General features: G+C 43.8%; 2 protein-coding genes across 4 annotated transcripts; one reads left to right on the top strand and one right to left on the bottom strand.

Moving 5' to 3' along the window:
- Positions 1-48,989: 48,989 nt before the first annotated feature.
- On the bottom strand, positions 48,990-109,397 carry SNAP47 (synaptosome associated protein 47). The gene is made up of 5 exons (XM_082651383.1): positions 109,271-109,397; positions 98,331-98,875; positions 74,202-74,692; positions 66,591-66,715; positions 48,990-49,209 (listed from the first exon to the last, which is right to left on the bottom strand). Exons 2-5 carry the CDS (start codon positions 98,828-98,830, stop codon positions 49,063-49,065), a joined length of 1,263 nt encoding a protein of 420 aa, XP_082507509.1. The 5' UTR covers positions 98,831-98,875; positions 109,271-109,397; the 3' UTR covers positions 48,990-49,062.
- Positions 109,398-109,660: 263 nt separating this feature from the next.
- On the top strand, positions 109,661-114,933 carry JMJD4 (jumonji domain containing 4). Of its 3 annotated transcripts, none has more exons than XM_082649959.1 (6): positions 109,661-110,147; positions 110,404-110,569; positions 112,639-112,764; positions 113,150-113,381; positions 113,959-114,105; positions 114,556-114,933. In XM_082649959.1, exons 1-6 carry the CDS (start codon positions 109,883-109,885, stop codon positions 114,856-114,858), a joined length of 1,239 nt encoding a protein of 412 aa, XP_082506085.1. In that variant the 5' UTR covers positions 109,661-109,882; the 3' UTR covers positions 114,859-114,933. The 3 variants fall into 3 exon arrangements, with proteins under 3 accessions (XP_082506085.1, XP_082506086.1, XP_082506084.1); XM_082649960.1 differs by having other exon boundaries at positions 113,114-113,381; positions 114,613-114,933; XM_082649958.1 differs by having other exon boundaries at positions 113,114-113,381.
- Positions 114,934-144,179: the final 29,246 nt, after the last annotated feature.

Below are 144,179 nucleotides of genomic sequence, written 5' to 3'. Positions count from 1 at the left end.
AAATCACACAAAACATACAGTTAAATATTATTAAATTAATTAAAATGTTACACCAGAAAATGTTAAAAATAATGCAAAAGAAAGCAGTAAGGGGAAACAAAATAAGTATGAGACATATAGAAAACAAAAAGCAGAACAAAATAGGTATGAGACATATAGAAAACAAAAATCAAAAGGTAGACATGTATGCAACAATAGCAACAATAACATTAACTATGAATGGATTAAAATATCCAATCAAAATGTAGAAAATATGAGACTGGATAAAACAAAATAAAACAAATATCCTACTATTTGTTGTCCACAAATGACACAAAGATACAAATAGGCCAAAAGAAAAGGTTGTAAAAAAAAATACCATGAACACCACAGAAGAACTGAAGTAGCTATACCAATACCAGACAAAATGGATGTTAAAATAAAAATATTACTAGAGATAAAGAAGGACATTTAAAAATTATAAAAGTACAAACAGATGGAAAGATATGCCATGTTCTTGGATTGGAAGAATCAACACTGTGAAAATGACTATACTACCCAAAGCATTCTACAGATTCAATGCAATCCCTATCAAATTTACCAATGGCATTTTTCACAGAACTAAAACAAACAATTTTAAAATTTGTATGGAAACACAAAAGACCTCGAATAACCAAAGCAATCTTGAGAAAGAAAAAGGGAGCTGGAGGAATCAGGTTCCCTGACTTCAGACTATACTACAAAGCTATGGTAATCAAGACAGTATGGAACTGGCACAAAAATAGAAATACAGATCAATGGAACAGGATAGAAAGCCCATAGATAAACCCAAACACATATGGTCACCTTATTTTTGACAAAGGAGGCAAGAATATACAATGGAGAAAAGATAGCCTCTTAAATAAGTGGTGCTGGGAAAACTGGACAGCCTCATGTAAAAGAATGAAATTAGAATACTTCCTAACACCATACACAAAAATAAACTCCAAATGGATCAAAGACCTAAATGTAAGGCCAGACACTATAAAACTCTTACAGGAAAATATAGGCAGAACACTCTATGACATAAATCAGAGCAAGATCCTATTTGAACCACCTCCTAGAATAATGGAAATAAAATAAAAAATAAACAAATGGGACCTTATGAAACTTAAAAGCTTTTGCACAGCAAAGGAAACTATAAATAAGACAAAAAAAAACAATCCTCAGAATGGGAGAAAATATTTGCCAACAAAGCAACTGACAAAGGATTAATCTCCAAAATATACAAACAGATCATGCAGCTCAATATCAAAAAAACAAAGATCCCATTCCAAGAATGGGTGGAAGACCTAAATAGACATTTCTCCAAAGTAAACATACAGATTGCCAACAAACACATGAAAAGATGCTCAACATCACTAATCATCATAGAAATGCAAATCAAAACTACAATGAGGTATTACCTCACACCAGTCAGAATGGCCATCATCAAAAAAAAATCTACAAACAATAAATGCTGGAGAGGGTGTGGAGAAAAGGGAACCCTCTTGTACTGTTGTTGGGAATGTAAATTGATACAGCCACTATGGAGAACAGTATGGAGATTCCTTAAAAAACTAAAAATAGAACTACCAGATGACTCAGCAATTCCACTGCTGGATATATACCCTGAGAAAACCATAATTCAAAAAGTCATGTCCCACAATATTCATTGCAGTTCTATTTACAATAGCCAGGACATAGAAGCAACCTAAGTGTCCATTGACAGATGAATGCATAAAGAAGATGTGGCACATATATACAATGGAATATTACTCAGCCATAAAAAGAAACGAAATTGAGCTATTTGTAATGAGGTGGATAGACCTACAGTCTGTCATACAGAGTGAAGTAAGTCAGAAAGAGAAAGACAAATACCGTATGCTAACACATATGTATGGAATTTAAGAAAAAAAATGTCATGAAGAACGTAGGGGTAAGACAGGAATAAAGACACAGACCTACTAGAGAATGGACTTGAGGATATGGAGAGGGGGAAGGGTAAGCTGTGACAAAGCAAGAGAGAGGCATGGACATATATACACTACCAAATGTAAGGTAGATAGCTAGTAGGAAGCAGCCGCATAGCACAGGGAGATCAGCTCGGTGCTTTGTGACCGCCTGGAGGGGTGGGATAGGGAGAGTGGGAGGGAGGGAGATGCAAGAGGGAAGAGATATGGGAACATATGTATATGTATAACTGAATCACTTTGTTATAAAGCAAAAACTAACACACCATTGTAAAGCAATTATACTCCAATAAAGATGTAAAAAAAAAGAAAAGCTGTGGCACATATATACAATGGAATATTACTCAGCCATAAAAAGAAATGAAATTGAGTTATTTGTAGTGAGGTGGATGGACCTAGAGTCTGTCATACAGAGTGAAGTAAGTCAGAAAGAGAAAAACAGATACTGTATGCTAACACATATATATGGAATCTAAAAAAAAAAGAAAATTGTCTGAAGAGCCTAGGGGCAGGACAGAAATAAAGATGCAGATGTAGATAATGGACTTGAGGACACAGGGAGGGGGAAGGGTAAGCTAGGACGAAATCAGGAAGTGGCATGGACATATATACACTACCAAATGTAAAATAGATAACTAGTGGGAAGCAGCCGCATAGCACAGGGAGATCAGCTCACTGCTTTGTGACCACCTTAAGGGGTGGGATAGGGAGGGTGGGAGGGAGATGCAAGAGGGAGGAGATATGGGGATATATGTATAGCTGAGTCACTTTGTTATAAAGCAGAAACTAACACACCATTGTAAAGCAATTATACTCCAATAAAGATGTTAAAAAAACAAAAAGATACATGTACCACAGTGTTCATTGCAGGTCTACTTACAATAGCCAGGACATGGAAGCAACCTAAGTGTCCATCAACAGATGAGCGGATAAAGAAGATATGGCACATATATACAATGGAATATTACTCAGCCATAAAAAGGAATGAAATTGAGTTATTTGTAATGAGGTGGATGAACCTAGAGTCTGTCATACAGAGTGAAGTAAGTCAGAAAGAGAAAAACAAATACTGGGTGCTAATACACATATATGGAATCTAAAAAAATGGTACTGATGAACCTAGTGGCAGGGCAGGAATAAAGTCGCAGATATAGAGAACAGACTTGAGGACACAGTGGGGGAAGGGGAAGCTGGGACTAAGTGAGAGAGTAGCACTGACATATATACACTACCAAATGTAAAATGGATGGCTAGTGGGAAGCTGCTAGAGATCAGCTCGATGCTTTGTGACGACCTAGAGGGGTGGGATAGGGAGGGTGGGTGGGAGACTCAAGAGCGAGGATATATGTGTACATATAGCTGATCCACTTTGTTATACAGCAGAAACTAACACAACATTGTAAAGCAATTATCCTTCAATAAAGATATAAAAAATTATAAAAGGGTCAATTCATCATGAAGATACCATAATTATAAACATATATGCATCTAAAACAGAGTCCAAAATTCATGTAGCAAGAATTGACAGAATTGAAGGGAGAAATAGACAATTAATGTCAAGATGAATACTTTAATAACACATTTCAATAATAGATAAAACAAAAGTTGAAGATAAACAATGATGAACAGTACTGGAACAATACCATAAACCAACTAGACCTAAGATCTATAGAATGCTTCACCCAACAACAGCAAGATACGAATTCTTCTCTGGAACACATGGGATGTTCTCTAGAATAGACTGCATGCGAGGTCAATAAAAATAACCTCAATAAATTTAAAGGATTAAATTCATACCACTTATGTCCTTTAGCCAAAATGGAATTGTCTGAAATGAATAATAGAATAAAATCTGAGAAATTCACGAATATATGGGAAGTAAATAACACACCTCTAAATAACCAATGGGTCAAAGAAAATATGACAAGGTAAGTTAGAAAATACTATTAGATAAATGAAAATAAAGCACAGCATCATAACACATCAAAACATCAGATGTAGCTAAACCAAGTCTTAAGAGTAACTTTATAGCTTCAAATGCCTACATGAAGAAAAGAAAGTTCTCAAATCAATAACAACCTTAAGTAATAAGAAGGAGCAGAAACTAAACCCAAAGCAAACAAAAGGAAGGAGTTGATAAAGATTAGAGTGAATCAATGAAATAAAAAAAATAGAATACAAAATAGAGAAAATCAACAAAACCAAAAATTTGTTCTTTGTAAAGAGCAACAAAATTGATCAACATCTTAATTAGACTGACAACGAAAAAAAGGACTCAAATTACTATAATCAGGAATGATTTACCAAAAAAAAAAAGTTTTATGAGGGAATACTATGAACAACTGTATGCCAACAAATGAGATAATTTAGATGAAATGGAGAGGTTCCTAAAAAAGCACAAACAACCTAGACTCAAGTAGAAAGAGAGTATCTGAATAGAGCTATTACAAAGATCGGATTAGTAATTTTTAAGACTTTCCACAAAGAAAAGCCTTGGACTAGATGACTTCAATGGTGAATTCTACCAATAATTTAAAGAATTAATGTCATTCATTCACAAACTCCTCTGAAAATAGAAGAGGGAACACTTCTCAACTCATTCTCTGAAGCCAGTGTTTCCCTGATCCAAAGACAAACAACACCATCACAAGAAAACTACAGACTATTATCTCATATAATGTAGACATAAATATTCTCAGTAAAATACTATCAAACCGAATCTAGCAACAAATGAAAGGAATTATACACCATGACTAAGTGGGATTCATGCCAGAAATGCAAGGTTGGATTAACACCCCAAAATCAATTAATGTAATAAACTACATTAATAGATTAAGAACAAAGTCTACATATCTACATTATCTATTGATAATCTCAATAGATGCAGTAAAAGCATTTGAAAAAATTCAACACCCTTTCACAATAAAACACTCAACAAACTGGGAATATAAAGGACTTCCTTAATGTGATCAAGAGTGTCTGCAAAACCTCCACGGCTAACATCATACTTAATAGTGAATGACTGGATGCTTTCTCCATAAGATGAGGAACAAGACAAAGATGTCTGTTCTCACCACTTCTATTCAGCATTTTGCTGGAGCCAAGGAAATCAGACAAGAAAAGAAATAAAAAGTATCCAGATTGGAAAATAAGAAGTACTGAACAATTGAAATGAAATTAATAAAGCAATTCCATTTACAATAGCATCAAAAAGAATAAAATACTTAAATAGAAGTGGAAGCTATGTACACTGAAAACCATAAAGCCTTCTAGAAAGAGTTTAAAGAATATCTAAATAAACAGAAAGACATTCAATGTTCATGGATCAGAAGACTTAATATTGTTAAGATGGCAATATTCCCCAGATTGATCTACAGAGTCAATAAAATTCCTATCAAAATTCCAGGTGCCTAGTTTTTTCATAATTCAACAAACTGATCCTAAAATTTATATGAAAATTCAAGGATTCAGAATTGCCAAAACAATTTTGAAAAAAAAAAAACAACCCAAAACCCAAAGTTGGAAGACTCATACTTCCTGATTTTAAAGCTGCAAAATTACACAAAGACAGTGTGGTGTTGGCATAAGGATATTACACATAAAAATTAGCTCAAAATGATCATAAAAACCTGAATGTAAGAGCTAAAACTTTTAGATGAGAACATAAAGTAAATCTTCATGACTTTGGGTTAGCCAATGTTTTCTTAAATGTGATATAAATCACACCTCGTCATGGTATATAATCCTTTTTATATATTTTTCTTTATTAAATGCTCCTCGGGTTGTGGCAAATTTTTGATTAGTTTCCAGAGTACTGAGAAAGTTGGTTTTGACAACTTTTGATGTTGCTTAATGGAGAAGTGGGTTTTCGGGGCAGTGTAAGTCTAAAGGGGCAGTATTAGAGCTCCTCTGTGGTGACAGAGCAGTTCTGTACCTTGATGGTGGTTATTAATGAGATCCAATTGCAAGGAACTAGACACATGCACACATGCATGCACACACACATGAACGTAGGTTTTTAAAAAGGTGAAAATTGACTAAGGTCTGTAGTCTAGTTCCCTGTATTGTATCAATGTCAATTTTCTGGTTTTGACATTATGCTACACTTGTAAAAGATGTCAGTCTTGGATGAAAGTTACCTGGGTCACTTTGTACTATAACTGCAACTTCCTATAAATCTATAATCATTTCACAATAAAAAGTTAAGAAAAGAAACAAATATCTTTCCCAAAAGAAGCACTTTTAAAATGCCTGTATTATCAGAAAGCAAGAAAGTAAAAAAGTAAGTAAAAAGGGTAATTTTAAAATTTCCAAAATATTTAAAGCTCATAAAGTGGCGTAAATTAAAGCTCATACTATTCATGGGATTATAATAGGATTTGGATGGACTTCAGAGTAAAAAATAATCTGGGGCTTCCCTGGGGGCGCAGTGGTTGAGAGTCCGCCTGCCGGTGCAGTGGACACAGGTTCGTGACCCGGTCCGGGAGGGTCCCACGTGCCACGGAGCGGCTGGGCCCGTGAGCCATGGCTGCTGAGCCTGCACGTCCGGAGCCTGTGCTCCGCAACGGGAGAGGCCACAACAGTGAGTGGCCCGCGTACTGCAAAAAATAAAAATAAAAAACTAATCTGTCGTGCCATTACTCAAACCTGCATGTTACCTACATATGTGCAAGCAGTACATAAAATGAGCAGTTTTGACTTTGGTTCATAAACACATAGGGGGAAAAGATTAACCTGAAGTGTGTGTAAAAACTTGTGCTTAATTTCAAGAACTAAATTAATCCATAAAGTTGGAAAAAATGATTAGGACTGAAGTGCCAATAATAACAGAAATCGTGACATGTTGGGGTATAAAGAATGTTGAGCCATAAATGTCATCAGAGATGGCAAATGTTTTTAGCTTTCCTTCCTCTTTAATGTTCAATGTCCCACTGCATGTTTTTCCATAGTTTATTGATTGATATTTAGTTTACTATTTCGCTACTACAAATAATGTTTTAGTGAATTTTCTTATCATATGTCTTCTTATTATAGTAAAATATATATAACATAATATTTATCATTTTAACAATTTATGAGCGTACAATTCAGTGGCATTAAGTTGCACATTCTCAATGCTGTGCAACTATCACCATCATTTATTTCCAAAACTTTTTCATCACACCAAATAGAAACTGTGTACACATTAAATCATTTCCTGTTACCCTCCTCCTCCCAATCCCTGGTAACCTCTCTTCTCCTTTCATGTCTATGAATTTGCCTCTTCTAGAAACTTCATGTAAGTGGGATAATACAATATTTGTCCTTTTTGTCTGGCTTATTTCATTTAGCTTAATGTTTTCAAGGACTTTCCACGCTGTAGCATGTATCAGAATTTTATCTCTATTTAAGGCTGAATAATATTCCATCGTATGGATATACCACATTTTGTTTATCCATTCATCCATTGATGGGCACTTAGGTTGTTTCCACCTTTTGGCCTGATTGAGGCCGAGAGTTCTAGGATAGCTTGGGAGAGGCAGGGAGTCCTAGCACAGGCCTGGGGGTGGCAGGGAGCTCTGAACTTGCCTGGGAGGCAGCAAGGGCTTTTATTAGGCTCAAACTCAGAGCTAAGGTAAGAGGTGGGAGAAGTGCAGACCACCCAAGCTCACAGACTGGTAGGTCCTCCTTGTACCTGCCATGTGGGGACACCTCGTAAATATCCTTTTACTGGTGAGGGGACCATGTGTGAGCAGGACTGTGGAGGCCTGCACTCTGAACTTTAGGTTAGCACAGAGGTTATGGGAGAATCTGCTGAGAAGCTCTGAGAGCTCAGAGGCCCTAAATGTGGGTCAGCCAGGAGCTGAGTCAGTACAGAGCACCATGTACTGGCGACCAGCTGAGCCAGTGCTGCTCCAACCAGCCCAGCACCTAAATCAAGTCTGCTGCTGGGGCCCCAGTCAGAGCACTCCTGCAGCACTTCTGTGGGTCAGAGGCCTTCAATCAGAGCAGAGCCCCTGCCTCCCCGGCTAATGCGACAAGACCTGGGAGCTGGAAGCAGCAGGGACAGACACACCCAGATCAGCCATCTGCCTTTGAACTTGGGAAAACGGGAGGCAGATTCCTACAGTCAGAAAAGCATCTGATGGTGGGATAGTGAGGGCTGGTGGCTGGCCACGCTGACCTCTTCCTGGCACTTTCACCACCAGTGTTTGGAGCTTCCATGAGCCCTGGGGGTTGGGACTGAGCTGCAGTGATGAAAAAAAACCATGACCACAGTGTGATTGCAAGGGCATCTCCTACTTTGGGGGCTGGCAGAGGGAGCCGAGAGGCTGTTGCACTTGCTAGGGCCTTAAGGTTGGGTTCTGCGCGCTGTGCTGGCCTGTGCCCTCACCCAGGACACCCGACAGCTGTTCAGGGAGCTGTCAGTGACCACTGTCCCCAGGGGCCGCACAGATATACGCTATCCAGCCGCCCGTGACCCGAAGAGGTTCCTCCCCCTCCCCTCTCTGACCCCTCACCTGGCAGGGTTCCCTCACCTGGCAGGGTTCCTCCCCGAAGGCGTTCAGAGATGAGCATCGCATCATGAGGAGGGGCCTGGCCAGGTGCACGTTGACAGGAACTTCGGGCTGCCTTCCGAGGAGGAGCCAGGAGCCGGGTCAGCCAGAGGCCTCAAAAGGCTGCCGCCAGGCAGGCGAGGAAGGCCCGGCAGCGGCATCTGCGGAATGTTCTCTAATCCGCCTCCCGCCCCAGCTAGGGCAGCCACGGGTGAGGCCCCCTCCCCTCTGCTGCTCCAGCTCCACCGCCTCTCAACGAAGACTGTCCCAGCTCCTCCGCGACCAGGGAGAGGCCCCAATCCTCACGACCATCACTAGGGGATAATGTGTAGACACAGGTGGAAATGGATGTGAACCCACTTAACATACAGAAGTATGTTCCATGTAACCAACACATCCTTTCACAGATGTTAACTATCTCAATAACCCCCTAGTAAAAATCACAGTTTTCCAGTCTTGCAGATAATGCCACATTCTTGCACTCTCAACATGTATTCCTGTGGGATGGATTTTCTTTTCAATGCAATTGCTGGTTGGAAGGTCAGCATATTTAAAAGTTGGTGGGCACTGTCAAATTCCCCTGAAAAGACTGTACTAGCTTAAACTCCCACCAATACCCTGCCAAGGAGTTTCCTAGGAGAATCTGGGCTGCTTGACAGCATTTACCAGCAGTACACACAGTTGCCCATCTCCACGGCCAGCTGAGTATTGCATATTCTTGTATTTTCATGTTATAATTCTTAAAAGCTTTGCCATTCTAGCTCAACTTAACACTCTGGTTTATACCTGCTTTGGGATTGCCTGCCATCTAAGAGTGATTTTATGTTTTTAAATGAATGGAAAAAAGAAGTAAAATATATCATAACGTGAAAATTATATGAAATTCAAATTTCAGTGTGCATGAATAAGGTCTTATTGAAACCTAGTCATGCTCAATCATTTATGGGTCATCCTGGCTGCTTTTCTGAGACAGCCACAGAGGTAAGGGATGTGACTGTAGGGCCCAGGCCTCTGGCCCTTCAGAGAAAAAGTTTGCTGATCCCTGACACAGCTCATGAAAACCATGGGAATTCACTGTTGTTTGTGAGTGTGGGTCCCCGTGTAAAGGCTGCTCCTGCCATCCCCCATGTCCCCTACTGCAGCTCCTGACTGTCCTTACCACAGGCCTGCTTTCCCACCCCTCATGTCTTCTCTTTCCCTTCCCACTAACTGTTCCCCACAGGCCTATTCCTCCCCACCATCCCAAGTCCCCTCCTGCATCCTTCATGTCTCCTTCTGTCCTCCTGGGCCTGTCCTCCCACAGACCTGCTCCTTCTACGCTCACGCCCCCCTCTATACCTCCGACTGTCCCCCACAGTCCTGCTCCTTCCATCCTCCATGTTCCCTCCTGCCCCACCCATGTGTCCCCCATAGACCTGCTCCCTCCACCCTAGGCTGTCCGCTACTAGTACTTCCCACCCCTGCGATATGGCTCTTCCTCTGTTCATCTTGACCCAGGAGTCCACTGTGGCCCCACAGACCCTCCTGACTGCGCTTTCCACTTCATGGGCCTGTTTCTGCAGAGCCATGCTGCCCTCCAGCTGGCATGGATGATGCCCCTGGGTGGGAGGACTCAGGCTATCCCTGGGAACCTGCCCTTGTGGGGGCTTTCTGCGGGGCAACCTCTCCCAGGATCGATTCTGAGGATTCCCCACCCCACATGTTGGGCCTCATGGGCCTTAGTCAGGGTCAGTGGGGTGGATGAGCTGCAAGATGGGCTCAGACCAGGCTGCCTCTGATTCCCTGGAGTCGCTATCTGAGGCCAGCATAGCAGGAAAATATCAGGAACAATACTGGGCTCCTGCCCGGGGACCAGCCCACCCACACCTTGGTTCATGCCCTCAGTGTTCTCTACCCACTCTTCACCCCCATGAACTCCATGCCAGACAGACCCAGGACATACCTAGGAGGCCAGGAAGGAGAGGCCTGGCCCTGCAATAGGTCCTGAGTGACTGCAAGTGGCATGGGGTCCTGGGTCCAGGCATCAACCCCAGGTGTGGTCATCATTTATCCTCAGGCCTGACATAGGTCTGATCCATGTCCCTCTGCTCAGAGCCTAGACCCAGGGGCTGGGCCAAGTAGCTCCCACCTGCCTCCTGCCTGGGAGCCTCTGCCAGGCCTAAACCAGGCCATGGGCATCCTCACTCTACCTCTCACCCCACTGCAGTTCCCCACCCCTGTCCCTAGCCCTTTCCAGGAGGGCTCAACCAAACTGGAAGCCCCAATGAGCTGTAACTCCAGTGCCATCCAGCCTCTGAACCCTGTGGCCCTCCAGACACCTGTGTGAAGACATCATAACACTCAGCTCCAGCCAGCCACTTGGGAAGCCCATAGAGTCATGAGAAATGAGACATATCTGTCGTCCTAAGCCATCAAGTTTGGGAATGGTCTGTTATGCAGCAAAAACTAACTGATACATAGTAAGAGGTAGTAAGAGCTGAATTTGAGGATGTCTAGGGCTGAAGATCATGTGGTGGGGTAAGATCAGGCAGCTGGGATAAGCCTGGATTCTCCTACTGCCAGTGGCAGGCTGCTGGGGTTACACTCCCCACACCATGGCTATTACCCTTCCCAGAAACAACCGTAAGCTGACGGATCTGTGAATTATTCCCAATGTACAAAGCCTGTGTGCCCCCAAGACCTGCTGTGGGAAGAAACGCTCCTCACTCCTGAGTGCCCTAACCTGAGGGGAAGCTGTGAGGGTACTAAAGGGAAGCAAAGCAAACAAGAGCAAGCCAGAACATGCAAGTCTCACCCTGGGGAGCATGGAAACCAGACAGGCATGTTCTGGTCAAGGAGGGCTGGGTGGGAGGCACACAGACCAGGAGCTGGGCCAACCCTGTTGGGGAGCTTTGCCTGGGCCTGAGGACAGTCCCCCTGGGCAGTGACCTCAAGGAGAAGCCATATGGAGGCCTGGCTCAAGGATCGCCAGCTGCAGTCTGTGTGGAGGAGCCCTGGACATGGGTCTATTGTGGCCCACCTTCCTGGGCCTCAGTTTCCCCAGCTGCAAAAGAAGTGTTATACCAAGTCTTCCCTGGGAGATGACTTGAGCAGGGAGTACGTGGCCTGTGCTCCTTCCAGACACAGCTTCCCCCTCCCACAGCTGGTTCCCATTAGAACAGGGCTCAGATCCCACTGGTTAAGTGAACTTGTCAAGCAAATGAGGAAACCTGATCCTTCTCTCATTCCACATTCCAGCCTTGGGAGCAGGCGGAGCAGCATGCTCCTGTCTCCTCAACCCTGCCCTCCTGGACCTTTATTCTCAACTGGCTACAGAGGGCAGGCAGGGACTCCCAGGAAGAGGAGCCCTGGATGTGGCCCATTCCAACAAGAGAGCTATTTGGAGAGCCGCCTTCTTGTGGCCTAGCTTCTGGGGCCACTGGCTTTTGGCTTGAGTCCTGTTGACCTAAAACAAATAGACTGCCAGCTATTTCTCCAGCGAATATGGGTTTATTCGGGATCAGCAGAGAATTGAAATTCAGGGTCAGCCACCATGGCAAGCCATGTGCAAGCTCTTGCACAGCAAGGAAAGGAGAACTCTTTTATAGAGGGGAAAAGAAAGTTGGGAGGGCTACAGTAAACAAGGAGTCTATGGCTTTTCATTGGCTGAGTCCTTGCCAGAAAAAAAGAGGAGTCTTTCTTCTTCCTATTGGGCTGTGTTATTGACACAGGGAGTGAGAGCTCCCCTTTCTAGTGTCCCAACTCCATTTAATTGAGGTTTCTGTTTATTAGTTTTTTACATTTCTCTCTTTTTGATCTCTGAAAGCATTGCAGATCAAGAGTCAGGTTTTCCGGTTTCAGCAGCTTTTTTTCTCTCAGAGCCAAGAAGGACCTTTCCTGGGTGTAGTGTCCTATGTTGGAGGGTAAGTACACAGATTGGAAACCTATTGAAGTTACATTTCAGTAACAAGGAGGGGTAGGAGGGAGAACTCTCAGGCACTTTTTATCTAAAGTCCATATGTTATCAAGATCATACCAAGGCTTGGTCTGGATATCTTAGGAAAGTTGTCTCATCAGATGTCATCTGCTTTAATTCTAGGAAATCTTTACTTTCAGGTCACCAGATGATGTGCAGGTCCTGTCAGAGTTTGGTGCTTTCTTTAGGTGTGTCATGTGAATTCAAAGGTTTATTCCCTGGAGATTGGTGGCACAACAGTTGGTTAGAAGTATTTGATGGACACTTTTTAGTGAGGTTGAAGAGAGTCTTTCTGGAGGTACCTTTTCCAATAGACAAAGTATCCAGGTTTCAAAGTATGATGCTTAAGGTCTTCATCTCTTGAGAGTGCACTGTGAAAAGATTGTTCAACCAAAACATGGTAATTTTAAATAGAAGCAATTAGATCTTTGCAATATTGGAGTCTCTCTCCTTTTATCAGTAGTGGGTAAAAAGAGACAGGAGGTAAGTATGTTGGGCATCCTCTGACTATCTCAGTGGGTGAGAGTTTATGAGTTCTGAAATGCTTTTGGTCAAGGTATTTGGAGAGTCTCTATGAATTTTGCCAATTGAGTGTTAATAGTGCCATTAGTGCCTTCGACTAACCAGAGTATTGAGGGTGGTAAGTGCAATAAAAGAGTCGTAAAATCAGCCAACCTGTAGAGACGTGTTGAAGTACCTGATCAATAAAATGGGTTCCTTGATCACTATGAATTCAAGAGGAATTCTGCAGATAGGGATAATTTTTTCCAAAAGGGCTTTAGCCGCAAAAGAGGCAGTAGCCTGTCTGCAAGGGAAAGCTTCAGTCCAGTGTGAAAACATGCATACCATGACTAAAACATATTTATATCCACTAGACAGAGAAAGTTGTATGAAATCCATTTGCCAGAACTCAAATGGTCCATTAGGCAGTTTAAAATGTCCAGGAGCAGTACAAGTAGGCCTCCTTGGGCTGTGATTTGGACCAGCAGGGCAAGTGAGGTAGGAACTTTTTGTAGCCTTGTTAATGTTTCCCCATCAATATTGATTCATGAAGGCTATCTTTTTTCAGTGGACCACTGGATTGAGGCATGTACCGTGGTGAGGAGTGGGAATTTTAGAGTCTCCAGTAGGACTGGGCTGTTATTTGGTCTGAACCAAATTATTTGGTCTGAACCAGAGCTTTCTCTTTTTATGGAACCAACAATTCTTGGATTTCCGATCTTATTTTTCCTTTTCTGAGGCCAGTTGTTGGGCTTCTCTAGCCAGTTTTTCTAAGTTATCCTTTGGGGGAAATATTCCTTTGGACCACGACAGAGGTTTGGCTGCTGTTGGTTCCTTTAAAGGCAGCATTCCTTGCAGAAATTTCAGCAAGGTGATTTCCCTTAGCTTCCAGAAAGTCAAGTATAGGATACCCCAGAATCTTACTAATAGCTAAAGCATCAGGTAAAATATCGTATCCAATAATTCCTGAACATAGGGGTCATTTTAAACTTTATTTCTGCTGGAAGTAAGGAAGACACATTGCTTCCACCATATCCCCAAATCGTGGGCTATCTGAAAGCATATTTACTATCAACATAAATATTGTCCGTTTTGTCCTTGGCTAAAGGGTAAGCCTATGTAAGAATGTATCGGGCTGAGGTAGCCACAGGTAAAGATGCTGCCTCAACAGCATCAAAAGGGGTTGCAACATCATTCCCAGCACAATATTTACCATTGTTACCTTTTATTTATTTTCTTATAAATGGCTGCTACATTTTAATCCTGAATTATGTGATTATCCCTAGAAAGGTAAAAGAAAAATACATAAACATGATGACTATCTGGATTATAATATGGTGATATTACTTCTAAGATGATATTAAACCTCATTTTTTAATTTCTTTTTTTATTAATTTTTATTGGTGTATAGTTGCTTTACAATGTTGTGTTAGTTTCTGCTGTACAGCAAAGTGAATCAGCTATACATAAACATATATCCCCTCTTTTCTGAATTTCCTTCAATCTCACTCCTGGACATATACCAGGAGAAAACCATAATTCAGAAAGATACATGTACCCCAATGTTCATTGCAGCACTATTTACAATAGCCAGGACATGGAAGCAACCTAAGTGTCCAGAGGAATGGATAAAGAAGATGTGGTACATATATACAATGGTATATTACTCAGCCATATAAAGGAAAGAAATTGTGCCATTTGCAGAGATGCGGATGGACCTAGAGACTGTCATACAGAGTGAAGTAAATCAGAAAGAGAAAAGCAAATATTGTATAATATTGCTTATATGTGGAATCTAGAAAAATGGTACAGGTGAACTTATTTGCAAAGCAGAAATAGAGACACAGATGTAGAAAACAAACATATGTATACCAAGGGGAGAAGGGGGTGGTGGAATGAATTGGGCGATTGGGATTGGCATATATACACTACTATGTATAAAATAGATAACTAATGAGAACCTACTCTATAGCACAGGGAACTCTACTCAATGCTCTGTGGTGACCATTGTTACCTTTTTTATAAGAACCATCAGTGAACCATGAGACTCAGCATTACGCAGAGGAGCTTCATCACAAGGAGTCAGGAGGTGGTCCATCAGCATTAAGCAGTTGAAGAAGAGTAACAGAGTTAAAGTTACCACAATGCAAAAGCATTACATGAGGAACAGTTAACAAAAGGACTTCACAGGAGGTGAGGCAGCTGGCTGAGAAATATTGGGTGGGATGAAAATTCAGGAGAGCTTCTACTGTACAAGGTACAAAAATAGTTAAAGAAGATCCCACAGTGATTTTCTCGGTGACCTTCACCAAAAAGACAGTGGCAGTAATGGCCCTAAGGCAAAGTGAGTCATCCACATGCCACAGGGCCCAGCTTCTGGTTATAATACTCTGTGGGTTGATGTCGGTTCCCTTGTTTTTGGGTGAGAACCCCAAGGGCATTCCCTTTCTTTTCACATACAAAAAAGAAAAATGGAATCTGATAATTATGATGCCCAAGGGCAGGTGGGTTCCTCACACTCTCCTTTAAGGCCTTAAAAGTTATATTATTCGGTTCTGCCCATAAAATTGGGTTGGGGTTGTTATTCTTTAGTTAAAAAAAATAAATAAATACAGAGATTTGGCCATAAGAGATAACTTTGGAATCCAATTTCACCAATAACTGACTAACCTAAGAAAACCTTGCAGTTGGCACTTATTCTTGGGTTTGGGGAAACTTAGGTCACAATGAAGCATATCTGGATCTAGATATAGCCCTTGTTCTGATATCAGATGCCCTAAATATCAAACCTGGGTCTGGTCAAACTGCAGTTTTTCTTTAGTGACCTTATATTCCTTTAAGGCTAAAAGTTTTAGCAAGTGGAAGGTGACTTTCCGTGAGGAGGCTTGAGAAGGAGAGCAAAGAAGCAAATTATCCACATACTGCAACAGAGTAGACCCTCTAGGGAACCTAATGTCATCTGTATCAGCCTTCAGGATTTGTGAGACTCCCAGTAAAACCCTGAGGCAATACTGTCCAGGTGAATTGTTTTTCTTCCCAAGTGAGGGCAAAAGGTATCAGCTAGCTCTATCAACTGGAGTATGAAGAATGCACTGCACAAAGCAATTCTGGTAGGAATGGATGTTAGTACAAGGGTTAGGAACAACAGGGTGTCGAGGGATAACAATGTTGTTTATTGCTTGGGGGTCCTGGACAAACCTCCACCCTTGGCCCTTAGGTTTTATCATTGATAAAATGGGAGTGCTACAGGGGCTAGTCCGAGGGATAATAAGATCTTGAACTTTGTAATCTTCTATTATGGGCCTTGTGCCTTAAAGGGCTTCTTTACTTATATTACTATATATATACATTCTGGGAAGAGGCTTTGAAGGATATATTTGAATCTTGATGAGAGGTACATGTGAATTTTGCCAAAATCAGTTGGAGATTTTGCCCAAAGGAGGATGGTAGCTAATTCAATATGGACAAATTATCAGTGTTTCCAGAATCAGCTCTGCTATCAGAGACAGAGCAAATAAAAGGTGTCAAAAGGTCATTTAATTCACCTGATTGGTTACTTTGATGACTACTGTCAAATTCTAGAATTATTTACTCTTTTTGGAGAAAATTCCAGCATAATACTTCTTTAAGAAATCTTGGCCTAATAAATGGATAGGGGCAGAGGAACTAAAGAGAAAAGGGTGTGGATCTCTCAGAGAGCCTAAGAAAAACAGAATAGGTTCAGAAACAGGAATCTGTTGAGGTTCATTAGAGATCCCCACTATTTAAACATTCTGGTACTAGAGTATGGCTCTCTTGTCAGTTAGTACTGGAAGAGACCCAACCCTAATCTGGAGAAGTGTTTCTCCAAGATGATTAAGAGGGAATATTGGGAAGAGCCTCTGTTGTTCCTTTGAGCCTCATCATTGAGAACTGGATGGACATTGGAAAAGTTGGTCAAAGGGCTGCAAGTGCCTAAAGCACTTAAATTTGTAACAATCTCTTTTCCAATATCATTGTTTTGCAGTAACAGCAGAAACAAGAAGAGTTTTGGTTTCCCTTAGGGGCCCTCATTTGCTGGAGTTGAAGATTAAGCATTTTAGCAGTCTTCCTTTTAGGTGACTCATTTAGAAAGTTTGTTTGCCAGATTAACTAAATGTGGGGTAGACACAGTTTCCCATTCCATCCTGGTCCTTTTTACTAGAAAGGTAAGGCCCTGATTCAGTCCATTAATAAACATAGAGTTAAAAGCTACCTTGGTGGAATCAATATCTGAAGGAAGACAAGAATTTTCTTTAAAAATAATCCGAAGTCAATTATAATAGTGATGAACATGTTCTTCAGATTTTTGTGTGCAAGTCTGACTTTTGTCCCAATCAACAACCTTTGGAAAAGCCCTAGGAATTGTCCAATGAAGTTGTGTAGTGATTGCCTGAACCTAATCATATAATAAGTTAGCAGGCTGATCTCCTGGTTGTAATACTAGAGACCTTTCAAAGTTTTCCCAGTTATCGGTTTTCATCCAATGCTGGGCCTGGCCTTCAGTGACAAGCATATGAACTAGCTGATGTAAGTCAGAGAAACCAGGTTGATAAGTTTGAATGACTGTATTAAATTCCTCAGAAAATATCTGAGGATCTTTGGTTATTTTGGGAAATTCCTTGACTATGACTCACAGTTCAGCTTTAGTGTAGGACATATAAGAAATTAAAGATTTAGCCTCTGGATCCTTAGAAGACTTAATTTTAAAGGAACAGATTCTAACAAATTCAGAGGAAAGGGGAGTGGAGAGAGTTTCAGAGAAAAGGGAACTTTGGTGACAGAAATAAGATAGGGGAATTGAGAGTATAGCCTCAAAATACCAATCAAAATAGGCATTCCATTCAGTTTGGGAAATTTTAGAGCTATGGTAGTCTAATTTGGTTTTAAGAAAATTAAATTTGGGGATTTCAAACTTTCCCATAATGGTCATTAACTTTCTAAATTGCCTTTGGTTAGGTTGGTCCATTTAGTTAGAATTGTGCATGAGGAAGGGCTGTGGTTTTTAAACATAAAGTCAGCGCAAAGTCCCTGTGTCGGGGGGTAACCTCAAAATATTTAGGTAACTAGGATCCCATTTTTCAGGGTTTCTTCTCTAGAGTGGAAGAATAATTTTCAAATGGCCTAAACAGCTTACAGCTCAAACAGTTTACAGTTCAAACAGTTTAAAGAGCTCAGATAGCTCTGGAGGCTTGAAACTCAAACAGCCTGCAGGCCTAATACCAGCCAGTTCTAAGGAAACAGCTTGGTCCTGGAGGAGCCAGGCCGAAGGCTCAGCCCAGTTCCCATAGGACAACCCCTATTTCAAAGGAATGGGCCAAAGGCTGAACTGGCACAGCTCCAATAAACCAGCCTCCCCCTCACCCCCTACCCCATTTCCAAAGGAATGGGTTGAAGACTAGCCACTTCCAGGAGAAACAGCTCCTGTTCCAAAGGGAATTTGCTGAAGGTTAACACAGAATGCCAAATGAGTACTCACATACAAAACAAGGCCTTAACCAGAAAGGATGAAACTTTAAATTGATCCCAAGTAAAACCTGGAGAGCTTCAAAATGCAAAGAGAACATGAGCTCAGATCCAGGAGAAAGATGTACCTTCAAATCCCAGGGTCAGCAAGAAAAGCAGTGAGTGACAGTGGGGTCTCACACCTGTTTGATTACCAGCTCTGGAACCTTCTCTGACCCCCCGTATGGGCCACCAAAATGTTGACCTAAAACAGACTGCCAGTTATTACTCCAGCAGAGAATTGCATTTTGGGGTCTGCAACCATGGTGAGCCACAGGCAAGTCCTTGTGTGGCTAGGGTAGGAGAACACTTTTATAGAGGGGAAAAGGAAGTTGGGAGGGCTACAGTAAACAAAGAGTCTATGACCTTTCATTGGCTGAGTCCTTGCCAGGAAAGAAGAGGAGTTGCAGGGTGTGAGAGCTCCCCCTTCTGGTCTCCTGACTCCATTTAATTGGGGTTTCTGTTCATTAATTTTTTTTTTACATCCCTGAGGGAGGCTGGGCTGCTTGCCCCACTTCCAGGACCAAACACCACCCTTGTCCTCTGATGTGAGAGAGATCCCCTTACCCTGCGAGGGCCTACCCAGTGAGAAGGAAGGAAAGAAGCTGCCCCAGGACGCCCAGAAGCCCACCCTGCTTGTGCCTGTGGAGTCAAAACTCTGAGCACTGCATAAGTTGTGCTGTGGGCCCACATCTCCACCTGCCCCAGCCTGTCTTCTTTCCCCATTCTGTCCGCCTGGCCTGTGTCTGCCCCCAGACAGGCCAAGCCATAGGGTATCGTCCCTTGTCCAGGAGACCCAAGCTGGAATGACCAGGGTCCAGTGTCCTTGCTTGCTGCTGAGCTCCCTGCCCCACCTGCCTGGAGGTTGCTACGTCCTCCCCACACCACTGTGGGGGCTCCTTGGCATTGTACAGATGAAGGTTAAAGGGATGGGGAAGGCCTGACCCCAGGGAAGCTGATCCTTAGGACATGCCATGCATGCATGCATAGCAGGGATTGTGGCCTGGCTGTGCACATGTGTGGAGCTGTGTGTGGGTGCCATGTGTGGGTACAGGGGTTGTGTCCTGTGCACTTTTCTTGGGGGCATCATGAAGGGGCCATTGGTGCCCCTGGTTCTTAGCCCCCAGCCTGGCCCTGGTGACAGGGGAGATTCACACTGGCATGTCCCTCCGGAGAGCAGAGGCCTCAGCCACTGTCCCTGAGGCCCACGAGGGAAGCTGCCATGAGTCTTCATTCTCTAGAACAGGAAATGAGGCTTGCCCCTGGCCAAACATGCTGCCCTTCTTCTCAGACCTGGTCTTATTCCTGACCCTGTGGCCTCTTGGTGGGGCCTGCTGGGAGAAGGGCAGGTGGGTCAGGGGGCACTGAGCTCCTGTTCTAGGCTGGGTCTCATGCCCAGTGTCCACTTCTCCTTATTCCCCACCTGCCCTGGGGCATGTTCCCCTAGGGTTTCTTGACCCCAGGGGCCTCCTGGGGTTTCACTGTGTCTCACTGAGGAGAAAGCTAGAGACTGTTCTAGGTCCTGGGACCCTTTGCCTTCAGGTACCAGGGCTCTCGCAGCTGTAGGGGAGGCCCTGAGGCAGCACAGGTTGGGTAGCTGGTGGCCCTGGGAGATCCTGGTCATGGGGCTCAGGACCCTGGGGACAAGTGCCAGCCAGGCTGTGCTGGAGGAGTGGTCCAAACCTTAGCTGAGACCAACAGGGACTCAGGAGGTGGAGCTGACCCTGCTCCACAGTCTGGGAGCCAGCCAGACCCGTCCTTGAGTGCGACCCTTCAGGCCCATGTCCAACCCGGCTATGGGGGTCTGTGATTCCAGATTACCTGGAATCTGGCAGGACAGGGTCTCTTGCTCCCAAGTCCTGAGACCTCTTTACTCTCAACTGAGGATCACCACTTCCCTTGGGTACCCACCTATCTGTCCATTTCACTTGTGCTCTGGGCTTGTCCCTCTTACTGTTTGGACCATAGCTCTCAGCCTCCATCTGACCCTGGTCCTCACCACCTGGGTTCTAGGAGCCTGTCTGCACCAATCTATAGCAATTCTGCTCCACACCCTAGGAGGCCTCACTGATGCTGCAGGATGTCCACCTGGAGGGTGTTGCTGGAGCCCCTGCCCTTTATCAACCATCTAGGGCATTGGTCCATACTGGACACACAAACAGGTACTCTGGAATGCACACGTGCACACACATACTTGTACATATGCACTGTGCACACACACACACATTTGTACTCACATGGGCAAACATACAAATGAACACTTGCATATGCACACACATGCACTTGTAGGTGCACTTGCATAACACACTCACACACTTGTATTCACACATGCATACACTCACACTAGTATACTTGCATGCACGAGCACACTGGCATACATGCAGTCACATGAACACAATATACACGTACACACATGAGCAATTTCACACATGCATTCACATACATGAACACATTGCACACACTCTGGCATGCTTGCACACATGCAATCACATGTATACATTACACCCACACCCATGCAGTTACACACACAAACACTTGCATGTATGCACACTTGTACGTATATGCACACATTTGCACATGCACAGGTACACTTGCACACATGTGATGACACTCATAAGAACTCATAAGAATTCAGGTTCACATGTGCTCTGGTCACACCAGCTGTGCCCACCTTCACCCATACAAGCCATCCTCTTTTCTTCTCTGGACTTTGAGTTTCAGTTGCCCCCCACACCCTCCCTGTTCCCTCTATCTGGTCAGCTTGTGGTCCGCCCTCAGGGTCCAGTTCCTACAGGCTTCCACTCTGCAATGCCAAGCCTCTCAGATGGTTATCTATAATCCTATACCTGAGCAGTGGTAATTTGTTCCCACATGCTTCTTGAGGGCAGGACTGTTCCAGGAACATAACCCCACCCAGGAAATTCCTGCCTGGTTTAATCAGCAGTGACTCACCCTGGCTGCAGTCTTCCCAGGGGCTCTGAAGGCTCAGGCCCAAGCAGAGGTAGAAAAGATGGGTTCAGCCCCTCACGGCACTAGGTCACTGTCTACTACAGGGTGGGCAGCCAGTCCAGGTTCAGACCATGGACGTGGTCGAGCTGGGAGCTGAGCCCATGGGCGTGGGTGTCAGAACTGGGCCTTTACATGTACATACACAGGATCACCAACAAGTCCTGAATTCCCAGATCTGGGGCTTCCCCATAGCCCTAGGGTTTTGATGGGGCCACACTCCCGACCAGGATGGCTCATGGATGAGGGGTGCTGGACCTCTGCTCTGAGACTTGAACATGGAGCAGGGACCCAGGTCCAGCCCCGCTCAGGAAAGGGCCAACTGCATGGAGGTGGAAGGAGGGGAGGAGGGTGAGAATTGGGTGAGAAGGACCCACTGCCCTCCTCATTAGTGGGGCACTACCCAGGATGGACACAGGTAACAGTGGTGGAGAAGGGCCAGCACAGGTACCCACAGGCCACAGCTGGAGTAGACTTAGTGTGAAGCATGTCTAACCCCCCTTCAGGCAGGGACAGTAAATCAGAGGTAAAGCTGGGAATAGGCTCAGGACCCAGGTACCCAGGAAGAATGTGAGTCCTGGTGAAGCTGAGGGAACAGTGATGGTTCAAATGCAAGGCAGGTTGTTGCGCAGGGATAGACATAGGACCAATGGGATGGAGCTGGGAGTACAGGGACACATCAAGCATCTATGGCCAGTGGATTTCACCCGGAGTACAAAGACCATTTGGGGAAAGAAGAATCTCATCAACAAATGATGCTGGGACAATTGGATAGCCACACACAAAAGATGGAGTTGGACCCCTAGCTCAAATTAACCCCCCACGTCAATTAATCAAAATGGGTCCTAAATGTAAAACTATAAAACTCATAGAAGAAAACACAGGGACAAATCATGATCTGGGATTTGGCAATGAATTCTTAGATATGACACTACAAGCAATAAAAGAAAAACAGACTTCATCAAAATTAAAAACTTTTGTGTATCAGAGGACATTATTAATAAAGTGAAAGACAATGTACAGGAGAAAAATTTTGTAAATCATATATCTGAAAAGAGTTTAGTATACAGAATATATAAGGAATTCTTTCAACTCACCAACAAAAGGACAAACAACCCAGTTAAAATGGGCAAAGGACTAATAGACATTTTAAAGACAATATACAAACGGTCAGCAAGCACATGATAAGATGTTCATTATTATCAGTCATTAGGGTCATGCAAATTAAAACCACAACAAAATACTACTTTACACATGCTGAGATACAAGAAAAAGGGTGTGTGTGGGGGGGATAACAACTGTCAGCAAGGATGTGTAGAAATTGGAATCTGTGTACACTGCTGGTGAGAATGTAAAGTGGTACACCCACTGTGGAAAACAGAATGATGGTTAATCAAATATAGAATTACCATATGACCCAGCAACTTCACTCCTAGGTAATGGAGTCCCTAGGACCGAAAACAGGGAGTCGAGCAAATACATGTACACCCATATTCACAGCAGCACTATTCACAATAGTCAAAAAAATGAAAACAGCCCAATATTCACCAATGGATCATTCAGCCATAAAAAGGAATGAAGTACTGACACATGCCACAACATGGATGAATCTCAAGAATATTGTGCTAAGTTAAAGAAGCCAGACACAAAAGGCCACATTTTATTTGATTCCATTTATATGAAATGTCCAGAGTAGGCAAATTCACAGAGACAAAAAGCAAGTTGGCGGTTGCTAGGGGTCAGGGGGAAAGGAATGGGGAGAAACTGTTTATTGGCATTTTATTTGGGGGTAACAAAATGTTCTGGAACTAGACAAAGATGGTGGCTTCACAACATTGTGAATGCACCAAATACCACTGAACTGAAAATGGTTACTTAGAGGGCTTCCCTGGTGGCGCACTGGTTGGGAGTCCGCCTGCCGATGCAGGGGACACGGGTTCGTGCCCCGGTCCGGGAAGATCCCACATGCCGTGGAGCGGCTGGGCCCGTGAGCCATGGCCGCTGAGCCTGTGCGACCGGAGTCTGTGCTCCTCAGCGGGAGAGGCCGCAGCAGTGAAAGGCCCGTGTATCACAAAAAAAAAAAAAAAAAAAGGTTACTTAAAAATGGTTACTTGCATGTTATGCAAATTTCACCTCAATAAAAAGTATAAGGGTAGGTGGGGTAGTTGGGGGTGACCAGGACATGGTGCACAGAGAGAGAGTGCAGTAGGACAGGAGCAGAGACTCTGTCCTGTAGGGATGAGGGGACCACCAGTGGTGTCTTCTCAGAGACTGTTGATAGCCCGCTCAGTGTGGACTGGGGAGTCCCAGGAAAGGTGGGACCTCTCCCATAGCACCTTAGCCTCATCAACACCTCTGCACCCCAGGCCCCTGTGCTGACTCAAGACAGGCAAGGAAAAGGAGAGTCAGACAGGGCCAAGCCACACCTGCCTAGGGTAGATGGCCATGGGGGGTCAGCAAACATGCCTGTAGTGTTGGCTTCCCCCAGTGGACACCAGACTGCTGCCTGAGTGTGGGGCCCAGGACTTGGAAGCCGCTGGCCCATGTACTTAGCATCATAGCCCACCCTGGGCCTGCAGGGAGCCATCTCCCACCACAGGCAGGCCAGCTGGTCCATACAAGTTCAGTGATACCTGTCTTAGTGCCTCTGGGCCACCCCTCAGGGAAAGCTCAGAGGTGTCCACACTGAGGCTCCCTCCCCTCCCAGGGCCCTGGCCACCCTGCGGCCTTCTCAGCAGTCTCCCTTGGCCCCTCTACTGCACCCCCAGGCCCTGGGCCACACCCTCCAGACCCTACCACAGGTGAGTCCTCTAGCCTACTCTACCCTAACCCCAGTCATGGAGCCCACGGCCAGGGCACACTGCCATGATGGGTGACCACTCCCTGGCTGTGTGGGTCATGTGGAACAAGGAGTACTTCCGTCAGACTTTTTTCAGGGGAGGGGTCTTACTAACTGGGTACTATCGCTTCTGGAGAAAGGGGTTCACACGCCACAGGCTTCAGAGTCATTAGGCTACAAATGCAGATCTCTGGGCTCCCTAGGGTTCTGGTCCTGGCCTGTTGTGGGGCTCAGGAATTTGTATTTGTACCTTGAAACCCAGGTGAGGCAGGGAGGGGTCAGAGCCCTACAGACCCTGAAGGAGTGAGCCTCAGGTGCTGGAGGGTGTCACCCCTTCCCCTGCCCAACTCAGCTGCATCCCTGAAGCCCCTTCCCTCGGTGACCCAGCAACTCCACTGATGTGCTGGGTGCTACAGCTGAGGCTCCTCCTTCAACTGGCTCTCTGAGGGGAGGACACCCAGAAAACCAACACGGCCCTCAAGAAGCCCACACTCCGGATGCTAAGACAGGCTAACTCCAGAGAAGGAAGCAGAGATCCCAGCCACTCCTTTTTTTTTTTAAGGAATTCCTTCATTTTTATTGTTTATTTATTTATTTATTTATGGCTGTGTTGGGTCTTCGTTTCTGTGCGAGGGCTTTCTCTAGTTGCAGCGAGCGGGGGCCACTCTTCATCGCGGTGCGCGGACCCCTCACTATCGCGGCCCCTCTTGTTGCAGAGCACAGGCTCCAGATGCGCAGGCTCAGTAGTTGTGGTTCACGGGCCTAGTTTCTCCACGGCATGTGGGATCTTCCCAGACCAGGGCTTGAACCCATGTCCCCTGCATTGGCAGGCAGATTCTCAACCACTGCGCCACCAGGGAAGCCCCACTCCTGTTCTTGAAGTCTGTCGAGTATGTGTGAAATCAGATATTCTGAGTATTTCACCATTCAGGACTTTCCAAAACTTTCAGGAGACAATGCAGGGCCAGAGGCAGCAGCAGTGGGTGAGACCCTGGGCAGCAGCCCACCTCTTTTAGCCCTTCTGAGGGATGACGCTCTGGGGTCCAGCGGACCAGGATGCTATGTGGAGGAACAGCCTGTGCTGAGCTCTGAGAGAAGGAACTATACTATCCCGGTAAGCTGGGGTCTTGGCCAAGCTTGTGCAGCAGGAGAGAGCAGGAGCAGGGTGCCGGGAACTGCTGGCAGAGAGAGGTAAAGCCCCTGCCTGGGAGGGGTCTCTGGGGAGTTGGGGCAGGGCCAGGAGGGGACTGATGAGCTTAGCGTCCTTGGGGTGGGGAGCCCAGGCAAGAGCGGGGCGGGGCCTGGGTGGAACATGGTGGCCAAGCTGGGGCTGCAAGACCCGCTTGGCCTGAGGACCAGATGCTGGGGGTACCTGGGAGATCCCAGCTCTTAGCCACCCAGGGCAAGTTCGGGCCTCTCTCCTGCCTGTACAGCTCTCTTTCATGCATCACCCTCTCATTCATTCAGGAGGTCCATCCCTACTCAGAGAGTGCAGCCAGCCTGGGGTATAGGGACCCCTCCAAGGGCAATAGGGGGCAGGTTAAAGGAGGTGATGTGTACGTCAGTCCCAGCCAACCCAGGGGTTGCCTAAGCACAAGGAAAACCCTGACTGCAGAGCCCAGGCCTGAGTGCCCAGGAGAGAGCATATACCTGTGGGCCTAAGACACCAGAAACTCAAGGCTGGGATTGGCTGTGGGCCTTTGGCCCTCCTGTGAGTCATCTTGGTGGCCCCACTGGTCCTGGCCCACCCCAGGGAACAAGAGGGCGGTTCCACCCTTCCTGGAAGCAGCAGGCCAGTCTAGTTCCGGTGATGCCATGAGGATTTTCTAAATTACGTTTCCGGTCCATCACATGGGTCAGAGGCAGCCTTGAGGGACAGGCCAGGAGCTGGTCCCTTCCCTCTCTCCTCCAGACTGCAGCCCAGACATCCCACCCCTACTGCTCTGCCCCACAGAGCCCACCGAGTGTCTCTCCAGCATCTGGGGACCTGAGTCTAGATTCTGCCAAGAGGAACTGGGATTCAGAGCGGCTTCCTGGACCCTGGGCCTGGCCTCCCCTGCTGTCTCTGACTAGGGAAGTTCCAGCATGTCCTCCTGAGCCAAGGCCCCTCTGCCACCCCCTGCAAACTCCGTTACATCCCAACAGTTCGTCAACGATCCATGGGCATCCAGGGCTGCATGGTTTGTGAATCAGAGCATCCCTTGGTCAGCACCCAGAGTCCCACTCTGGTCAGGAGACCCCAGGTCTCCCTTTCCTCACTCCAAAAAACCTGACTGTGAGTGTGCCTGGAGCTCCCACTCACTGTGGGCCTCTCTACAGTGGTGAGGCCACCCTGTATCCCATTGCTCAGTCCCCTCCCAGGACATCACAGATAGAATTCATAGGTGGTACCCTCCAAGCACCTCACAGGTAGATGTTAAGTATCAATGAGTGGCGGGGACAGGAGCCTGTCTGGAGGGGGAGATTCCCGGCTGGTGGCTGGGGGGCAAGCACAGGGAAGCATTTGGAGTCTCTTGGAGGAGCAGTAAGTGGAGAGGACTGCAGGGATGTGGGGAGGGTGTCTGTTTTAAGATGGTCTTAGAGCGTGAGTGTAAACTGATGAGATGATCTAGGACAGGTTGGTAAACTATGGCCCGTGGGCCAAGTCTGACTGCCACCTGTTTCATAAATGAAGTTTTATTGGAACAGCCACACCCCTTTGCTTCTATATTGTCGCTGGCTGCTTCTACTCTACAATGGCAGAGTTAAGTACCTAGTTGTAACAGAGACCATAATCAGCTAGATTAAAGCCACCGGGGACCACTGGGGAGGATGGGAAAGATGTACACGATGTGCTCCTGTCCTCATTAAAGGAAACTGCATGGTTGATGAGGCTTGGACAGAAACAACCAAGTATGACAGCTGAGCACCCTTCAAACTGTCCCCTGGGGGGCTATAGCTGTGACTCAACTCCAGCATGCTGTTGCTCAGAGAGTGAAGTACACATGTGCAGGCCTTGGACCTTCTCCTCTCTTGAGGCCTCTGTCTCAATACCTGCTCTCCTTCGCCTGGGCTGCTCCACCTCACTCAGGCTGCCAATGAGGCCCGATGTGCACCTGAGATGGAACCTCCAACTCATCAATAATTTTGGATAAAGTCCCAGGTCTTATGGGTCTTACACCACAGTTGTTGGGTGGGGACAGGTAAGGATTTAAACACACAGGAGAGCTTCAGACAGTATGAGTGCTACAAAGACTCTGGCAGGATCCTGACCATGCACCTGCCCCATGAGGATCCTGTTCACTTGGTGGGGTTTTACCTGAGTTTTTGCTTCTCTTCCACTCTAGCTTTTCCAGGCTGCCAGATGGTATCTATCAGTTGAGAATTTGCACCTGTTCTGTTCTGAGGTCCCGCCTGTGGTTTCTATTCCCATCATGTGAGTGCAGAGTCTAGTCTTACCAGAAAAACAAGCTCATTTAAAGGGCTCGAAGATGGTTTTTCAGAGACACTAGTCTGCCATTTCTTGATCTACCAGCTTTCCGAATAAAGTCGTATTCCTTGCCTCAAAAAATAAATAAATAAAGGGCCCAAGAAGCAGCAGGCCCTTACTGACCAGGTGGCCAAGCTGGAAGGGCCTGGAGAGGGAAGGAAATGCCTGGGACCACATGGCCGTACAGCTGGGACAGGTCTCTTGGCTGCCAATCATTCCTCTGAACAAAAAGGACAGAGATGATGACACAGGGGTTGTCCAAACAGGAGCCCCCCCACTCCTCCTTAAAATATCTTCTCTGACTCGAAACCATATTTGGGCCCAAGAGAACAGCCCACAAGGCTCCAGCAATGGCCTTTGTAAATGCCAAAGCCACAGCCTTCATCTGGGGCATGAGAGAGGCCAGACACAGGCTGCGGGAGCAGAGCACACACACAGAGATCTCAGGAGGGACTCCCTTTCTGTCACCAAGAGGCACTGACCTGTGCGAGGCATTGCCTGTCACAAACGTGGCTCAGAGGGGCTCCTGCTGGATGGTTCTGTGCTTCACATGACGACACCATCAAAGGATGCCAGAAGAGGTGGCTGGACACGCAGCTTCTCACCTGGGAGATGCAGGATAATCCCACATGCCTCAGCCCAGGCGCATGGTGAGTGATGTAGGAGAGCTAGCTGTCACTGCATCAGCATCGTTATGCTTTCTGTTAGCTTTTATTCCTACCTCCATCTGAAGTCACTATCCTTTTCCCAAATTTCCTTTCTTGTAACTAATCTATTTTCTGAGATATTTTATGCATCCTTTAGAAGCTGCTCTAAAAACTTTTGGAACAAGGTACATTGAGTATATGCTGTGTGTGTGCCTGTCTGCATGTGCCTGCACGTTTCCATGTGTCTGTGTGTCTGCATGTTTCTGTGTGGGACTGCAGGTCTCCTCATGCCTGTGTGTCTCCATGAGCATCATGTGCCTGAGTCTGTCTGCACATATGTGTCTGTGTGTGTGTATGCCTCTGTGTGCGCACACACAGGGACATATGAATAAATAACTGCACAATTACCTCTGAGTTGGTGGGGGATGAAGTCCCAGAACAGCTCCCCCACATTGGTTTTAGTGGATTAGCACATGGCTCCAGGAGCCCATGTGATGGAAGCCTTGCTTCCATGGAGTGGCCGCCAAAGGTGATGGAGATACAACCTCCTCCTTCTGGGCCCAGTTCCATGGGAAAGAAGTTTGTGTGACAAAATCTTGAATGTATAGAAACATTGCATAACATTACAAATGTACCTGACATCATAGGAAGACATGAAACTTGACAGCAGCTCATGGTTGGCATTGCTCCTCAGGGCATGCGTGGCCAGAGAGTTCTTCTGATGGCCCTTGGAGCCTGGGCTTCCAGAGTCAAACACTCTAGCTGTGTCTGCAAGTCAGAGTTTTACCTGAAAATAACCTCCTTTTCCTTATGTAGATTAAAAAGTAACTAGGGAAGACAACTATTTTTCCAGCATAAATTTCCCCTCTTCTTTCCTCTCACAAAGAATATCTGCTAAAATAGTTTTGAGAATATCACCACAAGGTGTACTAAAAAGCAACCATCAGTCTGGAGGGGATGTGCACAGGCTCCCACCCTGCAGGGCACCTGGTGAAAATGTGTCTGCACAGTTACTACTGCAAACAGTTCTTCAGGACCAGTTATTATCATAGGAATTAATGTTTAATGGTCAATCCATAAATAAGATGAGAATTGCAATTGAAGAACAATCCCAGAGAGAAGATCATGGATTTAAAGCTTGATTTCAAATCAGTCTAATGATACACTTACTACTATGTGTTTAAACTGTGACTTTTACCACGGTAGTCAAGGAAGAGGCTGTTTTATGGTCAGTCTCAGCTACAATTTATTTTGTTGGTTTTACAGGAAATGTAATGTTTTGTTTTTAAGTTTGCCTTGCAATGTCAAGACACTGATCCAGAAGCTCAGGGAAGGCAAACTTGTGTTGCAAAGCTCCACACAGATGCTTGCATTTTTAATCATAAATTAGAAAATTCAGTAAGACGCACCCAACACTTGCAAGGACGCTGGAGCCATCCCTAATCTATGCAGACATTTAGTTCCAATGTCTGTGGGTCACGGAAGAACCAGGAGGGTTCCAGAACTGCAGCATGCAGTTAGTACCTTAAAGAAGGACCCCAGACGGCTCTGCATGGAAGGTGGCGTGTGGGAAAAACCTATTTCTGCCGTGAACTCTTCAGCTTGCCCACATTCATCCAGAGATATGACAAAAGTAGGTATTTACATGCCCGTTTGGCCTTGGCCTAGCCTCCCGAGGTGACTCCACCCAGTATCCTGGTTTGTTTCCTCCTCCACAAGCCAGAGTTTCCTAAGTTTTTTTCCAGTTTTAAGCATTCCATATACATGTTTTTATTTTAAGCCAGCATGATCCTTTCTGAGAGAAAGTAAACACAAACCATTAATTAGTTGACCCTCATTATTTGCAGATTCTGTATTTGTGAATTTTTCTACTTTTTAATTTTGATTTCCTTAAAATTTTTTAAACTCATTTGGCCTCTTTCAGTGAAGACCTGAAAATACAGGACTAGAACTGGGGAGAAACACCTGACCTCCCGGGCAGGACGGTTTGGCCCAGAGGGTGGACTCAGAGGTTGTCTGCCCTATGCTCCTTCTCAGGGTAATACTGTTTTTGGCTCTCACCACAGCGGGGCCCTGAGCTGCCTAGGGGATGGTCCACTCTCCTTCTGCAGAGCCTCAGCTTCCCTTCCCTTTGTCAGGGGGTGGAGATTAAACCAGGAGCCTCTCTTCCTCCTAAACCCTCCTCAGCTGCCTCTCCTTGAGCTCTGTGCAGTATCGTCTGTCACTCAAGGAGAAGATGAGCCAGGCTTAGGAAGGGAGGTTGGACAGCAGCCTCCCTTTCCTCAGTGGAAAGTTGGCCCAAAGGCTTCCTTTGGCTGTAACAAGGCACTGCGTACACTGCAGTGGGGAGTGGGACCAACAGCAACTGGGGAGGAACTGACAGCACTCAGGGAGGATGGGGTCCAAGAGATGAGGCCATGAGGGTCCTACTTCCCCTTGGAGTGAGGAGCTGGGTGTGGGCCCACCCGCGGGGGTCACCATCCCTGTCTGGAGCCTGGGCCTAGGTGAGCTGGCGTAGCTGTCTCATGCACATTTCCTTCTCCCATCCTTGGCTCTCAGCTGGCCAGGAGCCAAAGCCTGGCCAGCTAGGAGTGGCACCCCGCCCAGGGGGGCAGGAGGGTGGGGTGATACCAGGGAAGATGGTGATACCATTCTCTGCTGGTCTGCAGAGAACTTGGGGTGCCACAACTCCTGTCCTTCCAAGAGAAATTCTATGTCTGACCCAGCTTCCTCAGCCTTCCCAGAGTCCAGAGCTCGACCCAAGTTTCCCTGGGTGGTGCATTAAGAACAGGGACCTTGGTGTCCGGTGGGGCGTTGGGCCACTCAATGCCAGCAGCAGATGGGCCGAAGGGAGCCCCGTGGCTGTGCACATCCTGTGCCCTTCCCAGCTAGTCCTTGGAGTGCTCTGATGAACATGGGGTCCCTCTCACATGGAGGGAGGAAGCAGTGGAGGTGGAGATGGGAGAGCACAGGAAACTAGTGTAGTATGCCCCCACAAAGGATGTGTGTGCCTTGCTTATTTGAGAAACACAGGTGGGAGGTTTTAGCGCTGTGAAGCCACTTTGGCTAATGAATTTCTTTACCGCTGTGCCTTTTCAGAGGGACCGTGTGGACCCTGCATTCACTAGGGTTCCTCAGGTCCCAGGACAGGGAAGTGACATCCTAGTGTTCATGCCAAAGTCCCACATCCTGGGAAACTCCTCCCTGGGGTGTGAAAGGTCCAAGGTCTGTGACTGAAGCAGAAGACTGGGAGAAGAGTAAAAAGTTCGTATGGTGGCCCCAAAACTTGATGAAAGCAGTACTGTTTGGTGTCCACTGGATAGGGCACAGATTGCTGGTCTTCCATAGTTACTGGGTCCTGTGACCTGTGACTCACACTGGTGGGCCACTCAGATGGAGTGATGTAGTCCAAGGACTGCTATGCTCTGTGCTGAGGTGGTACTAGTTAACTGTTGCATGGGGAGTGCACAGAGTATGAAAAACTAGTGCCAGTACAACCTGGCTGTCACCAATAGGAAGGCTTCAACATCAGCTGGAAGGACCACACACCTGGATGGGAAGCCAGAGCCCACACAGAGCACAGGTATCACACGCTGGATCTGGAGTGGGCAAGGAGCAAGGGTTGACCACACACGTGGAGACCAAACTCAAGTCCCTCTGAGACGACAACACTTCTGCCCCAGACACAGGTTTCCATCTCCCTAAGGGACACCAATGTGCAGCTGACAGTAGTGGCTGCTAAGTATCTTTGGCACACCACCCAAACGAGCGCCATTCCCTCAACCGCCGTGGCTGAGAATACTCACATTTCCTACTTCAGATGTTGCAACTAACGTACTGTGGGTGGTAGAGGGGAAAGTCTGGAGCAGACAGCCTCAGATCCACCCTTGCCCAGGGCTGCACAGCTTCTTTGGCAGCTACTGCCCGACGACAGAACAGAACATGGCTGACCTCGGCTATTAGGAAGCAGAATTCCTTGTCCTGCCACAGGGCACCCTGGTCCAGGCTCCCAACCCACCCAGATCCTCTCACACACCCATGCACACACACTCACACCCCAACCCCTTCACGTGCACATAGGTCCCACACCCAAATCCATATACATACTCATGCACACATTCATTCACATCCACACACTCACACAAATCCTAAAATCACATGCGCACACACATATACACACACCCATGCACATACACACTCATGCACACTGAAACCTACACACATACCCATACACACACACCTCTAAATCCACCCACATACCCTCCATCACACACACCTGACCCCACACCCAATACACACACACACACACACACACACACACTCACGTACACACACCATTGTCCCGTGATGTGTCCTCACCCAGGCTCAGGAACACTGACAGCAACAGCACCAAGGAAGCCTGGTGGGCTACAAGTCAGAATACTCTCTCCCACTGGCTCCTCTGCCCTAGAGCCAGGCTAGCCCTCTCTCTTCCACCCCACAAGGCTGTTCCTGCTGCACCCTTGGACACCCCAGGCATGCATCCCCTGACCAAACCCAGCTCTGGAATCGGGAGAGAGAGAGGCCGGCCCTGGGCAGGGCTCCTGGTTAGTATCCTGTGCAAACCCTGGTGACCAAGGCCTGAGGAGCTGAAGGTTAGGGATTGAGGAGGCCAGGGGTCTGGTCAGAAAGTGAGATCCTAAGGATCTATCGTACAGCACAGGAAACTCTGCTCAATGTTATGTAGCAGCCTGGATGGGAGGGGAGTTTGGGGGAGAATGGATACATGTATACATATGGCTGAGCTGCCTGGCTGTGCACCTGAAACTATCACAACGCTGTTAATCGGCGATACTCCAATGTAAAATTAAAAGTTTTAAAAAAAACAGGTGGGACGCTCATCAAGGAGCAGGGAGCCTCCCGTGGTCTGCTGATGTCTGCCCAAGCTGAGGGCAGCCTACGTGCAGAAACACTTGCACGGAAGGCTCCACGGTGTGTGCAGGTACCACTGTATCAGCTCAGTTATTGTTTTCAGAACACCCATAAGGGTTTCACCGTCTCCCTCTCTAGGCTTGGTGCCTGGAGGGTGTGGGTCCTTTGCTCCCCCCACCCTGACGCTTTACCAAAGACAAGCAGCTCATCACAGTCCACCCCTTCCCACCTTCCATACACCCCAGATTCCAGCTGCTGGGAGATGCCACCTGAGCTCTGCACCAGCTGCACCCTGCCCCTTCCATCGCCTGTCCCCTCCACTTGGATGCCCTCCCCCTGCCCGTGTCCAAATTCCCTGCCATCTGACCATTGCCCAGCCCACTTCTGCCTCGCTGTGGCTATAAGCTCACTCTCACATCTTTCCAGGGGTCCAGAAGCGGGGGTCCAGGCAAGCCCACACTCAGAGGTGAGTGTGCTCAACAAATGAATGAGCAAAATACTTCCCGCACAAAATTTTATCTTGATCCTTTAGCACTGTACAGATAGCAGGACTGTATTAAAATAGGCCTCAATCTGTATCTCATTTTTATCAGACTCTGAACATAAGGAAAGAATTAAGCTTTGAAGGAGGTATCATTTCCAAATCCAAGCAGACTTTTGTTTTGGAACTTTCTCCCTTGAAAATTACTGAAAGCCAATACTGACAGGCATGCTTTACTTCTGAAATTGCAGAGTAATTTATTTATTTATTCAGGCCATGTGCTCGCTGGGATGGCATCTGGAGATAAACATCTGCTTTTGGTGAGAGTCTGCGATTTAGTCATGCCAAGCACACAGCAACTTCAGTCATACAAATGCACAAAATGTCCGGCCCTCTTTCTAAAATAAGAGACTGGTCAGAGGCGGATGCCAAGTGTGGAGTCCTTCCACAGGGACCGCCGACACCCTCCTGCAGGACTGTGCTTGTCCCAAGCAATGGGGCCTTCTTCTTTACAGGAAGGGGCCTTAGGAACGCCCACCCCTCCCTCTCCCCAGGACGCTGCCCAGGCCCTCTGCTTTCTGCTTCCTCACTCCCACCACCCATGCTCACCACTCCCCTGCTCAGAGACACACCCAAGCTGGAGGCTGAGGTTTAGGGCAATAAAAATAGCTTTTCCCAGCGGCATACACATCAGGAGCCCTCCCCTATGCCATCCAACTGGACTTCATGTAGCCATGACCCTAAATGGGGTTTGATGCCAACTGTGTGCCAGGAATGCCCTTATGGGTATAAATGTGCCCACTTGACCCCTGGCAGGCCCCACTGGAAGGGTGGAGGAACCCAGCTGCACGTGGGTATAGGTGATGCACCTAGACCCTAATGGGGGCTCCAGTATCACCTCTGGGCCTGCTTAGGGCTCACCCTGAATGCCAGCATGCTGCAGCTACCTGCCCTATCTCCCCAGGGGGAGTGGGGGCCAAAGCCAGAGAGCACAGACTGGGGCCTTGTCTCTGCTTCCTCTGCCAAGCACCCTCCTACAGGTGGGTCCCTCCCCACGGGGTTCCTGCAGCCCTGGTGCAAAGAGGAGAGCGAAGACGGTAGTCCCAAGGGGCTGCCACCTGGAGAATCTGCATCTCTGTCTCCCAGAGAATCACTCCATGGCAATTTCCAGAAAGGTTCCCAGGCACTGGACAGGTGAGCTCTGTTCCGTGCAGTCAGTCAATTCATCACAAGATCTGTCAACAGCACTGAGAACTTCACCCAGAACTTCAGACGCCCTGGCTAGTTCTCCCCATTCTGTTTCAATCAGAGGGAGCCTCCTAGTGCCCTGGGTGCTATCAGAAGATCCCTGCCCCACTTTGGGCCTCGGCCCCTCTCTCCATGGATGCTGAGCCCTTCCAAGGCAGGGACTGCCTCTCTTCCCTCCCAGAAGCTGAGGGGTGTTTGTTGAGGGTGTTGAACAAAGTGCTGATCTCAGTGCTGACCAGGAGGGCCAGACTTGTCTCAGGCCCAAACACGAGCAATTTGAGTTAGTGACCCTCTTGTAACAAGCAGGTAGGAAGGCGGGTTTTTGAACCACAGCATTACATGATGTTACATGATGGACAGGTCCCTGTGGCAGTTTCTCCAAAAGAAGTACAGTCACTGTTCGAGAGTGCCCTGGTTCCTGGAACACCTCCAGTGATAGGAGCTCACCACCTGTGCTCGATGACTGTCAGAAATGCTTGATGTCTACTGCACTGAAATGCTGTGGGAAGGAACTAAATTCAAGGGGATCCCGCTTTCAAACAGACAAGGTTCAAGCCCCAGAGGGCAGGGGGCTCTGGACTTGCTCTCCAATCAGGCAGAGCCAGTTTCCCATCAGAAACACTGTCTCGCCAATCCATCCACAGCACGCAGAGCGCTGAGGGACCCCACATGGAGCAGAGTGAGCTCCGTAGAGGCCTCACCCCTCAGGCCTGCATCTCTTCCTGCTCTCCCTTTGCACTGCCCTTCTCTTGGTGTGAGCTGTACCCACAAACAGCAGCAAACCACGATGTCCCCTCTCAGACCCTTACTCACACCCCTGGTCACTGGCAACTGGGCAGTGCCCTACTCGCTATATGGGGATCCTGGGCCCACAGTTACCTCCTGTCTGTCCTGACTTTATTGCTGGAAACACTGTGCACCACAATAGAAACCATTAAACTAAAAACATGCCGAACATGTGGAACAAATAGGAACATTTCTGTGGATGGGGCTGGTGTCCAGCTGGCCATTTTCATTGGAAGTCCCCAGCTGTACCTCCCTGGCCCGCTGCAGGTTCTGGTCTGGCTGTCACCCTGAAAACAGCCTGCTAGAACCATGGCAAGAGGTTCCTTTTGAGACGACAAAGGCACCTGGTCACGTCGCCCTCCAGGCCAAGAGGGTGAGGGGGTTTCTTCCCCACAGCTGCAGCCCTCATGATTGGCTTCATTGTGCTCCTTCCGTCTCCTCAAACGCGTGAAGGAGAGGAAGGGGACTTCTCCCAGGCCCTCGGCACTAACAGCCTCCTGGAACAGGAGTGGCTTCATAAAGCCCTTTCTTCACTCTCTCCTAGCTCCTGAAGCCAGTGTGAGGACATCTCACAGCCGTCAGGGGTGGGGGCGTCTCACAGAGAAGCAGAGAGGAAGTAAGCCTGGGCCAGGGGCTCTGCCTGGTTGTGACAGTGGATCTTCAGAATACACCTGTTATAGGTGCAGAAATGAATCTTCAAAGGTGGGAGGTAACTTACTGAAGTCCTACAGTCAGCAAGGAGAGCCAGCACTGTGGGTCGATGCGTCTACTCCTTGTGGGTGAGGAATGAGGGCCGGGCCACAGCTTTCCTGGATACTGGAAACAGAGAGGGGCAGATCCTAAGATACCCTCAAAATTCCTGCCCTGGTGTACACACAGCCTCTCCCAGTTATTTGATCAAACACTAATAAGGTGCTGTTGCAAAGGGATTTTGCAGATATATAGAATCAAAGTCCCAGATCAGTGGACCTTAAGATAGGAAGGTATCCAGGTGGGCCTGACCTAATCACATGACTTCCTTTAAAAGTAGTTTTCTCCAGCTGGTTGCAAAGGGAGAGTCCTAGGCTCACAGCATGAGAAGGATTTGGCCTCTGCTGCTAGTGTGAAGATGGAGGGGCCATGTGGCAAGGAACATGGGTGACCTCCAAGGGCTCAGAGCGGCCCAGCTGACAGCCAGAAAGGAAATGAGGACCTCAGTCTCACTGCTGCAAGGAGCTGAATTCTGCCAACAACCTGGATGAGCTTGGAGCCCCAGATGAGCCCAGATGAGGACGCAGCCCAGCCAACACCCTGATTTCAGAATTCTGGCCTCCGAAACTATGAGAGTAACTTTCTGTTGTTTCAAGCCACCCAGTTCGTAACACTTTGTTATGGTCCCGGGAAACAAATACAGATTCTATTACCCAGGAGTGGGGTGCCACTGCAACAAATACCTAAAAATAAGGAAGTGGCTTTAGAATTAGGTAATGCCTTGAAAAGTTTTGAGACACGTGATAGAAAAAGCCTAAACTGCCTTGAATAGACTATTAGTAGAAATATGGATGTTAAAAACTCTGCCAGTGAGTGCTCAGAAGGAAATGAGTAACATGTTATTGGAAACTGGAGGAAACTTATTATAAAGTGGCAGAGAACTCAGCTGAACTGTATTCTACTGTTGGGTGGAAAGCACAACTTGTAAATGAACATGAAGAGATAGATTTCTAAGCAAAGTTTTGAAGGTGTAGCCTGGTACCTCCTGGCTGTTTATAGTAACATTTTAGAGGGAAGAGATAAATTGAGGAAGGAACTAACAGAAATGATGAGCACCTGATGGTTTGGGAAATTCTCAGCCTGTTCAGATAGCAAAAGAGGCTAAAATTAGGAGATTCATGGTTGGGAAAGTGTGCACTGGTGAGAAAGCCAACAGTGTGGCTGAAGAGATTAAGGGTGTGACCTCATGGATGCACTCAACCATCTCAGCAGAAGCCAGGAATAGAGATGGTGTTACCCAGGAAGGATCTATGGAGGATCTTCTTGTCTGTGGTGTGGATCCCCATGACAAACACAGGCAACCCACAAGTTTTTTGAGAATGTTAATCAGCAGAAACACTGAAAGCTTAAACTGAAAGGGATGGAGCGAAAAAAGGGCTGTTGGACTTCTGAAATTCTACAGGCAGCAGACAGGCTGATAGAAATACTGAGCTGTTGACATGTTCTATCCTTCAAGAAAAAGGAAGAATGACTCCAAGAATGGAGTTGGGCCCAGAGGGCAAAGCCTTGAATCACAGAGGATTATTCTCAGGTCTTGAAACTGAAAGGACTTTGCTGGATTTTAGTATTGCTTGGGACTGGAGACTGCTTTCATTCCTTCCTTTACCTCCCCCTCTCCTTCCCTCCTTTCCCTGTTTTTTTTTTTTAAGTAGTCTTTCTTTCTTAGAGCAGATTTATGCAGCAAAATTGAGTGCAAGGTATAGAGATGGTACTCCCTGTCCCTACATACACAGAGTGTCTCCCACTACCAAAATCCCACAACAGAAGGGTACATATGTTATAATCGATAAGCTTACACTGACACATCATTATCACCCAAAGACCATAGTTTACATTAGGGTTCACTCTTGGTGTTATATTCTATGGGTTTTGACAAATATAACCATTATTATGTTTGTATTATACAGAGTAGTTTCACTGCCCTAAAAACCCTCTGTGCTCTGCCTATCCATCCCTTTCTCCCTGAAATCCCTGGAAACCATTGGTCTTCTTACTGTCTCCACAGTCTTGACTTTTCCAGAACATCATATTGTTGGAATCCTATAGTATGTAGCCTTCTCATATTGTTTTCTTTCACTTAGTAATACATATTTAAGGGTCTTCCATGTCTTTTCATGACTCAATAGCTCATTTCTTTTTAGTGCTAACATTCCATTGTCTAGATGCTCCACAGTTTGTTCATTCAGTCCTTTGGATATCAGGTATGTCTTTTGCAAATATTTTCTCCCATTCTGTGGCTTGACTTGTCATTCTCTTGACAGTTATCTTTCACAGAGCAGACAATTTAAATTTTAATGAAGTCCAACTTATCAGTTATTTCTTCCATGGATCATGACTTTGGTGTTGTATCTAAAAGGCAACACTATACCCAAGGTCATCTAGGTTTTCTCCTATGTTATCTTCTAGGTATAGTTTCATGTTTTACATTTAGGCCTATGATCCATTTTGAGTTAATTTTTGTGAAGGATGTAAGGTATGTGCCTAGATTCATATTTTTTATTTTTTGCATGTGGATGTCCAGTTGTTCCAGCACCATTTGTTGAAAAGACTATATTTGCTCCATTGTATTGCCTTTGCCCTTTTATCAAAGATCCATTGACTATATTCATGTGAGTCTACTTCTGGGCTCTCTATTCTGTTTCACTTGTCTATTTTTTCACTAATACCACACTGTCTTGATTACTATAGCATTATAGTAGTCTTGAAGTCAGGTTATGCTCTGACTCTGTTCTTCTCATTCAATATTAAGTCACCTATTCTGAGTCTTTTGCCTCTCCAGATAAATTTTAGAATCAGTTTGTTGACATCCACACAATGATTTACTGGGATTTTGATTGGAATTGCATTGAATTTATAGATCTAGTTGGGAAATACTGACATCTTGACAATATTGAGTCTTCCTATCCATGAACATAGAATATCTATTTAGCTCTTCTTTGATTTCTTTCATTAGTATTTTGTAGTTTTTCTCATAGAGATCTTGTACATATTTTGTTAGATTTCTACCTAAGTTTCATTTGGAGGGGTGCTAATGCAAATGACATTGTTTTTAATTTCAAATTACACATGTTCATCAACAGTATATAGGAAAGTGACTTTTGTATATTAACATTGTATCCTGCAAATTTGCTATAACGGTTTATTAGTTCCAGCAGGTTGTTTGGGTTTTTTTTTGGTCAACTCTATCAGATTTTCTACATAGACAATCATATTCCCTGCAAGCATAAAGTTTTATTTTTTCCTTCCCAATCAGTATACTTTTCTCTTTTTTTTTTATTTTATTGCATTAGCTTTCAGTACAATGTTGAAAAGGAAGGGTGAGAAGGAACACCTTTGTCTTGTTCCTGATTCTAGCAGGAAAACATCTAGTTTTTCACCATTATGATATTTGCTGTAGATTTTTTTGTAGATGTTCCTTATGAAGTTGAGCAATCTCCCCTCTGTTCCTAGTTTGCTGTTTTTATCATGAATGAGTATTGGATTTTATCATATGCTTTTTCTATATCTATTGATATGATCATGTGATTTTCCTTCTTTAGTCTGTTGATGTGATGGACTATATTGATTGTTTTTTGAATGTTAAACTAGCCTTGCAAACATGGGATAAATCCCACTTGGTCATTGTGTGTAATCATTTTATGCATTGTTGATTTGGTTTGCTAATATTTTGTTGAGGGTTTTTGCATCTATGGTCATGAGAAATATTGGTCTGTAGTTTTCTTGTAATGCCTTTGTCTGATTTTGTATTAAGGAAATGCTGGCCTCCTAGAATGAGTTAGGAGGTTTGCCCTGTGAACTCACTTCTTTAATGGATCCAAGAAGGGTTGTTCATTTTCAGTCTGTTCAGTTTTTAAATTGTTGTTAAGATGGAGTGGCGACTTCCCAGCTCCTCACATGCCAGACAGGAAACAAGCAACTCTGGTGACCCTTCCTAACTTCTACTCCCCCTCTCCTCCCCCAACCTTTTGGAGTAGGAACAGTCTGTCATGTATCACATGCTTGTCCCACCACTGTATTTTGGAAGCAGATAATTTGTTTTCTGGTTTCACAGATCAGAGATGGAGAGGAATTTTGCCCCAGATGGACCATACCAAGAGTCTCACCAATACTGGATTTAGATGATTCAGATGATGAGATCAGAGCTGATGATATTTAGATGAGATTTTGGATGAAGAGCTGTTATATAATGGGTTGAGACTTTTGGAGATGTTGGGATGGAGTGAATGTATTTTGTATGCGGGATGAATGTGAATTTAGGAGGAACAGCAGGCAGACTATAATAGGCTGAACTGTTGCCCTCAAAAGATATGTCCAATCCTAATTCCAGGAACCTGTAAATATGACCTACTTGGAAAATGTGTCTCTACATATGCAGTTAGGTTAAGAATCTTAAGATGAGCAGATCATGCGGGATTGCCTGGTGGATGCTAAATCCACTGGCAAGTGTCCTTATAGGAAAGAGGCAGTGGGAATTTTGAGACAGACACACAGAAGAGGAAGAGGTAATGCGAAGATGCAGTGGAAATGGAGAGACGTAGCCTCAGAAAGTGGAAAGGTGAAAGAATTCTCCCCTAGAGCCTCTGAGGAGAGCAGGGCCCTGCCGACACCTTGATTTCAGAATTCTGACCTCCAGAATTGTGAGAGCTTAAATTCTGGTGTTTCAAGACACCCAGTTCATGGTATTTTGTTATAGCAGCCCCAGGACGATCATACACCTCCATCTGCTCTTTTGTACAGTTTGCAGCCAGGCCAGGTGAGGGGTAGACCCTACTCCATGCTGTAAGGTCTGGTAAGAATGAAGGGCTGGGTGATGGGGAGAACCCACCCATGCTGAAGTCTGTGGACCCTGAGGGCAGAGTAACACGGAGACCCCACCCATGATGATGTTCCTGTGCTGGGCAGTGTGACAAGGGAGAGCTAAGCAAGCAAGAGTGGGTGGAGCTGTGAGCAGCCTCAGGCTAGCTTATGATGCCAAGAGGGCAGAGTGCTTACTTCATAGGACCCAGAGGTCAGAGTGGGCTTGAACAAGATGCAATGGTGTCTTTCCTCATGACCGCACACTCCAGCAAGCACACAGAGCGAGTGAGGCTCCAGGTTCAGGCACCTCCTGATTTGGGGTTAAGCTGGAGGGATCAGGACAGTGAGTGTCCCAGAGGGCATCTCACCGCCTCCCCAGCTACTGCTTCAACCCCTCTCTGTGACCCTCCTGCACCAAGGCAATGTCCTACATGAACAAGCCAATTGGTAAGAAAGGTGGTCTGAAAGTTTAGCAGGCAGCTACTGCTTCCGAAAAGAAACCAGTTTTCTATGAGATGGGGCATAAATGGGTGGGTTTGGATCTGTAAGTAACCCTGGCTCATCCAGACCACACCCACGACCTGGGACACTTTCCCTTCTCCCCACAGTCCCTCCTGTGGGTTTGCTCCTGTTGGGCAGTCAGGATCTCAGCAGCCCCCAGAGGCTTGAGTGCCGACCCTGGGTGGGAGTTAGGTGTTTGTTTCCTTGCCCATAAGAAAGGTAAACAGAGCTCCCCTCTGGGGAGCTTCTGTAAGCACTCAGAGCAAGGTAAGCACTCAGAGCAAGGCAAGCACACATGAGCAGACCTGAGTGTTTGATTCACAGATGACCCACTTACTGGGCACTTGGGAATGGGATCCCTGGCCTTGCCCTCTGACCCATCCCTATCATCTTCATTCCCATGCTGCGCATCTCAGTGATGCCATCACATTAGGAAACAGACTGCCCTCTAGAGCGTCATTTCCATTGGAAAATGCAGCGCAAGGTCCAAACAACTACACCCAAGGGACTTCACAAGGCTGTGCATTCTCTGTTTTTCCTCACCTTCCATGGTGTGGGAGCCCAATGGCTGCACCTCACCTCCCACCCCTTTCCAAGGCATCTGCCCTGAGCCTCTAAAAAACGGCCAGCCTCATTAATCTCTCAGCACCAGCTCCATGGGCCAGGCGTGGGAACAGAACAGCCACTGCTGATGGGTGGAAGCAGCCTAAGAGTGTGGAGGAAGAGGCATCCTGGGACACCTGTGAGGCCCTGACCCTCCTTCATGTACAGCTGGGTTTCTGCACCCTGCCCTTTACTCATTCTAGGAAACATGCCCTAGATCTCCCTAACCCTCCGACCTCCAGAAGGGATAGATGGGGGAAGTGAGTTGCCCATTCCCTAGCTCACACTTGCCTCCCCAGGGTGAGACAAAGGGGCAGAGGTTGTGATAGGTGATAAGAGTAAAATCCAGAGGGCTCTGAGGAACAAGTGCTGCTTCAGACCTGGTGGGAGAACATGTTGGACAGTTAGTGCGGCACCAGTGGCCCCCAGGACAGTAGCCACTCATGATGGGATGGCCTGGACTTCGTTGCCTAACCAGCGAGAGCGCAGGACGTGAGTCAGGCCCACAGAACACAGCCTTGACCATGGTCCTGCTCATAGCTCCCCACCCCTGTAGCCTGGGTCTCCTCACCTGGACACTGCATGTGGCCCCTGAATGGCTCTCCTGGGCTGGCGAGCAGCTCCTGCTGTCTCTGAATCTATGCCTTCCCCACTCTGCCCATGCCAGTCTACTTCTCACTGAGGAAGCTGAGGGATGAGACTGAGCCGTCCTTTTGGGAAGCAGGACCACCCTAGCTGAAGGACCAACCCTGTGACTTTTCACTTTCAAAATGAATCAGGGAAAATTACCTCCTGAGCAAACCCACTGCTGTTCTTAGTTTCCAGATGGGTGCCAAAAGCTTGAGATATTATGTGGCTGTGGAAATCAGTTGCAAATGTGAAAACTGATTACAATTTGCAAGTGTTTCAAGTTTTATTCAAACCCATAGCTAATAATTAAACTGGGAGCAGTGAAAGGGGAGAGGGCTCCTCACAGGTGAGGCCAGTGGGGCCTTGGAGGCACCTGCTTGTCGTGTGGTCTCATGCCAGGGTTGAGGCGCCAATCAATACAAGTGTCTCCAAGAGGCCATTTCATCAAACCCAAAACCAAAGCCCCCACCCCAACTGACTGCATATAGTTGAGTTTCCTGTGTTATTTGAAAATGTCTCAAGGATTTTTTTTTTTTTTTTTTGCGGTACGCGGGCCTCTCACTGTTGTGGCCTCTCCCCTTGCAGAGCACAGGCTCCGGACGCACAGGCTCAGCGGCCATGGCTCACAGGCCCAGCCGCTCCGCGGCATGTGGGATCTTCCCAGACCGCGCACGAACCCGTGTCCCCTGCATCGGCAGGCGGACTCTCAACCACTGCGCCACCAGGGAAGCCCTCAAGGATTGACTTTTGTTTTTTCCTCTCTCCTAAAATTTGTGTGTGTGCTAATTTGGGGCCTCCAGAGAAGATCACTTGTGGAAACCAGTACCTGCCATTTCCCATCTCACTCCCCTCTCTCTACAGTTTCCTGTTTCTGCCTTTAAAAGGAACAGGACTGACTTTGTGCCATCAGTGCAGGCTTTGAGGCTCTGAACAGCTGAGCACAGTAAGAAACAAGGTGGTAGGGGTCTCCCAGCCTATGACCGGTATGTTTGCTGTAAGCATCTTTGCTGCAAGCATTTCAGTCACACAACTAATTGGCTGTATGGCAATTGTGCCATAAAAGATAAAGTAACTAATTCACAACAGTCTTTGAGAGCATTATCGATTCTTTAGCTAATTTAGATATGGCAGCTTGTTCTCTAATGCTTTCTTTACCAAACTTATGCAATATTAGAAGTCGGAGGGAAAAGAAGAATCTAGGACCTCCTATCCCTCACAAAAATAAATGGTTACGTGATTCCTGATGAGCATAAGTTTCTTGAAAATGGTGAAACGTTCTTGCTGTTTGATAGCGGAGTACATGATGTAACCAGAATTTTGGCATTTGGCACAGATCTTGCTTAGATGATCTGGTTAAATATAAGAACTGGACATGTGATGGAACATTTAAATGTAGTCCAGATATGTACTACCAGTTATACACAAGAAATATATTGATAAGAAACAGCATCCTTCATCTGTTATTTTACTTCCAGAAAAACCTTAAGAGACAACAGATTATTTTATATCATAAAGAACTTACAACTGACATTAGATCCTGAATCCCTAATGACTGACTTTGAGAAAGGAAGTATCATCACTTCCTCTAAGTTATACCCAAATACAACTATAACCATGAATCTACACACATTTTAATTGTATTAAAATATTTTTAGTATTTTCATTTTTCCACAATAAAATCTTTTAAAGATTTTGTCATTAATTTTTCATGTTTCATTATGCCATTTTTGTCTTTTTCATTATGCCCTTTTTATTTTTTATGGCAAAAATACCCAGAACCCTCCCAGCCGCAACCCTAGGCTCAGCTTTGGCCACCAGCAGCAGTGGCATGTGAAGAGCTCAGGCCATGCTTGAGTTTGGGGCTGAGGAGGGAAGTAAGTTGCCCTCCAGGACAGACAATGCTGGACAACTTTATGTGAAACCTCAAAGGGAACACACCCACCTGGGCAGGTGACTACAAAGCCCTGCAGTCTGTTCTCCTATGGTCTGCAAGCTAAGGACATGTCTGAATTTTCAAATGGTTGAACGAAGAAAATCAAAACAAGAATAACATTTCAGGACACATGACATATATGAAATTCTAATCTCACAGGTAGTTTTACTGGAACACAGCATGGCCATTTGTTCACAACAGACACCACATGGCTTGAAAGATGAAGTATTTTCTACCTGACCCTTATATAGAAACAAAACAAACAAAAGGATCAGCCATTTTTGATGAAATGTCAAAGCAGTTTCATTTCAGCTCAATATTGGTCTCACAGCTGCATCAGACGTGGGTCTTGTATTCTGCCCACCTCTACAGAGTGTAAAACTGAGCTCGAAGTGTTACATGTTTTAGGAAGTACAAACACCTTAGGGGGTGACAACAAACTAACATAATCCCCTCATAATTCCCTCAGTCACAGGCTAAACAGCGGCAAATAGAGTTTGGTACTCATGTGGGTGAGCCTGACCCCACACATAAACCCAATGTCAATGTTAGAGGACATACTCCACATCAGGAAAGTAAAAAACACAACAGGAGACACAATGGGTCCTGATCCAAACACCAGTGATGATGATGCCAACAGGCTCAGTGTGCCCTTTCTGCCACTCTCCAGAGGGTCTACTCACCTGATGGGATCCACTTGGTTCTAACCATCATGGCACTTACCACCTGGGCTGCCTGAGGATGGCAGGAGAGATCACCAGCCTACCTGCTCATCTCCTTCCCCTGGTACTGCTTCTAGGAGCATCATGGTATCTGTTCCCCCTCGTGTCCTTCCCACGTCTGAAGTGTGGAGACAGAGTCAGTGCACCATAAGTTGAGGGAGCAATGGGAGGTGGAATTAGTGCACGTGGGGTGGGGAATCAGTTTGCCGTGGGAATCAATGCCTGGTGTTATACGGTTCCTGGCAATTTTGTTTCAGCCTTGGTGACTAACAGTTTGGCACATGGATTTTCTGCTACTGGAAGGGGTTAAGGTTAAAAAAGTTAACTCTAGGGCCAAGGTTAAAAAAAATAGCATAAAATGGCCCTTGATGGCCTTTTTTTTTTTTTTACACTGTAAGTCTCCACATAAACAGACCATAGTCTCTATCAATTTAACTATTCATGGGAGAGAAAAGGCCTGGAGAATAATCCTCTAACAGTACAATGTCTTCTGTACCACACACCTTCATGCCCAGAGTGTCTGGGCTTTATGCATCCCTAGGTGATGGATTAGGAGAGCGTGAGGCCCAGAGAGCCCAGGGCTTGCTCCTGGCGAGGGATCACCAAGAGTCCTGGCCCCCTGCTTTCCAGAGGCCTGTTAGCAGCCGAGGTGTGTATAGCCCTGATGCCACATGAGTGCTGGGTGGTATCTGTTTTCAGGACAAGCAGAGGCTGGCTGGCTGCTGGAGGCTGCACTGGGAACTCTTGAGCAGTGCCCACCTGGATTCAGAAGAGCATCATGAGTGGGACAGATTCGTTTTCATTTCAGCTGTTCAGGGCTCTCTAGAGCTAGATGTAGAGAGAGAGCAGGTCTAGTGGCAGTAAGTCACCTGGCCTGTGGATCTTCCCCTTCTGCTCATTAGAAACATCTGGGTAATGTATATACCCTCAGAGATTCTGACTGAGGGGTGTGGGGTCAGTGCACGCGTGTGTGCGTGTGTGTTTGTATCTTCTGAGTTCCTGGCATGAGCCCAGTGTGTGGCCACGGTGAGAACCACATACTCTACCTCAGGGGAACTCACTCTTCATGGGCTGCTGTGAGAAGCTACAGTATTTGGGCGCAGCCTGCCCACCTGCACTTGCCCTGTGCCCAGGGCACGAGCTGCCTTTCCTCCAGCATTCCTCCAAGTTCCCTAGGGATGTGATCCAGCTGCCGCTGCCTCTAGGCATGAGCTCTCAATAACTGTCCTTGTTGACACATCTTCACACCTGCCGTGTCCTCCCCGACCTCCCTGTCATCAAGCACTAGAAGGGGCTGCATGGGGCTCAGACCCCCTGGAATGACCATGAGCTCCAAGAGCTCCATCACTTGATGTGCCAGGAAAGGTCAAGAGCAAACTGCTCACATGCTGCATTAGCGTGAGAAACCTTGACAGAACAGATCCACCTGTCATTTTGGAGGTTAGTAAGTATGAACCAAGTAAGACAAACAGAGACTAGGAATATAATATACCAAATTGCAAAACAGGAAAGAACTGAAAGACCCCTATGAACATTACTTTCTAAAAGTGCTACTTTCCATGTCTTTTTGGAATGGGTCAGCTATGACAAGGCTGGGCATCCCTAGGTGACCCAAAATTCATACTCACTGGGAACCTCTGAATGTGACCTTATCTGGAAATGGGGTCTCTGTAGATGTCATCAAGGTAAGGATCTCAAGATAAGATGACCTTGGATTAGGATGGATCCTTATAAGAGAGAGGAGAGGGAGATTTGAGACACAGAAACACAGGAAGATGGCCACATGACGATGGAGGCAGAGATTGGGGTGATGTGGCCATAAGCTCAGTGATACATAGAGGTACCAGCAACTAGAAGTGGCAGGAATGATCCTCTCCTACAATCTCCAGAAGGAGCACAGCCTGCCTACACCTCGATCCTGGACTTCTGGCCTCCGGAAGTGCATTCCTATTGTTGTAAGCCTCTTGTTCGTGGTACTTTGTTGGGGCAGCCCCAGGAAACTTACACTGCATCTGTGAATTAATTCTTAAAACGATCCAGGACTTAGTATGCAAGTGGAGTGGTGCAGCAAGGCAGCACAGGGCTTGCGAGCGCCATCCCAGGAGGGCTGTAGGAAAGGTGCTTCAAAGTAACATCTCTACAAGGTCTAAATGAGCCTCTCTGTGCAAGGTTCTTTGGGATGCTATTTCAAAGCAGTCTGGAGGTGGCTTGTTGTGAGAATCGGGGGAGGTCACCCACTTCTCTATTTTCCTCTTGTCTCCCCATGAGGGGCTCTCCCAGGGACACACTAAGATACCCAAAACCAAGCAAAAAGCAGCATCAATGCATAGCTTCAAAAAATATTCTAAAGCTAGCATTTCTCTTTTGTTTCCGGGTAGAAATGGGGCAAAAAAGCAAAAATTAACACTTTTTAAAATAGGTGCAGTATGTACTATTTTCATGTTTGACTAAAAACTGAGCAGTGAAAATATTTCAGGTGCTTATAGGATGACCTTGAGGTATACTAGACTCAGCTTTGGTTCGAAATTATAATACAACCAAAAAGAAACTGACCTGTTCACCAAAGAAAATAGGAACAAAGTGAAGGCAGTGGGGTCTGTGCTGAGCAGCCCATGTAGGAGAGGCAGGCTCAGACCTGAATGTGATCCTGGAGAAGAGATTTTGCTGACATAGGATATGCCTAGAGTGTTCAGATAGGCAGAGGGTTAGAAATAAGTAGATTTCTTTCACAGAGACTTAAACCAACCTTTTTATGCTTATCAAGAATGGAAAAAGGATGAAAATGCAGCTAGTTGTGCCACTGGAGACCTGGGATTGTGGCCAAGCAAAGTGGTCCCTGAGTGCTGGGTGCAGCCCACCCTCAGAATGAAGAGCCACCTTGCTGTCGTGGCCACCTCAATAGGGCTCAGCCCATGTTTGAATGCGTGTGTGCTCCTGACTCCACAAGCAGCCCGAGAGGGCCTTGGGAGGAAGCGGCTCGCTGTATTTGCAGGCAGAACTCCTCTCCTTCAGCTGCACTTTCAGCTCCCTGCAAGGGAATCCCTTGGTGGAAGCCACAATCACCCCAAGCTAAGCTGCTCACAGCTGTCAACACCAGCCCTTCACCCTGAGGCAGCTGTGCACCTCCTGGGGCAGGGCGCTTGGAATGACTTCCTGGGGTCTTCATCTCAAAGGAAGCATGCAGGAGTTGAGAACAACGTACTCAGAGAAGTGATTCTCAACAAAAGCAGTCATCTCTATGCTTTCTTGTCCTTCTAGGTCAGTTTTTTCACTCGTCGATTATGCTTGTCAATGGTTAAGGTTGTCCGGTCCACAGCTGCAGTGATGCCATCCAAGGCCTCATCCTGTCTCTCCAGCTCTGATTCGGCATCCAACGCGAGATCTTTTAGTTTCCTCAGGATCTGCAAGGGAAGCACAAATGATAAGAGGGGTGCCTTTTCTTATACTCTCAAAAACAGACAATATTTCTTTCCGTTATTTTTACAGTACTTAAGAAAATTTGTAAGTCAGTGGGAATGATGAACACTCTGAGCAGAGCCAGAGCTTGCAGCTCTGACCCTGGGTTTGGGTCTCAGCTCTGCCACTTTCTGGCACTGACCTTCAGCGAGGTAGAGCTGTTGGAAGATGATGTATTTGCTCTCTGGCCCTGCTCCAAGCCATAAGCAAGGAGACTGACCACACAGCCCCAGGAGATGCACCCCTGCGGCACTGCTGTTTCCAACCCACGGTTTGCTGTTTCACCAACCCTGACAGCCTTGCTGGGAATGTTACCACATCCACGTGGAATTCCTGCAAACAGTAGCAGCACAGGGCAGAACCAGGGATCTGGATCCTACAACTCAGATCTGAGTTCCAGCTCTCACCCAATCATTGTTTTCATTACCTTTCTGCATCCAAGTGCCTAACTGCAGACTGAAGCTGGAAAAACAAAATTTAAGAAGGCAAAACACTTTTTTGTCTGTATGTTTGAAATATTTCACATACAAATACAAAAGGCAGAACAAAACACAGCACAAATAACCCAAGGTGATGAAGCAGTTACACAACATAACCCCGTGGGCCTACTGAGAAAAACTGGGAGACGGCAGGGTTCTGTGGAGAGGCAAAAAGGATATCTGTGGGCACAGACACGTGGAGGACACTCAGAAATGCCATAAACACACAGTGATGCCACAGGGGAGGATGGCGCCCACAGCGTGGAGGGCTGCTCCAGCATGGCTAGACCAAGGGAGCCGACCAGGCTGGATGGCAGCTCCTCGTCCCCATTTCTGTGACTCATGTCATACTTCATACAGTTTCATAAACTAGTTAAGAGCAGCACTGTATTACAATTCTATTGGGACTAGTTGCATTGTGAAATGTACTTTAATTACATACTTACTGAACCTTGGTTTAAAAATTTAATATCCCCAAGCCGAAACAAAAAGTAATGATTTTTAAGAGAAATCTTAATGACCAACTACTTGCAATAAATGTTAATACCTCTTTTCTTTTAGGGAAAGTTTCAGATCATTGGTTAGGTCAAGAAAAAGGAACTGCAGAATCTGAATTATTAAGATGAGTCCTTGGTGCCCTGCTTACTAACTCCCAGTGGATGAACCTGCCTACAGATCCATTCAAAGTCCTTTATCACACAGGGATGGATGTTACTAGTGAACAGCCTGGGTGACCACCTCAGAGGACCCCAAGTGCAATCTACTGATAATATATCATACTCCACACTGAAATCCTGCCCCCTGCTCCCAGAGGTCCCACCAGGTGACACAGGCAAGAAAGCTCTAGGTTCCACAGGAGGCCTGGGACAATCCTGAGCAGTGCTACTGCCGGGAAAGGAGGCCACACCTCAAGGAGAGTAAACTGTACCCGTGTGGTGTCTCAGAAGGTATAATAGTACCCGTGAGGTCAAATGGAAGCAGCTCTGTGCTTAGAATCAAAAGGAATGCCTGACCACCTGGCCCAGCACCCACTGCCCGGGAGAACTGCTTCATCTGATTAACAAGAAACAGTAAAGGCAGGGAGATGGCCAGGAGGATAATAAGATCAACTCCTGCCCTAAGAATGGTGAGGCTCAAATGAGATCACAAATGTGAACAAGCTGTGAAAACCATAAAGTGCTATGTAAGGTGCCGCCGCCAAGTCTTAGAACACTCAGACTGAAGGAGCCCAGCAAAGCACCCCCACTTTTGGAGGGGGATGTGGAGATGAGGTGAGCTGGGGTCATCCGCAGTCATCCGCAAGTTAGTGACAGAGGTGGGATTCACCCCCACATCTCTCTTTGAACAAAGCATCATCGCTGGGATCTTCGTCATGAGAAAGAATAAATCCAGATCCAAGTTAGCTGTCTCAGACACCACCTTTCTGCACCTTCTGGGAGCTGGTGGAAACTCCATCAGTTGAGTCACTTGAAAAACTGGACGGAGCTCTGGAAAGTACACTGTGGGGTCAGTCAGCTCTGGAGGGGATGGGCTGGATGACCTAATACAGGAGGTCTTTTCCATCTCTCATTTCTATGATCTCATATGGCTGAGGCCCAGAGAGCATAATAAAAAAGTCACCACTCATCACTATGTTAGGCAGGTCCTTCCATGCTGTTCTCTCTGGTCAACTATTCCTTCCTCATTACCTCCATTTTAGTGTGATAATAAGGCCGTTCTACCAGGAACTTGCATAAAATGTCCCCTTTGTCACACACCTGCATCCGATTTGACACCCTCGAGGAGGGTGTCAAATCTCTCTCCTATGTTGAGTGATCAGCCCGCACAGACCTTGCGGCTCTCTTTGCTACCTCTACATCCTTGTCAATCATATCAAAATGTGGTCAAGTTTATTTTCAATTGAACTGTCTTTCAGGACCACCAGATTCTGAACTGTAAACAATCAGTGTTTGCACGTGCACTGATGGCAGGAGATGGGCTTTCAGCAAGGCAGCCATGTATTCCCTTTAGTGCACACAGATAGTCAACTGTCCTGTTCTGTTCCGATAATTACAGTGCACATAGAAAACCAGGAAACAGAACTTAGAGGAGAAAATAAAATTCCTCCAAAATTCAAATGCAAATTACTGCCTATCAGATAAGCACTGCTGATAATATTGTGTGGCCTTTTCATCTTGCTTTCTCATCCCAACATCTGTACACTTTCAGAGAAAAGAAAAACTGCGGATTAAAGTGTATATATATATATATATATATATATACATATACATGGTTTTGTTTTCTGTTTCCTCATCCTCCAGTTATCCTAAATAAGGATAGGAGTTATGAGACCCCTGCAATGTGCCCTAACTATTCCCTGTTGATCCTCGATCTAACTCTGTTTCACAGATGAGGTTGAGAAGGGTGGGTGACTTGCTCAAGCTCTTGGGGTCCAGCTCCCAGAGCAGCCCTGACATGACCGTTGCGTGGACAATAGATGTCATGGCCATGACTCAGAGGTCACATCACTGAGACACTGAAAGAAATTGCCTAAGACCCTTAAAAAATGGCAGAAGGGCTCCCACCAGGAATAGGCAGTCCATTCACACACCCCAGAACCTGTGCCAGCTCTTAGAGCCCTGAGCAACTGTGGCAAGATGTCCAGTTAGGGGAGAGCCATACCTGTAATTTCAAATTTTCTAATAAAAAGTAAATAGTATAATTAATTTTAATAATATATTTTATTTAAACCCATCAACCCAAAACATTAGCATTTCAACATGAAGTCAATAGAAACAATTATTAATGAGATATTTTATATTCTTTTTTTATATGAAGTCCTAGCAAGCTAGTATGAACTTGGACCAACTGCTTTTTTTTAATAAATTTATTTTTTTTATTTATTTATTTTTGGCTGTGTTGGGTCTTCATTGCTGCACACAGGCTTTCTCTAGTTGTGGCAAGCGGGGACTACTCTTCATTGTGGTGTGCGGGCTTCTCACTGCGGTCGCTTCTCTCGTTGCAGAGCACAGGTTCTAGGTGCGCGGGCTTCAGTAGTTGTGGCAGGCAGGCTCAGTAGTTGTGGCTCACGGGCTCTAGAGTACAGGCTCAGTAGTTGTGGTGCACGGGCTTAGTTGCTCTGCAGCATGTGGGATCCTCCCGGACCAGGGCTCGAACCTGTGTCCCCTGCATTAGCAGGCAGATTCTTAACCACTGTGCCACCAGGGAAGTCACAGACCAACTGCTTTTTAAGTGCTCAGTAGCCAGTGGCTACTGTGCCAGGTAGCACAGGACCACATCACCACATGATAGCACTTCCACCAAGGGCCACTTTGTGTGACTGACCTTATGTGTCCTACGTTTCCATGGCCATCTTTCTCTAGAGAATGAATCAACTGCCTCTTTCCAAAATGAAACAGTGGCAAAAGCAAGAACACCAACATTCCTGAGTCTACACTTAATAAGCACAGTAATAAAAGGCACATACAACTTATTTTGTAAGAACTGCTGACATGCCTACAAAAGTTGAGCATTTTACTGAGTGTACAGTCCAAATAAAGGCTGGTTCCTGTTGAATTTCATTTGGAAGAAGCTTCACTGAGATGATGGCCTTAAAAATAGCACCCATTCTATGCAGCCTGTTGAGACCCTTGGTTGGTCTGCCAAAACTGCACTTGAAATTAATTAATACCACAAAAATATAAACGAGATCTTTACAGCTACTAAGTCTGCAAAGAAAATTACTGAGTAAACTTTCAAACTACTAGTACCACTGGAATATTGGTCCAGTGTCTTTTTCCTTTAAGAAAGGGACTGAAGTAATTAAATGGCATCGTGTGCATTCCATATAACATGGGATGGAAAGAATGGAGAATATGAAGTCTGGCCAAACCTTAAAAACAGTTGTTACTTCTGTGGCCCAGGATGACAAGCTGTCTAGTCATCAATGTATGATGTTGCCAGCCTCTGGAATATCAACTGGCCTCTCAGATGAGACTTCACTGGGCTCTAAGTCAAAGACCAGGGTCAAAATGGACTTTTCCCCAAGTTTCTGCTCCACTAATAAATAAACCCAGCAGCCAGCCATCTTTCCAGCCACATTTGTACCTACACAGAAATTACCTGATTAACAGTACATTGAGTTGTAGGAGAAACTAACTCCAAAGAAATATATAATGCACATAACCACAAGTTAAGACATAGAAACATACATGCCAATACCTCTGGGAGCAGTATCTTGGAAATAAAACCCACAGAAACACTCAGTGCTCTTCAGCTCAGGGGTCACAGGCGCTCAACAAAGCCAGAGCAGGAGGCTTGGTTCCCCACAGGCAGGATGCTGGGCTCACTCACAGCGTCAGTAACCGGCAAGGGGGATAGCCGAGATGACTCAGGCAGGAAGTGGGAGGCACCACGTGGTCCCCAGGGCAGAGAAGAAGTTATTGTCCTCTCTGGAAGAGGAAGACCTTCTGCTTTGGTCACATGCTACAGTGACCTCCATCTCTGCAATACCACAGACCTCAGAAAGGTGGCACAGACACCGTCTGGGTTGATATAAGAGCTGATATGGAGACATTTTAGCCTTCCAACCATTTCCATTTTGTTTATAAAAACAGAAAATAAATTATGGAAAAATAGCTCATCCAGTAGAGGAGGTTCACTTATCAAAACAGATGTATTTAACTGTATGCCTCATGCCAGCTATCAAGGTGTGCAAGTCTGGGAATCAGAGGCCCCAAGCTCTGCTGTAAGCTGTGCCCCCAAGGGGGTCCTGAAACAACCAAGCTTGTGCTTTCACTGTGTAAGGACATGGTACATACAAGTACGGGCCTTAATATTTCTAAAATGTCTATAATATGCTAGTTGTTGCCTCAACTTATAGTCTGAAAAAAATGTTTTGCTCTACCTCATGACAGAACTCCAGGATTTAGAGTATTAGTATATTAATATTAAGCACCTAAAGTGAGTTAGTATTGGCTAGACTGTTTGCCTTGATCTTGTTATTAAACTGACCACTGAAAAACTGAATTTTCTTGCAGTGAGAAACTAGCAACCATTTAAGAATAGAGCTGGGATAGATCAAGTTGTCTGCAATTCTACCAGTTGGGGTAGAACATGCTGTAAAGAAGGTAAAGAGGGAAAAATTGGCTCCCTCTCGGCCAAAGCTCTGGAGGCTGTAAAGAATATCCTAAGCTGCAACCTGTCACATTCAGCACTCACAGACCACCCCCCACATCCCACCCTGTCCTCTGCGCTGCATTCCTTGAGGACCTGAGGATGCTCTGTGGGTGAACAGGGGCAGCACAGGGTTCTCTTTTAAGGAGTTCCCCCACCACGGTGCTCCCTTCCTCACGACCCCCTCTCAGGGCAGAGGGTGGATGAGCACAAACCTGCCTTAGGCACCATGGCTGTGTCTGTATAGCAAGACTCACAGCTGAGTCTTCAGGGATCTATTAGCCCTCACTTGAAGTCTGCTGACTGGCCTCCAGTTACAAATGGCCCCAATGGCCCACAGCAAAGATGGCCCCTGTAACTCAAGGTCTGGGCAGGGAAAGCACCTCCCAGGACTAGAGAGGGGTCCTGAGAGCCAAGCTGCTATCAGAGCTTCCCATGATGAGAACCACGTTTTTAAGAGAGCAATGGAATCCCTACCAAGTGAAATGCTCAATAAACTGAAGATTCATCTTACATGCGGAAGTAAATGCCTCAGCAGGGACATTCTCAGAATATGAAACAGACAGAAAATGCATTAAGTTTGGGGCTCTTCAGAGTTGACTAGGTCAAAGACAGTTGGGGTCCCACTGATACATTTATTTAGAACTCAATGTGTGCTAGAATTCTGCTCCATATAGTACAGGCCTCATCCTCACTTCAAACCCATGCAAGCCTTAAGGCAGGACCCTGTTGTGTAAAAAGTGATAATAGTACTTTTTCAGGGAAATGTGAAGCCTGCTGAAGGCCACATGGCTAACATGGCAAAGGTACTCATTGGCTACGAGAAACCATGTTTCCAACAATCAGTCCCCAGCCCTATGCCACAGATGGGATGGACAGACATATGCTGCCCAAGGCCACACAGCCTACTCAACACTGTGTTCATGCATACAGTCCAATTTCACATTTAAAAACTGCACAAAACCAACTTCCCAGCCTGAACCCAAAAACCGTCTAATACTTGTTAACTATTTTTAAAAGTTAATAAAAAGATGTTGGTAATGTATAAGGCACCCAGATAGTAGATCAATAAGGAAACAGAAGACTTGAACAACACTATAGACCATCTGGACCCAACAGACATAAACGAAATACTCCATCCGAATCAGCAGAACCCACATTCTTCTCAAGTGCACACAGAACATCCTCCAGGACAGACCACATGGTAGGCCTCAAAATAAACCTCAAACTTAAGATTGAAGTAATAGAAAGTACCTTCACAGTGAAATGAAACTGGAAATCTGGACAACTAAAAAAGTCACAAGTATGTAGAAATCAAACAACACACTTAAACAACCAGTGGGTCAAAGAGGGAAATTAGTAAATTCTTTGAGACAAATGAAAACAAAACCACAACATACTAAAATACTAGCAAACTGAATTCAAGTAGGATTTATCTCAGAATACAAGGGTGGTTCACCCTTAGAAAATCAATTAATGCAATATACCACATTATTAGAACAGAGAGGAAAAAAACACAATCAACTCAATTGATGAAGAAATGGCCACGACAAACCCAACACACTTTCACGATAAAAATTCAGAAAACTGGGACTAGAAGAGAACTTCAACATGATAAAAGGCACCTAACCTATCCTTCTGAAACTATTCCAAAAAACTGCAGAGGAAGGAATATCCCCAAACTAATTCTATGAGGCCACCATCACCCTGATACCAAAACCAGACAAAGATACCACAAAAGAAAATTACAGACCAATATCACTGATGAACATAGACGCAAAAATCCTCAACAAAATACTAGCAAACTGAATCCAACAATACATTAAAGGGATCATGCACCATGATCAAGTGGAATTTATCCCAGGGATGCAAGGATTTTTCACTGCCTCAAATCAATCAGTGTGATACACCAAATCAACAAATTGAAGAATAAAAACCATATGATCATCTCAATAGATGCAGAAAAAGTTTTTGACAAAATTCAACACGCATTCATGATAAAACTCTCCAGGAAGTGGGCATAGAGGGAACAAACCTCAACATAATAGAGGCTATATATGACAAACCTACAGCTAACATCATACACACAGTGAAAAGCTGAAAGCATTTTCTCTAAGATCAGGAAAAAGACAAAGATGTCCACTCTTGCCACTCTTACTGAACATAGTTTTGGAAGTCCTAGCCATAGCAATCAAAGAAGAAAAAGAAATAGAAGGAATCGGGCTTCCCTGGTGGCACAGTGGTTGAGAGTCCGCCTGCCAATGCAGGGGATGTGGGTTCATGCCCCGGTCCAGGAGGATCCCGTGTGCCGCGGAGCGGCTGGGCCCGTGAGCCATGGCCGCTGGGCCTGCGTGTCCGGAGCCTGTGCTCCGCAAGAGGAGAGGTCACATCAGTGAGAGGCCTGCGTACCGCAAAGAAAAAAAAAAAGAAATAGAAGGAATCCAAATTAGAAAAGAATAAGTAAAACTGTCACTGTTTGCAGATCAGATAATACTATACATAACAAATCCTAAACAGCTACCAGAAAATTACTAGTGCTCATCAATGAATTTGGTAAAGTTTCAGGTTACAAAATACACAAAAATCTCTTGCATTCCTATACACTAACAACGAAAGATCAGAAAGAGAAATTAAGGAAACAATCCCATTTATCATCATATCAAAAAGAATAAAATACCTAGGAATAAACCTACCTAAGGAGACAAAAGACCTGTACTCTGAAAACTATATGACACTGATGAAAGAAATCAAAGATGATACAAACAGAAAGATATACCATGTTCTTGGATTGGAAGAATCAATATTGTCAAAATGACTATACTACCCTAGGCAACCTGCAGATTCAATGCAATCCCTATCAAATTACCAACGGCATTTTTCACAGAACTAGAACAAAATATTTTACAATTTGTATGTTAAAACAAAAGACCCCAAATAGCCAAAGCAATCCTGAGAAAGAAAAATGGAGCTGGAGGAATCAGGCTCCCTGACTTCAGACTATACTACAAAGCTACAGTCATCAAAACAGTATGGTACTGGCACAAAAAGAGAAATATAGACCGATGCGTGAACAGGATAGAAAACCCAGAACTAAACCCACACACCTATGGTCAATTAATCTATGACAAAGGAAACAAGACTCTACAATGCAGAGAAGAGAGTCTCTTCAGTAAATGGTGCTGGGAAAACTGGTCAGCTACATGTGAAATCAGAACATTATTTAACACCATACACAAAAGTAACTCAGAAAACATAGGCAGAACACTGTTTGACATAAATTGCAGCAATATCTTTTTTGAGCCGTCTCCTAGAATAATGGGAAAAAAACCAAAAATAAACAAATGGGACCTAATGAAACTCAAAAGTTTTTGCACAACAAAGGAAACCATAGACAAAACAAAAAAACCCACAGAATGGGAGAAAATATTTGCAAACAATGTGACTGACAAGGAATTAGTCTCCAAAATTTACAAACAACAGCTCATGTGGCTCAATATCAAAAAAAAAATCAAAAACCCAATCCAAAAATGGACGGAAGACCTAAATAGACATTTCCCAAAGAAGACATACAGATGGCCAAGAGGCACATGAAAAGATGCTCAACATCACTAATTATTAGAGAAATGTAAATCAAAACTACAGTGAGGTATCACCTCACACTGGTCAGAATGGCCATCATTAAAAAATCTACAAACAATAATGCTGGAGAGTGTGTGGAGAAAAGGGAACCCTCCTACACTGTTAGTGGGAACGTAAATTGCTACAACCACTATGGAGAACAGTATGGAGGTTCCTTAAAAAACTAAAAATAGAGCTACCATATGATCCAGCAATCTCACTCCTGGGCATATATCTGGAGAAAACCATAATTTAAAAGATACATGCACACCATTCATTGCAGAACTATTTACAATAGTCAGGATGTGGAAGCAACCTAAATGTCCATTGACAGAGGAATGGATAAAGAAGATGTGGTACAATGAAATGAAATATTACTATGAAATAATACAATGAAATATTACTCAGCCATTGCAAAGAATGAAATAATGCCATTTGCAGCAACATGGATGAACCTGGAGATTATCATACTAAGTGAAGTAAGTCAGACAGAGAAAGACAAATATCATTCGATATCGCTTATATGCAGAACCCCCCCCCAAAATGATAAAAGGAACTTATTTACAAAACAGAAACAGACTCACACACTTAGAGAATGAACTTATAGTTACCAGAGGGGAAGGGTGGGAGGGAGGGATAGACTGGGAGTTTGGGATTGACATGTACACACTACTATATTTAAAATAGATAACCAACAAACCCCTACTATATAGCACAGGGAACTCTGCTCAAAATTCTCTAATAACCTAAATGGGAAAAGAATTTATAAAAGAATAGATACATGTATATGTATAACTGAATCACTTTGCTGTACACCTGAGACTAATACAATATTATTAATCAACTATACTCCAGTATAAAATAAAAATTAAAAAAAGAAAATAGTAGACATAACTTGAATATATGATAGACAGATGGGAATCATAATGAAATATAAATGGAATACAATGGAGCAGATAAATGAAATGTTGCAAACATTTGTAATGATTAGAAATAGAAAAGCCTGTAATAAAGTAAAAACTTAAAACACTTTTAAAATAAAGGGGGGGCTTATGAAAAATTCAGCTAATAGGATACTCAATGGGGAAAGACTGAAAGCCCTAAGATCAGAAAAAGACAAGAATGCCTACTTTCACCACTGCTACACAGTACCACTATGCACTGGAAGTCCTAGACAGAGCAAGTAGGCAAGAAAAAGAAATAAAAGGTATCCAAACTGGAAAAGAAGAAGTAAAACTATCTCTATTTTCATATGACATGACCCTATATATATAGAATATCCCAAAGAATCCACAAGAAAACTAGAAGAACTAATTAACAAATTTAGCAAAGTTACGGTATACAAGAGCAACACACAAAAATCAGTTGTGTTTCTATACAGCAGCAATGAAGAATCAGAAAAAGAAATTAAGAAAATAATCCCATTTATAATAGCATCCAAAAGAATAAAATACCTAGGAAAAAAGAACCAAGCAGGTGAAAGACTAAAAATTATAAAATCATGCTGGAATAAAGACTACCTAAATAAATAAAAGACATCTTGTGTTCCTAGACTGGAAGACAATATTGGCAAGAGGGCAATACTCCTCAAAGTGATATACAGATTCAATGTAATCCCTATCAAATTTCCAACAGCCCCCCTACTCGGAAATGGAAAAGCTAATCCTCAAATTCATATAGAATTGCAAGGGACCCTGAATAGTAAAAACAAGTTGAAAAAGAAGAATGAAATTAAATTCATACTTCCCAATTTTAAACCTTACCCAAAGTTATAGTAATAAAAACAGCTTGGTACTGGCATAAGAATAGACTAATGGAATAAAGAGTCCTCAGATCAACAGATTTTTGACAAGGGTGCCAAGTCTACTCAATGGAGAAAGGATAGTCTGTTCAACAAGTGGTGCTGGGACAACTAGACAGCCACATGCAAAAGAATGAAGTTGGACCCTTACCTCCAACACTTACCTCCTTATCTATTCTATTTGATAGAATAATTTTAAAATTTTCAAAAAAGAAAATAAGTGTTGGCAGGGATGTGGAAAAACTGGAATCCTCATACATTGCTGGTGAGAGTGTAAAATGGTGTAGCTGCTAAGGAGATAATTTGGCAGCTCATCAAAAAGTTAAACACAGAATTATCCTATAACCAAGCAATTCTACTCTTAGGTATATGTCCAAAAGAACTGAAAGCTGGAAATAATCCAAGTGTCCATCGGTGATGAATGGATAAACCAAGTATGTTTTAACCATACAACAGAATATTATTCACCTATAAAAAGGAAAGAAGTACCAATTCATGCTACAAGATGGATCAGCCTTGAAAACATTATGCTAAGTGAAAAAAGCCAGATGCAAAAGGATTACACTTATAGGAGGTTCCCAGAATAGGCAAATTCATAGAGACAGAGAGAAGATTAGAGGTTACCAGGGACTGGGGGGAGGCAAAATGTGGAGTTACTGCTTCATGGTAACAGAGTTTCTGTTGTAAACGAGCTTTGAAAATAAAATAGATAGCAGTGATGGTTGCACAATATTTTGAATGTAATTAATGATATTAAATTATACACTTAAAATAGTTAAAATGGCAAGATTTTATTCTATATATTTTACCACAATAAAAAACATGGTTATAATATATGAAACCTTCCATAGCCAAGCACTCAATAACAATATAATCAAACACTTGATTTTAAGACTTGAGGTTCATTTGAAAGCTGACCAAGAGCACAGGAAAATGTTCCAAAGGGGGAACAAGTCATCCTCCCAGTCTAAATGCCTGAGCATCTGTTTCTTGCTCCTTGGCATTCTACCTTCTGCACAGCCAAGCAGCTGCTCTAGAATTTGTTCGCTGAGATGCTGGTACATTCTGGAATCCTGCCCTTGGCACAATATCTTAGAGTTCCTTATTTGGCAGCTTCCTCCCTGTCCACAGTTCCCAGGGGCAGTGGAAGGGACAGAATACACCCCCAAGATTCATCTGCATGGATATTTGGACCTGAAGGGCAGATGCCACCTCCATGCAGCTCACGTTTACACCATGGCCTCTATGTGAGGGAGGTCCGGTGTGCCCACATAGCCTTCTCTGTCAACTGCAGAGGACACACAGCCACACGCTTTGACAGGTCCTCCCACTCCGAACAACCACTGCCACAGACAACATGGGCCTCTGCTAGAGTGGTGACCACATCCAACATAATGGGAGTTCTGAAGGCTGCTGTGGAGAAGAGCTGGTTGTCCCAGGCAATTACAGAAGGCAGCAGTGGGAGGCACATGAAACCACAGCAGGCAGGGCTGGGCTAGCGGTGGGGGCACCGCGTGTCTGTCTCCTGTCTGTCAAAGTAATGCTCATCGTTACCAGTGACCTAGTTAACCAACAGAGCAGACAGGAAAACCATGAACGAATATTTAAAAGTAAGGCGTGACATTTTTCTGTAACTCAGCTTTCATTTCATTGCGGTGGATTCTACATTAGACGGTAGATACTGGAATACGCTACAAGTCAGTGCCCTTTTCAGAGCTGGAGACTGAGGACAGGGAAGCAAACCAGCCTTCCCAGGACTACAGAGCTGACAGGGAGGGGCTGGGACCAGCGCCAGGATGCCAGGTTCCTAGGCCAGGGCTCATCCTAAGACATATGACCTCTTATTGAAATGTCCACTGTGTGTGGACATCAAAACATACTAGGTATGTTTTCCTGGTTACCAAGGCTCTTCTTATGGTTTAACGTTTAGAAGTGACATAGGATATGATGTCAGAAACATTTATTAATAATTCACAATTAGAGTAACACGTATTTAAATAAACGGCCTAGCTCATTGCTAATATCCAGGCTGGTATCAAAGCCACAAATAAAAACACTAACCATCTAACTGTGCCCCATAATTAACGAGTGAAATGATACAGTCTGAAAGATTCAGAAGGCAGCAGAGGACAATGGGAGAACCTGAGGAGAATGGGTAAAAATCTGAAATCATCTCATGACTCCTTGCTTAAAAATCTTCAATGATTCCAAACTGCTTACAGGACAAAACCCAGACTAAATGAAGGTATTGATAAGTGGACATGTCCAGCTCTCTGTCCCCAGACCCCTCCACAGAGCTCACTCCAACAAAGGTGTCTGCACACCGTCCCAGCACTGTTCGGTGGTCCTATAGCTGGAGTGCATTGCCCTTGCCTTTCTACTTTTGAGGGCCCACCAGTTTAGCCATCCTCTCCTTCCTAAGCAGTATCAGTTCTGGAATCTGCATTCCAGAAGTGTGGTCTAGTCCATTGCCACAACTGATGAGAAGCATCATGGATATCACCCCTTGCTCATTATCTCATGACTTTGTCCTGACAATTATCCAAGGAAACCCAGATCTGTTGTCTTCTCCAAATAACTCACTGAAGCCACAGCTAAATAATTCACTGATTCAGACATTTAATTTAGGCTGAAGAACACTTGCTAAACACAATTCTTTTACATAGATTAGGTATGCAAGAAATGACAGATTTTTTTTTTTTTCCCTGACTAGTAAGAGAGGAGACAGATGAATTGGGACAAATTTAAATAACTGGGAACAAAGTACAGAGGAAAAGACCAGAATGGTGGAGTTACTGAAGATGAAATGTATTCTATAATTTCTAAAAAACGAAAATAAGATTATTTTATAATAAACCATAATGGAAAAGAATGTGAAAATGAATATATGTATCTGTTAAAAAAAAAAAGAAAGAAAAGAAGGACATTAATTTCTTAAGATAGTTTCACAGCAAGTAGAGAACCACAGCATCCTTTCCGGCCTAGAATTATTTCAGGAAAGATCCAGTGAATTGCCAGTGCAGATACATGTGGAACTTGGCTCTGCTAAGCAACACAGAGACAAAAGCCCTGGGCCTCACTCATCTCCCCAGCACAGGCATCCGCAGGGCTGCCTTTTCAATAAACTCTTCTCCTCACGCTAGCTGACTAGCTAGGTTTTCCAGTAAACGAACTTTCTGACGGAACTGAATTAATCACCTCAGTTTTTAATTTTAATCACCTCAGTTTTTAATCACCTCAGTAAATTTTTGCATTTACTGTTTATAAAGATACCACATACAGTAGGCAGACTAAATGCCGAATATAATCAAACAGAAAGTTCAAAGCTATGACCTAAAAACTTGCCATGAATCCACACTCTGTGCATCCCTCTTTATTGGAAATGATGAGAACATCCAGTGCAAGTCTTCCTTCATTGCTGTTCCCAGTGCCAGGGCTGTTGCAGAGCCTGATAAACCATGAGACCAGACCTGGGTCAGCTTTTCATTCTGATTCCTTCTTGGTGAAAGAGGGAGGCGGGATGAAAAAACACCAAACGCAGGACAAGACAGAGAAGTGCAGATTAAGAAGTTATGAAGAAACTTTATGTAAAACTGCAATGTCCTCAGGACAGAGCCATACTGCTTTTTGTTTTATCACTTCCAAATGTTGTATCAAATATATGGTAGCCACAGACTTAGTAACGAAAGAGCAGGAGTTCTGAGGCAGGAAAGGTTAGCACATCAGACACTGGAAATGATTTGAGGGACTCTGCCAAACCCATCTGAGGGACTCTGATTCCTCTCCCAGCCTCCTCCACCACGTGCCCTCCCACAGCGGATGGTGGACGGCCACAGCTACGCAGCAGATGGGGCCTAACCGCAGCCCACATGCCCGCTCCAGGGGCCCAGCACAGAGGGAGCTGGCACACTGCACTAAGCACGGCTGCTCCCTGAGGAAATCACGGCAAATCCTCTCTCTAGCACCCCAACTGCAGTTTAAGTCACCAAAACCCATTTCCACGTAATGACTTTAATAGCATCTGCAACAGAAACCACAGATGAATGGAGGGAGATTTTCTTGCATTTTCGTTTTCCCCAGAAATTTAACTCATTCCTACCTATGCTTGAGCTTCAACTACACAGCTCAGAATTCTTCTCTAAATATGAAACATGTGTTTTACCTCAAAAGGACAATCTCTTATGAAATTAGGTTCTCCCTGCAGGGAAGGAGAATGAGGCAGCTAACTAGCACAAAGCCCTGCCCCTCCTGTGGGTGGGTCTTCCCAGCCTAACTGCTCAGGGATCACCGTGTCCTCTGCCCCCAAGCCAGCCTCCTGATTCATGACCATGGCATCTGCTGTTCCCAGCATGGACGCCACAGGGCTCACTAAGACTTGTTGATGACACTCAGGACCAACCACATAAGAAACACACTTTCATGGGAAAGAATGGTGACCTCAGTGGTCACTGAGGAATTTTATTCTACTCACAGCTGTTGGTGCATTCATCCTGACCTCTCCCATTCTATCACAGCTTTTAGGGGAAGCGCACGTTGTATATACATGGTAGTAGCGATTGGTTATTTGAAATTGCAAGGGCCCTCTCAAACTACATGGCCACCACAAGAATTAACAGATAAAATTCCTACATTTCCCATGTCCTACAAAACCCATGTTCTTGCTTCAGCCTCAGCACAACTGTGGGACATAGAAGAGCTCATCTCAGCCACAGACACCTTCATTGGAGGATGGGAGAGGAGGGTCTCAAATCCTACTGATCCTGAGGCCTATATGCAATCTTACCCACTTTCATGAGAACAGGTTAAGTTTGCCTTTATAGTATGAGGGTTTCTCAAGCCCCAAGGCAGACAAGATCTGCAGTGTTCTGGAGTCACTAAGCCTATCAAAAGAAGTGATTAGTAACCTGCAGAATTTCCTAGTTGCAGCTAGAAAGTGGCATGTCTCTGTGTCATTACTTAAAGTGATTAAAAGTTAGACCAGAAGGAAAAAGTGACAAATCATGTATATTTAAAATATCCCATAGCAAAAGATGAACACTTTTTTCCCAAAATGGAAAAGGCTGAGCTTAAAGGAGTCTATGCCTATGTAGACACACAGAACAAAATTATTTAAAAACAGGTTTAAAAGACATACAGTCTCTTGTATGCCTTGATGTTAAGTGTGGGATGCCACCAATGAAACAGTCTCTCCAAAATGGAGCCTGAATCTGATGGAGCCTCTAGAGGTACAAACTGACCTACAAGAGTACCAGGGCAGAGAGCAGGCAGTTCACCACCTGCTGGGAGCTGGGGAAACCAAGTCAGGAAAATACAAGCTGCAAAATCTTGACAGAGGAACAATTTAGGTTTTTCATCAAATAAACTTCAAAGGAAAAAGATGACAGAGGAAAGAAAGCTATGCATTAAAGGCACTTCACTAAATGCAACACACGGGCCTCATGAGGATCCTGATCTGAATAAACATGTAACACATTTTCCTAAATGAGGCAACTAGGGAAATGTGAGCACTGGCTTGATGTCTGATGATACCAAGGAATTTACTTTTTACTTTTTTAAGGTGAGTATGGTATTGTGCTGATTTTTTAAAACAGTTCTTATCTTTTAAAGCTACATACTGAAATATTTATGAATGAAATGATATAACGTCTAGGTATTTGCTACATAATTATTAAAAAAGGAAAAAGAAAAGGCCACTGTGTTGTCCAGCATTAACACAGGAAGATAAGTTGCAAGTATTTCTATCAAACATTGTTTAAATTTCAACTTCCTGGACAAAAAGTGGCAAGCCTCCGCAAGAACCTGTGTTGAGCACTTGAGAGCAAGTGCCCTCAACTGTACATGCCCAGGTAGTGCACACACAGATGGCACACACATACAGGTGCTGCACACGTGTGCACACAGTACACACGCCACACATGCATACATGTACGTGTACAGAGCCCACCTGGACACACACATCGTGCACATACACAGCCTACATGTGCATCTGAGCCCATATATACAGACATACACACACATACAACAGACATAGGCAGCTGCCAAGACCACTGTGTGTGCACAGGAATGCTATGTGTGTCTGCATGCCACAAAACGCAAGGACTCAGAATGGGCACCGCCCTTCCTCAAGCTATAGGGAGCCGAGCAAATCAGGTGGATGTCCCAGCATTTCCGTGCAGGTGACAGACAAGCATAAATCAGTGGAGAGTTGTTTTTAGACAAGAAAGAGAAGTGAGTTGCCTGCAGGGGAGGACATGACACTACGAATGCATGTTACCTGTCTCAGTTCCTGGCTGTCCCCCTCGGAAATTAACGGTTCGCTCATCTGTAGCTGAAGTGGCCTCCCTTCCTGGTTCCCTGAGGAGGGCTCACAGTGCATGGCTCGGTCCAAAAGCCCAGATGCTGAAATGGAAAGTCAAACAGAGTGGCATCTTCTAGAAGGTGTGAACAACGCAAGGGCATTCAGAACTTTACAAAAAGTGTTTAAGACCGTCAGAGCTCTTTGGGTTGACGAAGTGTTTTCCCAGGCATTTACTGGTTTAGAGCTTCTGTGTTTGCGGGAGCGGTGAGTCCACCTCTCTGAACCTCTGCTGAGCTGACTGCATGTGGGACCCACCTGAGCCTTGCCTTCTACCCCAATCCAGGGCTGCTTCCTTACCCCACACTGATCAGAGTGTGCAACACTGTAAATACTCAGGATCTAGTTCTATAACTGGCTTTTAGAAGAAAGATGCTTTATCCAGGAGTGATTTTTTTCTTTTTGAGAGGACAATAGATTGGAGTATGAAACATAATACTTGTTGAGCCCTGGTGAAATGTACATGAAATACACTACTAGGAACTGCATTACCATCTGATTACCCCACAAAACACTGTGGTTCTAGAGAGCACATGAAATGGTCAGCTAGTCAGGTCAAGCAAAGTTGAATGTGGAGCTGTACTGAGGTAGGGGTGAGCCAGACTGCTGCACGTGGCAAGGCATTGCTCAGGGGTGTTTCCATTCACACATCTATGCCTGGGTAGTCTTGCTAAGAAGCAGAAGAGCAGCTTGGCAAGGAACAGTGTAAATCCTTTATTTAAAGAGCTGCCTCCATCTGCAACCCTGGCACTGTAAGGCCCAGATAAGAGCATAGCTTAGAGTCTGTCACCTGCTTTTCTCCATGATACAGACCACCTCAGATGTGTCAATACAGCCATGTTTATTTATTAGGATGCTGGAAAGCATTCTGGGGTGAGAACCAGCAGTGTGGATTCCAGCACCAACTCCTTTGAGCAGATTTCTCTGTTTCAGCAAAATGGGAGGGCAAAAGCAGGACACCCCACTTCCTTCCTAGGACCCTAGTGGCAGTCAGCAGAGCTGCCTTTCATCCGAGCAGCCTGGAGCAACTGATAAATGCATTGTTAGGAAAGGAAATCCATCTTGGGGTAAAGGTCTTGCTGGGCCTGAACAGCAGGAACCCAGGTGGTGAATCCAGGACACATCAACTGCACAAGCCCCTCCTCCCCAGGGAGAGACCAGCCACCTCCAACAGGTACACAAACATCCCCTTATTCTTATTTCTCAAAAAATTTCTTACAAATTAACACTCCCTGAGATTACCTAGCTGAGCAAAGAAGACGTGATGACAAGAAAGCATGTTTCTTGGGATCCTAGAGAGGAAAAGGGTCTTGGCCAGATGGAGTGAGTTCAGGAACCAGTTGATGCGAAGCAAAACCTGCATGAAGGCAAGACCCGAGGGTTCCACACTGTGGGCCTGAGCCCTCCCCAGGCCCATCTCCACTGGGAAGGAGGCCCTTTGTGAGAGTCTTCGTGCCCTTTAACTGTGCACCACTGTGCGAAGTGCTTCCTACACAGAACTGCTACACCCGTACAAGCACCTTGGAGGTCTGAAAAAGTTTCACAAGACAAAAACCTTAGTACACACCATGTACTCAGATGTGCTTTTCTATTCTATTCTTTGTATAAAAGCTGGTTGCAACCAACCAAATTGATTTTACAACCTGTGTCCTGGAATCTCCAAAGTGCCACTACTTCAACATCCTAAGGGCTTATTAATTAGCACAGAACTTTCCATAGCATACAACTCACTGTCGGTTGGTCTTACATGATCTAAATGTCACTAACATGTTACATAATGAAAAGCACTTTTCTAAAACAGCAATAGAACACCATCAGAGCTAAACTAGACAACAGAGGACATGTTTTACTAGATATTATTAGCCTAAAGGAAAGGCCAACTAACACACCTGACGTTAAAACATTATCAGTGATAACATGATGGCAAAGCGCACTTCACTTGTCTATGTTAACAGTGGTTCTATGGCCTAATGGGTGGAAGCAAACTCCCCATTCAGCCTACACCCTCCTCCTTCCTAGTCTGCTCCTGATCCTGCAGACTCCTGTTCCAGCCACCCCGGCACCCTGGCCCCAGCATGCTATTCCTGCCCACCTTGCCCCCGCTCTGCACATGTCATGCAGACAGATGTCCCCTAGCCCAAGTTTGGAGACATGTTCTCCACTCAGCCCTTCCATTAGCAGCAATCTTCCCTCATCTGTCCTGGTACCATTCAGTTTACACACCTTTGACAGTTACTTGCTTGGTACTGCACTGCTATTTATCTTTTTCAGCATCTTTTCAAACTGGGATCTCCCCAGCTAGCTTCTCTGAGAGCACGGCCCATGTCTAATTCACACTTGTGCCCAGCACTGTGCTCCTGCACTGTCACTCTGGTTTCCATTTCAATACCTACAGCTATATTACAGTTAGAGACATACTATTTTTGAATGTTTAACAAATGGGATTACTTAAACAACCAGAAAACCAAAACTGAGGATTTTTCTGCCTGGAACATACTAATAAGAGATGTTTTTCACAACGAGCTGTGGGATCAGCAGGATCCTGCCTAATACAAAACTCGGCCACCCCCGTGAACTTTGTATTGAGACTTGGGTTTCTGACTCAGCTACTTCAATGCTTTGAAATATCTTCTGAAAAAATTAATTTAGTTCAGTATAAGATGGTTTTTGTCTCAAAAGTCATTAGTTATCTCAGTTAAACAAAATAATCACAAATCGTTCAAGCTACATGCTACCTTACAGATGATTCCACTTTCCAAGAACAAGGAGGCATCGAGGGAAACCCTGAGTAAGGACTGCGCTGGCAGGGGCAACACTGGGACGCCAGTCTCCTTTGTGCATCAGACATAGACTCCTGACCTCATTGCAAGTTCAGACCAAAGACTACCAGGGCCTGACCTGGGAGCAGAAAAACCGCTCCAAGCCTGTCCAGCCTTGAGCAAATCTTTCTCCCTGTCTCTGGGCCCCGTACGCCTCACTGATGACACAGGAAAATGCCTACTCTACCCAGGGATGGATACAGCAGCTTATATAACTGGGGTGGGAAGCCCTTTCAGAAAAAAAACACAAAACGCCCCATGTCCTCAATACAACAGGAAGTGTAACAGAGAGAAAACTGAAATGGAGAGAGACAGCAGTCTCAACTGACTCATGGGTCCTTGGAAGGGATCAAGTGGGTGAGGGCCAAGCAGCTCTCCGGGGGTCTGTCGATAGTCAAGGGGTCACCATGTCCTAATAAACTAATAACATGGGGCTTGTCTGAAGTCAGTGCAGTGCTTGTGTCCTAGTGACCACATGGAGGGGTCTGTTGGTGGTCAACCTGATACCCATATCTAGTGACCACATGAAGTCTGTTGGTGGTCAGCATGGTGCTGTGTCCCAGGGTCAGAACTTCACTATTTCAAAAGATGATCTTAAATTAATGACCCTATGCAGAGACTTCAATGCCTCAGAAGTTTATTTATCATTACACAGAGATGCGCGTGCCTTCTGGTTACCTGGGCCTGTCCTGGGTGCTGGAGATGGGGTGAGAAAAGACAGACTTGTGTCTGATTCTGGAGCACACATCCCAGTGTGGGAAGTTGAACAGCAAACTAGAGGGTACCAGCACCAGAGGGCAAGTGCTAGGCAAGATTTCTATAGGATCAGTGAATGGGAAACTAGTCCTCTTAAATTAGGTGGTCAGAGAAGGCCCCTCTCAGAAGGCGACAATTTGCAAACAGTGAAAACAAAAATCAGTACCAAAAAAACTCTTTAAAAATGCTATGCACGGACCTTGCTCTTATATGATAAGAGCTTTGTGGGCTTCCTCCCAAAACCCATCACCCCAGTGGATCATGAGACAACATGACACAAAGTCCAACTAGGGGAGTCTACAAAAACCTGACCACTACTCCTGAAGACCATCAAGATCATCAAAGCAAAGAGAGTCTGAGAAACTGTAACAGTCAAGAAGAGTCCAAGGAGATGAAATGCCGAAATATCATGTGGGATCCTGGATGGGATTCTGGAACAGTAAAACATAAGGAAATCTGAATAAAATATGGACTTTAGTGAATAAAGGTGTATCAGTACAGGCTCATTAGTTGTGACAATGAACGATACTAATGTAAGATGACAAGAATAGGGAAAACTGGGTGTGGGAGACATGGGAACTCTCTGTACTATCCTCACAACTTTTTCTCAAGTCTGAAACTATTCTAAAATTTAAAAGATTATTTTAAAGATACTATGCAGAAAAACAGCAATTTGCAACTGCTCTTCCTTAAGGTGGGATCTGCCCACCTGTATCATTTCCAACCCTTGAAGCCCAGGAGACTCTCTTCCTCCCCCAGTCCTGGCCTGGCCACCCCAGGCCCTCAACCTGTCTACTCTATACATTACTACAGAGGTCTCTGGAAAGTTCTTCTAGGACACTGGTCCCCTGTTACTAGACCGCCACCTTCTGGCCACACACAATTTACCAAAATAGCTCATCGAGGAGAGAAATTGTTTCTGAGAGGTCAAAGTCATGGTTTCTACCTCCACCGTTTCTGTAGTTTCCAGTGCAGAATAGTAAAAACAGAGGTGCTGACAGATGCAACAACAAGAGAGGTAACAATGAGAAGTAAGTTCTCATTGCTGGGCTTGTGCAGGATTACTGTGAAGTTCCAAGCAAATGAGATACCATCTTGCTTACTGAACTCAGCATGCCGGCTTCTTCCAAACATAACTCCTTGTCACCTGTACCTCTCCAAATCCACAGCTGTAAGGTACACCTGCCTCGCCTACGCAGGGAGGCTTCACCAGGGGAGGATGGCACTTCATGCTCAGTCCAGACTCAGACACACTGTAGGGATCCTACCCACAGGCTAAAATTAGCACTGAGATGAAAACCCATCTGTCACCGTGGATGCGGCTCAGCTCATTCCATACATATACAATCCGTTACTGTGATGGGTGAGGCCATAGTCCCCAGTTATTCAATCCAACCCTAATCTAGGTGTTACTGGGAAGGTATTTGTAGACGTGGTGAAGGCTCTCAGTCAGTTGACTTTAGTGAAGGGAGCCTGTCCTAGACAATCTGGTGGGCCTGGTTCAATCAGCTGAAAAACCTTAAAAGTATATCTGCAGCTTCCTTGAGGAGAAAGACGGTCAGCCTCTGGTCAGCAGCCTCAGCTTGTGCACAAGAGGTTCATTTTCCCCTTCCTGATGGGTGGCCCTGCAGAATTTGCACTCACTCAGCTTCCTGCAGTCTGATTATGGCTGCAGAGGCCCTGGCACTCACTCCCTCCTCTCTAGGCCCATCTGCCACCTGTATGCTTGGAGTCAGAGCTTACCATCCCATCTTCCTCGGGACCCACCCTCCATGACAGCAAGGCACAGCAAGCTTGCACCCTTCTCACTTGTACAGTGTGACTTTCTGTGACACACGTGACATGCTCGCATCTGCCATCTCATTTGTAACATTCTATGTCGTGTTCTCTCTCTGAAACCACCATGCCTAACATAAAACCCACGAATATGGTAGAGCTCCATAAGAAGAAGGATTGTTTTCAGGACAGTAGGTACCTGGCACCATGCCTGGCACAGAGGGATTCTCCAACAGCACTGTCAGAACCAACAGCCCACGGTGCTCTGCATCTGGTCCCACCAGCCAGGGCCTCCTCCCTCCTCTCACTGCTGAGGCTCCTCCCAGAGGAAAACAGCAGTGAGGGGGACTCAGAGATTTGGGGTATCAGAGAGGCTACCCAGCTGAGCTTGCAAATGGCCTTTCCTGAAGGGCCCTTCTGGTGAGGATCTTATGTTGGCTGGTACAGTGTACCCTTCTTGGCCCTTTTATGGGCCAGCTTCTGAGCCCTGCCTTGAATGAGGGGCCAAAGAAAAATCTGGAAATGTAAGTTTCTAAATTAAGAAAGTAAGTTTCTAAATTAAGTTTTTACATTAACATTTCCAACATTTTGATACTTATGGGACCAGATCTGTTATCAAGCAATTTCTTTTTGAAACTTGAAGTCATCTAGAATAACATCAAAATATTCATATGTTAGGGAAACAGATTACATATTGGAATTGAAATCAATCACTTAAGAGGAAAAAAGAAAAGGAACTGGAATAGTAACAAACATATCTCTTACTTTATTTTTTGGTTTTGGTTTTGGTTTTTCTTTGCAGTACGCGGGCCTCTCACTGTTGTGGCCTCTCCCGCTGCAGAGCACAGGCTCTGGACACACGGGCCCAGGCGCTCCGTGGCATGTGGGATCTTCCCGGACTGGGGCACAAACCCATGTCCCCTGCATTGGCAGGCGGACTCTCAACCACTGCGCCACCAGGGAAGCCCATATCTCTTACTTTAAACAAACTCTAGCAATCGAAGTTAATAAGAAAAGACTTACTTGTTAGAAAAATCACTATAACATAGAAGTAATGTCACCTATAATGCTAGTATTAGAATATTTTATGACTTTGGGGTTCCTTAAGCAGGGCTCAAAAATAAACTTAAGGGGAAAAATGGTAAATTTGACCATAGCAAAATTAAAGATTTCTGTAATGGAAGCTGACAATCTAGGAGAAGTATTGGTAGCTTCTAAAGTCAACAAGGGATGAATATCTAGAATGAATAATGAACTACTGCAAATCAGAGAGGAAAAAAAAAAAGCCCAGTAGGGGGAAAAAAAAACACAAAAAACCCAGAACAAGCAACCCACAGAGCAAAATCTGTGGGACCAAAAAGCAACTAAAAGGCATCAGATGCTCCACCTCACAATCAATCAAAAAAATAAAAATACCTTTAAGATACCACTTGACATCAGTCAGAATGGCAAAACCGAGAAGTCAGATACCACCAAGTTATTCTATGCTAGGGAGGAGGCTGGGACCTGGGGACATATATCCACATGTCCTGCCACCCACACTAGAACCTCAGGCCAAACTCAGCTATACCGTCTATGCCCCACAGAGACCTAAAAGAGGATACTGCAGCCATAATGCCAAGAAAAGCAAGGGTTTCACAATACTTCTGGGATGCTAAAAAAAAAAAAACACACAGAAACTATGCTGCGTAATTTTCAAAAAATTCTGATATCCAAATGCCCATCTGGACGGTGGGCTGGGAATACCTCAATTAAGTGCCAAGAAAACCGAGTGTGATGCTGGGTCAGGGGAAGGGACTGGAGACACACCAGAGCAGGTGGGGATGATGCTAGTTAAGACCCTAAAGTGTTGGTTCTCAAATCAAACAGAGGAAAGAGGTGAAAACATCTAACTTGGAGCTTTCCTTTGTTCTGAAAGCATCACCAAAACCATTTCTGACCTATTTGAAAAGGCACAGCTCTCAAGTACATGATAAACCTGAGTGATTTGAGATTCAGGTGGCAAGTACTAAGGAAAATGGTCTGAAATTATTTTTATTTACAAACAAATAGGTAGTCACTATTGAGCTGAAACTGGCAGTTGCTCTATGTGATGCATCACGGCAACGCACCATGGGTGTGTTGAGTTTGACTGTGACTTTAGAGGTCTTGCGCACGGATTGTTTTGATGATCACTCACCTGCATGCCAGACTGAGTAGCCCTTCTCTGCTAGGGGAGAGGTTCTAGTGCTTCTGAGCATCAAGGCATCTTCTAAAAACTCGATCTTCTTGCTGAACTGCACTTCCAAAATGGGGATAACCTCTGGCATCTTGGCAGATATCAAACGATAAGCTATATCTGGCTTCCCAATGAACCGCTGGCGGATGCTAATTTCATAAGGTGTATGAACCTTGATGTCATCTACTTCTTCTCTTTCAAATCTGTGCATGAGCAAAGAATCTGAGTTGTGGATTTCCAACCCAGAAACAAAGACGGTGAGCCTTCCTGGTTTAACATGAGATTCTGTTTTTTGGGAAATAACAGCAGGAATTTTGATCACTATCCCTTCTTTTCCAAAAGCTTTGGAACTAGCCATTGAGGCGTCCCACTTGGGCTTTGTTTCTGATGGCATCTTCCAAAGCTTGAAGCTAAAGGGCCACCAAGAAGGAGACTCCAGTTCTGTCAGCAGCCTAAAAAAGCAAACACAACACAGAAAGTAGTCAATGAGTTAATTTTTTTTTTTGAAAACTGTTTTGACTTTTATAAAGAATGTTACCATTTTATAGTTTTCTTTTCCACAAGCACTCCATAAAGCAGGCATTATTATCCCCACATTTTAGAAAAGAAAACTGAGGCTAGGAGCAGTGGGACATTTGCCTACAGATACAAAACTAACCAGAAGTAGACACACAACAAAAACACACATCGTGTGACTAGAATATTGCTCTTTTCACACTTGACCTGGTGTAATTTTGACCAAAATAAATCCTGATCATAATCTCTAGAGAGCTGTCTAATAGAACTTTCTTCAGTAATCTGTATTGCCTAATCCAGTAATGGGGACATGTGGCTACTGGGCACCTGAAATGCAGCTAATGCAATGATGAATTGAATTTTAAACTTTTATTTATTTATTTTTTTTTTGTGGTACGCGGGCCTCTCACTGTTGTGGCCTCTCCCGTTGCGGAGCACAGGGTCCGGACGCGCAGACTCAGCAGCCATGGCTTACGGGCCCAGCCGCTCCACGGCATGTGGGATCTTCCCAGACCGGGGCATGAACCTGTGTCCCCTGCATCGGCAGGTGGACTCTCAACCACTGAGCCACCAGGGAAGCCCTAAACTTAATTTTAATGTGGCTAGTGGCTACCATATTGGACAACTCTAAATTAACCACTAATAATATCCAGAGATATATCTAAAAAGACAATAAGAGAGGAAGACGGTGGAAGCAGGAAAGGAAAAGCAAAGGAACAAAGATCAAATGGAATAAACAGAAAACAAGTAACAAGATGGTGGAATTATCACAACCATATTAGTAATCATACTAAATGTAAGTGGACTAAATTCTCTAATTAAAAGGCAGATTGTCAGCCTTTAAAGGCAGATGGTCAGTCTATAACAAGACACAGTTATATCTTGTTGACAAGAAGCAATGTGAAATATAAAGATACAGATACACTGAAAGTAAAGGGATTGGAAAAGTAAAGTAAAAAGAATCATGCCAAAAGTAAACTTTAAGACAAGGAGTGTTACTGGGGAAAAAGAGGGACAATGCATAATAATAAGAGGATCAATCCAAAAGAGAGACTTAATGATAGTAAATATGCGTGCATCTAATAACAGAACTTCAAAATTCATTAAGCAAAAACTGGCAAAACTAAAAGAAGAAATAGACAATCATACCTGTAGTTGTAGATTTTAACAAACTGCTCTCCACAACTGATACAGCAAGAAGACAAAAGTAATTAATAAGAATATAGACATTTTGAACAACACTATTCAACCATCTCAAACCTGACTGATATTTACAGAAACATCATCCAAATGCTGAATGCACTCTGTTAAGTATATTCAGAATATAAACAATAACAACAAAAAGATTATATATAACAGAGTGGTCAACATGGCAGAGAAGAAACACCTGGAGCTCACCTCCTCCCACAGGTATACCAAACTTACAACTACTTACAGAGGAACTAACGATGAGAAGGACCTGAAGACTAGAAAGGAAAAATTTTCCACAACTAAAGTTATCAAGAAGGAACTACAATGAGATGGGTAGAAGGGGCAGAGACACAGTATAGTTAAGACTCATATCCCCAGGTAGGTGACATACAAAAGGGAGGACAATCACAATTGCAGAGGTTCTCCCCAAGGAGTGATGGGTCCAAGCCTCACACTGGGCTCCCCAGCCCAGTATTACACAGAAGATAAGCCCCCATAACATCTGACTTTGAAGGCCAGTGGGACTTACATAAGACAGAGCTAGAGGGCTGTAGAAAACAGAAACTCTGCTCTTAAACAACACAAGCAGGCTTCCCTGGTGGCGCAGTGGTTGAGTGTCCGCCTGCCGATGCAGGGGACGCGGGTTCGTGCCCCAGTCCAGGAAGATCCCACATGCCGTGGAGCACCTGGGCCCGTGAGCCATGGCCGCTGAGCCTGCGTGTCCAGAGCCTGTGCTCCACAACGGGAGAGGCCACAACAGTGAGGGGTCCGCGTACGGCAAAAAAAAAAAAAAAAAAAAAAAAAAACCACAAGCAAAATCTCACATGCTCTTAGACCCACCACAGAGGGAGTAATCTGAAAGAAGCCTAGGTCAGTCCCACTTGTTGAACTTGGAGAAGGCTGCCAGAGAGGGAGAAGGCCACCAGAACTCCCCCTGGGGACATAGATGCTGGTGGCAGCCATTTATGGGGGCCATTTAGGTTCTACCACGAGGACACTGGTGCTGGCAAGGGCCATTTTCGTGTCTAGACTATCTGCACCAGGACATGGTCCCACCCACCAGCAGGTTGGCCACAGTCCTGGGACCTCCCACACTGACAAGCCAGTTACATGAGGAAATGACCCTGACTACCAGCAGGCTGAGACCAGTCCTGGACCCACGGCCCTGTAGTCAGCCACACAAGGACCTGGCACCACCCACCAATGGACTGGAGCCAGCCCCAGGACCTCAGGCCCTATAGCCGACCATACTGGGACACAGCTCTGCCCACAAGCAGGCTGGCACCAGCCCCAGGAGTTTCAAGGCCCTTGCTCCACATACTAGCAAGCTGGTACCAGTACCGGGACTTGTCAGCACCTGCAGACAGCAGTCCAAGGCCCCCCAGGCCCCAAAGTCAACTGCACTGGGACCAGGCACCACCCATCAGCAGGCTGAGATATGCCTCAGGAAACCCCAGGGCCACTCAGTTGGCCGCTCTGGGACCTAGCCTTGCCCACCAGTGGCCAACAGCCTCTGCACGAGGCAAGGCCTGGTAGCCAAATGGGACAGGGACAGCCCTGCCTACCAACATGCCCACAGGGGCATCCCTAGATCATATAACTCTGGTGCTGCTGGGCACCATAGGATGTCTCCTACACAAGCCTACTTCTCCAAGATCAAAAACATAACCAACCTACCTAATTCATAGAAATAAACACAGAAAATTAGGTAAACAAAAGGAGGTGATAAAGGAGCATGTTCCAAATGAAGGAAAAGATAAAATCCCAGGAGAACTAAGTGAAGTGGAGATAAGCAACGTACCCAGTAGAGTTCAAGGTAATGATCATAAAGAAGCTCAACAAACTCAGGGAAAGAATGAATGGCCACAGTGAGAAGTTTAAGAAGAGATAGAAAATATAAAGAAGAACCAAATAGTAACTGAAACTAAAAAATACACTAGAAGGAATCAATAGATTAGATGATACAGAGGAACAGACAGGTGATCTGGAAGACAGAGTAGTTGAAATCACCCAAGTTGAACAGAAAAAAGAAAGAGAAATTTTTAAAAATGAGGACAGTTTAAGATAACTCTAGTCTCATATCACAGTACTATGAGACAAGAAATCAACTATAAGAAAAAAACTGCAAAAAACACAAACACATGGAGGCTAAACAATATGCTAGTAAAACCCAATGGGGTCATAGAAGAAATCAAAGAGGAAATAAAGAAATACTTGGAGACAAAAGAAAATGGAAACATACAATCCAAAATCTGTAAGACACAGCAAAAGCAGTGCTAAGAAGGAAATTTATAGTGATATATGCCTACCTCAGGAAACAAGAAAAATCTCAAATAAACAACCTAACCTTACACCTGAAGGAAGCAGGAAATGAAAAACAAACAAAACCCAAAGTTAGAAGGAAAGAAGTCATAAAGATCAGAGTGGAAATTAATGAAATAGAGACTAAAAAAACAATAGAAAAGATCAATGAAACTTAGAGCTGGTTCTTTGAAAAGATAAATCTTTAGCCAGACTCATCAAGGAAAAAAAGAGAGAGGACCCAAATACACAAAATCAGAAATGAAAAGGAAGTTACAAATGAAACCTCAGAAATACAGAGGACTGTAATAGATTACTACAAACAATTACATGCCAATAAGACGGACAATCTAGAAGAAATGGATAAATTCCTAGAAATGTACAATCTTCCAAGATTGAGTCAGGAAGAAATACGAACAGACTAATTATAATTATTAATTTAAAAACTCCCAACAAACAAAATTCCAGGACCAGTGGGCTTCACAGGTGAATTCCACAGAACATTTAAAAAGGAACTAATGCCTATCCTTCTCAAAGTATTCCAAAAAATTAAACAGGAAAGAATGCTTCCCAACTCATTCTACAAGGCCAGCATCACCTTGATACCAAACCAGACAGACACTACAAAAAAAGAAAATTACAGGCAAACATCACTGATGAACATAGAAGCAAAAATCCTCCACAAAATATCTGCAAAGCAAATTCAACAATACATTAAAAGGACCACACACCATGATCAGGTGGGATCTATCCCAGGGATGCAAGAATGGCTCAATATCTGCATAGCAATCAATGTGATACACCACATTAACAAACTGAAGAATAAGAATTATATGATCTCAAAAGATGCAGAAAAAGCTTCTGATAAAATTCAACATCGATTTATGATAAAAATGTTCAACATTGGGTCTAGAGGGAACATACCTCAACATAATAAACACCACATATGACAAACCTACAGCCAACATCATACTCAACAGTGAAAAGCTGAAAGCATTTTCTTAAAATCAGGAATAAGACAAAAATGCCCACTCTTACCACTTTTATGCAACATAGTATTGGAAGTCCAACTCATAGCAATTAGACAAGAAAGAGAAATAAGAGGAATCCAGATTGGAAAGGAAAAATTAAAACTGCCACTGTTTGTAAATGTCACGATACTATATGTAGAAAATCCAAAAGATGCCACCAAAAAACTACTAGAACTCATCAACGAATTCAGTAAAATTTCAGTAAAATACAGTAAAATTCAGTAAAATACATTGCATTAATTGTTAATGGGATTATTTTTTAATTTCTCTGATAGTTTGTTATTAGTGTATAGAAATGTTGCATTTCTATACACTAATAACAAACTATCAGAGAAATTAAAAAATAATCCCATTAACAATTACATCAAAAAGAATGAAATACCTAGGAATAAATCTAACTAAGGCAGTTAAAGACCTATATTTGGAAAACTATAAGACACTGATGAAAGAAATCAAAGGTGACAAAAACAAATGGAAAGATACCATGCTTATGGATTGGAAGAATTAATATTATTAAAATGACCATACTATCCAAGGCAATCTACAGATTCAAAGCAATTCTTATCAAAATACCAATGGCATTTTTCACAAAACTAGAAAAAAAATCCTAAAATTTGTATGGAAACACAAAAGATGCAGAAATAGCTAAAGTAATCCTGAGAAAGAAGAACAAAGTGGGAGGTATCATGCTCTGATTTCAAACTATACTACAAAGCTACAGTAATCAAAAAAGTAAGGTACTGGCACAAAAACAGACACAAAGATCAATGGAACAGAACAGATAGCCCAGAAATGAAGTCACACTTATATGGTCCATTAATCTACAATAAAGAAGGCAAGAATATACAACCCGGAAAAGACAGCCTCTTCAATAAATAGTGTTGGGAAAACTGGACAGCTACATGCAAAAGAATCAAACTGGACTACTTTCTCACACCATACACAAAAATAGACACAAAATGGATTAAAGAGTTAAATTTAAGATCTGAAAACATAAAACTCCTATAAGAAAACATAGGCAGTACGCCCTTTGACATCAGTCTTAGCAATATTTTTTGGATATGTCTCCGCAGGCAAGGGAAACATAAGAAAAATAAGACACTTGCAAACAATATACATGTACGGGGTTACTATCTAAAATATACAAAGACCTCATACAACTCAACATCAAAAAAAACTAAACAACCCAATTAAAAAAATGGGCAGAGGACCTGAACAGGCATTTTTTCCAAAGAAGACATACAGATGGCCAACGTACACATGAAAAGATGCTCAATATCACTAATTATCAGGGAAATGCAAATCAAAATTACAATGAGATATCACTTCACATCTGTCAGTTGGCTGTTATCAAAAAGACAACAAATAAGAAATGCTGGCAAAGAAATGGACAAAGGGGAACTCTGGAACACTGTTGGCGGGAATGTAAATTGGTACAGCTACAGAAAACTATGGAAAACATTATGGAAGTTCCTCAAAAAATTAAAACTAGAACTACCATGCGTTCCAGCAATTCCACTCCTGGGTATTTTTCTGAGGAAAACAAAACCACTAATTCAAAAATATATATGCACCTCTATTTTCAATGAAGCATTAATCACAATAGCCAAATTACAGAAGCAACCTAAGTGCCCATTGACAGATGAATGCATAAATATGTGGTATATATATAGAATGGAAACCATAAAAAAAGATTGAAATCTTGCCATTTGCAACAACATGGATGGACTTGAAGGGTACTATGCAATGTGAAATAAGTCAGAGAAAGACAAATACTGTATGATTTCACTTATATGTGGAATCTAAAACAAAACAAATGAACAAACATAACAAATCAGAAACAGAGTCAAAGATACAGAGAACAAGCAGGTGGTTGCCAGAAGGGAGAGGAGGATGAGTAAACAGGTGAGGAAGATTAAGAGGTACAAAGTTCCAGGCACAAAATAAATGAGTCAAAGGGATGAATTCAGCATGGGGAATATAGTCAATAATAATGTAATATCTTTGAATGGTGACAGACAGTAACTAGACTTATCATGGTGATTGTTTTGTAATGTACAGAAATTTCAAAACACTTATGTTGTGCACCTGGAACTAATATAGTGCTGTAGGTAAATTACACTTCAAAAAATGATACAGATGAACTTATTTACAAAACAGAAACAGCATCACAGACAAAAGAGAACAAATTTATGGTTACCTAAGGGGAAGGTGGAGCGGAAAGATTAGGAATTTGGGATTAAAAGATACACACTACCATATATAAAACAGATAACCAACAAGGACCTACTGTATAGCACAGGGAACTATATTCAGTATCTTGTAATAATCTGTAATGGAAAAGAATCTGAAAAAGAATATACATACACATATATATGTATAACTGAATCACTTTGCTATACACCTGAAACATTGTAAATCAATTATACTTCAATTAAAATAAATAAAAATCTTTAAAAAGAAAAAAAACAAAGAAACAAACTAATAAAAAAGGAGATCAGTTTTGTGGTTACTGGAGGTGGAGACTGGGGGAAGGGGAAATTGGATGAAGGTAGTCAAAAGGTACAAACTTCCAATAATAAGATTAAGTACTAGGGATGTAATGTATACAACATGATTAATTTAATTAACACTGATGTATGTTATACATGAAAGTTGATAAGAGAGTAAATCCTGTAAGTTCTTATCCCAAGGGAAAAAAAAAATTTCTGTTCTATTTTGTATCTATCAGAGACAATGGATGTTCACTAAACCTACTGTGGTAATCATTTCATAATGTATGTAAGTCAAATCATTATACTGGACATCAGACTTACACAGTATGGTAGGGCAGTTATATCTCAATAACACTGAAAGAAAAAAAAAGAGTATAACAAGTCTCAATAAATTTCAAGTATTGAAATTATATAGAGCACATCCTTTGTCCTCAAAGAAATGAAACTAGAAATCAATAACAAAAAGTTAACTAGAAAATCCTCAAATATTTGGAAACTAAACACAATTCTAAAATAAAGGAAATTAGAAAATATTTGAAGTGAACGAAACTAAAAACATGATACACAAAAAAACGGGGATGCAAATAGAGCAGTCATAAGAGGGAAATTCATATCTCTCAATGCATATATTTGAAAACGTCTTAGGAAGGTTTAAAATCAGCGATCTAAGTCTCTACCTCAAAAAGTTACAGATTATACCCAGAGTAAGTAGAAGAAAGGAAAAGTAGGAATCAATGAAATGGGGGCTTCCCTGGTGGCACAGTGGTTAAGAATCTGCCTGCCAAGGCAGGGGACACGGGTTTCAACCCTGGTCTGGGAAGATCCTACATGCCGCGGAGCAACTATGCCTGCGTGCGCCACAACTACTGAGCCTGCGCTCTGGAGCCCATGAGCCACAACTACTGAGCCCATGTGCCACAACTACTGAAGCCCATGCACCTAGAGCCCATGCTCCACAACAAGACAAGCCACCACAATGAGAAGCCCACACACCGCAATGAAGAGTAGCTCCCATTCGCTGCAACTAGAGAAAGCCCGTGTGCAGCAACAAAGACCCAATGCAGCCAAAAATAAATAAATAAATAAATTTATTTTTTAAAAACTCAATGAAATGGAAAACAGAAAAAATACAAAATATTAACAAAGCCAGAAGTTGCTTCTTTGAAGTAATTTTAAAAATTAAACACCTAGCAAGAAATAATAAAGAAAAAAATAAAGAAAATGCAAATTACCAATATCAGGAATAAAAAAAGGGGCATCACCACAGATCATTTAGCCTTTGAAAGGTTTATGGGGAATTTTATACTCAACTCTATACCTATAAATGGGACAACTTACATGAAATACACAAAACACCTGAAAAACCCAAAATTTCAAAACTGAGGCAAGAAATAGTTTAATAATAAGAATAGCCTCACAAGGAAATTGAATCTGCAATTTAAAATCTTGCCATAGAGAAAACTGTGGTCCAAGTGGCTTCACTGATGAATTCTGCCAAATATATAGAGAGGAAATCATCATAACTGTATACCAACTCTTTCAAAGAACAGAACAAGAGTGAATGTTTTGCCCATTTAGTTCACAAGACCAATATAACTCCTATACGTAAACCTGATGAGGACATTACAAGGAAATACGTACGTAACAATATCCTTCAGTAACACAGATAGAGTTCCGTGAAAATATTAAGTCAAATCTAATAATATATAAAAAAAGAATATAATATCATGATTAAGTGATATTAATCCCAGGAAACTGAAGTTGGTTTAACATTTGAAAATTAATCACCGCAACTTATTTCATTGGTAGAAAAACAAAAGGAAAACTGTATGATCATCACAAAAGATGCAAAAACAGATTCTGATGAAATTCAGTACTCATTCATGTTAAAACCCCAGCAAGCTAGAAGGAAATTTCTTCAATCTGATAAAGGACATCTATAAAAGCATACATGTATGTATCTATAAAAAAACGTACATGTAACTGTATGCCTCATGTTGAAAAAGTCAATGTCTTCTGTTTAAGATCAGAAACAAATTTTAAAAAATGGGCAGACTTCTAAAGTATCTGAATTTTGAAAGTATTCCCCAAATCTACACAGAGATCCAATGGCAAAGGGTAGAGCCTTGTCAGCACAAGGCACTTAAACATAACCTCTGACTAATCAATGGCTGACCACTAAGCTATGCTGATGCAGGGACAACCACCAAGAACCAAGCCTTAAAACCATGCTTAAAAATTAAAACATAAAAAAAAAACAAAAATAAAAAAGCTGCACATGACAGTGGAAACACACTCCACAGAGTTAGTTCAGGCAAATTACTAAAATGAGTAAACAAATAAAAACAACCACATACACCACCATCCTGTGGCAAGGAGGGAGATCAGAATCCAGAGTTGCAACAATGTATTATTTAAAATGCCAAGTTTTCTACAAAGAAGTATTAGATATGCAAGGAAACAGAAAAATGTGACTCATACACAGGAGTAGGGAAAAAAGTCAACAGAATCCATTTCTGAGAGCACTCATATACCGGACTTAAGAGGTGAAGATGTCAAAGAAGTAATTATAAATGTTCAAGAGTTAAAGAAAACCATGTTAAGAAGAGTAAAGAAAAGTATAGTGACAATGATTCATCAGAGACTATCAAATCAGAGAGAGAAATTATATAAAAAAGAACCAAATGGAATTTCTTAAATTAAAACAATAGTAAGATACATCCTAGTTAAACCACTGAAAGCCAAAGAGAGAGAGAAAACTGTGAAAGCAGCAACAGAAAAATGATTTATCATGAATAAGGGAATCATAATAATATTAACGGTTGACCTCTATCATAAACAATGAGCACCAGAAGGTAATGGGATGACAAAAGCCAAGTTCTGAGAGAAATAAAACTGCCAGTAGAGAATTCTACACCAGCAAAACTATCAGGGAAAATACATTACCAAACACATAAATGCTGAGAAACTTCACTGCTAGCAAGCCTGTTTCCTGAAAAAAGGACTAAAGGATGTTCCTTGGGCTGAAAATAAAAGACACCCCCAGAAGGAAACTCAAATCCACACAAAGAAACAAAAAGCACTGGTAATGAGATCATGCAGGTAATTAGAGAATATAAGTATTTTGTTTACTTTTCCTAACTGATTTAAAAGATAATTGCATAAAATAATAATTTTAAATTATACTGAGGCTTATAACATATAAAGATATAATATATATGAAAAATAATGGCATAAAAGGGGGTTAGGAGTGTGACAACAGATTGTAACTCAGGTCCGCAGGTAGAAATGATGTGTACTGAAAGCAGTTTTTGGATTAGAATAAAATATTCTATATTTTTCTTTCTTCTCTTAATTTCTTTAAAATATACAAGACTGTACAAAGTAATAATTATAGTACTGTTTTATTGCGTTTAAAATATATATAGATGTACTATATATGACAATGGCACAAAGGTAGGGGAGGGAATGAAGCTATAATGGAGTACATTAAATTGGCATTAATCTGAAATAGATCATAATATGTACATTGTAATATCTAACATAACAATTAAGAAAATAATTTTTAAAATACTAATGAAATAATTTAAACAGTACACTAGAAAAAAATCTAATGCACACACAGAGGTGGTAAAGGAGAAACAGAAAGAAAAAAGCTACAGACATATAGAAAACACATAGCAAAGTCACAGAAGTAAATCCAACCATACCAATAATTAGAATAAATGTAAATGAATAACACTGTAATCAAAAGGCAGAAGTTGTCACTCTGGATTAAAAAAAAAGATCAGACTATATGTTGTTCATAAGTGACACATTTTAAATTCAAAGATATAGACTGCAAGTAAAAAGAGAAAAGATACACCACACAAACAGTGATCCTAAGGGAGGTATAGAGTTATACTATTGTTATTAGACAAAATAAAATTTTTTTTAAAATTAACACAGATGAAGAGAGTCATTTTATAATGATAAAAGGGTCAATTCATTATGAAGAAACAATAATTATGAATATATACACACCTAACAATAGAATCACAAAATACATTATAAAAACATTGACAGAATTGAAGGAGAAATAGACAATTCAACAATAATAGTTGGAGACTTCAATGCCCTGCTCTCAAAATGGACTGAAAAAACCATCAAAGATACAGAACACTTGAACATTATCAACCAATTCCATCTAAATGGTATCTAAATAACGCTTCATTCAACAACACTGGGATGTACACTCTTCTCAAGTATAAATGGAACATTCTCCCACATAGATGCTATGCTAGACCATGGGTCAGAAAACTTTTTATACAAAGGGCCAAACAATAAATATTTTAGGCTTTGAGGACCAACTGTCTCTGTTACAAATATTCAACTCTTCCATTAGACCAGGAAAACAACCACAAATGAATGGGCATGGCTGTGTCCCAATAAAAATTCATTTGTAAAAATAGGAGGTGGGATGAATTTAGTCCGCTGTCATTTGCCAGCTCCTTGCTAAGTCATAAAACAGGTGTCAATAAATTCAAAAAGATTTAGATAATGCAAAGTATCTTTGTTCCCTGACCATGATGGAATGAAATAGAAATCAACAGAACGCAATTTCAGAAGACCACAAATATTTGGAAATTAACCCACTTCCAAATAACCAATAGGTTAAAGAAAGAATCCTGAGGACAATTAGAAAATGGTCTGAGCTACATAAAAATAAAAATACTGCATACCAAAGTTTATGGGATGCAGCTAAAGCAGTAATTAGAGGGAAATTTATAACCATAAAACCTGTATTACAAAAGAAGATCTCAAATCAAAAACATAAGCTTTCACATTAAGAAACAAGAAAATAGAAGAGCAAATTAAAGAGGGGAGGAAATCAATGAAATGGAAAAGAGAAATATAAAAGAAAAATCATTTTAAACAAAAATTAATTATTAGAAAATATCAACAAAATTGACAAACTGTTCAGTTGGACCAACCAAGAAGAAAGAACACAAAAATTACTAAAATCAGGACTTCCCTGGTGGTCCTGTAGGTAAGACTCCACGCTCCCAATGCAGAGGCCCCAGGTTTGACCCCTGGTTGGGGGACTAGATCCCACATGCATGCCACAACTAAGAGTTCACATGTGGCAACAAGAAGCCCTCATGCCGCAACTAAAAGATCCCACACGCCACAATTAAGATCCTGCGTGCCACAACTAAGACCCAGCACAGCCAAATTAAATAAATAATCTTTTAAAAAATTATTAAAATTGGGAATGAAAGCAGAACATTAATACAGACCTTACATAAATGAAAAGGATTATAAAGGAAGCCACAAGGAACTTCACGCTACAACATTAGACAATTTAGATAACATTTTAAAATTCCTAGAACACCACAAACTACTAAACTGACTCAAGAAGAAAAGGAAAATTTGAATATACCTATTCAAGTAAAGAAATGAATTGGTAATTATACTCCACACACATAAAAAACTCAGGCCCAGTTGGCATCAGTGGTAAATTCTATTAAGATTTAAAGAAGAAATAATACCAATCCTTCACAAATTTCTCCAGAAACTACAGATGAGGGACAGTATTACCCAAACCAAATTTAGATAAACACATCACAAGAAAGAGAACTACAGACCAATAAACCTCATGACTACAGACACAAAATCCCCAACAAAGTTACCAAACCAAACCCAAAAGGACTAGGTACCATGACCAAGTGGGACTTATCAAAAGAACAAAAATATCTGAAATGTTTAGTATCTGAAAATCAATTAAGATACTACACTGTATTAACAGAATCAAGGACAAAAACCACATGACCATCTCAATAGATGGTGAAAATGCTTTTGATAAAACCCAATATTCATTCTTAATAAAAACACTAAATGAACCAGATATAGAAGTGAACTTCCTCAATCTGATATCAGAAACCTACAGGCAACATCAAACTTAACAGTGAAAGACTGAATGCTTTCTCCCCTAATACTGGGAACAAGTAAAGGATGTCTGCACTCACCACTTCCAGCCAACACTGTATTACAAATTCTAGATAGTACAATTAGGTAAGAAATAGAAATAAAAGGCATCAAGATTAGAAGCAAAAAAGTAAAACAATCTTTATTCACAGAAGACATGATTCTGCAGGTGGAAAATCCTACAGATCCACACAGAAGCCACTAGGACTAATAAACGAATTCAGAAAGTTGGCTGGATACAAGACAAGATCTATTGAAGGCCTTCCAATTCGAGGACTAGATAGAGCAGATACGCTTCTCCCTGTTCTCCCCACTAAATACAGCTTAAAACCCTGGATATTATATATGAAACACACAAAAGATTATGGAGAGTGGAGAGAAAAAGTCAGGCTGGTAGGTCTCAGGACTTCAGAAACTCTGAGGAAGCGAGTTCTCTTTTTATTTACTATATTCTGAACTGAGTCCCGAAGAAGCCAGAAACCTGGATAAACAGACAATAAATAAATAAATAAAAGAAAGCCTACTCTCCCTACCCTATAGAAAAGGGGAAGCTGACAAGACAGAGAACTTTTAGTCAATAACAGCTCTACTCCAGCCAAACTCCCTAGAAAGAAGTGCAGCCCACTCCCACCCTCATTAGCAAACACCACATGAGGAGCCTAGACATGGACCCTCTCCTACCTGCACTGAGGGGTACTTCTTCCTAACTGGGGTAGTGTCAGAGAAGGCCATGTGAGGAGCCAGCAGTAATGAGGGAAACCTTACAGGTCAACATAGGCCAGGAGGGGGTAACAAGACAGCCCTCATTCTCCCAATCAGGGTGGTATTAGCAGAGGCCTATGGGGAAACCTGAAATTCCACTCCCAGTCAGTAGCAACAGGTGTCCTTTTCCATCCCAAGGCATAAACTAGGGCCAAGAGAAGAATCTGGACTCTCATCCCCACATGGCAGTAAGAAGAATCAGCTTCTTGCTCCCCGGGGCAATGTGTCAAAGAAAGATCTGCTAAAACAGAATATAATGTCCAGAGTCCCATAAGATAATACCCTATACAATAGAGAAAAGAGAATAGATAGATTAGTGGTGACCTGGGCTAGGGTGAGAACAGAGAGTGACAGCAAATGGGCTTGAGGCAACTTTTGGGGGTGATGGAAATGTCCTAAAATTGAACTATAGTGATGTTTGTCCAACTCTGTAAATTTATTAAAAATCACTGTTCATATAAAATGAGTGAATTTTGTGGTATGTAAATTAGAAAGCTGTTCTAAAATATCTACACAGACACAATGGAGTAAAAAAACATCTAAAATAGGGGAAAAAAAACATTAGCCACAAAGAAACAGTAAATTCTCTTTAGCAATAACATACGCAAAGAGGACAATGGAAAAACATCTTCAAAACGTTGAGCTAAATTTGGCTCAACTGTGAAGAGCCAAATTATCGTTCAGAGTGTCAGTAAAATAAAGGCATTTTCCAACATATAAAGACTGAGACAATACTACTTACTCACAAACCCCAGTGAAAACAGAATCAGACCAATTATCTCACCAAGTAGATTCCAGCAAACTGCGATCAAGTCTGCGTTACTAACACGTCCTCGTTTCACTTAAAGAGACATGTGTGAACCTGTGTGCTTAACTGAACAGAACAGACTGCATTTTGGATTTGACCTCCACCTTATGCTGATATAGCATGAACCAAATTTTACTCTTGTACTGGGCAAAGGCAGATGGCTGACCACATGACTGCTATGGCCACATTTCCAAGATAAAATCTGGACACTCCAACAATAGATTTCCTAGTATCCTATGCAAAGTGCTTAGAAACCCAATGAAACGTAAATTGTAATTATATCTTCCAATCACAATTCTTGACAAACAACTGAGGTGATGGTTCTAAGACACCAAATAAATTCTTTTATTTTAGCTGTGCCTCTTTTCTCGGTTGACATACATAATACCAAAAAGTAGGAAGTGTCTAATCCAGAATTTTAATATATGTAAATAAACTTTGTTTTCTAAAAATTCACTATGTAGTCCTTATTTTACCACAGAATGTGAGGAAGTGGTGAAGATCTGATTAAAGAATGGCATGGCTGTTGAATGAGCATTAGGGAACCAGGGCTCTTAACTCCCTCCCAAGAGGCAGCTGCAAATAAAGCCTCTGGATGCCAACCTCACTGACAAGACTTGCTCCAGTCACTCTGACGTTCTGCGCCACCCCTTGCTTCTGCTCTGTAATGTGGACTTTACCTGGTATTTGTCTGCCCATTCACCCAACACAGTTATATTTAAAGTGTAAAAAATGGTCACAGGAACTGTCCAGGAACCCATGATATTATATAATTTAAGGTTTACAATCCTAGACATTACTCCTTGCTAAATTATTGGATTAAAAATGTCACAACATGCTCAAAGATGGAAGTTTAAAGATCAATAAGATACTAATTGCAACGGATTGAAACTCAAATATTTTTAAATCCAGGGATTCAAAAGGATTTTAAAAATAATAACTGAACGTCTTTTGAGGATAAAAAACAAAGTCATTACCTTGAAAACTGCTAAATACAGAAAAACAGCAAACCTCCATGAAATCTGCCCCAGAATGAAATGGTACATGAAGGGCAGCATCTATTCATGAAAGCCATACAGTTAGTGGCAGCAGGGAAGATGGTGGAATAGGAAGCTGCAGGAATCTGTCCCTCCAGCAAAATGAAGGAACTGGCAGAACTGTCTGAAGCAACTATTTTGGAACTCTAGGTCAAGTAGAACATCTGCAGCATCCAGCAGTGAGTTTGATGGAGAGACCAATAAATTTCAATCAACTTCTGCTTTCAAGCAGTAGCAGCTACCAACCCCCATCCCACAAATCCATAACTGGCAGCTGTGGGACAGCCGCAAGTATTCTTAGTATGGCCTGTTGAAGCCAGGGTGGGCAATAAAGACCTTTCCTCCAAAAACTGGGACTGTGAGTCTGATTGGGGCTTCTGATTGCTGAGAGGTTGGCATAGAGTTTTCTACCACCATGAGCTGAAGTGGCTTCCCAGCCAGGAGGGAATTGAGAGAAACAAGACCTATTTACTTTTTCCTTCTTCGGAAATTCAGTGACCACACTTAACAAGGAATACACACTTTGAAAAAATAATTTGGAAAAGTCACAAAAAGTCAGTTCCAACCCTCAGCAAGCAAAACCCAGCAACCCCTGAGGCATAGGAGAATTAGATTTCCAGAGTATTATCAGTCAGCTTGGGCTGCCACAGACTGGGTAGCTTAAGCAACAAATATTTCTTACAGTTCTGGAAGCTGAAAAGTCCAAAGTGTTCAGTCTCAACTAAGGCCTAGTAGCAGGCCAAGAACTGTTTCTCAAAAGGAAAGTAGTTATCTGCAGAGGATAGCAGGGCTTTGCTCCAAAATCCTAAGGGTGAGCACTGTGATTCCCTACAGAGGACTGCAAAAGGCTCCAAAGAGCACCCCTATCTGCCACTGACCCATCATATACCACTGGATCATATGGACCAAGTGACAGAGCAGCTCTGTGGCAATCTGGACCTGTTTCAGAGCCTTCTCTTGCTCTAGGCCCTACTCAAAACTAGCAGCTTTCGAGTCACTTGGTAAATGTGCCAGAGTAACACACCCAAATGAGGAATATGTTGCTTCCAAAACACTAAGAAGCATTGTGCCTCCTTTCTGGTTGTAGGAAGAGCCAGATGCAACAACTTAACCTTCACCATAGAAGAGATACTCCAATGAGCCATACACCATTGGACTTCTAAAAATTTCACTGAAGTAGAAGGCCCTTGAATTTGTCAGATTTCCCATCCTCTGACATGCAAATGTCTTATGAGTCTAGAGTAGTTGCTACTTCTTACTCAGTCCAATCAGCATTAATAGCATGCTATCTTGTGGAAGAGAAAGGCATCAAGATCTTTGTGAACTATATTATGACATAGGGCTGAAAAGTTGGTATACCCCTGAAGTAGGACAGTGAAGGTGTATTGCTGGCCTTGTGAGCTGATAGAAACTGCTTCTGGTGGTCTTTACTAACAGGGATGGAAAAAAAGCATTTACCAGAGCAGGTGCTGCATACCAGGTACCAGAGGATGTGTTAATTTGCTCAAGCAGTAAAACTACATCTGGAATAGCAACTGCAATTATAGTCACCACCTGGTTAAGTTTAAGATAATCCACTGTCCTGAAAGATCCATCTTTTTTCTGCACAAATAGGTGAGCTGAATGGAGATGGGGTAGGACTCACTATCCATGCATCCTTCAAGTCCTTGAAGGTGGTACTAATCTCTATAATCCCTCCAGGAATGCAAAATTGCTTTTGGTATACTATTTTTCTAGGTAGAAGCAGTTCTAGTGACTTTTACTTGGTCTTTCCCACCAGAATCTCTCTCATTCCAGAGGTCAGGGAACCAGTGTGGGGATTCTGCCAGTTACTGAGTATGTCTATTCCAATTATATACTCCAGAACTAGGAAAAATTACCATAGGATGGGTTCAGGGGCCATCTCACTGTGAGATGAACCTGAGCTAAAACTCTACTGATCACGACCTCCATAAGCCCCTAGGTGAGCCACAGTGATGTTCTGGGTCTCCTAGAATCAGTGTCAGTTTGGAGCCAGTGTCCAGTAGTCCCTGAAAAATCTGATTTCCTTTTCCCCAATGCACAGTCACCCTGGTAAAATGCTGTATGTCTCTCTGGGAAAGGCTGGGAGAAAGATTAACAGTACAAAATTTGGTAGCATACTGAGGTCCTTCCACAAGGGGACCCACCTTCCCCGTCATTCAAGGTGTTCTGGGTGTGTAAACCGGGTCAAATCTAGAAATCAATTAAGGAGCCGTGACTTTTTTTTTTAAATTCAGGTTAGATGCTTGTTCACATGACCTAGAACTCTTCTGCTTAACAGATCAAGTAAGAATTGAGCAGACTGCCCAACTATTTCTCTTCTAGGGGCACATGAACAACTAGCTAATGCCATAGGTCTCTGGGAGTCAGACTATTCTGATTGCTGCTTTGACTCTGCTGTCCATTATGGTAACCAACCCCAATTGTCTTTGGTGATTAAGTGCTTACCACTTAGCCCTGCCACCCCAGGATCCAATTATCCCTGCTGCATTTAAGGATCCCAGCTCAGTGGCTTCCCAGCTCAGATCCCAGCCACTTCCCACTGTAATTTCTGGCCTACAGAGAAGAGCAACCATACAGCTCAAGGATGCTGGGGCTCCCCTTAAAAATTTATTTCTCACAGTCATGGTAAAAAGTGTGTCTTCTTGGACCCTGCCAGGATGGGTGAGGAGATCTCACATAATAAATCTATTCTACCATTCCAATCTTCCTCAGTCTTGGATCCTTCCTCTGGAGTATACCAAGGCAGTTCTGACATTTCAGACTCCATTTAGAGTAAGCCACCTTTTAGTCCACATCTCAGCCAACCAACCAAACTGTTAGAGCCTTTCTAACTCCTCGAGCCATGGTACCAAATCCAGGATCTCTGCTTAGTGGGTCCATTTCAGTAAAGTCAGCCCCATCCAACTTCATATTCCTCTCACCATCACCCCACACCCAAGATATCCATTCCCACAGGATTTCTGTCTGGATAAATTGGAAAAATCATGTAGTTCTTTCAGAGTGCAGTGCACCTCTTCATGGGCCACACTTTATGCCTCATCTTCTGGGCTGTGCTGAGACTTAACTCTAACAATATACCTGGAAGCAAAGGGGGGTGGTGGGGGTGGGTCTTGAAAGAAATCTGCACCGTCTTGCAAAGCAATTATCTCGGGGGAGGCCATTACAGCTTCCTCAGGCAAAGTGTGGTTAATCACCTCAGATAGGGGAGGAAGGGCTGCTTCTCCTGGCAAAGAAGACTCATCAGAATTTAGGGGTTCTATTTTCTCAGTTTCATCAGGATCTTCCCATATGTCTACATTCCAATTTTCAGGATCCCATTTCTCCCCTATCAATACCCTCAGTTTAACAGCAGACACCATGCAAATTTGAGATTTCAATTTACATTGTAATTTAGTCACTTACAGGATGACACTCCGGATCTGAATTTCAGAAATCTCAGTGCTGCAGCTACGGGACCTAAGGTTTTCTTTCAAGGCAGATATAGAAATGTTCAGGTCATTATTGGGCACTCTGAACTCATCCTTTCCTTTCCACACTTTGTCCAGTAGAGTTAGAGCAGCCAGCCAATCTCATTACTCATTAGCTTGACAAAAATGTTATTAGGTATCAAATACATGGTCACTCAGAGCCTTTTTAAAATATTTGATTACGAGTATCCCATGATGATTATTTTACATATCACCATTGCCACATCATCAGTGCCTTCTATACCACTTGAAATAAGAGTTATTAGTCGCTTTAAATCTAATCAGATTAGAGATTCCAAAAACCTTAGAATTCATAAAACTCACCCTTCAGTACAGAAAGAGAAAGAGGGAGGGGGCCAGGGAGATAGAAAGGGAGACAGAGAGGGGAGGAGGGACATAGGGACAGAGAAACAGAGAGAGAGAGAGAGAGAGAGAGAGAGAGAGAGAAAGAGAAGAGACCACATTTTGTGAAGACTACTGAAAACACGGTAACTGCATAAATCTAGGACTGTCATGGGAAGAGAGACCAGATATTCTCAGACCACAGAGCACTGCTCTCAAACACTGTGACCACAGCCCTTTTCAGCAGAACCAAAAATTTCACAGTCCACCCAGGCCTTCCCATACAAGACATAACATACTAAGACAAGGCTATCCATAACAACCCAAGAGATAAGAGAATAGGGCGTCCATGAACAATAATAGGCTGCTATTCAAAAGGAACATTGGAAAACAAAAAATAAGTCTTAGAAATTACAAACATGATAACAGAAATAGAAGGTAGGAAGATAAAATTCAAGAAATAAAAGCAGAACAAAAGGATGAGGAGAATGAAAAATGAGAACAATATTAGAAGATCAGTTCAGGAAGTCAGATAACAAAAAAAGGAGAAGTTCCAAAAGGAACACATTTTAAAAACTGAGGGGGAAAAATTATCAAAGAAATAATACAGGAAATTTCCCCAGCTCTGATGGACAAATTAGAGAGCTCACTGAGGGCCTACCACAATCGGCTTGAAAGGACCCACGCCGAAGAGCATCATGAACCCCAAGACCACTCCAGGAACACCAGTCAGCTGCTCTCTGGATAAATAACCACAGAGCTACACAGTATGGTGCCCTGCATGCACCCTTCCTGTTCAGGTTTTCATATTTTAACTCAATGTTTTTCCTATAGTATTATTTGGCATATTAAAAAAAAAAACCTTATAGGGCTTCCCTGGTGGCGCAGTGGTTGAGAGTCCACCTGCCAATGCAGGGGACACGGGTTCGTGCCCCGGTCCGGGAAGATCCCACATGCCGCGGAGCGGCTGGGCCCGTGAGCCATGGCTGCTGAGCCTGCGTGTCTGGAGCCTGTGCTCCGCAACGGGAGAGGCCACAAAAGTGAGAGGCCCGCGTACCACAAAAAAAAAAAAAAAAAAAAAAAAAAAGCCTTATAAATGGTATCCTGCTGTACACATCTCTCTGCAACTTGCTTTGTTTTTTTAATACTGCTTTGGGATTTATTCAAGCTGATATGTATAGATCTAACATATAACAGTTACCATGAAAGAATTAGTCTATTTTGTGACTAAAACATAGCTTATATACCCAATCCCCCTTGAGAAGCAACTGACTGCAATCGCTCGCTTCCATCCACAATCCTTTAATGAAAGTTCATGTCCACACATGCTGTGCACAAGTGCCAATGTTTCCCTAAGATACACATCTGAAAGAGCAAGGTCACAGTCATGGGGTCTGTGCACCTCTGGCTTCACTAGGTATTGACAACTGCTCTCCTAAGTGGCTGAACCATTTCATGTTATTGACAAAAACATTAGAGTTCTTATCACCCCACATCTTAACCAACAGCTGGTGCTACCCAACTAATACATGTGTTGGTTTAATTTACCTTTCCCTAATCACTAGGGATGCTAAACTCCCTTTTCATTGGTCTTTTGGGATTTCTCATTTGTGAGACACTGTGGCAGAGACAACTAATGATGCCTAGTGTCCATTTTCCTGTTCTTCCTTCCATAATGGAATGCCTGAGTAATCTCTCACAACTACCCCGCTTCTTTGTTCCTAGGTGTAACTATGAGATTAAGTCCTACCAGTAGGATATGAGCAGAAGTAATATGTGCAACTTTGGGGTCACCTTCTTAAAGACAAGGCTGTGTTCCCTGGCCTCCCTCTTTGTTCCCCTTTCCCATTGGCTGCGAATGAGTGATACCAGCAACTTTTGATGTAGTGATGGTGCCATGTGATAAGACAGGAGACCTTCTAGCCAACATGCAGCCAGAGGTGAAGGCCTAAAGCAGAGCTTTCCATCTGCCTGGGATAACTACCTTCTCTGGATCATTATATGGAGGTCTAACTTATTTCAACCACAATATTTTTGGATCTCTGTTATAGGAGCTTCTTAGCCTAAACTCCAGTCAACGGCCTTTACTAACTTTTCTGCTGAATTGCCTTTTTCTCATTTTGCCTTTAACTAGCTGGGTATTAATCCTTTGTTGGGATATGGGTAGGTATCACAAATACTTTCTCCCAGCCTCAGGTTCATCCTTTCACTTTGTTGTTTGTCAAAAGAAGATTTACAAACCACCCAATTGTTCTCCAAAAGGATTATACCAATTGTCATTCCTAATAAGCAGTGTATGAAAATGCTTATTCACTATCCTCAGTTGGTATTGTGTATTCTTACTTTTAATTGTTACTAATTTGATCATTAAAACCTAGATTTCCATTATTTTAGTGTGCATTTCTTTGATTTCCAGTGCAAATGAACATTCTTCTAAATCTCTGGTCTCTATGTCCTGTTACGTATTGAAGATATTTAATAGGTGTCTCAATTTCCTACAGGAATGTTGTGTTATTCTGCGAGGGCTGACTGCTATAACAACTCCCGAAATCTTAAGGGCCTAGCCCCAATAGAGGATTATTTCCTGTTCACACTGTAGCCCAATTGAGGGTTGGGGTCAGCGTTCTGCTCTGGGAAGCCATTTGAGGCCCTAAACTCTGTCTAACTAATGTTTCTGTCCTAGGGCCTTCGAGTCCTGGAGGATTCCAGCAGGTAAAGGGGAAGACAGTACTAGAGATTGGGTAACAGGGCTTTTAGAGACTAGGCCTGCAAGTGACCTACATCACTTCTGCCACAACTCAGTCATATAAACCCCAAACTGCAAGGGAGGGTGGAAAAATGTCTAGCCATGTTCCCATGAGGAAAACTCACAAAGGTCTGGTGATCTTACATCTCAACCACCATAAGCACCCCCTCTAAGAATAAGATGCAGGGCCCTGTTCCCTGTAGCTCTAGCACGATGCCCTTTACCACATAGTGCTTAGAAATAGCAACAGGTGGTAACTGCAGAGTGGGGTCACTCAGAGGCAAGGGGTCTCACGAACAGCAGCCATGCAGCCCTGGTCGGAGACAGGGGGCCCACATTCAGGGCCCATCACTGAGAGGCTGCCACCTCATCCTGAGCTCTCAAGCAACCATTCCAGACATGGGGGAGAGGTTATTCCTACTAGACTCTAAGATCCCTGACTTACCTTATATGTCTTATAGTCAGTGCAGCGCTTCTCAAAGTGTGGTCTTTGAGACCCTCCAAAGGAGTCTGGGAGGTCAAAGTCACCTCATACAATACCACAACACTATTTGGCTATTTGGCTTTTTACTCTCATTCTCTCATGAGTGTAGAGTGGAGTTTCCAGAGACCATGTGACCTGTGATAATCACAGCAGACTGACTGCAGAAGCAGGCATGAGAATCCAGCTGTTTTCTGCTAAGCTTTATTTTAAAGAGAGGTACAAAAATCTGAAACAGTGCCACTCTTCTCACTACACGTTTTGCTTTATAAAAGTTATTTTTCATTAAAAAAATGTTATTTATGTTACTAGGTCATGGATTTATCATTGTACTTTTTAAATAAATAATTATTTAATTTCTTAGTTTTAAAAAAATATGGTACATATCGGTATATATAACCCACATCAACAAAAGTTCTTTGGGTCCTCAGTTTTTAAGGTGGATGGAGTGGCCCCCAAGACTGAAGGTTTGAGAGTGGCTAGTGCAGTGGCTAAGATGGTAGCTTCTGAAGCCAAAATGCTTTGGCTCAAACCTTGCTGCTCTACAGCTATGGTAAAGAAATTAAGATAAACTACACTAACGAACTTAGTGTGTGTGATCTTGAACAAATTACCCGGCCTCTCAGCCTCAGTTTCCCCATGGGTAAAATGAAGAACAACACACTCTTCTTGACTTGTCTGCTGATTCAGTGAGGTAATCCCCCTTCAACACTTAAAACTGTCCTTGGCACATACTGCACACTTAGCGAACGCTGGCCCTCATTACTTGCACGCCCACAGCAGTCAGCCCAGTGTAACTGTCCACAACAGGGGCACAGCATGTGTTTTCAGAAGGCTGAATGTGTAATAAATATGGGATGATGGAAAAGATACCATACCTCAGCCATCCAAAGGTCAGGTTATGATTACAGTGTTTGTTTACCTGTCAGCCACATCCAGGTCAGATTCCATCTTGTCCAGGCCTCTCGAGATACTGTCAAGCTGCTCGCCCTGATGGTGAAGGACTCTGGCTGTGTCTTCCAGACGCTTCTGGGTACAGGCCATCAGACCAGTCAACTCCTTCCCCTTGGTCATGGGGGTGGATGATTCCTCAACAGCAGCTCCTGACTGGGACAACAGCATCTCTCTCCAGAAATGCTCGATGATGCTGAAAACGACATTTCGACTAGGCTGCAAGGAACTGAACCAGTGCTTGTTGTGGTCCTTTTCCAGGATGGTAATAGAACTGAAGATAAAATAAGAAGCTTCTTTCTTGATCTCAATTATACTAGAAAGAGGAAAGTTGACAAGAATTTCTCTAGTTTTATCAGTCATAAATTTTAGTGAGAGAGAAGTTAATGAAAGTTTTCCAGGGACCCATTGCTTCTCAAGTTCTAAATAATAGGAGCATGGCCAGGTGTGGACGCAGATGTCTCTGCTCATCTGGTTCCTAGGTCGGTTTGTACTACGGCCAAGGTCACTCTGCCTCTGAAGGAGAGGGGGACAAATTAGTGGATAGATGAGCCTAAAATAGGACATCACACTTGGACTAGAGATACTAGGACACTGACAGCAAGGATATGGTCTGGATTCCAAGCACACTGGAGACTCCAGCACATGGCCAAGTCCTCACCTAGCAAGGACTCTCACACCACCTGTGATAGGCAGGATGAAGACCTTGCCCTACTCAGCAGAGAGGTAAGGGCTGGGGCCAGACTTGTGCTTGACCCAAAGCATCAAGGTCCCCAGGGTCTCTTCACTCACCAGAGCACCCACATTGGGACCAGGGTCCACAGCTGATGTGACCAAAAGAAGAAAATCACTGGAAAAGACCACCCAAGGATTCTTCATAGGAACACCATCAGCTGTGATGACCCCTATCAACTACACACTCTACAAGTTTCCAAACTAACATTCTCCTTTTGAAATTTTTATAAATTTACTTAGTTTTATAAATTTACTTAGAAAATAATCTTACAGACAACCTTCTCCATTCTTGTAATCCCAACTAATTTTATAGGGTTCTACATAATTATATAATTATATGTATATATTTTATATATAGTTATACATAACATAGGTGTACTATTCACCATTTGCACTTATCAATGCATTTTTTTTTTGACACGCTGCACGGCTTGTGTGATCTTAGTTCTCCGACCAGGGACTGAACCCAGGCCCTCGGCAGTGAGAGTGTGGAGTCCTAACCACTGGACTGCCATGGAATTCCCTGTGGATGCATTTTAAAGTTATGAATGACAGATTTGAAACAACCCTTGTAGAACACTTAGTCCAACCTTCTCATTGTACAGATAAAGAATATAAGGCCAAGAAAAGATGAGGACTTTGTACAAGGTCAAACCACAAGTTCATGATATTAACATGGCTAGAACTAGGCAGGGTAATGCCTAGTCCAATGCTCTTCCAATTAGAGGTCCACCTGTAATATGGCGTTTCTTCTTTCCTTTCTCCTCCTTCTTTCCTTCTTTCTTTCCTTCCTTCCCTCCTTCCTCAAATCCTCGTTCTCTCTCTCGCATGCACACACGCACGCGCACGTGCACGCACACACACACACACGAGTTTAATTATTACATGATTTCACTTATAAAAACAGGAGAAGACATAATATTATCCCTAAAAATGTTGAAACGTGTGGACTTTTACAGAATGGTACAGGGATTCTCTGCATTTGGTTAACAAGTTTTAAGCCCCCACCATGCCATGCTGGGCTGCAAGTACAAAAGAAACAACAATGACATAGTCCTTGGTTCATGGAGCTTAGAGTCCACTGGAATTCTATAAATTTCCTCATTGAGTTATATTCTAAAGACTCAGACTCTTCAATGTAATTACTGTATAGACGCCACATCAAGCAGCACAAGCCTGGACAGCAAAAGAAAAAGGCAGTACCTGCACCTGAAGAACATGAATTGAATTGAGATTCCTAATTATGAAGAAACAAAGTGATCTGAGATTAGGCAATGTATCATCAAATATGAAATATGTTAATGTAAACAAAACCCCAAAGCTCATAGGGTTGTAGGCATGATACGGAATGTAAGGAAGTCTTAAGTGGACTACAGTGGCAGTCTAATTGGTCTCCTGCCTCTGGTACTCCAAACTACCCCCCCACTGCCACTGCAATTTTCTTTCCACAGTAAGAGAGGCCCCATCCAGCCCTCGGCCGCTCCCACCCTCTCTCTCCCTTGTGGGGCTGTATGGAACTTACGCACACTTACTGTACCTGTTAAATGGTAGGATGACCACTTGTTATTTGACTGCAAGCTCTCAAAGGGCAATGACCATATTTTATTCATAATCCTAACTCAGGAAACACTCTGTGACTGAATAAATGGAACAGACACTCGTGGTTTATGGTATCTGTCCATCTGTGACTCTCAGCATAGCTGAGGTCAATGCTCAGGCTGGTCTCATCCTACTGCTTAATTAAATACTGCACATACAAGGTATGGACATTATGGAGGCAATTCTTCACGGTGCTTCTCCACATTTTATGTCAAAAACTGACATAAAATTTTATGTACCAAAAACTGTCCCAGGCTATCTTCCTTGTAACTGTGGACAGTGTCTCCCTTCTGGTTGAAAGAAGATCTGTTTCCTGACCAGGATAATAGGTCAGTGTCCCCTTGGAGGCAAGTGTTGGACAGATTTGCTAGCAGCCCCCTCATAAGCTGTGACACAAACCCATGGTATATGCAGCATCCACCTGTGCCCTCAGAATGTAGGGGGCAAGGGGAACAGATGCACACATGAATCCTGCTGTGCCATGCATAACAGGCCCTTTCTGACAGAGGGCCTCCTCTCTTCTGCCACATCTACAAAACTATGGCAGGCTCACTCTTCAACCCGCAATAAAGTCTCAGACCCTTCACAATCCCCAACAGTGATGTGCAACACAAAGATCATTCTACTTTGGGTATGGGTTCTTCATACGAGAATCTCTATTAAGCTAAATATTTAGGAAGCAAACTCTACAAATCAACTCTATTGATTCATAACACCCTAGGATGTTTTTATTTGACTTACGGGAATTAAAACTTTCCCCAAACTTTAATTCATTTTAAAAATAAGTACATGAAAAGTTCAGAAACAGGAGTCAGAATGGTGGTTATAACTGGGGAGAAAGGAGGCCTTGACTCTGTGGTGCTGGTAATGTTCTATTTCTTGCCCTGGGTGTATTAATTTTCTGATAATTCAAGATTTGTGCATTTTCAGTTCTTATGATTTGTTCACTTTTCTTCATTAATACTTCAATGAAGGATTTACTAAATATTTAGTAATAATATAAGATTTTATTAAAAATTAATAATAAATGTACATATGAAAGATATACCAAAACTAAATTTCAGCTGGGCATTACAATTTCAAAAACATCTGAAATCACTGCCTTAGGTAGCAGCACAGCTGGAAGACTACAGCACAAACCTTTCATATGGACAACGGCAGGTATTCCCACTCATCTGTGTGTGACCCCTGGCTACTCAGCCCCGCTGCCTCCACTTCCTGATCTGTCAATGGGATAATAATTGTACCTATCCCACACTGCAGCTGTAAGGCTTAACTGAACTGATAATGTGAAAGGTGCTTAGAAGAGTACTTGGCACCTAATATATGCTATAGGTGTTATTACAATCATTGTGAATACTACAAAGTATCTACAGAACTAACTCAGCTCATCTATTAGGAATGTGAAGAGTCTACTCTTGATTCCATTTCTTTAACGACTGCTAAAACATCACCATACCCAGAATCTGTTATTTGGTCTCATTAGTTTTCACCACCTGATCAGAGTTGGCTATAGACAGCACCTGGCCACAAAAACAAACATGACAGTGAAAAAGAGGAGAAAGAAAGAAGGAAGAATGTGCCTAGTGTACACAAAATTAAAGTGCCAAACAACTTGATTCCATTATAAGAGAAATAAATTTAACTCCTATGTTAATCAGATTGAAGTACTTCCCAAGTACACTCTAGAACTTCTCTTAATCACAGTAGCAAGGGCTGACCCAAACTTCCCAGATATGCGTATGTGCCAATCAACCCCTGTTACTCAGTACTACAAATCAGTCCAGTCTACCAGCTCTGCTAATTACTAATACCTGAAATTAGGACAAACCTAAAAGAAAGCTGCCATATTAAGCATGAGAATTTTGTCATCACGACAAAATGATGTCAGGGCTGGAGGGACCACAGAGATCATCTCCAACTCACTTCATTCAACAAATGAATGAGCACAACTCTATCATGGCAGAAGCTCTAAAAGTCCACTGATAGCTTGGCTAATACTCTTTCAGGAGTTTTACCATCTTCAAGTGTTTTCTCTGAGTGTCAATTCTGAAAAAGCAATAGCCTTAGGACCTACATATTTAAGGAGATACAATACAGTGCAGGGACCAGAGGGTACAGGGGTAAGGAGACAGAACATATACAGTTAAAGATAAGCAACAATTAGACTGCAGATACTTGCACTGAACTGCAAAAACAGTAAGTGGTAAAGAACATTCTAGAAGAGACTACTGCAGATTAAGATTATAAGGAAGGCAAGCCTCCTACTTGAAGAATGTAGCAGGGCTGGAGCAGGAAGAAGCAGAGACTTTCCACTCTCAGGTCTGGTGCCACCTTCTTGTGCGTCAGTAGGAATGACCATTCTGAGTCACAGAGGAGCCTGAGGCTTATGGGGTCAGAAACTTCCCCAAGGAGACACAAACCCAAGAATCCATCTTCTTAGGCAACATGATGATGAATGCCAGACCAAGGGGAATCTCAACACTACAAACAAACAATCTCATACTCCCAACTCAGCAGGGCTCTGTAAAGGATCCAGGAAACCCATGCTCTTATGTCGCTGGAACGCTAACGAAGATCTCAGGTGTTTAAAACTCCTGACCTCCTGTACAGAAGACTGGTGTCTTCTTTCGGGGCTTTATGTGTGAGCTCCCTGCACACAGTGGGACTGTGTGGAAGCTCCCTGCGTGGGGCAGAGCAGCTGGGAGGGTGCCTTTCCTCTTTAACAGTGGTTCACTCTGGACAAAAGGAACTGTAAAGCCAAAGTGTCTTCATCAGACCTTTCTCCCTAGTAAGAAGGACACTCACCTGAGCACTCTGAAACAGACATAAAACAGACTACAGAGTGTCGCTGGACCAGGGCTTCTCACAGGACAGGGAAGCAAGGGTGTGTAGACCTTCAGCTTTTATGACTGACACACCTACAGTCCCCCATGAGCTGTGAGGTCCCCGGCGAGCCACCGGCACAACCTGCTAGCACTGTCCTGCCATGAGGCCACTCGGCAGTTATTCAGATGTGAATAATAGAAAAGTTTTTACTCTCAGCATTAGGGACTACTAACCCCATCAACCATGGTTTTCAGTGTTTCCACGTTCAAAACAAATGTCAGAGGCAAGGTACCTCTGGCCTCAGTCACTGCAATGTGCTCACAGCTCGGGTCAGCCCCTGAAACCAGCTAGACTCTGGTTCTCCTGGCTGAAAAGAGCCTCCTGCCACTTGGCCACCCCCTGTCTGCCATGAACCACCCCCAAGAGAGTCGAGGAGGGGCCATATCTTGTTTACCGCTATTCCCCATACTTTGAGACTTTGATTTAGCATGAAAATTGAATTTATATTAACAATTGCCTGACCCAAGCTGTCATTCCTGAGTGTGTACTGAGAGGTATTCCCTAAGCACTGAGTGAGATTATGCACAAATTCCCCAAAGAATTACTGAGTCTGGCATTGCAGCATCCAAGGAACCATGCTGTAGTTCCAACTCCAGCTCTGCCACAAACTTTATGACTGTGGAAAAGCTATTTCATCTTCTGGGCCTCTGTTTAACCATGAAAATAACTAAAAGACCTAAGGGCAATATCAGCTCTAAATTATTCTAAAATTCAAAAAGAGAGAAAAGTTAGAGGAAAGAAAATTTAAGAGAAGAACAGAAACACTTCTCATGATTGTACTAATACAAGAAATATGAGAAAAGTACTCAGGTTTGACAAATACCAAGGAAAAAGCAAAAGGAAAAACCTGTGGCCACAACTTTTCCTACCACAGATTTCCATGGCAGCTTTCCCAACAGACCAAAATAAATGAGGATTAAGTGGAAGGGCCAAAGTGAGAACAACATTCCCGTGTGCATTAGAATGACCCCACCCACACCCTCCCTCTCCCTCAGCTGAGGACTCTGATACCACACCTGTTCCTGGGTGTCCTGCCTTTCCTCTGGTCTCCATGCACAGTTTGCGGGAAGCAGTGTCCCCGCTCCCTCCCTCAAAGACCAGATTCTAGTCTGGTCTCCATCCCTTCGACACTAGGAAAGGGCATGCTTTTTTTCCCCTAAAGGCCAGGTAGTAAATATTTTAGGCTTTGTGAGCACATGGTCTCCCTTAAACTATTCTGCCATTGTAGAGTAGAAGCAGCCAGCGACAATACAGAAACAAAGGGGTGTGGCTGTTCCAATAAAACTTCACTTATAAAACAGGTGGCAGCCAGACTTGGCCCATGGGCCATAGTTTACCAACCCGTCCTAGATCATCTCATCAGTTTACACTCACGCTCTAAGACCATCTTAAAACAGACACCCTCCCCACATCCCCGCAGTCCTCTCCACTTACTGCTCCTCCAAGAGACTCCAAATGCTTCCCTGTGCTTGCCCCCCAACCACCAGCCAGGAATCTCCCCCTCCAGACAGGCTCCTGTCCCCGCCACTCGCTGACACTTCTCTGTCCAGGCCTCCAGGTGGCCAAATCCAATGCCCACATCTGTTCTAACCTCTGTCCAACACACCTGCCCATCTCCTGAGACACATCACGTCTTGGTTTCCCGGATACCATGCTCCCCTGGTCTCCCACTCCCTGGGGCCTGTCTTCAGTCTCCTCTGCTGATTCTTCCTCTTCCACCTGACTGCTAAATGCTGGAATGACCAGGTCACAACCTTGGTCCTCTTAATCAATACTCTCTAAGTGAGTCAACACAGTTTCACAGCATTAAATATCACCTTCCAGCTGTTGCCTGGCCTGCCAAACTTTCCTCTCCAGCCCAGACTCTCTGAGACTTGAGTATTGCCTGGGCGTCTCCACATGACCATCTAACAGGCATCTGCAATTTAGCAAGCCCCTCCTTCTGCTCCTGCATTTCAGTGAAGGCACTGCCAGGTGAGTTCTCCTGGATCCCCTCTTCCTCATCCCTCTCAATCTGTCAGCAAGTTTTGGCAGTTGTATCTCACATCTGCCGTCTGCACCGCCCCCCATCCCCACAGCCACACGACTATGCAACACTGTCATTACTCTCCTGGACAACTTCCCACCTGACCTCCTTGTTTCACTCTGCCTCCCACTACCCGTTCTCTAGCCAGCAGCCAATGTGACAGTCATAAAACAAAATTAGAAAATATCATTCTTCTGCTGAAACCCTTCCCCATGTACCTCGAGTAAAGTCCAAAGTCGCCACCCAAGTCATGTAGGCTTTACTAACTACAGCCTCACCGACCAGCCCGTACCCTCTCTCTGCTCTGCTCTGTTCCTGTCTCAGGCTCCCCACCTGCTGCTCCTGGGACTCTGAACAGCCAACTCTACCTCACTCTCCAGGCCTCTGCTCCAGTGGCATCCTTGCCCCTTCACCAACCACAGCACTCACCAACCACAGTACTCACCATAATTCCAAAAAGCCTGTGAATGTGCTTACACGTTGACCAACTCAGTCAAAACAATGGAGAAGGCAAACATTACAAGGAGGGTGCCTTGTGCACAATGCTGGTGCATCATAGGAACCCATTAAATACGTGTTGAGTGAACCACAAATCATATGATGTGAAAACATTAACTGTGTCCACTGTGGACAGTTTTCTTCCATCTATCTGCTGAACCAGGTCTTCACTCTATGCTAAGTTCACAGAGTCCTCATTTGGTCCTCACCTGCTGTAAACTGGAACCCACATCTTCCAGTGAAAACACAACATGCCTGCTGAATTAGGGAGAAGAGGTCATGGCAAGGTACCTCAAGAGTCTTTGAGACTAATCCACACAGTGATGCTCCTGGGGAAGAAATGAATGGTCACAGGGACTGAACTAATTAACACACTGCAATTAGTATAATGGATCTCTCTTAGCACTTCCATCAGACCTGTGTTCTGGAGTAGACTCAGTATCAAGTAAACATCCTATTTTTAGTTAATTTCCAAAGTAACAGACTAAGCAACATTTTATACACCTTCCAATAACTCCTGACCACAAGAAGGCTTAGAGTCAGAACACTGGGAGCAGTGTCTCCAGGCACCAGTGGCCAGTCTTTTCCATTACCTTCACCTCCTGCTCCTCAGAGGCTCTCACTTTCAACCGGGGAGGTTTGCAGGTGTTCGTTTCATTACAATAACATAGCCTATTCACATGGTACGTGCTATCTTTCTAACCTCTCAGAGCAGACAACTAGGATTTTATGTTATTCCCACTGCATCTCCTACAAAATGCTAACTTTTAAACTCCACTCCTGCCATTTTTCTTTCTGGCCCTCTGTGGGGTGTGTCACTGAGATGTGACAAGGCTTAGAGCAGTACCCTGCTCCCAGATTCTGAGTCAGGTCTGGGTGGGGCCCAAGAATGTGCATTTCCCACCAGTTCCCAGGTGATGCCAGGGCTGCCGTCTAGTGGCCTTGGAGGGACACAGACCTGTGTTCCAGTCCCCTGTTCTCACTAGTTATGTCAGGGCCTCATGCGTATAGTTGTGATAATACTGTCAACACCAGCGAGCCATCATGTGAACTAGGGGAAATACAGGACAAAATGCCTGGCCCAGGGCAAATGCTCAAGAAAGGAGACCTTCTTTCCTACCCTGAGTTACTGGTTCAGTTGCCCCAACAATCCTGGGGAGCATGTGGACCTGCTGGCCTAAAGCGTCCCCTTTCTTATGAAACTTAGTCTCAACCACAGAGCTTCAGAAGCTAGAATCCTGGGATTCTTCCCAGGCAATGTCTATCTGAATTTCATATTTCCCCTGTGAGGCAAACTTTGAGCCATACTTCTCAGTTCTTTAGACAATTATGAACATTCTGCTTCCCACACTTTTTCTATTTGCCTTCCATGATCTGCACTCACCACAACTAAATCAAATAATTAAGGAACATCTGGTCAATATGTGGCAAGAAATTGACATCTGTTAATCTTTTTAAAAAAGTTAAAAGCAGCAAAAGCTTATATATATAAACTTACATACATATAAAATAGAAAGAGACTGTGTCTTTGTGTATGTGCGCGCGCGTGCGCACGCGCGTGTGTGTGCGTGTGTGTGTGTGTGTGTGTGTGTGTGTGTGTGTACAGGGGGGGACAAAGAGAAAAAAAATGAATGAATGAGTGCATGCCTGGAAGGATAACTCTATATCAAGAAACAAAAGCTGCTCATCTCTGGATGGAATTAAGGGTGACTCTTTTTCTCCATTTTAACTTCCCAGTGCATTCTAACTTTCTGCCCAACACTGGCCCAATGAAGAATTCCACAGCTTGACCATGTGAGGTACAATGAGACAGACTGGGAAGGGAGCACAGTGCACACAGAATCACACAACCCCTCACACTGCTCTGGTTGCAACGAACTCTCCACTCCAACATCTTGCCCATGTTCTCAGCTCCCACTTTAGACCCCTCCTATACCTGGACTTCAGACTCTCCCTAACTCACTTTTTCCTAGTCCTCCCCTTCTCTGCCTTTCCCCACTTCTGGTCCTCGCTGTTCACCTTCTGCATAAGCTTCATACCCCTTGGAAAGAGTCCCCCCTCAAGCCCCGCTCCAAAGCTCAGAGCCCTCATATCCCCAGAATCTCACTTATGCCATCTATAAGGGTAAATAAACAAGATTACATCTTCACTGTTTAACAAAGGGGAAGAAGTTGCCCCTTCCCTGCCCTTTGAGTGTTTCCTTTAGTCAAGAATGAAACAAACTCAGTGTTCAGATTTTACAGGGCACAGTCACCACCTGCTGACTCAGAGCAGTAAACACGGACCTCCAGAACTGAGGCAGGAGTCACTCATCAGCTGCAGACTACACTGGTGCATCTATTTTTCCCTCAAGGAGATGAGAGAGGTCTTAACAGTTCATTCTTCTACTTCCTTGTGTATAAAATGTGTGACGTTCTGCCCAGCTCTGTACTCTCTTGAAGATGCCTTACATGCATGTAATCTGCTCATACAGTAATGAAACTGTTTTCTTCCTTTCCATATTGATATGGGTAGGAAAGACATCTATTTCTCCAACATGCTGAGACCCTGACGTGTCATCCCCACCCAAGTTCCTCTTTGATGTCCCCCATTTCAGGTCTGCTGGTGTGCACAGCCTCATATCCCCACCCTTGATGCCCCCACACCTTCACTTCAGACCCACCCTATTCCCCCAGCAACCCCTCCGGGTCCCCACCATTGCCCTAGTCCCCCAGCATGCCTCCAGGTCCCCACCATGCCCTTCAGGTCCCACCATCCTCTCCTAGTCCACAGCATTTCTTCCGGGTCCACAGCATTTCCTCCGGGTCCCCAGCATCGCCCTAGGCCCTCAGAACCTCCCTAGTCTCCCAGCATCCCCACCAGGTCCCACCATCACCGGCAAGTTACAGCATTCCTTCCAAGTCCCCATCAGCCCCCCAGGCCTCCATCATCGCCCTAGTCCCCCAGCATCCCCTCCAGGTCCCCAGCATCCCCTTAGACACCCAGCATCCCTCAGGACACTACCTTTGGCCCTTGTGCCTCTCTGGTAGCCCAGCCCACATCCCACCACCTTCCGTAGTCCTTGGAGCATTGAAAAGAGGAGGAGTCCTCACTTCGCCGGTAGCGTTAGGAGGGACCCTGACGGAAGAGCACAGGCCCAGCTGCAGACTGGAGACACGCCTTACCTGAGTCGCGGGGGAGGCGCGAAGTCGACAAGACTGGGGGCCGACACCGTTCAACAATCTCTGAAGCCGCGGGGGCGGGGGAACCTGGAGCTGGGAGGATCGTGCTGTGGGCCGCTCCTGTGCCTGCGCCGGGTGAGGGCCGTAGAATGCAGCGAGCATGCGCCCAAGAACTGGCTCGCCGTGTTTCAGGCTCGGCCAGGAACTTAGACCGCGGGCTCTAGGTTCCGCTCGAGTGCTCCGGGACGACCGCGGCCTATGAGTGTCTGTACCTCGCCGCTTTCGCTCTGGCCGGCGCGGGGCTGTGAGGCGCGGGTGCTCAGAGCGTGTACTCCGGAAGCAGGTTTAACAAATACTTCCTTTTTCACCTCCCTGTTTAAAGAGCAGGGAAGTGGGAAGCCGGAAGCCGGATTCTGGGCCTCCAGGAGCACTCCGTCCCCAGCAGCTCCTCCGACTCCGCGCAGCCTCTGTGACCGCCCCGCAGCCCTCCTTGTGCCCTGCAGCTCCTCCGACACCCCTCCGAGCCCCGCCCTGTTCCCGGCAGCCCTCCAGATCCCCCCGGCAGACTCCCACCCCACTCATCCCGCACGCCAGGGACGGCGAACCTGGCCCGGGATGGACAGGGAGGCGCGCGTGTTCGCCGAGAGCCACTTCCGAGGCCTTGAGGGGTGTCTCCCCCGCAGGGTCTGCCCGAAACTGGACCGCGTGGACTTCATCGAGAAGCCGGACTCCTTTTCCTACGCCGACTTTTTCAAGGGTTACCTGCTCCCTAACTTACCCTGTGTTTTCTCCAGCGCCTTCACCGAGGGCTGGGGCAGCAGGAGGCTCTGGGTGACACCCAGTGGAAAGCCCAACTTCGATTATCTGCTTCAGAACTATGGTAAGGACTGAGCGCGAGTGCCCCGGGCGAGAACAGCATGGAGTGCAAACACAGGACTAGACTCTTAGGTCGGACTGTGAGGGAGGGCGCAAATGAGGACAGCCACAGAGGGCTTGAGGGAGGCAAGGCATGAGTCACTCCCCAGAAGAATTCACCTGGAGACGGTGTAGCAATGAGTTGGAGGGCAGACAGGGTCAGGGAGGATTGACAGGCTGGAGGACTCAGAAAAGTCTTGTCCCTGACCCTTTCCTTTCAGGAGACGTGGTTGTACCTGTTGCAAATTGTGGGGTCCGGGAATACAACTCCAACCCCAAAGAACACATGACCCTCAGGGACTACATCAGCTACTGGAAAGAGTACATTCAGGGAAACTACTCCTCTTCACGGGGCTGTCTCTATCTCAAAGACTGGCATCTGTGCAGGTAAAGGAGCCTGGAGCACTGGCCACAGCACTGCTTTTCAGTTCTGAGTGAGCCCTGGCTGTACACGGAGGAACTCATCTTTTCCCCAGTTCGGAATTTAACCCACTTTCCTCGGCCTGGTTGGAAGTATCATTCTCTCCAATCATGGCCATCTCACCATGCCTGCACAGGCTTGGTTGCTATGAGGAATGTGGGCCTGGCAGAGGCACAGATGGGCTATGGTTACTCACCTCTTCTTTGTCACATTTGCCCAGAACCATGCTTGTCATCTTCACCTCCATCTAACTGGCAGCATCCAGCCTTTGCCTGTTCTCTCAGATGCCCCTGGGACCAGCCTCCCCTGTCCAGACCTACTTCTCCAAGTCAGGCCTGTTATCATCCACCTTGGCTGTTGCCAGTCTCCAGACTAGCTGCCCCGCCTCAAGTCCTGCACCCCACTGCTAAAGTCCAAGTGAGCTTTCAAGCAGGACTGTGCCCCAACCATTTAAAATCTCCATCACTAACAAGCAATGCCAACTCTTTAACAAGGCCTTCCGAGATCTGTTGCCACTACCATATGCTTCTTCCACTTGGGGAGCTCAAAGGATGTGCTCTGAGAAACGCCTCGCTCTTGAAGGCAGCCCCACCCCTTCTGCTGGCCTTCCCACTCTCTGAGGTGGTCCTTAGGTTTTGTAGCCATTTCCCCTGCCAGGGGTATGCTTTTCACAAGCAGAGAGGAGGTCCTAGTCAGACCCCCGCCATCTAGCACAGGGCCCTGGCACCGATCAGGTGCTCATTTAATGAATGAGTGAACAGTGGAATTCTTGTTTTGCTGATGCAGGAACTAAGACTCAAAAAAAAAAAAAAAATTCAGGCCCTTGTGATTCCCAAGAGCAATCCAAGAGTACATGAAGGGCACGAGCATCCTGCTCAAAGTTTGCCCTTGGTACTGTCTGCCACACAGCTTCTTACTTGTCAGAGAGACCTGGCCCGGCAGACAGTCACTAAGATGCAACCAGACTCTGGTCCTAGACTTCACGGACTCATATTCCAACAGCACAGATGGACTCATAGATTCAGACACTCGTGCACTGTGAATTTGTGCTTCAGATAAGCAACGAGTAGTTTTTTGGGTATAAGTATGTCCCAGGTATTACAAGGGGCATACTTATCCTAGAAACTTGTTCACTGTTTATTTGAAATTCAGTCTTGAGGAAGTGTCTTGCGTTTTCCTTGGCAACTCAAAAATAAAAAGAACAAAGGAAGGCCTGGATCAGGCACGCAGGGGTAGCCACATGGGAGGTGATATCTGAGCAGGGTTTTGAACGATAAGCAGGAGACTGTCACTGTACAAAGGCATGGCAGCGGAGGGACCTGCATGGTGTTCTGGGGAACTACTGGTGGTTTGGTACTACTAAGGCTCTCCCCTGTCATGGGCTCTGACCGAGAGTGTTGTGTGACCATGTTGTTGGTAGAACTGCACTCTCCCTTGGGCTGGTTTAGAATGCTCCTCTGTTTGGGACCCCATTGGTTGGGTTGTGGGGATGGATCCAGGGAAGTGAGGGGTTGAAAAGGACCTCCGTGTACCTGGGCTGTCCTCACGCCTGGGCCTGTGGCTTTGAATCTTCTCGGCAGAATCAAGGTCACTGGTGTGGTTAAAAAAGTGGAGGAGGCCCCCAAATTCTGGAAACCAGCATGATGCAGATGATGCATTTAAACCCCAGCTCAGCCCGAAGCTGAAATCCTGGAATGGGTGTGGGAGTGGCCAGGAACATCTAGGTCACTGCCTGTACAAGTTGTCTAGGCTGTGTCACAGCACCCCCAAAACCATTTCATCTGCTTACAACTCTGGTTCAGTCATTTGGGCAGGGATCAGCTAGGGCTACTTGGGGCTGTGGTCATCTGGTGGCGGGTCTATGGCTGGGTGGTCTGAGGTGGCCCCACTTCTGGTGGTTGGTGCTGACTCCAGAAGGCAGGTCAGGGGTCATTCACATAATTTCAAAGCTCTCATGATATTTCATGCACTCAGGACGTGGGTGCCGGGAGGTTGGCTTGTAGCCACTTCTGTAGCTTCATGCCACTTTCTAAAGGGACTCCTCGGCGGAGGGCGTGTTCACCCTGCCCATATACTTCTCATCTGACTGGCTCAACGAGTACTGGGATGCCCTGGACGTGGATGACTACCGCTTCATCTACATGGGGCCCACCGGCACCTGGTAACCGCCTGTCTGCTCCCACCCACCATCCTACACCCCGTCCCTGGTCACTCTCCTGAACCTTCCTGCTGGTGTGTCAGCTCTTGCCCAGAGCCTCTCAGAGATTCCTGTTAGCCACGTAATGGAGTCGGCTGCCAGGTCTGGCATTTCTAAGCCCACTTACCTCTTTCCTCTGTGGAAAGAGCTCGTGCACCTCCTGTGTGATGTTCTGGGGTGGGGGAGGCTTGGCCCTCCCACCTGGCTCACAGGCCAGGTGTGAGAGCTGGGGACCACTGAGCCTGGCCAGTCTACTCAGAAGAAGCAAAGCCCACATCCAAGCCACACAGCACCAACAGAAGCTCTCGCACAGGTCGCCGTTCCATGCTGACATTTTCCGCTCCTTCAGCTGGTCCGTCAACATCTGCGGGAGGAAAAAGTGGTTCTTCTTCCCACCGGGGCAAGAAGAAGCCCTGCGGGATTGCCACGGTAGCCTGCCCTACGACGTGACCTCCCCCACACTCCTGGATAGCCGCCTACACCCCATGCGAGATCACTGTAGCCCCCCACTGGAGGTCACACAGGAGGCAGGCGAGATGGTGTTTGTGCCCAGTGGGTGGCACCATCAAGTCCACAACCTGGTATGCTGGGCACTCCCTACCCCATGTGCTGTGGCCCAGATGGGTCAGGGAGACAGGCCACAGGGCTCCACTGAGCTGACTCTTACCCCCGTTCACCTGTGCCCCTTGGCCTGCTCAGCAGCTCTTCTTGCCCTCGGCACCTTCCTAAATGCGTTCCTGCAGAGAGAGGGCTGAGCCCACCCGCCCTGATCCCATAGAGTGGGCAGGCTGTCCCTCTGGGAGAGCCTGGGTATGGGATGGGGCAGGCCATGGGCAAGGCTGGTACTGCATGTGGCTATATTGGTTCCCTGCATGCAGCACTGCTGAGGGCCCCCAGCCTCTTTCCCTCCCTCCCATGTTGCTTTCCTGGGCAACAGTGGGCAAGGGATCCACACACTGTGGTGTCCCAGCCCTTACGGAGCCCCATTCTGGGCTAATTGTGGATTCAAATGATCCCAGCTCCCTCTTCTCTGCTGGCTCCCATTGGGAGATGGAAGCAGCTCCTCCCAGCGGAGGAAAGCTGAGAGGACCTCAGGACGGGGAGGGGATGGTGCCCCCTGTGGGCTCACGGGGACAGCCTGTGCCCTACCCCTTCCAGGAGGACACCATCTCCATCAACCACAACTGGGTCAACGGCTGTAACCTGGCCAACATGTGGCACTTTCTGCAGCAGGAGCTCTGTGCTGTGCAGCAGGAGATCATTGAGTGGAGGGACAGCATGCCCGACTGGCACCACCACTGCCAGGTGGGACAACTGGTCTGAGCAGGAGGGGGGCACAGGATGAGGCTCACCAGGGCTATCTATAGTGGGAGGATTGGTAGGGGGCTCACCTGAACCAGGACCACAGTCAAGGGCAAGAGGGTGCTCACCTGGCCCAGGGCGTCAGTGTGGGGAGGGTATGGAAAAGCCCCAGGACAGCCTGCAATCTTAAGGGAGGGTGTGGTCTCTAAGGTCAGATCTGTAGTCTTGGGGGCCTGGTGGCAACCAGGCCTACCTATTTGAGTGAGGGTTCTGGGGCTTTCAGGCTGCAGGACTCAGACCCATTTGATCACTGGCTGGCCCCCAAGTGTCTCCATCCTCGAGGACTGGACTGTGTCTCAGGGCCCTTTGTAGCCTAGACTCGATGCAGGGTCAGCAGAACTTGCCTAGAGCTGTGAGTGAGCAGCAGCTCACTGGTTGTTCTTTCTGGCCCAGGTCATCATGAAGTCCTGCTCCGGGATTAATTTCGAGGAATTTTATCACTTCCTCAAGGTCGTTGCTGAAAGGAGGCTTCTCCTCCTGGCGAAGGGGATGGGTCCTGGCAAGGTGGAGGGCGGCAAGGGCACCAGGCTGGGCCCCCAGCAGGCCGCTTTTGACATTTGCCGCATAGCTGAGGTGCTGGAGTCCGTCGTGGCCCACCCTGACTTCCAGAGAGTGGACACCAGTGCATTCTCACCACGGCCAGAGGAGCTCCTACAGCAGCTGGAGGAGGCTGTGGCCACCACCACATCCCTTTAGTGCATGCTGCAAGGATCGGGTGCAGCACATCCTTGGGGGACCCTGGAGGCACCAGTGTGGAAGGCAGTCACCCTGTGCAAGGGTCCCTTCTGGAAATAAAGCTCTGTCCTCCTTTGTGGCCTGGGATGTGTCACCTCCCTGTTGAACTGTCACCTCGGCGTCCCAGGCACAATTCCTGCTCTTTGGGGTCTGATATGTCCTGGCTGTCTCTTGGCATCCCTGGGGCCCCGATGCCTGTCCAGAGGGTCCAGGCTCCTTGTCCTCGTGAGGCCCAGCCAGGACTGGGAACTGGATCCGGTGAGGGGGGGTGCATGGGGAGGTGTTGGTCATTTGGACCCACAGCAAGGAGGCTGGAAATGTGCTGGGGACTCAGGAGTGGAGGTGGCATGTGGCTAGGTTTTCTTCTCCCCCACCCCCCAGCCTTCCCTCAGCAAAGGCCAGCATCCAAGCTGACAGGCCTCCCATCCTCAGCAGTGCAGGGCAGCTGGCTCATCTGGCAGGGCCCCCTCTGCAGTAGCACCACATCCCTGCATGAGTCCACACATCTCCCACTGGAGCAAGACCATCAGTGGGAGGGTCTGGGCCCCAAGGCAGCCCCAAGACCAAAGGCCTGTGTCTCTATCCCACACTAGAACCACCTGTGCCCACCTCCTCCCCAGCAGGATCCTAAGCCAAGGATGTCTGTTGGTCAGGGCTCTAGGCCTCGTGTGCTGTCCTTCATGCAAGCCCCGCAAGTGTCATAGGTACATCATTGACGTGCCGCTTGGGCCGTGCTGCCAGTAGGGCAAGGCAAAGCACCAGTGAGTTCATCCCCCTCCTGCTTGCTACAGCACCACCTTTCCCCTTCAGAGACTAAGCCAACCCTAGCAGCTGCATACCCAGTGAGGGAGAGGGCCTTGCCCAAGGTCTCCCTGCAGGCCAGGTAGGGCCCAAAAGGCCAGCTGGAACCTGGGCCTCTTCCACACTTCATACACCTGTTCTGCACCATACTACTTCAACTCATTGAACACCCACTATCCGCCATCTAAAGTCACTTTGCAAACAGTGTTTGATTCAACAACGACTCTTTGTGCACTCATTCTGCCCCGTCCAGAATTTTTTGTCATTGCAGACTCTTTACACTTGTATGTACTATCCAGTTTCCACTTCTTGCACACCTATATTACACCCAATAGTCAGAGTTTCAGGATTCTCCAGAGAAATGGAACCAATAGAGTATGTGTAGAAAGAGAGGTGTTAAGGGCTGTTGATTGTTAAATCTGCAGGATAGGCTGGAGACCCAGGGAAGAGTTGACCTTGCGGTCTTGAGTCTGGAGGCTGGAAACTCAGGCATGGTTTCTGTGTTGCAGTCTAGAGGCAGAAATGCTTCTTTGGGAAACCTAGGTCCTTTGCTCTTAAGATCTTCAACTGATTCGATGAGGCCCACCCACATTATGGAAGGTAATCTGCTTAAAGTCTGTTGAGTTCACAGCAACATCCAGACACTGGCATTTAGCCAAACAACTGTGCACCATGACCTGACCACACTGGCACATAAAATGCACCATTGTAATCACTCCCCGCGTATTCACTGGTCACTCTGCTTCATCCAGTGCCCACTTCTTATGATATTGACCAGTGTCTCCTTGCTCACTCACTGTGCAATTCAAAAGCCAATGACTGTCATTTCCATTTGACTTCACACTTTGCACACCTCTGCCATTCAGTGTTTACACACTCGCCATGTGCAGTTCAACAGCCAATCTATGCATGTGCATCCCACTTTCACTCCAGCACACTCTTGCAGCATTTAACAATTGCTCCTCCCATGCTCACCATCAAATTTTCTATTCTCACACACCCACTGTGTGCTATTCAACAAAGTCTTGTTGCACCCACTGCAAGAGTCACTGAATACTCCCTGGGGCCATGTTATCAACTACTCTTCACTATTCTTCCAGCTTCCCCTCCTATACAGCCACTGTGTGCCATTTAAGTCAGTGCTTGCGCACTCACTGCAAAACAACTACTCTTTTGCACGTTTCTGTCAACTTATCAATCTTTCCTTGCACATTCTGCGCCATCCTAATTCCACTAAGCCATCAATAATCAACTTTGCAATTGCTATCTGTAGTTCAACAACCATTTGCTCCATTTTGCTCTATTCTGTGTCCGCTTCTTGCACTCCCACTTGCATTCAACAGTCACTTGCACAAATCACTTAGGGCCTGGCAGAGGTGAGCCCTGCTCTGTGTCTGAGTGACAGAGCCGTCACGGAGGAAAAGGTAACTCAGAATTGCCCTGCATTTCATCTGTCTCTTGCCTTTATAGGCTGTATATTTAGGGGATGTCACTGAAAATAGGTGACAGGGTGCAGGCTGAAGGCTGTATAGGGTCTCAGGGGCTCCCTCCCTGTGCCTGGCATTAGCCCTTTAGCTTCCAATCCTGGGAGAAGCCCCAGGAGGGCACTCAGGTGAGTGCAGGGCAGTGTGTGTTTCCCACCCAGATTGGAAGCACTCTAGTGTTTAATTGGTAGAGCTGTGTCTGTGCTGCCCATGGATTGTTGGTCCTGGTGGTACACCTCCTCCCCTGCTTATCAGGCTGCATCTTTTAGCCCTTCCGACATGAAAGGTTGACATCCCCTTGACATAACCAAAGTACATTCATCAGGCCCCAGCCAGAGAGGAGTGACCTGATGTACCTGATCAGTGTACCTGATGGTGGACTGGGGGCCATCTAGGGCATTTCTGGGTTAAAACAATTATACAGGGCATTGCAGGGATGCTTATAGAATGACACCCAGCTATAGGCCTAAACTCTGCATCACAAATCTTTCCCCTGGATAAGAAATAAGCAGGAAAAGGAATTCTGAAGTCAGAGGAGTATTCAAATTTAGGTAAAGTGCTGACCTTGGTGGGGAGGGATGATGAAAAATCCTGCCTGCCCTCAGTCTGTTTGCAAATAATCTTCCTCTGGCTTTTTCCTTTCCATGTTGTATTTTTTTTTTTTTTTTTTTTTTACCATTTTCCCCACTTAGGGCTTATAGAATTCCAGAGTTTGACCTACAGTTTCCTAATTGGTGGTCAAAAGATACCTCAGCGAGAGAAGCAAAAAGCTCTCACCAGAGTGTAGAAAAGCAGCCATTGTCCTGGGACAGGAAATGGTCCTGGCAAGAGTTACTTTTAAAGATGCCCAGTTTTCAGTGGTTGTTGCTATGCCTGTGAAAGTACCTTCAACCTCCCTCCAAGCCCCCTGAGTTCTGAGAGGCTTTCTCAGCTCCTTGCCCAGTTTAATGATACTGAAACAAACATCTCTGTGAAAGATGGACTTGGGCATGTCCTTCAGAGAAGGGTAGCTGGCCCTTCCTACTTCTCCCACATACAATAAACTGATGGCCCTAAAGACTTATTGAATGAAGAGTGAGAGTATCTATCTCTTTTGAAACACAAGAAATGAAAGAACAAAACCACAACTCCCAGGCTATAGTAGAAATGGGATTTTAATATAATATTCCAGTACAGCTTTTGCTATTTACAACTATAGTAAACCTTTTTTTTACCTTTTATACAAAAAAATCAATCACCCTCTCACCTCCTCTGAACTATTCCCTTCCCACTGACCCCATCTCCTGTGGTCTCATAAAGTCCTTGGTGTCTGGCACTTGCAGTGGCACCAGACAACATCAGTGAGACTCAGCTGCCCCTCACCTGGTGAAGAGCAAGGTATGTGAAGTGGGGTCTCTCCTCTACTGGGGGAGGGGGGTAGGTAAGTCCATCACTCTCAGTTGGCCTTGATGGAATCTAGCCTGAGAACGCGGTGGGAGGCAGGGCCAGGACCCCTGGGAGGGTAACAGGCAGGTGCTGTAAGTCATGAAGATAGAACTGAAGTTGTCAGACCCATTGGGTGGGTGAGTGCTCTGGGATGCCTGTGGGCACAGATGACAACGACTGGTACCTGTGAAGCAATGAGAGAAGTGTACAGAGGGCAATGAGAGAAGTGTACAGCAGGCAGGGCACTGTGCCCATTGGTAGTGCTCCTCAGCTAAACTTAACTAGCCTTCTGGTTCCCAGAGAGCAGAAGGCAACTAAGGCAGTAAGAAGGTCCACAGGAGTCCAGGTCAGCCTGTCAACTGTTAGGTGTCATACCCAGCCAGAAGAGGTTCAGTGGTGAAACAAGCCTGGAGGTGGCATGGGCTGTCACGTTGGGAGCACGGTGCCTGTCTGGCCTGGGCCACTCCAGTCTGTAAGTTTTTAGCTCACCCTGGAGAGGGTGATCCTGAGGCTAGCTAGTGCCAGGAGTCAGTTAGAAGATGCCCTTTGTGAACCAGAAAAAGAGCAAAGTAAACCTAAAAAATAAATATTAGAGCCGAGATGAATAGAATAGGGAACAACACAGCAATAGAGAAAATCAACAAACTAAAAGTTTTTTCTCTGAAAAAATGAAAAAATTGATGAACCTTTAGCTAGATTGATTAAGAAAAAAGTAGAGAAGACTCAAGTAACTAAAGTCAGAAACAAAGTTGGGACAACACTACCAACCCCACAGGAATAAAAGGGTTTATAAGAAACTGTGAACAATTATACACCTACAAATTGCATACTCTAGATGAAATGGGAAAATTCTAACAAGCACACAAATTACAAAACCGGTGAATCCTACCAAACATTTAAAAACTAACACCAATTCTTAAACTCTTCCAATAAGTAAAAGAGGAGGGAACACTTAGGATTTCTGTGAGAGCAACATTACACTAATACAAAAGCTAGACAAAGATCTCACAAGAAAAATCTAGAGACCAATATCCCCCTTGAGTATAGATGCAAAAATCCTTGATAAATACTAGCAAACAGAATCCAGCAGCATATTAAAGGATTATGCATCATGGTCAAGTGGGATTTATCCCAGGGGTTAAAGTACTGCTCGATATATGAAATGCAATCTATACCACATTAGTAAAATGAAGGGGGGAAAAATCCACACGATCATCTCAACTGATGAAGAAAAGGCATTTGACAAAAGCCAACACGCTTTCAGAATAAGAGAACTCAATAAGTAGAAATAAAAGGGAACATCCTCAACATGATAGAGGACATGTATAAAACCCCACAACTAGCATCATGTTCAGTTTTGGAAGACTGAAAGCTTTCTTCCTAAAATCAGAAACAAGACAAAGACATCCACCTTTACCACTTCTATTCAACATTCATTTCATTGGAGGCTCTGGCCAGAGCAATTAGGCAAGCAAAGCAAAAAGCATCCAAATTGGAAAGTAGGAGGTAAAATTATTTACAGATGACAAAAGTTTATATGTAGAAAATCCTAAAAAATTCACACACATACACACAACTGTTAGAGCTAGCAAATGAATTCAGTCAAGCTGCAGGATCAATGGAATAGAAATTGAGACTTAAAAATTAAACCCATGCCAGTGGATTTTTCAACAAAGGCATTAAGACCATCCAATGAAGGAAAAACAGTCTTTCTACAAATAGCATTGGGAAAACTGGATATCCCAGTTTTCAACATGCAAACAAGTGGAGTTGGAACCTTATCTCACACCATATGCAAAAATTAACTCAAAATGGATCCAAGAGCTAAAATTCCAAAACCCTTAGGGGAAAGAAAACAAACAAACAAACATAGAGGCCAATCTTTATGCCCTTTGATTTAGCAATGGTTTCTTAAACATGACACCAAAGGTACAAGCAACAAAATATAAAACAAATGGACTTCATCAGAATTGGAAGGCAATTGGACTGATATACAGCTAGTCAACCCAGCAGACCAGTGCCCAAGGCCAAGTCCAGGATGTCCAAGACAAACAGCTGATTGACCTGGCAGCCCAGTGCCTGAGGCCAAGTCTTGGATGCTCAGGAGCCCACGTCAGACTGCTGGTCACTTGGAACCTGGCACCCAGGGCCGAGCTCAGGATGGATAACTCGCCAACCCAGCAGCCTAGTGCCCAAGACCAAGTCTGGGAAAACTGGTACAAACAACTGATTGACCCAGCAGCCCAGCACCCTAGGTGGGATCCTCTGGGTGGACAGCTGGCTGACCCAGGACTCTGAAGTCTAAGGCCAAGTCTTGGACACCCAGGAGGCTCAGAATGAATAGCCCAGTCTATTCAGCAGCCTGGAAACTCTGGCCAAGTCCAGGATACCCAGAACAAACAGCTGGTAGACCTGGCAGCCTGGCACTTGACATAAAGTTCAGAAGGCCCAGGATGGACAGCTGGTTGACTTGGTTACCCAGAGCCCCAGGCCAAGTATGGAATGTCTAAAGCAAACTACTAGTTGACATGGCAACCTGAATCCAGAGGCTAAGTTTGGGATGCCCAAGATTGATGGTTAGACAGGCCGGTATCCTGGTGCCCAAGGCCAAGTCCAGGATGCCCAAATGGACAGGTGTTCAACCCGGCAGTCCAGCACCTGAGGTCAATTTTAGGATGCCCAGGATGAGCAGCTGGTTAAACCAGCAACCTGTCTTGTGAGGCCAATTCCAGGATGACTGTTGGCCCCCCAGTCTGGTGCTAGTGCCAAGACAGGGACACTCAGAACAGGCAACTGGCCAACCCAGTGCCCGAGGCCAAGTCCAAGATCAGAATGAATGGCTGGTCCATCTGGTATCTCAGTGCCTGAGGCCAGTTCGTGACTCCTGGGACCAGAAAGGTGGTCTACCCAGCAGACAGTCACCCAAGGAAAGTTTTGAATGACCAGGATACATATCTGTTTGACTGGGCAGCCCCATGCCTGAGGCTAAGTCCAAGACATCCAGAATGCCTGGGACAGACAGCTGTTTGATTCAGCAGCCTGTTACCTAAGGCAAGTTCAGGGTGCCAGGCAGCTGGTTGACCTGGATGCTCATCACCTGATGCCAGATATGGGATGCCTGGGACAAACTACTGGTCAAAACAGCAGCCTGATTCCAGAGGGCAAGTCTGGGACAAAAAGTTGGTTGAGCAGGCAGCCCAGGGCCAAGGCCAAGGCTGGGACACCTTGGAAAGATGGGTGATTGACCTGGCAGCCAGGTGCTAGAGGCCAAATCTAGGATGATTGGGTCAGACAAGTCAACACGACAGCTTAAAGCCTGAGGCCAACTCCAGGATTCCCAGAAAGGACAGTGGTCTCCTCACACATTGGCACTAGAGGTCAAGTCCAGGATGCCTGGGACAGACAGCTGGTTGACATGGCAGCCTGGCACAAAAGGCCAAGTCTGGGACACCCTGGAAAGACAGCTGGCCGACCCAGCAATGTGGTGACCAAGGCCAAGTCTGGGATGCCCAGGACAAACAGCTCTTCAACCCAGAAGACCAACGCCCAAGTCCAAGTCTGGGAGGCCTAGGGAAAACAGCTGGTAGACACAGCAGCTCAGTGCCCAAGGCCAAGTCTAGGACATATGGGACAAAGAGCTGGATGATTCAGTATCCCAGCACCCAAGATTAAGTCTGGGAGGCCCAGGACATACAGGTGGTCAACTAAAGTCAGGCACTAGAGGCCAAGTCCAGGACACTTGGGATGGACGGCTGGTTGACCCAGTAGTACAGTATCCAAGGCCAAGTTCAGGAAGCCTGAGATGCCAGTGATAACTCGATCTGGCAGCTCAGTGCCCAAGGCCAAGTCTGGGACCCTCCAAGACACACAGGACACCCAAGTCAACCCAGCAGCCCAGTGCCTGATGCCAAGTCTAGGACTCCTAGGATTGTCAGCTGGTTTACCTGACAGTCTAGCACCCAACGCCAAGTCAGGGATACAAGGGATGCCCAGGATTGACATGTGGTTGATCCAGAAACTTGACACTTAAAGCCAAATCCAGTATGCCCAAACAGGACAGCTAGTCACCTGGCAGACCAGCACCTGAGGCCAAGTTTGGGATGCCCAGGTCAAAGAGCTGGTGAAACTGCCAACCAAATCCAGGACACTAGGGTGCTCAGGAAGGACAGCTTGTCGACCTGGCAGCCTAACACTGGAGGCCAAGTCTGGGATACTTCAAATTGACAGCTGGTCAACTCTTCACAACATCTGAGGCCACGTCTGAGACACCCCAGATAGATACCGGGTTGACCCAGCAGCCCAACACTGTACCACGTGTGTGATGCTTGGGACAAACAACGGGTTTCACCTGGTAGCTGGGTGTCTGAGACCAAGTTCCCTATGCCACAGAATTCACAGTTCATCAACCCCACAGAACAGCACCAGAGGCCCAGTCCGGGGCACCTCAGACTACTGGTCAATGCAGCTCGATACAGGAGTCCAAGACTGTGATGCTTCTGAGGGACAGCTGGTCAACTTGGCAGCCCAGGGTCTGAGGCCAAGTCTGGAATGCCATGGGATGCACAGATGATCAACCTGGCAGCTCAGCATTCAAGGCCAAGTCTGGGACTCTCAAACAGTCCAGGACATCCTGAAAGGACAGCTGGTCAGTCCAGTAGCCTGACCTGATGCCAAGTCTCAGACGTACAGGATACCCAGTATTGTGTGCTTGCTGACCCAGTAGCTCAGTGCCAGAGGCCACGTCTGGGAGGCCCAGGAAAGATATCTGGTCATGCTGGCACTCTGGCACCTAAGGCCCACTCAGAGTTGTCCAGGATGCCCAGGATAGACAGCTGTCCAACCCAGCAGCCTGAAGGCAGAGGCCAAGTGTAGGACCACCAGAATGGACAGCTCATTGGCCTGGCAGCCTGGTGCCTGAGGCAAAGTTTGGGATTTCCAAAATGCATGAGACAAACTGCTGGTCAACCCAAGCTTGTCACCAAAGGCCAAGCCGGGGATGTTTGAGACACAGAGCTGGAGAGCTTAGCTGCCTGGCACTATAGACCAAGTCCAAGACTTCCAGGAAGGCTGGGACAGACAGTTGGTTTACCTGGTAACCTGGTGGTGAGGTCAACTATGGAATGCCCAAGCTGGGCAACCTCAGACCTGCCGCCTGAGGCCAAGTTCAGGATGCCTGAAAAAAAGCTGAACTACCCAGCAGCTTGGTGCCCAAAGTTGTCCCAGTATCCTGGCACCCAAGGCCAAGTCTGGGATGCCCAGGACACCTGAGATTGACACCAGGTCAACCCAGCATCCCAACACTGAGACCAGATGTGAGATGAACAAAAAGCTGGTTGACTTGGAAGCATGATGTCTGAGGCCAGGATTTTGACAGCTGGGACAAACAGCTTGTTAACCCAGAAGCATGGTTCCTGAGGCCAAGACCAGGAAACAGGATGGATAGCTGGTCAACCCAGCAGCTTGGCACTTAAGGAAGGCCAATTCTGGGGCAGAGAGGAAGGACAGCTCATTAACCCAGAAAGCCAGTGCACAAGGCCAAATTAGAATGCATCAGACAAAGAGTTGGTTGACCTGGAAGCTTGGCTTACATGGCCAAAACCAGGACACTTGGGATAGACAGTTGGTTGACTTACCAGCCCAACACCTGAAACCAAGTTTGGGACATCCAAGATGGACAATCCAGCAGCCTAGCACATTAGGCCAAGTCTAGGATGTACCAGAATGACAGCTGGTCAACCTGGAAACAGGCACCTAAGACCAAGTCCAGGATTCCAGGATGGACAGCTGGTTAATCCAAAAGTCCAGAGCTCAAGACCAAGTGTTGGATGCCTGGGAAGCCTGGGAAAGACAGCTATTTGACATTGCAGCCTGACACTGGAGGCCAATTCCAGGACACCTAAGATGGACAGCTGGTTGGCCTGACTTCCTGGCTTCTGAGGCCAAGTTCAGGATGCCTCAGATAGACAGTTGGTCAACTCATTAGCCTGAATCTGGAGGCCAAGTCTAGGACACCCTGTTGACCTGGCAGCCCAACACTGGAGGTCAAGTCCAAGATGGACAAGTGGTCTACTCGGCAGCGTGGTGCCACAGCTCAAGTCCAGGATGCTAGGAATGGACACTTGGTCAATCCAGCAGCACTCTCTGAGGCCAAATCCAGGACACCCCAAATGGTAGGCTCGTCAACACAGCAGCCTGGCAACTGAGGCCAACTCAGGGATGCCCAAGATTGACATCTGGTTGAATTGGTGATCCTACATTGAAGGCCAAGACTGGGATGGACAATTGGTCGACTCAAAAGCATAGCATCTGAGGCCAAGTACATGACACCAGGGACAGACAGCTGGTCAACTCTAAGTCTGGGATGCTTGGGAAGAACTGCTGGTCATCTGGCACCCTGGAGTCCATGGTCAACTTTGGGATGGCTTGGAAGAAAAGCTGGTCACCCAGGCAGCCTGGCACTCAAGGCAAATAATTTGGTGATCTGGAAGCTTCAGATGGACAACTGGTTTACCAGTCCAGTGCTGAGGGAAAGTCCAAATGCCTAGGGCAAAGAGCTGGTTAACCAAACAGCCCATGCCTGTAAAGTTAAAAACTTTACTACATGTATTACAGAATGGTTATCAGTCTTATTCACTGAAAGAACAATGTGCAGTATGCAGCTTGTAAGTGGTGTTTTAGAAAATAATTTCTTACAAGTCTCTTATACATATTACAACATGCATTACACATGGGGTATCACTTTCATTCACTGAAGAACACTACTGAAAATATCTTGCTGTTAGAAAAATGCCTTTATACAAGACTTTAAACATTTCATTACATGCATTACAGAATGGGTATCACATCAATTCACTGAATAATGTGCTAAATATAGCTTGCATGAAGCTTGTTAGAAACCACAAATTTCTTAAACACTTTGCTACATGCATTACAGAATAGTATCACTTGCTGAATGCAGTTTTCAAGTGGCTTATTAGAAACACTGTTATTAGTCTCTTAAACACTTTACAATATGCAGTAAAGAATGGGATTCCCTTCCATTCACTGAAAGAAAACTAAACTGAACACATCTTGCAAGTAGTTTGCTAGAAACATGTTTATTACGGTTTATTAAACACTTTAGTACATGCATTACAGAAAGGACATCATTTCCATTCATTGAGAGAACATTATGCAGAACACATACTGCAAGTGGCTTTTAAGAAACACTGTTGTTACAAGTCCTTGTTAGAAACAATTTTATTACAAGTCACATAAATACTTCACTACATGCACTACAGGATCTATTTCCATCCCTGAAAGAATACCATGCTGAAAGCAGCTTGCAAATAGTTTGTTAGAAAAACTTTCATTACTAGTCGCTTAAACACCTCACTAAATGCATCACAGAATAAATATCACTCCTATCCAATGAATAAACTCTGCGATCAACATGGTTTGCAAGTGTCTTGTTAGAAACACCTTTCTTACAAGAACTTAAAACACACACAGCATGCCTTAGTGAATGGGTATCACTTCCATTCACTGAAAGAAACTGCTGAACAAAGCTTGCTAGTAGGCTGAAAGGAACATCTTTATTACTTTTAAAAATAAACACATTACTACATGCATTACAGAATAAGTATCACGTCCATTCAGTGAAAGAAACTGCACTGAACACAGCTTGCAAGTGTTTTCATAAACAGTTTTATTATACGTCCTCTAAACAGTTCTCAAATGCAATACACAACAGGTATCAGTTTCATTCACTGAAAAAACACCGTAGCAAATGCATTTTGCAAGCAGCTTGTTAGAAACTCCTTGACTACAAGTTTCTTAAACACTTCACTCCATGCATTATGGAAGAATATCAATTTATTCAATGAATGAATACTGTGCTGAATATCGCATGCAAATACCTTTTTAGGAACACTTTTATTATGTCTCTTAAATAATCATGATATGCATTACAGAATGAGTATCACTTCCATGAACTGAAAAACAAATTGTGCTTGTGGTGCAACTTGCAAGTGGCTTGTTATAACCATCTTTACTTCAAGTATTGTAAACAATTCAGTATATGCGTTACAGAATGACTATCACTTCCAATCACGGAAAGAACACTGTATCAAACACATCTTGCAATTAACTTGTTAGAAACTATGACAAGTCTTGGTAACACTATACTACATGAATTAAAGAATGGATTTCGCTTGTATATACTGAAAGAGTACCATGGTTAACACACCTGTGAACACCTCTATAGAAAAATCTTTAGTTCAATTTTTGACACAATTCTTTACAGTCATTATATAGTGGGTTTCACTTTCTTTCACTGAAAGAACTCTGTACTTAATGCATAATGCAAAGTAGCTTGTTAGAAATACCTTTATTACAAGATTCTAACCATATCACTACATGCCTTAGTGAACAGGAATCATTTCCATTCACTGAAAGAATACTCTACTGAATGCATCTGGCAAGCAGGTTGTTAGAAACACCTTTTATTACAAGTATCTTACCATTTCACTTAATTTTTTAAAATTGAAGTGTAGTTCACGAAAATATTATATTAGTTTCAGGTGTACAACACAGTGATTCAATATTTTTATAGATTATGAACCATACAAAATTATTATAAAATATTGACTATAGTCCCTGTGCTGTACATTACATTCCACTGACTTATTTACTTTATAACTTGTAGTTTGTACTTCTTAATTCCCTTCACCTACTTTACCTCTTCCCCCACTCCTCCTCTCTGGCAACCAGTAGTTTATTATCTGTATCTGAGTAATTTTCTCTCTTGTTATATTTGTTCATTTGCTTTGGTTTTTTAAAATTCCACATATAAGTGAAAATATACAGTATTTGTCTTTGATTTATTTCGCTAAGACTTATACCCTCCAGGTTCATCCATGTTGTCACAAACGGCAAGATTTCATTCTTTTTTAAGGCTCAGTAATATTCCATTGTGTATACATACCACATTTTCTTTATCCATTTATCTGTTGATGAACACTTAGGATGCTTCCACATCTTGAGTATTGTACTGCTGTAAACATTCAGGTGCATATATCTTTTTGAAATAGTGTTTTCATTTTCTTCAAATAAATACCCAGGAGTGTAATTGCTGGATTGTATGGTAGTTCTATTTTTAATTTTTTGAGGAACTGCCATGAAGTTTTCCATATTGGCTGTACCAATTTACATTCCCATCACAGTGTACTAGGGTGCCTTTTCTCCACATCCACTTCAACACTTGTTATTTGTAGTTTTTGTTTTGTTTTGTTTTTGTTGTTGTTGTTGTTGTTTTGCAGTACGTGGGCCTCTCACTGTTGTGGCCTCTCCCGTTGTGGAGCACAGGCTCCGGATGCACAGGCTCAGCGGCCATGACTCACGGGTCCAGCCACTCTGCAGCATGTGGGATCCTCCCGGACCGGGGCACGAACCCATGTCCCCTGCATCGGCAGGCGGACTCTCAACCACTGCGCCACCAGGGAAGCCCTTGTAGTTTTTTTGACAATAACATTCTACCAGGTATGAGGTGCTATCCCGTGGTTTTGATTTGCATTTCCCTAATGAGTAGTGATATTTGTTACTGAACCTGGACTTGGGTCCACTCACCTGACACTCAGCAAAGTCAGTCTTATGACACTGGGTTGTGGTTAAGGAAAGTAAAGCATTTATTGCAGGGAACCAAGCAAGGAGAATCAGCAGCTCATGCTCAAAAAAGACCTGAACTCCTTGCTTGTCACCTTACAATAAAAGCTGTACCTTCCTTTAATACAACTCAGTGTCAGCAGACTGGCTTTGCTGTGCATTTGGTGAGCAGACCCAATCTAAGTTCAGTAAAATGTTGATCATCTTTTCATGTGCCTGTTGGCCATCTGTAGGTCTTCTTTGAAAATATGCCTATTCAGGTCATCTTCCCAATTTTTTAATCAGATTTTTTTATATTGAGTTGTATGAGTTCTTTATATATTTTGGGATATTAATTCCTCATCTGACATATCATTTGCAAATATCTTCTCCCATTCAATAGGTTGACTTTTCAAATTGTTGATGGTTTTCTTCACTGTGCAAAACATTTTTAGTTAGATTTGGTCCCACCTGTTTTTTTGCTTTTGTTGTCCTAGCCTGAGGAGACATATCCAAAAAATGTTGCTAAGACCAGTGTCAAAGAGATTATTGCCCATGTTTTTTTCTTGGAGCTTCAGGTCATACATTTAAGTCTTCAATTCATTTTGAGTTTATTTTTGTGTATCATGTGAGAAAGTAGTCCAGTTTGATTCTTTTACATGTAGCTGTCTGGTTTTCCCAACAACATTTATTGAAGAGGCTGTCTCTTCCTCACTATATATTTTTGCCTCCTTTGTCATAGATTAACTGACAATATATGCATGGGTTTGTTTCTAGGTTGTTTATTTTGTTTCACTGATCTGTGTGTGTGTTGTGTGTGTGTGTGTGTGTGTGTGTGTGTGTGTGCCAGTACCATACTATTTTGATTACTTAGCTTTGTAGTATAGTTTGAAGCCAGGGAGCATTCTTTTTTCAAGATTGCTTTGGTTATCTGGGGTCTTTTGTATTTAGGTACAAATTTTTGGATTGTTCGTTCTAGTTCTGAGAAAAATGTCATGGGTATTTTGATAGGAAATGCATTAAATTTGTAGATTGCTTTGGATAGTATGGACATTTTAACTCTGTTAATTCCTACAATCCATGAACACAGATATCTTTCCATTTATTTGTATCATCTTCAATTTGCTTCAGTGTCTTATATTTTTCAGAGAACAGTACTTTCACCTCCTTGGTTAAATTTATTCCTATGCATTTTATTCTTTTCCTATGCATCTGCAAACAGTAACATTTTTACTTCTTCCCTTCCTACTTGGATGCCTTTTATTTCTTTTTCTTGTCTAATTGCTGTGGCTAGGTCTTCCAATACTATGTTAAATAGGAGTGGACATCCTTGTCTTGTTCCTGACATTACAGGATATTTTTCAGATTTTCACTATTGAGTATAATGTTGGCTCTGGGTTTGCCACAAATGGCCCTTATTATGTTCCCTCTATACCCATTTTGTTGATAGGTTTTACCATAAATGGATATTGAACTTTATCAAATAGTTTTCTGCTTCTATTTAGATGATGATATGATTTTCATGCTTCAGGGTGCTAATGTGGTGTATCACATTGATTGATTTGAGGATACTGCACCTTCCTTGCATCCTGAAATAAATCCCACTTAATCATGATGTAAGATCCATTTAATATATTGTTGAATTCAGATCGTTAATATTTTGTCGAGGATTTTTATATTTATGTTTGACCTGTAATTTTCTTTTTTTGAAGTGTTTTGGGTTTTGATATCAGCGTAATGTTGGCCTCATAGAATGAGTTTGGAAATGTTCTTTCCAATTTTTTAAGAATAGTTTGAGAAGGACAGGTATTGACTATTAATCCTTTTATATTTTTTTAGTTTTTATTATTAGCTTAATAGTTATTGAAATATAGTTGATTTACAATATTGTGTTAGTTTCAGGTGTACAGCAAAGTGATTCAGTTACACACACACATATTTTTTTACATTCTCTTCCACTGTAGGTTATCACACCTATTGACGTATACACATAGAGTTGAGCAAAACTTTAAAGTACATCTCAAAAGAGCAGTATTATAGATCTCTTAAACAATATAATTCATACGTCACACTTCAAAAACATCTTCCACTCAATAAAAGAATGCAATGCACAGAAGTTCCTTCCTATGGTAAGAAACATTGGCTACATTCCTTCTGTGAGAATCACGTTTAATTCTGCCCTCTGAAAGCCTTTACCTTCCAATCATATTGAGCACACTTAGTTGAGGTCAACAGGACTTAGCAAATAAAGTTGCTAGATTTACAAGTTTAGGGAACACATCTCTGCCTCTATCACATACAAGGTATAACGTTCCTTCATGAAAAGAACACTGTCAGAGAAATTTTATACTGGTAGCCAGGTACAAAGTTCTTCTGGTTGTGATGGGAGGCTCTTCCTTGTATGCATGTTGACAAGGCCATTGATTATATTCTCAGTTAGTAACCTGTATTGAGAAAAGGCTCAAATTACCTGTAAAACAATAGTGTTAGACAGCTATGAAATAAAACACTACCTACTTCAGTCACTTGGGGTCAGTTCCCAACACTGAAAGAACACTGTGCCTAAGAGTTCTTTCCTCTATCTTGTGAAAAACACATACTTTTACTATGGGGGAAAGAGGCCTTGGTATACAGTCTCACTCTCATTTGGCCTCTGAACATGGAGCATCTCGCAGCTTTTGATGCCAATTTTCAAACGGTTGGTTTACAGGTCTCTCAAACATTTAACTAGCTACTCCAAATCCTGAGAACAATTTCCAAACACTGAAAGAACAATCTGTATAAAACCTTGTCCTTCTACTCTGTATGATACATATATTTTCTATATAGAAACCAGGCCTGTTCCACAGTGTGAAAGACCTTCACACCAATTGCCACAGCTTTAAAGTACCTCTCCAAAGACCAGTATTACAGATCTCTTAAACAATATACTTCATGCATGACAATTCATATATATCTTCCACACAATGAAAGAACGGAGTGCATAGGATTTCTTTCTTATGGTAAAAAACCGGTTGGCTACATTCCTTCCATGAGAATCATGTTTAACTATGGCTTCTGAAGAAAGGCTTTACCTTCCAATCGCATTGAGCACACTTAGTTGAGCTCAACCTCACTTAGCAACTACATTTGCTAGATTTACAGGTTTAGGGAACACATCTCTGCCTCTATCACATACAAGGTATAATTTTACTTTAGAGAAAGAACACTGTTGGAGAAACTCTGTATTGATAGCCTGGCACAAAATGCTTCTGGTCGCAACTGGAGACTCTTCATTGTATTAGGGTTGACGAGGCCCTTGATCACATTCTCATTTAGTAGCCTGTTGTGAGGACAGACTCAAGGTAGCCTGTAAAACCATAGTGTTAAAGACAGCTGTGAAATAAAACACTACCTGATTCGGGCACTTGAGGTAAGGTGCAAACACTGAAAGGGCACTGTGCCTAAAAGTTCTTTCACCTATCTTGTGAAAAACACATATTTTACAATGAGAGAAACAAGGCTTGGCATGCAGTCTGCAAGGATTTCACTCTCATTTTGCCTCTGAACCCTGAGCTTCTTGCAGTTTTTGATGCCACTTTTCATAGGGGTGGTTTGAGGTCTCTCAAACATTTCACTCCAAATCCTGGGTACATGTTCCATACACTGAAAGATCAATGTGTATAAAACTTCATCCTTCTACACTGTAGGACACGTATATTTTCTCTATGGGAAACAGTCCTTTTCCTTACGTGGGAAAGGCCTTCACAGCTACTGGCATAAAAACAAAGCTGAATGCAGCTTTAAATGACCCCTCGAAAGACCTGTATTACATCTCTTAAACAATACAATTCATGCATCACACTTCAAATACATCTTCTACTCTCTTAAAAAAAAAACCCACAGCGCATAGAAGTTTAACAGAAACAATTGGCTACATTCCTTCTGTGAGAATCATGTTTATGCCATCTGAAAGGCCTGACCTTCCAATTGCATTGAGCACACTTAGTTGAGCTCATCCTCACTTAGCAATTACAGTTGCCAATTTACACGTTCAGGGAACACATCTCTGCCCGTATCACATACAAGGTATAATTTTCCTTCATGGAAACAACACTGTTGGAGAAACTTTGTACTGGTATGGTAGCCTGGTGCAAAGCAGTTCTGGTTGTGATGGGAGACTCTTCATTGCATGTGGGTTGACAAGGCCAGTGATTATATTCTCAGTTAGTAACCTGTTTTGAGGAAAGACTCAAAGTGCCCTGGAAAACACTTGTTATATATGTCTGAGAATTAAATTACCACCGTCTTCAGTCACTTGCAGTAAGTTCCATACAGTGTAAGAACAGTGTGCCAAAAATTCCTTAGTCCACCTTGTGAAAATCACACAGTTTTTTTGAAGGGGGAAGAAGCCTTGACATGTAATCTGCAAGAATTTCACTCTCATTTCGCCTCTGAACACAGAGCTTCTCTCAGCTTTCCATGCAACTATACAAAGGATTGGTTTGTCAGTCTCTGAAACATTTCACTAGCTACTCCAAATCATGGGTAAAAATTCCATACACTGGAAGAAAAATATGTATAAAACTTAGTCCTCATACGTGTATGACAAGTACATTTTCTTATGGAAATCTGGACAATTCCACAGTGTGAAAGGACTTCACACCTATTGGGGTTTACACAGAGAGCTGAGAGCAGCTTTAAAGTACCTCTCCAAAGAGAAGTATTACAGATCTCTTAACAACATACTTCATGCATCATAAACAAATATAACTTCCACTCAATAAAAAAAACACAGTGCATTCTTATCTGTGAAATAAAACACTACCTGCTTCAGTCACTCGAGGTCAGTTATGAACAATGAAAGAACACTGTGCCTAAAAATTCTTTCGTCTAACTTGTGAAAAACACATACTTTTACTATGGAGGAAACAAGCCCTCATAGGAAGTCTGGAAGAATTTCACTCTCATTTTGCCTCTGAACACAGAGCCTCTAGCAGCTCCTTTTACTCTGTATGATATGTACATTATCTCTGTGGGAAACAGGACTTTCCTTACTTCACACTTACGTGCTTTACACTCAGAGCTGAGCACAGTTTTAAAGGATATCTCAAAAAGAAGTATTATAGTTACCATGGGAAACTCTTCATCGGATGCAGGTTGAGGATGCCATTGCTTATATTCTCAGGTAGTAAACCTGTTTTGAGGAAGACTCAAAGTGGTCTGTAAAAAACACTCATCTTGTAAGTCTGTGAAATAAATCACTACCTTCTTCAGTGACTCCGGTTACCTTCCATACACCAAAAGACCACTGTCCCTAAAAATTCTTGCATCTATCTTGTGAAAACAAATGCTTTTACTACAGGTGAAACAAGCCTAGGCACGCAGTCTGCAAGGATTTCACTCTCATTCCGCCTAGGACCACTGAGCATCTTGCAGCTTTAGAAGCCACCTTCTAAACTGAGCACAACCTCACTTAGCAATTACAGTTGCTAGATTTACAAGTTCCAGGGACACACGTCTGCCTCTATCACATACAAGGTAGAACTCTCCTTGATGGGAAAACACTGCTGGAAAAACTCTGTGCTGGTAGCCTGATCCAAAAGGCTTCCGGTTGCTCAGGAGCCTCTTCTTGGTTTGCAGCTTGACAAGGCCATTGATTACATTCTCACACCTGTTTTGCAGAGACTCAAAGTAGCCTGGAAACAGTGGTGATAGACAACTGTGAAATAAATCACTTCCCACTTCACTCACTTGATGTACATTCCACATCCTGAAAAAGCACTGTGCCCTAAAAATTTTTGCATCCGTCTTTTAAAACAAATACTCTTACTAAGGGTTAAGCAGGCCTTGGCATGGAATCGGCAAAGATTTCACTCTTATCTTGCCTACAATCTCAGACCATCTCACCACTTTTGATGCCATGTTTCAAAATGTTGGTTTTCAGGTGTCTCAAACATGGCCCTAGCTACTCCAAATCCTATGGACGTGTTCCGTACCATGAAAGTACAAACTGTATAAACTTTTGTCTTACCACTCTGTAAGACAAATACATTTTCTCTATGGGAAACAGTCTTTACCCTTCTGTGGGAAGAAGCTTTCACATCAACCAGCTTTTACAAATAGAGCTGAGCCCCTGCAACTTTTATGGTGAAAAAACACCTTACCTAGAGGAGCAAAGAATACATACAGCATATTTTCAGAAACCATGCAGGCAAAAAGAGAGAAGAGCGAAATATTTAGAGTGTTGAGGAAAAAACCCACCAACCTAGAATTCTGTGCCCTGCAAACTATCCTTAAGAAGTGAAAGAGAAATAAAGACTTTATCAGACAAACAAAACTAAGAGAATTTGCTGTCAGGACACCTGTCTTTCAAGAAATGTTAAAAGAACTTCTTTAGAGAGAAGGAAAATAATATAAGTCAAAACCTCAGATCTACATAAAGAAAGGAAAAGCATTGAAGAAGGATTAAGCAAAGATAAAACTAAAACTTTTGTTTTTTTAATTCTTAATTGATCTAATAGATAACAGCTTTTTCAAAACAATAATATTAACAATGTATTTGATTTTGTATGCTTGTGTACATAATATAGATAGGTAGATAAAAAGACAGATAGATGCTTCTGTATGCTTATATATAAGTGAAATGAATGACAGCAATGATACATGGAACAGGAGGGAGGAATTAGAATTATTTTGCTATTGTTATAAGGTACTCACACAACATATGAAGTGGTACAGTGTTATTTGAAAGTGGACATGTATTAGTTGTAAATGTATATTGCAAACTCCAGGGCAACCACTAAAGAAAATAATAAAAGAAGTATTACGGGGCTTCCCTGGTGGCGCAGTGGTTGAGAGTCCGCCTGCCGATGCAGGGAACACAGGTTTGTGCCCCAGTCTGGGAAGATCCCACATGCCGCAGAGCGGCTGGGCCCATGAGCCATGGCTGCTGAGCCTGCGCATCTGGAGCCTGTGCTCCACAATGGGAGAGGCCGCAACAGTGAGAGGCCCGCATACGGCACAAAAAAAAAAAAAAAAAAAAAAAGAAGTATTACTGAAATGCTATGAAACGAGAAAATGAAACCATATATAATGCTCAATTACCCACACACCTATGGTCAATTAATCTTCGACAAAGGAGGCAAAAATATAAAAGGAGAAAAGTCTCTTCAGCAAGTGGTGCTGGGAAAGCTGGAGAGCCACATGTAAATCAATGAAGGTAGAACACTCCCTAACACCATATACAAAAATAAATTCAAAATGGCTTAAAGACTTAAATATAAGACATGACACCATAAAACTCCTAGATGAGAACACAGGCAAAACATTCTCTGACATAAATAGTACAAATAGTTTCTTGGGTCAGTCTCCCAAGGCAATAGAAATAAAATAAAAAATAAACAAATGGGACCTAATCAAACTTACAAGCTTTTACACAGCAAAGGAAATCATAAACAAAATGAAAAGACAACCTACAGAATGGGAGAAAATATTAGCAAACAATGCAACCAACAAGGGCTTAATTTCCAAAATATGCAAACAGCTCATACATCTCAATAACAACAACAGCAAAAACAAACAACCCAATCAAAAAATGGGCAAAAGACCTAAACAGATATTTCTCCAAAGAAGATATACAGATGACCAATAGGCTCATGAAAAGATGCTCAACATCACTAATTATTAGAGAAATGCAAATCAAAAGTACAATGAGGCATCACCTCACACCAGTCAGAATGGCCATCATTAAAAAGTCTACAAATAACAAATGCTGGAGAGGGTGTGGAGAAAATGGACTGAAAATAGAGTTGCCATATGATCTAGCAATCCCACTCCTGGGCACATATCTGGAGAAAACTATAATTCCAAAAGATACATGTACCCCAATGTTCATATCAGCACTATTTCCAATAGCCAAGACAAGGAAACAACCTAAACATTCATTAACAGATGAATGGATAAAGAAGATGTGGTATATATACACAATGGAATACTAGTTAACCATAAAAAAGAATGAAATAATGCCATTTACCACAACATGGATGGACCTAGAGATTGTAATACTAAGTCAAGTAAGTCATAAAGAGAAAGACAAATACCATATGATTATCACTTACACATGGAACCTAAAATATGACACAAATGAGCTGATTTATGAAACAGAAACAGACTCACAGACATAGAAAAAAAACTTATGGTTACCAAAGGGGAAATGGGGTGGGGGAAGTATAAATTAGGAGTTTGGGATTAGCAGATACAAACTACTATATATAAAATAGATAAACAACAAGGTCCTACTGTATAGACCAGGGAACTATATTCAATATCCAGTAATACACCATAATAGAAAAGAATATGAAAAGAATATATATATATAAATAACCAAATCACTTTGCTGCACACCAGAAACTAACACAACATTGTAAATCCACTATACTTCAATTGAAAAAATTAAAACTTTAAAAAAAAACAGTAAACAGTATGTAAAATCAAAAGAAAAACTTTTAAATAAATAAAACACTCAATTAAAATCTCAAAGGCAGAAAGAGGGTGGAAGACAAAAACAGGAACAAAGAACATAAGCAACAAATAGAAAACAGTAACAAATATGATAATATTAATCTACATCAATTTGAATGTTAGTGGTCTAAATGCACCAAGACAGAGATTGTCAGATGGATCAAACATGATCAAAAACATGATTCAACTGTATGTTGTCTGTAAGACATGTTGTTTTCATTTTAAATATAATGACACACAAAGTAAAAGTAAATAAATGGAGAAAAACATAATATGTTAACACTAATCAAAAGAAAGTTGGAGTAACTATTAATTTCAGACAGAGGAAATGTCAAAGTGAGGAACATTATCAGGGATAAAGAAAGGGAATTACATAATGATAAAGGGGTTAATTCTCCAAGAAGACATAACAATCCTTAACATGAATGCACATAACAATGTATCATCAAACTACATGAGGTAAAAATTGATCAAACTTCAAGAAGTAGATGAATCAACTATCATAATTGGAGACTTCCACACTCCTCTATCAGAAATGGACAGATACAGCAGGCAGAAAATCAGTAAGGATATATCTGAACTCAGTAACACCATGGATCAACTGGATATAATGGACATCTACAGAACACTTCATCCAACAACAGCAGAATATACTTTTTTCTCAAACTAACCTGGAACATTCACCAAGATAGACCACATTCTGGGCGATAAAACACACTTAATAAATTTAAAATAACACCAATGTCTGCTCTCAGATCACAATGGAATTAAACTAGAAATGAGTAACAGAAGATAGCTGAAAAAATCTCCCAAGTTCTTGGAGATTAAATGATACACTTTTATATATCACATGGGTCAAAGAAGAAATCTCAAGAGAAATTCTTAAATATTTTGAATGAAATGAAAATGAAAACACAACTTATCAAAATCTGTGGGGTATAAGGAAGGCAGTGCTTAGAGAGAAATTTATAGCACTGAATACATCTATGAGGAGATGAAAGATCTAAAATTAATAATCCAAGCTTCCACCTTAGGAAACTAGAAAAAGAAGAGCAAATTAAATCCAAAGTAAGCAAAAGAAAAGAAATCATAAAAAAGCAGAATGAAGTTGAAAACAGGAAATCAATAGTTAAAATCAATGAAACCAATAGCTGGTTCTTTGAGAAGATCAATATCAAAAAGTCTCCAGCTGTGCCAACTAAGAAAAAAAGAGCTAGGACATGAATTACTAATATGAGATATGAAATAGGGGACATCACTACAGAACACATTGAAAGTATAATAAAGGAATACTATGAACAACTATATGCCAACTAATTTGATAATCTAGATAAAATGGACTAACTCTTTTTGAAAGTCACAATCTGCCAAAACCCATGCAAGAAGAAATAGACAATCTGAATATGCCTATATTAAAGAAATTGAGTCAATAATTAATAACCCTTTAGAATGAAAAGCACCAGGCCCAGATGGGTTCTACCATATTTAAGGAGAAACTATACCAATTCTCTACAATATCTTTCACAATATAGAATTAGAAGGGTATACTTCTAATTCTCATAAAATGGTAACTCATTTTATGAGGCTACCATTACCCCAATACCAAAACTTGACAAAGAAAATACAGGATAAAAAGAAAACAAGACCAATGTCTCTCACGAATATCCTCATACCAGGCAAAATCCTCAACAAAATATTAGCAAATCAAATACAACAATGTATGAAAAGAATTACACACCAGTACCAAGTGGGATTTATCCCAGGTATACAAGGTTGGTTGGCTCAACACTTGAAAATCAATTAATGTAATACATCATATTAACAAGCTAAAGAAGAAAATCACATGAGCATATCAATAGATGCAGAAAAACCATTTGACAAAAAACAATAACCACTCATGATAAAAACTATCATAAAAACCCTATAGCTAACTCACTTAATGGTCAGAAACTCAGAGCTTTCCATTAAGATCAGGAACAAGACAAGGATGTCTCCTCTCACCATTGCTTTTCAACATCATACTGGAAGTTCTACCTAATACAATAAGACATGAAAAGGAAATAAAAGGCATGCAGATTAGGAAGGGAAAAAAAACTATATTTGTTCACAGATGACTGTTCATTTGCAAAGTCAGGACTTCACTGGTTGAAATTTTAAACTGGCCCCCATACACAGAGGGCAAGGAGAGACTGAAGAAAGAGGCAGACCACTCCAGGCTAGTAGGTGGCAGTTTTAATAAACAACGGAACTTAACATATGAGGCCTATCTTCGTCAGTTGCAAGACAAGTAGATCTTTGCATCCTCCCGCCAGAATCTTAAAAGTTTATAAAGAGGCTTTAACGGGATTCGTCACACATCCAGTCCAGATGGTCTCAACAACACATTACTCTCTCAAGGCTGCATCCTCAAAATGGCTACTGGTATGGAAATAGTAGGTGGAACATAAATTCCAAGGACGGGGGAGAGGTTAAGGAGCCTCTGATTCCCTGGGTCAACTAGCAGTCACATCTTCTTGATGACCTCCTCCAACAATGACATGATCATCTATGTAGAAAATGCAAAAAACTCCTAGAATAAGCAACTATAGCAAGGTTGCAGAATGCATGGTTAATATACAAAAATCAATTGCTTTCCTCTATACCACCAATGAACATGTAGAATTTGAGATCAAAAATATAATACCATTATACTGACACCCCCCCAACATGAAATACTAAGGTATAAATCTAACAAAATATGTGTAAGATCTATGTGAAGAAAACTATTAAACTCTGATGAACAAAATCAGGGAAGAACTAAATAAATGGAGAAATATTTCTTTTTCATGGATAGGAAGGATCAGTACTGTCAAGATGTCAGCTCTTCCCAAATCGATCTATAGATTCAGTGCAATCCCAATCAAAATGCCTGCAAATTATTTTGTGCATATTGACAAGCTGAGTATGAAGTTTAATGGAAAGGCGTAAGATCCAGAATAGCTAACACAATACTGAAGGAGAAGAACAAAGTTGCAAGACTAATGCTACCTGACGTCAAGACTTACTACAGGCATATCTCAGAGATATTGCAGGTTTGGTTTCAGACCACAGCAATAAACTGAATATCAAAATAAAGTCACATGAATTTTTTTGTTTCCCAGTGCATATAAAAGTTATGTTTACACTATACTGTAGTCTATTAAGTGTGCAACAGCATTATGTCTAAAAGAACAATGTACATACCTTAACTAAAAAATAGTTTTTAATATCTTTATTGGAGTATAATTGCTTTACAATATTGTGTTAGTTTCTGCTGTACAACAAAGTGAATCAGCTATAAGTATACATATATCCCCATAACCCCTCTCTCTTGAGCCTCCCTCCCACCCTCCCTATCCCATCCCTCTAGGTCGTCACAAAGCATCGAGCTGATCTCCTTGTGCTATGCAGCAGCTTCCCACTAGCCATCCATTTTACATTTGGTAGTGTATTATGTCAATGCTACTCTCTCACTTCGTCCCAGCTTCCCCTTCCCCCACTGTGTCCTCAAGTCCATTCTCTACGTCTGTGTCTTTATTTCTGCCCTGCCACTAGGTTCATCAGTACCGGTTTTTTAGATTCCATATATATGCGTTAGCAACTGGTGTTTGTTTTTCTCCTTCTGACTTACTTCACTCTGTATGACAGACTCTACGTCCATCCACATCATTACAAATAATTCAGTTTTGTTTCTTTTTATGGCTGAGTAATATTCCATTGTATATATGTGCCACATCTTCTTTATCCATTCATCTGTCGATGGACACTTAGGATGCTTCCATGTCCTGGCTATTGTAAATAGTGCTGCAATGAACATTGTGGTACATGACTCTTTTTGAATTATGGTTTTCTCAGGGTATATGCCCAGTAGTGGGATTGCTGGGTCATATGGTAGTTCTATTTTTAGGTTTAAAAAATACTTTATTGCTAAAAAATGCTAACCCATCTGGGCCTCCAATAAGTCAATCTTTTTGCAATAGTAACATTAAATATCACTGATTGGAGATCTCCATAACAAATATAATCGTAATGAATATGACTGTGAATTCATAATGAATTGAAATATTGTGGGAATTACCAAAATGTGACACAGAGACACAAAGTGAGCAAATGCTGTTGGAAAAATGCCGCCGACAGACTTGCTCCAGGCACAATGCCACAAACCTTCAATTTGTAAAAAATGTAATATCTGCAAAGTGCCATAAAGCAAAGCACAATAAAACAAGATATGCCTGTATAGAGCTACAGTAATCAAGATAGCACGATCTTGGTGAAAGAATAGATCAGTGAAACACAATAGAAATCCCACATAACTATAGCCAATAGATATTTGACAAGGTGCAAGGGCAATACAATGGAGCAATGATATTCGTCTCTTCAACAAACAGTGCTGGAACAACTGGACATCCACATGCAAAAAACATGACTCTAGACACCGACCTTACACCCTTCACAAAAATCAACTCAAAATGGACCAAAGAACTAAATGTAAAGCACAAAATGTAAAACTTTAAAAGATAACATAGGAGAAAATCTAGATGACCTTTGGTATGGTAATGACTTTAGATACAATACCAAAAACATGATTGATGAAAGAAATAATTGTTAAGTTGGACTTCATTAAAATTAAAAATGTCTTCTCTGTGAAAGGTACTGTCAACATAATGAGAAGACAAGCCATAGACTGGGAGAAAATATCTGCAAAAGAATATATCTGATAAAGGACCTGTCAGATGTTATCCAAAATATACAAAGAACACTTAAAACTCAATAAGAAAATAAACAACCAGATTAAAAAATGGGCCAAAGACCTTTATGGACACCTCACTAAAGAAGATATATGGCAAATAAGCATATGAAAAGATCGTCATATACCCTACATTGTATGTCATTAGGGAAATGCAAATTAAAACAACAATGAGATACCTCTACATGCCTATTAGAATGGCCAAAATCCAGAACACTGACAAATGCTGTGGAGGATGTGGAGCAACAGGAAGTCTCATACTTTGCTGAAGGGAATGCAAAATGGTACAGCCGCTTTGGAAAAGAGTTTGGCAGTTTCTTACAAAACTAAACATATTCTTATCATATGATTCAGAAGTCATGCTCAAAAGAGTTGAAAGCTATGTCCACACAAAAACTTGCACATGGCTGTTTATAGCAGCTTTATTCATAATTGCCCAAATTTGGAAGCAACCTAGATGTCCTTCAGTAGGTGAACAGATAAATAAAATGTGGTACATTCAGACAATGGAATATTATTCCGCTCTAAAAAGAAACGAGCTATCAAGCCATGAAAAGACGCAGAGGAAACTTAAATGCATATTACAGAGTGAAAGAAGCCAATCTGAAAAGGCTGCATACTTTATGATACCAACTATATGACATTCTGAAAAAGGCAAAACTATGGAGACAGTAAAAATATCAGTGGTTGCCAGTTAGGGAACAGGGAGGGATGAATAGGCAGAGCACAGAGGATTTAAGGCAGTGAAACTACCCTGTAATGGCAGACATGTCATTCATTATACATTTTTTCAAACCTATAGAATGTACAACACCAAGGGTGAGCTCTAAACTATGGATTTTGGGTAACTGGGATATGTCAGTGTAGGTTCATCAATTGTAACAAATGTGCCACTGTGGTGAGTGATGTTGATAATGGGGGAGGCTATGATGTGCTGGGGTAGAGAATAAATGAGAAATCGCTATACCTTCCTCTCAATTTTGCTGTGAACCTAAAACTGCTCTTTAGTACTTTTTTGTCTTTTCTTAAAAAACAGAACAAAACGAGAAACTAGTCACCTCTCCCAGTCTTTGCAGACTGGTTCTCTGCTAGAGCTGTCCTTTACTAATTAGCTGGCTTGTTCTCAGCCTAGGGATCAGATGGAGGTGAAAACTTAAGAGCTCCTTACGTCTTTTGTGGTTGGGCCTTATGTTGGTTTTTCAGCTGCTTTTAAGTCTTGATTTCCCAAAGCTTAACCATAGCCTCTCCTCAGGGTTTTAGATGGTCTATCTTATGTTTCTACCCTCACTGTCTTGCCCCAGGTGTCTGTGGGACTGTAGTCCGCCCACAACTTTTAGGAGCAGTGCCTACTGCTTCTCCCCATCTGAGTTCCGAGATAGACAAGATAGAGCCCAGTACTTCTGGCAGCCCTCAGACAGGGTAGAACTTTACAAATAAAAGCTCCTCTGTTCCCTCTCTGTTGGAGCAAGGAATTGGGAACTTAGCTTTGGCCACTCCAGACCAAGATTTTGCTACACTGAGGAAGGGATGGGGCAAGGGCAAGTAAAAACATCACAGTATTACCATGATTTCAAATGTGGATTTTTCCTTGATTGAGTTTTCGGGGTTTTTTTGCTGTAGATATTTTACTGTTTTCCAGAGCTTTCATATGGTTATTTTAGCCAGTTTCTAGTTGCTGTTTATGTTTCCAAGGGGGGCTGTGGGCTTGGAGTTCCCTGCTAAGCCATTTTTCTGACGTGCCTCTACTTTGACTTTATATTAACATTGTACTAGAAATCACAGCCCACTCAATATGGCGATTAAAAGAAATAAAATATAAAAGAAGCAAAAGTTTTGCAAAAGAAACAAAACTGTCATTCACATAGTATATTACATAGAAAATCGAAAACACAATAAATTCATTATTGGAATTTATAAGACTTCAGGCACTAAGCTATACACAAAACCGGTACTTTACAAATGAAATTCAAAAAGAGATACCACTTACAATAGCTTCAAAAAGTATGAAACATACTCAAATAAAACTCAAAAAATATGTAATACTGCTATGGAGAAAATATATGGAGACTTAAATAAAAAGATTGCTGTACCATGTTAATGGATTGTTAAAGTCCATATTGTTAGATATTAATTTTCCTCAGGTTGATTTATGGATTCAAAGAATCCAGTCAAAGCCTCAGCATTTTTATTTACAAGTTGACACGATGATGATTATTCATATGAGTTGATTATAGCTAAGACAGTTGAACAAAAACTTATGGAAGGATACTCATTCTACCTTACCGAGATTGTTTCCTAATATGTTAACAAAGAGCAGTATTCGTGACCCTAATCCGTGCTGCAACTTGCCTCCGTACCTACCCCAGACACTTCCAACCCTGCTTTCCTTTCGCTTTTTCTGTTAATGCGTTAATGCTTATTTTCTAAAATGCTATATAATTATGTTCATGGCTTACTGTCTGCTCCCTCCCTCCTTCCCCACCCCCACCCCCCAAAAAAGTTCTCCAGAGCAATGATCTCTGTTTTGCTCACTGAGGTATTTCAAATCCTTTACAATAGGGCTTGGCGCGTAGCAGGTGCTCAATATACTTTTTGAAAGACTGAAGAGGAAATAGGTTTGTTTTTTGAAGGTTGTCTACTTGCCTTACTATCATTTACGCAGATGCAGAGCTACAATACACTGT

This window comes from Grampus griseus (assembly GCF_964374135.1).
Source record: "Grampus griseus genome assembly, chromosome: 3".
Lineage (NCBI taxonomy): Eukaryota > Metazoa > Chordata > Mammalia > Artiodactyla > Delphinidae > Grampus > Grampus griseus.
The sequence above is the reverse complement of the archived record's forward strand: the minus strand, read 5'-3'. Positions and strand labels throughout refer to the sequence as shown.

Bases quoted from the DNA above. Each gene is read 5' to 3' on its own strand.
- JMJD4 (XM_082649958.1), top strand. From the start codon at position 109,883: ATGGACAGGGAGGCGCGCGTGTTCGCCGAGAGCCACTTCCGAGGCCTT. The intron at 110,148-110,403 runs GTAAGGACTGAG...CTTTCCTTTCAG, and splicing joins TTATCTGCTTCAGAACTATG to GAGACGTGGTTGTACCTGTT. The intron at 113,382-113,958 runs GTATGCTGGGCA...TACCCCTTCCAG, and splicing joins ACCATCAAGTCCACAACCTG to GAGGACACCATCTCCATCAA.
- SNAP47 (XM_082651383.1), bottom strand. From the start codon at position 98,830: ATGAGCAGAGACATCTGCGTCCACACCTGGCCATGCTCCTATTATTTA. The intron at 74,693-98,330 runs GTAAACAAACAC...TTGCTTTTTTAG, and splicing joins GACCTGGATGTGGCTGACAG to GCTGCTGACAGAACTGGAGT. The intron at 66,716-74,201 runs GTGAGTGATCAT...TTTCCATTTCAG, and splicing joins CTACTCAGTCTGGCATGCAG to CATCTGGGCTTTTGGACCGA.